This window comes from Muntiacus reevesi, chromosome 1 (genome assembly GCF_963930625.1).
Source record: "Muntiacus reevesi chromosome 1, mMunRee1.1, whole genome shotgun sequence".
Classification (NCBI taxonomy): Eukaryota; Metazoa; Chordata; class Mammalia; order Artiodactyla; family Cervidae; genus Muntiacus; species Muntiacus reevesi.
The window spans coordinates 58,137,031-58,259,993 of record NC_089249.1 but is presented as its reverse complement, the minus strand read 5'-3'; the positions used below and the strand labels follow the sequence as shown (position 1 = coordinate 58,259,993).

At 51.9% G+C, this 122,963-nt stretch overlaps 3 protein-coding genes and 1 pseudogene across 3 annotated transcripts; 1 reads left to right on the top strand and 3 right to left on the bottom strand.

The window, feature by feature from the left end:
• Positions 1-25,192: 25,192 nt before the first annotated feature.
• SAMM50 (SAMM50 sorting and assembly machinery component) lies at positions 25,193-59,226 on the bottom strand. Its single transcript, XM_065945140.1, has 15 exons — positions 59,057-59,226; positions 51,682-51,792; positions 50,334-50,435; positions 49,526-49,613; positions 47,253-47,359; positions 44,291-44,421; positions 43,962-44,049; positions 42,680-42,808; positions 42,118-42,189; positions 41,110-41,196; positions 38,330-38,400; positions 37,008-37,075; positions 32,180-32,326; positions 31,030-31,171; positions 25,193-25,400 (listed from the first exon to the last, which is right to left on the bottom strand). The coding sequence occupies exons 1-15, from the start codon at positions 59,075-59,077 to the stop codon at positions 25,355-25,357; spliced, it is 1,410 nt and encodes a 469-aa protein (XP_065801212.1). The 5' UTR covers positions 59,078-59,226; the 3' UTR covers positions 25,193-25,354.
• On the top strand, positions 52,132-54,092 carry LOC136160505 (DNA endonuclease RBBP8-like; annotated as a pseudogene).
• A 43-nt stretch (positions 59,227-59,269) lies between the features above and the next one.
• LOC136169968 (1-acylglycerol-3-phosphate O-acyltransferase Pnpla3-like) lies at positions 59,270-85,188 on the bottom strand. Its single transcript, XM_065938346.1, has 11 exons — positions 85,002-85,188; positions 81,584-81,816; positions 80,129-80,194; positions 79,027-79,236; positions 77,431-77,491; positions 75,807-76,025; positions 73,788-73,920; positions 71,483-71,587; positions 69,871-69,959; positions 62,778-62,798; positions 59,270-59,433 (listed from the first exon to the last, which is right to left on the bottom strand). The coding sequence occupies exons 1-11, from the start codon at positions 85,186-85,188 to the stop codon at positions 59,270-59,272; spliced, it is 1,488 nt and encodes a 495-aa protein (XP_065794418.1).
• Positions 85,189-98,058: 12,870 nt separating this feature from the next.
• LOC136160500 (1-acylglycerol-3-phosphate O-acyltransferase PNPLA3-like) lies at positions 98,059-113,577 on the bottom strand. The gene is made up of 9 exons (XM_065924248.1): positions 113,391-113,577; positions 109,991-110,223; positions 108,537-108,602; positions 107,435-107,644; positions 105,838-105,898; positions 104,215-104,433; positions 102,200-102,332; positions 99,929-100,033; positions 98,059-98,228 (listed from the first exon to the last, which is right to left on the bottom strand). Exons 1-9 carry the CDS (start codon positions 113,575-113,577, stop codon positions 98,123-98,125), a joined length of 1,320 nt encoding a protein of 439 aa, XP_065780320.1. The 3' UTR covers positions 98,059-98,122.
• Positions 113,578-122,963: the final 9,386 nt, after the last annotated feature.

Below are 122,963 nucleotides of genomic sequence, written 5' to 3'. Positions count from 1 at the left end.
CGAAGAACTGACTCACGGGAAAAGACCCTGATGCTGGGAAAGATTGAAGGCAAGAGGAGAAGGGGACGACAGAGGATGAGATGGTTGGATGGCATCACCGACTCGATGGACATGGGTTTGAGCAAACTTCGGGAGTTGGTGATGGACAGGGAAGCCTGGCATGCTGCAGTCAATGGGGTCACAGAGTCGGACACAACGCGACTTAACTGAACTGAACTGAACTGAGGTTATGTTGAGTACAGGGGACAGGTACAGTGCCTTGCTTTTGCTCCTGGTTCTTCAAAAGTGGCAGTGGGGTCTTTTTGGTCTCTCTGTGTCTTTTGTCCAGAACTTGCCCTAACTGCCCGTGCACGCAGTTATTCTTAATCCTGTATTGTTTCTTGGTATTTTGTTGCTGAAGGAGAAGTGTGTCCAGGTGCAGGCATTGCAGCAAAGCATCCGGGTCCCAGGCCTGTCTCAGGAAGAAGAGAAGGGATATGGATGTCCTCATCTGCTCATTAGAGGCAGGCAGGATGGAGAGAACTCGAAGACCCAGGTACCCGGGAGAGGGGAGGTGAGCCAGGGATGCAGGCTGCCCGGTGTGACTGAGTGAGCGGATGAGGTAAGATCAGTGATCCCGCACTAGGAACCCTGCTGATGGGTTGAAGCCAAACCCCAAGCCAGAGACCAATTCAGAAGCTACTGTAAGGGGTGAGGCCAGAGTTGCCCGTGGTAGTGGCAGAGGAAAGGGACAGATAAGAATAAACTTTCAAGGCTGGAAACCACAGCCCGTGGGGAATCCTTGGATGGTTGGTTTAGGGGCAGGGAAGGGTCAGGGGGCTCTGAGGCTTCTTACCTGCATGGCCTGATTTGGGGTGTCACTAACCACGCTGGGGAAAACACAGAAAGATGGTGAATGTGGTTATTGAAATCCTGATGGCATAATGGCACAGTCAAGGCTAGACTGCTCTGAATGCTGAGGGCGACTGCCGTCTGGGGCAGGGGTTTCTGGCCCCTTTGAGAATCTGGTGCGAGGTGCAGATGTCTGCTCTAAGGAAACACACACACAAGATGCTGCACACTGTCTAGGACGCCCACAGTCAGCCCACCCTCCCACCGCCCTCGGCATGGCCACAGAACCCGGGAGGAGAGCTTGCGAAATGGTCTTGGTTCCTGTCACCACCTACTCGACCTTCCACTTCTTCAGTTCAGTTCAGTTGAGTCACTCAGTCGTGTCCGACTCTGTGACCCCATGGACTGGAGCACGCCAGGCTTCCCTATCTATCACCAACTCCCGGAGTTTACTCAAACTCGTGTCCATCGAGTTGGTGATGCCATCCAACCATCTCATCCTCTGTCGTCCCCTTCTCCTCTAGCTTTCAATCTTTCCCAGCCTCAGGGTCTTTTCCAAGGAGTTGGTTCTTTGCATCAGGTGGCCAAAGTTTTGGAGCTTCAGCTTTAGCATCAGTCCTTCCAATGACTATTCAGGACTGATTTCCTTTAGGATGGACTGGTTGGATCTCCTTGCAGTCCAAGGGACTCTCAAGAGTCTTCTCCAACACCACAGTTCAAAAGCATCAATTCTTCAGTGCTCGGCTTTCTTTATAGTCCAACTGTCACATTCATACATGACTACTGGAAAAACCATAGTCTTGACTAGACGGACCTTTGTTGGCAAAGTATTGTCTCTGATTTTTAATATGCTATCTAGGTTGGTCATATTTTTTCTCCCAAGGAACAAATGTCTTTTAATTGCATGTCTGCAGTCACCATCTGCAGTGATTTTGGAGCCAAAAGAAATACAGTCTATCACTGTTTCCATTGTTTCCCCATCTATTCGCCGTGAAGTGATGCGATTGGATGTCATGATCTTAGTTTTCTGAATGTTGAGCTTTAAGCCAACTTTTTCACTCTCCTCTTTCACTTTCATCAGGAGGCTCTTTAGTTCTTCTTCAGTTTCTGCCATAAGGGTGGTGTCCTCTGCATACCTGAGGTTATTGATATTTCTCCTGGCAATTTTGATTCCAGCCTGTGCTTCATCCAGCCCAGCGTTTCTCATGATGTACTCTGCATATAAGTTAAATAATCAAGGTGACAATATACAGCCTTGATGTACTCCTTTCTCAATTTGGAACCAGTCTATTGTTCCATGTCCAGTTCTAACTGTTGCTTCCTGACCTGCATACAGGTTTCTCAAGAGGCAGGTCAGGTGGTCTGGTATTCCCATCTCTAACAATTTTCCAGTTTGTTGTGATCCACACAGTCAAAGGCTTTGGTGTAGTCAATAAAGCAGAATTAGATGTTTTTCTGGAACTCTCTTGCATTCTGGATCTTGCATGATCCAGCAGATGTTGGCAATTTATCTCTGGTTCCTCTGCCTTTTCTAAATCCAGCTTGAACATCTGGAAGTTCATGGTTCACATACTGTTGAAGCCTGGTTGGAGGATTTTGAGCATTACTTTGCTAGCGTGTGAGATGAGTGCAATTGTGTGGGAGTTTGAGCTTTCTTTGGCATTGCCTTTCTTTGGAATTGGAATGAAAACTGACCTTTTCCAGTCCTGTGGCCACTGCTGAGTTTCCCAAATTTGCTGACATATTGAGTGCAGCACTTTCACAACATCATCTTTTAGGATTTGAAAGAGCTCTACTGGAATTCCGTCACCTCCACTAGCTTTGTTCCACTTCTCAGCATGCCACATGCGTATCGACTGTGCCACGGCTCAGCATACATTTTACATTTGGAAATCATTATGAAAATCAGCTTACATGCAGCCACTCCCATGATAGAAAACCACTTGATCTGCTTTAAAAAAAAAAAAAAGATTTATTTCTTTATTTTGGCTGTGCTGGGTCTTTGCTGCTGTGTGCAGGCTTTCTCTAGTTGTGGCGAGTGGGACCTACTCTCTAGTTGAGATGCTCCGGGCTTCTCACTGTGGTGGCTTCTCTTGTAGCTTCAGTAGTTGCAGCTCAGGGGCTCTAGAGCTCAGGCCCCTGAGTTGTGGCGCGTGGGCTTACTTGCCTCTTGGCATATGGGATCTTCCAGGACCAGTGATTGAACCTTATATTGCAAGGCAGATTCTTAACCACTGGACCACCAGGGAAACCCCTTGATTTGCTTTTGAACTGTGGCTTCCAAGGGTCCCATCTCTTTATCCAAATGGTTCAGTGGTAAAGAATCCTCCTGCCAGTGCAGGAGACATGGGCTCGATCCCTGGGTCAGGAAGATCCCCTGGAGGAAGAAATGGCAACCCAATCCAGTGTTCTTGCCTGGAGAATCCCATGGACAGAGGAGCCTGGTGGGCTACAGTCCATGGGGTCGTAAAGAGTCAGACATGACTGAGCACATGATGGATGGATATAAGAATAAGAAATAAACATTCCAGCGGCACAGGCCAGATCCAGGTCCCGGGGGAGGCCCCACACCATGTGCTCTCAGGCAACCTCCAGGTTCTCCGGCTGTTCTGTCCGTCTTCCTTGCAGATGGACAGGCTCTGGGCGATACAGGGGGATGTCATTTGTCATAACACTTCAGTTGCAGCAAACCAAACAAGCCGCCTTGAAAGTAACCAGACAAGAGAATGGATACACCTATGGATATATTCATATAATGGAATTCTAGCAAGTAATCAGAAAGACCAGCAGTCAATGTATCTCAAAAACATGTTCAGGACCTTCCCTGGTGGTCCAGAGGTTAAGACCCCGAGCTCCCAATGCAGGGGGAGCGTGTTCCACCCGAGGTCGGGGAACTAGTATCCCACAGGCCATGCGATGTAGCCAAGGTAGAAAAAGAATAAAATGCATTCAGCAGCAAAAGCCAGTGCAAAGGCACACACTGGGGGAATCCACTTATTTGAAGTTTAGCAGAAGGTGGCCTCTTTCCTCTGCTGAGAGTGGTCAGAGTTATGAGTGAGGCACACAGGCCATATCTTGGGCTGGCTGGGGCGGGGTGAGGGGCTGGGGGTCACACAGATTGTTTCCTAAGTACAAATCCATCACACACACACTGGAGAATCATGCACTTCACTATGTATCAGTTACACCTCCATTGAGGCTTGGGGGAAAGAAAACAAATGAATGACACACCAAGGCAAGATAATTTGAGTTCTTTTCCTTACCTGCGTTTGGGTTTCATTCCTTCTCAACGTGTCTCCTGTGATAACACGGCAGCTCAGGAAGCCCTTACAGGGAGCTTTAAAAGCTGCACGCCTTCTCACATTTCCCTTCCGGAAAAGAAGAGATATCTTTCAAAACACGAAAAACGGCCTTTAGCTCTTGGGGAGAGAAAAGAGCTCGTTCAAAGGAGGAATGAGACTGTGAAATGCTCCCTCGTGCTGTTCATTTTCAAGCCTAGCAATTTCAGGAGACTTAGAAGTGTGTAGGCAAGCAATGGAAATACTTAATTGATTCAGTGATGGAGAAAATGCCTTATTTCCCCCAGGTTACACTCCAATGCAGTCTTCCTGCCCTTTGGAGCCGCATTTTCGAGCGTGCTGTAATCATAACATCCAAAGTAGTCTTTTGAATGGCGTGATTTAATCAGTTTGCTAATTTAGTGATCTGGCAAGGGAGGAACCTGTGATTTTCGCTTTAAATGCTAGAAGCATGAAAAGATGACCACACTTGCCTGGAATCTTAAAACTGTGGTGGTAACACTTTTTCCCAAACCATGTGTGAGAGAAACACAAATCCCTGACTGCAGTGATGAACAGCTTTTCACTCAAGCGATTTTGGAAACATCAGCAAACTTTGAGACAAGGGAAGTTGGATTTTCATTTATTGGCAACTCCTCTGAGTCTTCTTTTTGCCTAGCAGGCAAATTAAACTATACACACACTTTGTTCCTGTAAATATTTTAGAGATGAGGAATGCATGAGAGATTGGCATCAAATTATTAATTTCTCATCTTGTATGGGGGAGAGATTGGGAAAGTCCCCTAAAAGATTATGGCCCCTTCAAAAAAGACTGACCCCTAGCTTTCAGAGAGCAAGTTCCTTGAAAAATGCCAATACCTCTTATGCAGGTGGGAGAACAAAGACCCAGTCTATTAGACAATCACACTTTAGTCTAAATTTCTTTCACCATTCATTTGTCATAATGTATTATCACGTGCCTAGAAAATAAAAGGCTTTACTTTCCTCCTCCTGTCTCACTGGGCACAGTAAGGGAATAAAAGCTGTGCTTTTTTTTTTTTTTCAGTGGGTTTTGTCATACATTGATATGAATCAGCCATAGAGTTACACGAATTCCCCATCCCGGTACCCCATCCCACCTCCCTCTTAAAAGCTGTGCTTTTTTTGGTTTTGTTTTTTTTTTAACTTATTTGGCTGTATCAGGTCTTAATTGCAGTAGACGTAGCACAAAGGCATTGGAGAAGGAAGTGGCAACCCACTCCAGCGTTCTTGCCTGGAGAATCCCAGGGACCGGGGAGCCTGGTTGGCTGCCGTCTATGGGGTCGCACAGAGTCAGACACGACTGAAGTGACTTAACAGTAGCTAATTGACTTAGCTCAGTAGTTGTGACCTGCAGGGTTAATTGTCCCACAGCATATGGGATCTTAGTTCCCAGACCAGCAATCAAACCCATGTCCCCTGCATTGGAAGGCAGATTCTTAACCACTGGGCCACCAGGTAAGTCCTGAGAGCTGTGCTTTGTATGGAGGGAAAATGAGGAATGGTAGGGGTACTCTAGGGCAGTGAGCTTGCTGCCAGATGGAGCAGGGGAGCTAGCCACCAAGCGCATCATGAGAATATCACTGGGGCTGGGGAAGACAGGGGCCGGGGCAGGGATCTATAAGGAGTCAGACAGGAAATATTTTCCACTTTTTGGGCCAGACAGCCTTTGCAGCTCCTCAGTTTCGCTCTCATAATCTGAAAACAGCCATAGACAATGCATAAGCAAATGCATGGCTCTGTTACAATACAAGTTCACTCTGCACTCAGAACTTTGGAGTTCATATTATTTTCATGTGTCACGAAACATTCTTTTGATGTTTTTATCAACACAGTTAGAACATGAACCCATTCTTAGCTCACAGGTGATACAAAAAACAGGCTGGATTTGGAAGTAGATTGTACCCAAACTGCATTTCATCTAACTGCAATTTTTTTTATTTCTTCTTTTACTTCTTATCTGCATGTTTTTGCCAGAAAGCCCTAATAGTGGTAATAATGATGGCGCCACTAAAAATCAATGCCTAGAGGTGCCAGTGACTCGGAGCCTATTGTTTTTAACTCCAAAGCAGTACACAAAAGCTTCCCGTGCATTGGAAATTTATTGTTAGCACACCTCTTCCAAAGTGGGTCAGTAACAATTGCGCTTCTTATGTCTTACTTATTCTATGAGACTTGTTTATCCTAGAAGACTCCCCACACCGTTATACAGAGGTAGGAGCACATTGCAGTTGTTGCTGTTTGTTGTTTAGTCTCTGAGTCATATCCAGCTCTTTTTCGACCCCACGGACTGTAGCCTACCAGGCTCCTCTATCCATAGGATTTCCCAGGCAAGAATACTGGAAGGGGTTGCCATTTCCTCCTCCAGGGGATCTTCCCCACCCATGGGTCAAACCCCCATCTCCTGCATTAGCAAATGGGTGCTTTACCGCTGGGATGGATTGTCTTTCTGGAAAATAGGAACCACTTCAACATACATCACTGATCACATAAGTTGAAGCAGAGTCCGGGACACCATCTGACGCAGCAGGGCAGGGCTGTCCGACATGTGTGAGGCCATCCACGAGGTGGGGTTAAATAGAAAAGCAAGTTGTGCTTCCACTTTCCACACTTATGTGGATTTCCCACACATTGACGTCACACACCCTGGGTGTCAAGGTAGGTGCTGGGCATGACTCCAGGCCTTGGGACATACTATGCACAAACGCAAAGGCCTGCCTGGTGGAGCTGGCATTCTCATGGCAGAGGAATAAACTTAGTGACTTTGAAAACCTATGTACAAGAGAAAGACAGATATCATGATATTGCTTATATGTGGAATCTAAAAAAAATGATGAAATATACTTATTTATAAAACAGAAATAGACTCACAGACATAAAAACCAAACTTATGGCTATCAAAGGGAAAAGGAGAAATGAGGAGTTTGGGACTGACATATATGCACCATCACATATAAAACGCATAACCAGCAAGGATCTACTGCATGGCCCAGGGGACTATGCTCAGCATCTTGTAGTAGCCTAAAGTGGGGAAGAATCTAAAAAAGAATATACAGAGATGCATAACTGAATCACTTGGCTGTACATCTAAGACTAACACCACATTGTATATCAACTACATTTCAAATAAAAAATTTTAAAGGAAGTTTTCAAAAAAATAACCCAAGTACACATATGTGTTATCAGTTCAGTTCAGTCGCTCAATCATGTCCGACTCTTTGCGACCCCATGAACCGCAGCACCCCAGGCCTCCCTGTCCATCACCAACTCCTGGAGTCCACCCAAACCCATGTCCATTGAGTCGGTGATACCATCCAGCCATCTCATCCTCTGTCATCCCCTTCTTCTCCTGCCGTCAATCTTTCCCAACATCAGGGTCTTTTCCAATGAGTCAGCTCTTCGCATCAGGTGGCCGAAGTATTGGAGTTTCAGCTTCAACATGAGTCCTTCGAATGAACAGCCAGGACTGATCTCCTTTAGGATGGACTGGTTGGATCTCCTTGCAGTCCAAGGGACTCTCAAGAGTCTTCTCCAACACCACAGTTCAAAAGCATCAATTCTTCTGCGCTCAGCTTTCTCTATAGTCCAACTCTCACATCCATACATGACTACTGGAAAAACCATAGCCTTGACTAGACGGACCTTTGTTGGCAAAGTAATGTCTCTGCTTTTTAGTATGCTGTCCAGGGTGGTCATACCTTTTCTTCCAAGGAGCGAGCAATTTCATGGCTGCAGTCACCATCCATACGTACATTTTACACATATGTGAACTTTTACGGAAATCCACCTTTTGATCCTCAAACACTTTGTCAAGGGGAAAAGGTTGATTTTGAACTCTGCCTTTGTATCTGGCAGTACTAACAATAACAAATGGAAATTTATGCAGAGCAAATAGAACTGATTTCAGGACTAATCAGAATACATTTTGATTGAAAAAGTGGATACTCAGGAAGCACGTGATCACCGGGGAAACGCACCATCTCGTGCATTAGGGAGACCAATTTTATTTGTTCAGGGTCACGACTCCTGTATTAAAGTATGTTTTAAAGTATGTTCCGTGATTATCCACCTATCACACCTACAGCAGTTCATCACTAACTGAGATCTGAAGGCTGAGCAGCTGTGAGCAAATGATGCTTTGGAATCGGGAGAGTATTAAACCGTGAAGCTCAGCTCTGTGTGATAAATTATCTTAGACTGTCAAAATTTCAAATTTGCAAGGAAATCAGAAAATGCAAGGCTTGAAAAGGCTATTCGATCGTCAGTGCTATTTAAATATTTATTACTTACACAACAGAAAGAGACTCACAGACTTAGAGGATGAAATTATGGTTACCAGTGCGCAAGGGTGGAGGAGAGGGACAGTTAGGGAGTTTGGGATGGACATGCACACACAGCTCTATGTAAAATGGATCACCAGCAAGGACCTATTGTATAGCACATGGAACTCCGCTCAATGTTACGGGGTAGCCTGGATGGGAGGGCCGTTTGGGGGAGAATGGATACATGTAAATGTATGGCTGAGTCCCTTAAGCTATCACAACATTGTTAATTGGCCATACTCCAATATAAATTTAAAAGTTTTAAAAAATTTATTATGAAAAGCTACTAAAATATGGAACTGATTTTTTTTTCCCAGAAACACTCTGGCAGCAGTAGCCTGGACCCTTGCCGTCCAGGTGGCTGACCATGAAGCTACCTGTAATATAACCTACAAAGCGTTATAAAAGTCAGCCCCACAGACTGCAACTAAAAACACTTTTCTACAATGAAATGCTGCAGTTTTCTTGTTATCTGTAAGAAAAAGGCAAAATGAGTCTTTTCTTTTCCTTCTAGATGCATCATACCTTCCATACAGGAAATATTCAGTAAATATTTCATGAATCAGAAAAGCCTGCCCCTAGAGGTAGAAACAACCTACTCTCCATCACAGATGAATGGATAAACAGAACGTGGTCCAACCCTACGTATCCACGTGCGATGCCTACCCACGCAACAGTGGGGGTCACCCTGGGGACGTGATGCTCAGTGAAATAAGCCAGACACAAAAGAACAAATACCGTACGATCTCCCTCACAAGGGGTACCTAGATGAGTCAAGTTCCCAGAGACAGAAAGTAGAATGGGGGTCGTGGGGGGCTGGTTTAATAGGGACAGAGAAAATGGGGAGTTGGTTTAATAGGGACAGAGTTCCAGCTTTGCAAGATAAAACGAGTGTGGAGGTGAAGGGTGGTGATGGTGCCCAACAGTGAACTTAATGCCACTGAGCTGTGTATTTTAAAAGGTTGAAATGGTGGGTTTATCTTAAGTATATTTTTACCACCATTTTTTAAGCCCGCGTCTAAGGCCCCAAATAAATCAGGCCCCCAAAATAAAGGTAATGTAACAAATGGAAAACTACTGCATGGGGAAGGCTAAGACCTTCCCAGGGAGGAGAAGTAACAGGAAAGAGAGATGAATGAATAAACCAAGCAGTTGAAGATGGAAGAACAGAGAATGGATGGTCCCCTAGAGACAGAAGAGGGTTAACTGGAGGGCCAGCCCTGGAGAAGGAGAGAATGAAGGATTGCTACACCCCCAACCCCGAGGGGACGATGGGGACGCAGAGAATCGCACATAAATCCTGGTGCAGAGCGGGGTGCACGGCCTGGTCAGAAGGCCCCCAGCTGAACTGCAGAGCGAGCGCAGGAGAGAGTAATGAGCTTCTCAGAAGAAGGGGCTGTAGATGGTCCCTGCCCTTCCCTCCCTCCTCCCCACTCCTCCCCACCCTCCTCCCTCAGACTCCAGCTTCCCAGAGCTCCCCGCCGACCCCACGATGGCCCTTCCCCCACAGTCAGGCAGTGTCCCCTCTGCTTCTGGACCCCACACAGAGCCTCGCCCACACTCAGAGCTCAATCAGTGTTCTCTGGATGGTTGGAAGGATGGACGGATGGGAGGATGGATGGATGGATGGATGAAGGGCAAATGATGGATGACAGGAGGCTGGTGGTAATTATGCAAGAGATTACTCCTGCCACTTGGGATAATTGTGATGTTTGCATCCACCCAGAAAACCTTTTATCGATGGACACAAATTATTTACTGCTTCTTCGTACACTCAGCCCCAGTGACAGATGTGGGGATGAGGAAATGAGAGAAGAAGGCGTGACATGGAAACATAAGGAAACATTAGGAAGCAAAGCTTTACTGGCGCTTGCTTTCCGGCTGCCTCTTCAGGAAGGAAAGGAGGGCTGACAGAGCCTGTGCTGGGGGGAAAGTGGCGTCTGGTGTTCAAGGAGGGACTGGAAAGGATCAAACCACGTCAACCCCAAACCTCCCAGGCGCTTCTCAGTTAATTCACACCAGCTGGCTGCCTGGGGCCGTGGGAAACCGGAGGACCTGGAGGAGGAGCGTGGACCGGGCCTGAGACTCCGCATTGCTGGCGCACCCCAAGGGAAGCTCACACCCCTGGCCTTGTGGCTCCTGTGTCGCCCTCTGAGTGGCCAGGCTATACGCTACTCTTGTGTTAAAGGCTCACCGTGGGCTTCTGGGATAAGAAAATCACTCCCCCCTCTAGGAACATCACTTGTTTTCTCAGAAATTTCCAAGTGTATGATGCTAAAATACTCCCCTTTAACGCGTTCACTGTATTAAAATGATGCCCAGCACCGATCCTACAGTACACAGTGGGAACCCCGGTGACAGAGCCTGGGCCTGGGAGGTTTCTGGCATTCTCAACGTATTTCTTAAATTCCCCAACTACTCAAATAATTACTTTTTAAAAATGTATGCCAGTTGGACTTCCCTGGTGGTCTGGTGGTTAAGAAGCCAATGCAGGGGACACGGGTTCAATCCCTGGTCCAGGAAGAGCCTACATGCCGTGGGACAACTAAGCCCCTGAGCCACAACTACTGAACAGTCCATGCTCCGAAGTAAGAGAAGTCACAGCTATGAGAAGCCCATACATCGCAACTCGAGAATGCCCGTGTGCAGCCCAAAAGACCCAGGGCAGCCATAAATAAATAAATACAGATTGGAAAAAAAACCCTCCAAAATAAAAATTTAAATTAAAAAAAAAAATTGCATGCATGCAGCTCTCCTGTCCTCTCCCTTTTCATGAAAGGGAGACCTGATGGGAGCTGGGCCGAGGGATGGGAGGGGCAGACCCCTGCCAGGGAGGAGGCGCCTGGGCCATCTGCTCAAGGGAAGGGCACAGAAAGGCCATTGTGAGTCTGGTCGGTCGTCCCCCCACCAAAGTATGAAGGTCTCCCTTTGAAACCCGGATTCCCCTCTTTAGTAAAGGAACCATTGTCACCAGAAGAGGCTCCAAAGACCAGGCCGGGGTGGGGGGCATCTCTCCTATCCCGACCCCCTTCTTCACCTTCCACCTCCTCTCCCTTGCTGATGCTCCTGCTGAAAGAGTGTTCTGTTCTCTGCCGCCCCCTTCATCTCCAACTGTCCTTCCCACAGTCTAATTACAGGTTGAATTGTTTCCCCAAAGCGTGCTGAAGCCCAATCCTGGGACTGGGATCTTGCCTGGAAGTAGGGTCTTTGCAGATGTGATGGAGTTAAGATGAGTCGTTAGGGCGGGCCTTCGTCCATAGACCAGCGGAGCACACGGGAAGCTGGAGGCAGCCCACAAGCCAAGACACGCCGAGGGTCCCCTGGGACACCAGAAGCTAGAGAAAGGCATGGGAAGGTCCTCCCAGAGGCTTCAGAGAGGCCTTGTGGATTTGGACCTTGATTTCAGACTTGCCTGTCCACAGTCAGCCCCAGGGGAGCAGAGTGATTACCATATGCATATGGAACCAAGGAACCATAAGTATTTGGAGGGTAGTCTGGCTTCCCTGGTGGCTCAGATGGTAAAATAAAAAAAAATCTGCCTGCAATGCAGAAGACCTGGGTTTGATCCCTGGGTTGGGAAGGTCCCCTGGAGGAGGGCATGACAACCCACTCCAGTTTTCTTGCCTGGAGAATCCCCATAGACAGAGGAGCCTGGCGTGCTACAGTCCACAGAGTCACAAAGAGTCAGACACAACTAAGTGATTAAGCACACATACTCGTTTCTCAGGTGCTCAGCGATAAAGAATCTATGTGCCAAGTAGGAGACTCAGGTTCTATTCCTGGGTCGGGAAGATCCCTGGAGAAGGAAATGGCAACCCACTCCAGCATTCTTGCCTGGAAAATCCCACGGACAGAGGAGCCTGGTGGGCTACAGTCCTCGGGGTCACAAAGAGTCGGCTATGACTGAGTGACTGAGCTTTAGTGAAGTCAGCGCCCCCCGTCTGGGATGTGCGGTCGTCGGGCACTCCTCCTTCCCCTGGACCTGTCGGTCTCTCATCTTCAATCTCCTATCAGCCCTCCTCTCTACAAGCCTGAGCTCATACTTTTGCATCACTCACCTGGATCAAGACAAGGGTCTCCCAGCCAGGAAATCCCAAATCTGACCATGGCGCTCCCTGGCTTCATTCTTCAAAGGCTTGCCAAGGCCCCCAGTCCTTCCTTGGCGCTCCATGGTCTTGCCACCTCCCGACTCTTCCTCCTTTCGTCTGACTCACAGCTGTCCTGAACAAGGCCTTCTCCCCTCCCCAGGCTTTACACATGCAGTGCGCTCTCTCCCCACCTCGCTTCTCTGACTTGACTCCCTCCTAGGCCCAGTTGCTCACCTCCTTTTTGGGGTCTCTCCATTCCCTGGAGGCCCTTCTGGTTGAGTCATCACACTGGGTGACATGGGTGTTTGTCACATTTACTTATTCATTCATTTGCCCGTTCATTCATTCAACAAACGTACCAAGTGCCTGCTCGTATCGTATAGAGCTTCCATCCTAGGGGACAAAAGCTCACACACACACACAGAGTTTGAATGGAAGGTTGTCATAAGTGAAAGGCAGGTATGCGGGTTTATGGGAATCCCCTGGTGGCCCAGTGGTTGGACTCTGAGCTCTCCCCGCCTGGGGTGTGGGTTTGATAAGGTCCCACAAACCATGTGACCAAAACAAAAAACCATGTGGGTTTAAACACCACGTTGACAGTAACGATTCCCACACTTCCCTCTTTGGTTCTGTAGCCACTGGTCTCCAGATCCATGAACCTCAGTGTTAGCAAACGACCAGCCCAGCTATCCAGCCTGCGCCTGTTTTGTAAGATCCCAGAGCTAAGGGTGGTTTTTAAATAGTGAAAATGTATCAATAAAAGAATGTTTCCTGGCAACTTTTTGCTCTTTTTCTTAATTTTTTTTCTTTTTTAACAATTAGGTTCTTTGCCACTGTTGCGAATTTTAGTATAACAATAATCATGCTCCTTGGAGAAATGAACACATCTTTCTCTCTCTCTTTTTTTTTTTTGGCTGCACCATGCAGCAAGCGAGATCTTAGTTCCCTAACCAGGGAGTGAACCTTCTCCCCTTGCACTGGAAGTGTGGAGTCAACCACTGGACTTCCAAGGAAGTCCCATGAACACATCTTTTAAATGCTTGATTTTTCTTTAATTCTGCTACCAATTATTTGGAAATATTAACCCAGAATATTTGAGAGAACTGTGCTTTAAATAGAAGTTTACTACTTCCCTGGGAGTTCAGACAGTAAAGAATCCGCTTACAATGCAGGAAAGTTGAGCTGGATCCCTGGGTCAGGAAGTGCCCCGGGAGAAGGGCATGGCAGCCCACTCCAGTCTTCTTGCCTGGAGAAGCCCCAGGACAGAGGAGCCTGGCGGGCTGCAGTCCATGGGGTCACAGAGTCAGACACGACTGAGCGACTAACTCTCACCGTTGACACTCCAGAGCAAGGGGCCTTAGAGACTGTGGGTGCTGTTCGAGGTTTATGTTCACTGCTGGATTTGAAACTTGTATAGACCTTGGACATTCTTTATCCGGAAGCCTTCTGTCTGTGGGTCTAGTGGTGCCTTATTAATTTCAGAGATCTATTATTCATTTCCTCGCGGAGCAGTCAGGAACTTGCAAGAGAATCACTAACTCCGGCTCCCGTCACCACGTCTCCCTGAACCATCCGGACTCCGACAGGCACCGCAGCCTTGCGTGGGAGCTGTCAGATCTGGAGTCAGGCTTGATGAAAGAGCCGCTTTCCTTCCCAGCCTTTACCAATCTTCTGAGCTCTGTGTGCAGTTCAAATCGATTCCACTTGTTTTCCAGGCTGTCTTGGCATTTCCATCTCATTCCTGAAGAAGGCAAGCTATAGGTTTTCATGTATACGTCTTAGGATAAACATCAAGATTGGATCCGACTTAAATCGCTAAATAACACACACTCTCCTGTCTCATCTGAGCTTTTCTTTTAAAACAATATTTTCTTTTTATAGAACCTGCCTGACAAACACCTTCAGCCAAGTGATCAAGGCCGATGTCACCACCGTCAGCCACGGTGACTGCGTGTGCCCTGATGTGATGGGATGAAAATGACAATTTGCTCCTGTGGTCATCTCCCTTAAGACCACAACTCCAGTCTAATCAGGAGGAAAACAGCAGGCACACTCCAGTTGCTTCTGCACAACTGGCCCCGGCCTCCGCCAAGCTGTCAAGGTCATCAAAAAAAAAGGGAAGTCTGAGAGATCGTCACCACCAGAGGAGCTAAGGAGACAGGACAACTGGGGGTCATGTGAGATCTGGACCAGAAAAGTCCATCGGGTAAAAACTAAGAAAATCTGAGACTAGACAAGTTAACAGTAACGTGTTCGTGTGGGTTCATTAGTTTTAACAAACGGACCCAGACTGATGTGATGAATGTAATTAATTGCTCATTAATAATTGCAAAAATTGCTCATTAATAATGAACGTGATTAATGGGCTCATTAAGCTAGGAAAACTGGGTGAGGGCAGTTTGGAAACTCTGCCCTGTTCTCAAAATGTATCTGTAAATATAGAACTGTAAAGCGGAAGACTCAGTTTTAAAAAGATCATCATCGATTTTTAAAGAGCTGGGTTACTATTTTCACTGTCATTGCAAAGGAACGATTTCTGTTTTCCAAGTTTTCAAAGCTCATAAGGAAGTCAGCTGGGGAATCTGTTATGAGCAGGCAGCAGGCTTCTCCGACCTCGGTCCCCACCCAAAACCTTTGCAAATCAATTAGATATTTTTAGAATTCTTTTGGATCCGTGGTTCTTAATTTCCCTTAAATGGACTTCAGGTGTTAACCCTCCTGAGCGTTCTGGCTTCATCAGCAGACAGGAGCAGTTGCAAGCGATCCAAGGGGAAGTTTCGGGGACCCAGGGTGCGCAGATGGGGTCCCCTCTGAAAAGACATCGACAGCCCACCTGCGGCCTGCTCACCTGTCCCGGCACCTGCTGCTGGCAGGGGGCGTTCGGGTCTCGAGAGGCATTTGCCCTTCCTCTGCCTTTGGCTCAGCCACTCCGTGACCCATGTCCACCCTCAGCAATCACCTGGTTCCATTTTTTTTTAAGTTACTCAAGCCCAGAAGAGGTGGGACTTGTTTCCTTATGTTCTCTGACAAGAGAATGACATGCAGAGAAATGAGCTCTTTTCCAGCTCCAGAGTCTCAGACACCAATGACTGGGGAGGATCGTGTGTCAGTGGGAGTGTCCGGAGAAGCAGGACCAACAGAAGATAACATATCAATACCTGTTCTCAGGAGGGACAGACAGGCAGACAGATGTAGTCTTCTCCTACGGAAACAGAGAGAGACAGAGTCAGATCCCAGCATGGGCGTCAGCCAGCCCATTAAGGATCCGAATAAAACAACAGTCGGAGGAAGAAGGAAGTTGCCCTGTGTTTCCTGCCTCTCTGGTGAACTGGGACATCTCCTCTCCTCCTCTCCTGCCCCTCAGCTGGATTTACACCCCCGACTCCGCTGGTTCTCAGGCCCCAGGACTTGGACTGAATTCTGCCACCAGCCTTCCCGACTCTAGCTGGCGGACAGCAGATAGGGACTTCTCAGCCACTGTAATGGAGTGAGCCAATTCCCTGTATTAAATCTCCTTTTATATGTATATATATCCTACTGATTCTGTTTTTCTGGAGAATCCTGTCTTTGTTCAGTCAATAAGTCATGTTCAACTCTTTGCAATCCCAGGGACTGCAGCACGCCAGGTCTCCCTGTCCATCACCAACTTCCAGAGTTTGCTCAAGTTCATGTCCACTGAATCGGTGATGCCATCCAACCATCTCATGCTCTGTCGTCCCCTTCTCCCACCTTCCATCTTTCCCAGCATCAAGGTCTTTTCCAATGAGTCAGCTCTTCACATCAGGTGGCCAAAGTACTGGAGCTTCAGCTTCAGGACCAGTCCTTCCAATGAGTATTCAGGGTTGATTTCCTTTAGGATGGACTGGTTTGATGTCCTGGCAGTCCAAGGGCCTCTCAAGTGCCTTCTTCAGCACCCCAGTTTACCTCCTGGAGACCCCAGTCCTCTCCCCCTGAGGCCTTTGTATAGGCTGTTCCTCTTCCTGCTTGCTGTTCCCTTCACATGCTCCCCTGCCTGCTTACTTCTTCCTCACATCTCAGCTGACGTGTCCAGTCTTCAGAGAAGCCTCGTCAGACCCCGCAGAAAAGGATCAACACACTCCTCCAGCACCTTTCTGGATCTCTGAGACCCACTGGAGAGTCAGCCCGGGCTCCCCCCAGGTGGTGGGGGCAGGGGGGCGGTGGGACCACAAGACTGAGGAGGAGCTTAATCTCAGAGAGGGCGAGGGGCAGGCCCTGCAGACAGGAGGACCAGCGGCTGGCAGCTAAAGGTCACTGGAAATGACTGGGGGGAGTGGGCACCCAGGACGGGGATGAGGGATGAGCAGACACAAGAGGCCCAGGGGCCTTTGGGGATAAATAAGGAGGCCGGTTGGATGGATTATGGGTTGCAGGGTGGGGAGGGGGGAGGCCCCTTGCACTCCTACGCCGAGCCCAGCTCCAAGCACGTGTATTGAGTGAATGAGCAAAGAACAGAGGAAGTGAGGATTCAAGGCCTCTGGCTCCTGGCTCCTGAGCATGAGTTTTCCTGTTCCCCACACCCGGAAGGGCCACAGGAGGCTGTTTTCAGACAGACAGGAGGCGAGGCCGAGCCCAGAGCTGAGGCCGCGGGGATGGGAAGGGTCAAAGTCCAGGTGGCTCGGTCCTGGCCTGGCCACTGCAGCTGGTTCGAGCCAGTGCTCAGCTGAGGGCTGTGCGTGCAAGCCTGAGGACGAACGCGACCTCATCTTTCCTAGAGCAGCAGCTCAGGAGTTTCACCCCGTCGGGTCTCAGCACGTCCCCCCGTTAAGGACAGCATGTCCGCATTTACCCCTAGATGTTCAATGTCAACTCACACCACGGTCTCCTGATTTTGTGTTCTAATACTTCCAGCCGTGGCTCTGCCTGCTTAGTGTTTCAGGGAAATCACATTTAGATGAGCGGTAATTTCTGGGTATGATAATAAGATTGAAGCCGTTGTACTTGGGTCGCTGACTCAGTCTAGGGAGGTCACCTTCTACTTCACATGATGGATGGAGACAGGCTGGCTATTATCTCAGCCAGGCGAAGTCGGAATATTTTAATTGACCAAGCCCATCTATCTAGTGACAGAGTTGAAAATGCTTCCTTTGTTAGAAACGGATTGATGGAAAAGGAGGAAAAACTGGGTAGAGAGGCTGCAATTTTCATAGTTGATCCAGATTCATAGAATGCATGTTCGTCTCAAAAATGATTACTGTTTATTTCCCCAGCAGGATAATGCTGAGTCCTCTTTTGCACTAACAGTCTTTGTTCTTTAAAGTTATCTAATGATTTGGCAAAGGAATCCAGTAATTTACTCATCAGGAAAACATCATGTAGAATCACAACCAGACTTGGGGACATCGAGGTGACCATCAGGCCCTCTGGCAGAGCATCCTCTGTGCTTCAGGGCGGCTGGTTTGACCCCAGGAAAGCAGAGACAGCTTCCCACAGTTCACTTCTCAGACCGACATGTGTGAGTGTAAACGTAAAACATGCCTACGTTTTACTCCAAATTTAAACCAATCTTTTCTCTCCACGGTATGCCCAGGTGATAATTCAGGAAAGACTCAAAATTTCTCCCCTGCTCACAGCACGCTCTGGATGGTATTTGCAATCCAAGCTAAAGCCCACCCACTCCATCCTCATTCCTACTCCCACCCACCCCAATGAGGATCACGGGTCTCAGCCCCTACTGTGCGCCAGGTCCTCCACATATACTTCCTGCAACACAGAGGTTCCATCAGCCCCATTTCACAGAAATGTGAGTGCAGGGAGGGGAACATGGTTCATATCTGGTAATAAAAGGAGGGTTTTGAATTCCCAGCTTGTCCCTCAGCAAAGACAAGAGTCCTTTCTTACTCAGATCCACACGGAGCCCTCACAGTTACTCTAGAAATCACTCTGGTCATTTCACAACTGCTCCAGTGCAAATATCGCATCACTTTCTGGGGAGGCTCTCTGCCGGCTGAGATGACTTTGTTTGTGGGGCCGCAACTCATTGCTGGCAGGATCTTAGTTCCTTAACCAGGGATGGAACCTGTGCTCTCTGCCCTGCAGTGGAAGCCTGAAGTCCTGACCACTGAGCCGCCAGGGACGTCCCTGAAATAACTTGCTTTGGATGATGATAGATGAGGGATTCTCAATGTGTGGTCCATGGGACCCCGGGGGCCCCTGAGACTTTCAGAGGGTTTGCAAGGTCAAAGCAATTTTTATAATAACACTAGTGAGTGAGTGAGAGTCGCTCAGTCGTGTCCGACCGTGTGACCCCATGGACTATACGACACCAGACTATGCAGTCCATGGAATTCTCCAGGCCAGAATACTGGAGTGGGGAGCCTTTCCCTTCTCCAGGGGATCTTCCCGAGCCAAGGATCGAACCCAGGTCTCCCGCACTGCAGGCGGATTCTTTACCAGCTGAGCCACAAGGGAAGCCCACTAAGATGTCGACAAAGATTCACATAGTCAAAGGTATGGTTTTTCCAGTAGTCATGTATAGATATGAGAATTGGACCATAAAGAAGGCTGAGCGCCAAAGAATTGATGCTTTGAAATGTACCATTGGAGAAGACTCTTGAGAGTCCCTTGGATTGCAAGAAGATCAAACCAGTCAATCCTAAAGGAAATCAACCTTGAATATTCACTGGAAGGACTGATGCTGAAGTTGGAGCTCTAATACTTTGGCCACCTGATGTGAACAGCCCACTTCCCTGATGCGGGGAAACATTGAGGGCAAGAGGAGAAGAGGGCAACAGAGGATGAGATGGTTGGATGGCATCACCGACTCCATGGACACGAGTCTGAGCAACCTCTGGGAGACAGTGAAGGAGAGGGAAGCCCGGCGTGCTGCAGTTCATGGGGTCGTAAAGAGTCAGACATGGCTTAGTGACTGAACAACAACAACAAAGATGTTACTTGGTGATTCAGTTCACTGGGATGACATCTGCACTCAGGCAAGCCTAACAGTGGGTACAAGCGCTGGGGCCTGGACCCGGGGGAGGGCTGAGCCCCAGCCCGCACTCGAGGTCACTGTATCCTACATCCTGGGGACTGAAGCAAAAATGCCAGGTTCACTGGAGAACATCCTTGGTGAGGCAGAAACACTGGATTTCATTAAATTCCACCCCTTTAACATTCTGTGTGCTGACACGGGGCACAAAGGCACGTCTGTCTCAGGGAAAAGCTAAGTGGCTGGGCTGGGGGAATCCAGTCACTCTTCCCACGGAGTGTCAATCATTGTTACTTAAGGAATGACTGACGACCTGGGGTTATTCAGCCGGGTTACTTGGCAGATGTTTCCTTGAAAATGAATGAAGTGGGCTTCAAGGGAAGCAATTAACAGAATTTGCTGCCAAGGAGAGCAGGGGAGCTTTCATGTGAAAATTGGAACTTGAGGAAACTTGTATCTACCACCGTGAGCTTGGCAGCTTCGCAATACTTACAAGATTTTTCTGATGAGCTCGGTGGTGACATGAATGAACGTGATCTTTTAATTTTGTATAATCATGCCATGTGTCGGTATTTGGAAGATTTGTACAACTTTGTGGGCCAGTATTTCCCAAACAACCAATGTTTGATGCTACAAAATCATGCCTGGGTAGCAGACCCCGTCACAGTGCCAGATGGACCCATGGATTTGATGTAACAGTGTCAGAAGTCACTGATGTGATTTCAGATTCCAACTGGCAATGAACCTTTGAAAAACCATCACTTGTTGAGCTTTGGTGAATTATCAAAGAACATTCAGTCAAGTCATCTGAAAAGGCTATTAAAATAACCACCTCTAAGGACTTCCCTGGTGGTCCAGAGGTTAGAATCTGCTTTCCAATGCAGGGGACGGGGGTTCGATCCCAGCAGGGGAATGAAGATTCCACATGCTTGAGAAGCAATTAAGTCCGTGCCCCACAATGAAGATTTTAAAAAAATACTCTCCTCTTTTCCAAATACCTATCTATATGACGTTAGAGTTTCTTACATACTCAAACCACTTCAAGTGCAAGAGATTGATGCAGAAGCAGATATAAGAATCCATGTGTTTTTGAAGACACCTAATAAAGAAATTTGCAAAACTGCAAAACAATACCACTCTTTTCACCCTATTTTTTGGAAATAGTCTTTTTTCCCCCATAAAATGTTATGTACGTTAGCAAGCAATGGGTTTGCTATTTTTAAATGAATTATATTTTTCAAAATTTTGTTTTATTTTCCAGTTCAGTAAGTATTCATATCCATCTACATAAACAAAAGCTCTTTGGAGGGTCCTCCATAATTTTTGGCTGGGCTAAGGAGTCCAAGGGCCAAACAATTTGAGAAATGCTGTTGCACACAATCATCTGAAGAGACCAGTAAAAAGATAAAAGAGGCAATATTTACTTATTGTCCCTGAGATAAATTGGTGGTACTGTAAATAAGCTTTAAAAAACGGTCCAAAAGTGGTTGTGTCATGGAGATCATTGACTATGTAAACATTTCATGAAGCAGTACTGGTGGCTTGGGAGAGAATTTCTGGGTAAGCATCATTTGGTTTAGAAAATGCTGATTCTGGCCTGGGGTTCTAGTCCAGTCTGAATCACAAAGTACCCACTGCTTTCTCCTTGAATCTAACGTTCAAACACAGGCAAAGCAGTCGATGGTGTTACACGTCAGCTGTCAGTTACACAAGGACACAAAGAATCAGAAAACCCACAGGCAGCATCCTTGGGACCCGGAATCCAGCACCGCAAGGGACCAGTCCCAAATCCTGTCCTTTGACAGAGAGGGCCGCAGCCAGAGGGAAGCAGGGGGTGGGTCTGGTGAGGAGCCCGAAGGACCAGAGCAGCATCATGACGTGGGACCCGTGGTTATCCACCTTCCGTGCCTCCTCCCCGGACATGCTCAGGGGCTCCCACTTCTGATGGGCCCACAGCAGTAACTATATAGATGCTAAAACAGCCATACAGGGCCCCCAGGCACCCAGGGGTGGAGACGAATCCAGGCACTGAGGGAGAACCACTCCCAGCTCCAGCCCTCTGCTGCCTACAGCAATGAAGCCTTCTTGTCGTCAGACCCACTTCTTTAGAGAAGCTAGAAATGGAAATCTTGGGTACAGCCACCTAATTTATTTTTATTTCTGGCTGCGCCGGGTCTTAGTTGCAGCATGTGGCATGGTCAAGCTTTGTTGTGGCTTGTGGGATCTTTGGCTGTGACATGTGAGCTCTTAATTGCACCACGTGGGATCTAGTTCCCCGACCAGGGATCACACCCCAGCCCCCTGCATTGGGAGCACAGAGTCTTCGCCACTGCACCACCTCAGCAGGTCCCCAGGCATCTGATTTTAAACATTTCATTTTCCTTCAAATGCAGCTCTCTGCTTTTGTTCTAGACTAAGGCATCCACTCCTCTTTGGTGATCTTTAACCTAATGATGAAGCTGAAGCTCCAGCACACTGGCCACCTGATGAGAAGAACTGACTCCTTGGAAAAGACCCTGAGGCTGGGAAAGATTGAAGGCGGGAAGAGGAGGGGACGACAGAGGATGAGATGGATGGATGGGCATCACCGACTCAACGGACATGAGTTTGAGGAAGCTCCGGGAGTTGGTGATGGACAGGGAGGCCTGGCGTGCTGCAGTCCATGGGGTCCCAAAGAGTTTGGACACGACTGAGCAACTGAACCACGCAGCGCATTTGAGCACATCTAATTATCCCAAAGGTGGTAGATTTATCTGGTCTTAAAGAAGCAAATTCACAAACTAAAGAGAATTCTCAGCTGCGGGAGCTGTGCTGGTATGAGGAAGATGTCAAAAGTGCAGGGTCTATGCCGGAATCAACCCAAGGGGAAGTGTGGTCTGATCTTCGTCAGCAGGGCCTGCTTGACTGGGCTTTGCTCCAGTGGCTGAGACCCTTGGTAGCACAGTCTGTTTCCTCCTCGGATAGTAAAAGCCTTGCAGAAAACAGACGGGGGGCGGGGAGGGGAACAGGACATGAGAGGCTGGTGGCTCAGCTCGGGGAGCACGTGGCTGATGAAACTTGTGTAAAAGGTCAGAGTGTGAGGGCAGAGACCGCCACAAGGTCACGGTAACGGGCGACAGGACGCATCATGGACAGGTTTTCTTCTGTCGGCATTGCGACAGCTATCTTTGCTGAAGCCAGCTTGTCACACACGCCAAGGTGACTGGCCCAGCAGTTTCCAGCAAGGGGGAATCCCCTTCAGAATGAAGACACAGAAGGCTTCGTGTCTTGGCCCATACCTTTGCAGAGTAACGTGAAAGCCTGACTGAACAAATATTGAACTCTGGTCTAATCCCAAACGCTCAGGTATTTAGAGAAAAATGAAGTCAAATCAAGATGGAAGGGGAATCCCCTGGTGGTCCAGTGGCTAGAACTCGGAGCTTTGACTGCCAAGCAGGGGGTGCGGGTTCGATCCCTGGTCGGGGAACTAAGATCCCACAAGGCAGGAGGCGCAGCCACAGAGCCTCGCGGAGGCAGGGTGGTGCTCTCCACGCTCCTTTTTATGACACCTTTCGCTCTAAACAGCAGCTATGATGCTCAGCTCACGTGAACCGGCCTGGGCTCTGGTCTTCCACGGACAGGACTTTGCGGAGGGCTCCTGGCTTCCTGCTCCGGTCTGCCCGCTGAACCCCACCAAGAAGGGACTGATCTTACCCCGTGTCTTCACCGTTTCCACTCCGCCCCGTGAAGCAGCAGCCTGAGAAGTGTGTCTGCCGCTAACACCCGGCTCCTGACCCAGCAGACGGCCGACCTGCTGCGCTTTCACTAAGGAGCTGGGCTGGCGACCTGAGGTGACCCCGCCCTGTGTGATTAAAGATGCACTGTCTCAAAAGTGACTTCTTTTTGGATTCTCCACCTGAGTAGAAGAGGAATTCACAAAGGTCACGGAGTCTGAGAGTCTGGGTTCCCTGGATTTTTACTGTTCCTAATTTGTAGCCTGGAACACACAGTGCTGTACTGTGGGTTTATTTTGCCAAATGTATCAATGTGAAACTGGAAACAGTAAAGCAACTTGGGGGGGGGGAAGCATCTTCTCCCAGGTCCCCAACTATTAAGAGAGGTGAAATTTTCTCCTTACATATCCTCTGCAAAATCCCCATAGTTCACGAGGGCAGTGAGGGTGAGATAGGCCTCGGAGGCCTGAGCGCAGGTGGGTCCCTGGACCTGGGTGCCCTTGGCAGGGATATAAACCCGGTAACGGGAGGATGAAGCTGAAGGGCACTGAGCCCCAGCCAGGGGTGCGGGTGGGGAGGGATTCCAATAGGAAAGCTCTCTGGCTAAGGCCCTCTGGGGCATCACCCACAACCCTGGACATTTTTTTTTTTTTTTTTTTAACCCTGGACATTTTTACAGGGCACCATTTTTAGAAGAAATCAGAGGAGGTTTAAATTGTTAAAACTTTCTTCTCATGTGGCCAATTAAGTCTACTCTAAAATATTACTTTGAGAGATAGACGCTAGGTGTGTTAGGCAGGGTAACGGTCCCCCGAAGATGCCCATGTTCTGACTCCCGGAACCTGTGGGGATCTGACTCAGTGTGGCCGGGGGCATTATCAGACTGCGGAAGAACCGAGGCTGCTGACCACCTGCTGGGAACATCAGCCTGGAGTGTCCAGGTGGGCCCAGAGACGAGGCAAAGAGTCAGAGGGAGATGGAAGACTGAGCCGCGGGCTTTGAAGACACAGGAAGGGGCCATCAGCAAGGGATCGTGGGCGCCTCGGGAAGCTGGGAAAGGTCAGGAAACCGGCCCTCCCCTGGACCTCCAGGGCACGCGGCCCTGCGGACGCCCTGGTTTCAGGCCAGCGAGACCCACTTTGGACTCCCGGCGTCCGAACTGCAAGGGGACGGCTCTGTGCCGCGCTGAGCCTCTAGGTCTGTGGAGCTTTGTTAGAGCAGCTCGGGAAGCGGATTCACGCGTCATCATTAACGAGGCGGCCGCGCCTCCCTCCCGAGAACACGCCCTCCCTCCCCGCCTCCCTGTCAGGCTGGTTCGTCCTTGCAGGGCGCTGACGCTGGCTGAGGCGACTCTTCGGCCCTTCTCAGCCGGCATCGGTTAGAGCACGCCCGCCCCCCAGCGGCCGGCTCTGCGGATCGCTTCAAGGAGAATGCCCATCGCCGTCGGGAGAATTTGAGGGAGGAACAGCCCAAATGGACTACTCCAGTCCATCCACCAAAAAATACAATAGTAATGATAATGAGAGTTGTCAGCCACTCAATCATGTCTGACTCTTTGCGACCCCATGGACCGTAGCCGGCCAGGCTCCTCTGATCATGGGATTCTCCAGGCGAGAACACTAGAGGGGGTGCCATTTCCTCCTCCAGGGGACCTTGCCGACCCAGGGGTGGAACCGCATCTCCTGCACTGGAGGCAGATCCTGTACCACGGAGCCAGCAGGGAAGCCCGGTGATGATGATGATAACGCTTTCTAATGCCGCTTTACAGTCTGCTGCTGTCAGCTAACCTGTAGGAACTGAGCACTGAGACCAGAAGAGTCCGGGAGGAAAGGGGAATCGGGAGACGTCTGACAGGCCCGCCCACCCGGGCGGCCCGCGTGAAGGAGCGCACACAAGGCCACCGGACCTGGCCCTCAGGAATGGAGCGGCACGTGGAGCCTCGAAAAGGAACTCCCATCCACGACGCGGCCGAGTATTTATCTCTGAAAATTTATTGACATGGTTTCGACAAGGACTGCAGTCGAAGGATCCATGAAACGTGTTTATCTGGGGAGAGAGAGAGTGTGGCCCCGAGAACCTCACTGCTGCCCGCGTCCTGGAGCCGCTGCTGGGGAGGCCGGAGGACGCTCTGCATCCGCTACAGGAACCTGATCCCAGCTCCGAACTGGACGCCGTCACAGATCCTGGAAAACAAAGTGCTTTCTCTTAAGGCAGGAAGTCAGCGCTCGGGTCTGCCCTGCTCGCCCCGCCACTGTCGGCTCCAGAGACGCGCACGACGTCTCAGACACGAGGCCCAGCGGCCCTGCCTCTCAGGAGGCCCGGGCCCTCCCGCCCGCCTCTCTCCTCCCTCCTGGCTGCTCAGCCTCACCCGCTGGCCCTGCCTGCTCCCGCCTGGGCTCGTTTTAAGGACCAGCCTTTGGAGGATGGACGAGGGAACGAAACGGGAGACACAAATCCCCACGCCCTGCTTCCTCCTCTACTCCTGTTTCCCCAGTCCTGACCCAAATGGAGACAACAGGAGGACCTAGGAGAGAAATAGTCACCAACTCTGGTGGGGGCGGTGGAGGCGGCGGGTTGTGGGGGAAGCTTTGTTTATTTCTAAGGCTATCAGGGCAACACAGGGAGGTCGGGGAGGGAGCCGGGAGGAGGGCAGAACCCAGGAGTCTCCCAGGGGCCTGTGGCAACAGCAGAATCCACAGCCCCGCAGGGTTTGCCCGGACCACCTCTTTGCAGCCCACTCCTCTCTCAGGAAAGGAAGGACGCGGGAGGTCACATGGGTTGCAGCATCTGCCGCCCAGTGAAACTCCTGCAGGCTCCCTTCTGTGCACTGTTCATCACCAGCTGATGGGCCCCCGGCCCGAGTTCAGATGAGCAAGGGGGCCGAGCAGCGAGGAGGTGGCTGTGGTCACGGCAGGGTCCTGGGAGCCGAGCTCCACGCCCAGACGCACGCGTGCCCGAGGGCGCGGCCATGTCCATGACAGCCGGGCCCCCGCCCTGGCCGCATGCAGCACGCAGGCTGAGGATCACCGGCCGAGGTGCGTTCCTGGGACCCCCCCAGTGATGGCGGTGCCCACCAGGCCAAGAACCGCCCCCACCCCAGCATGGAAGGTGGTCTCCCGCACGGCCCACCTGCTGGCCGGGGCTCAGGGGCAGGACCAGGGCTGTATGGTCCTGGGGTCACAACCTCAGGAAGCAGGAGCTTCCAGCGAAAGCATAGTTCGGAATCCCAACCAGCAGCTGATGACAATGTGTTTGTGGAACACGGTGTGTTTTTGCAAGTTCTGACAGTTCCCAGAAAAACTGGACGAGAACAGTTCCCTCACTCAGAGGAAAGCCGATGTTTCACTGTCACAACACCTGTGCCCTCCTCCCTCCCTGCCCTTACAGCTTAAGATGCAGGAAAGCTGAGAGAAAGTGGTTTTCAGCCTGACTGTGAGCAGGGGGACAAAATAACCTGATCAATCAAGAGACTCGAGACAGAGAATCACTGCTGTTGCCACTGACCGCCTGCAGGGTAAAGAGTGCTCACTGACCGACGGCATCAGCAGAGGTCACCTGACCGGAAGGGACAGCCACAGTCCAGCCCCCACGTGACCCTGAGTAAACCTCACCGCTGTCCTTAAACGGCAAAGACCCACAATCAGGACCGTGACTGTGTTTGCACAGCTTAATTCTGCTGAGATCTAAACAATGTGTCTTTTTACCTTTTATATTTTTGGGTCCATAAAAGGGGGCCCAATGCCTACATTCGCTATTTAGGAAAATGTCTGAAAACAGGCTACAGGATAAAAATAAGTCAAGCCCTAGGTTTATACGGCTCAGAAACAAGCAGGCATTCCAATAAAGGTTCGTTTACTTGCACTATATAAACAGATTACACAACTTTACAAGCGCACATTCATGCTCAGAGACCGTATAAACGTGTCTCAGGAAAGATACCTGCTACACACACCCAGAACGGTGTCTCTGATGCCAGGGGCGTGGAGATGGCCTCACCAAACGGCTGTCATCCTGTTCTGTGTCCCCTGTAACTTCTAAGCTTGTAACTCAGGAGGCGCCTCAGAGAAGTCCCCCGTGTCTTCAGTCGCCCCCTCCTGCTGGCACCGTCTCAGGCCCAGCAGGGTCCCCCAGCATCAGGCTCCCATCCTCCTCCTGCAGGCCCCGGGCCTGGATCTGGCATGGGCAAGTCAGCAGGAAGCAGGCTGAGGAGGGCCAGAACTCAGAGACCCTGGAGCGTGCCTGAGGGGAAAAGACCCGAGGAGATGGGAGGGCACGAGAGGGCCCGAACTCAGGCCCTGCCCGGCATCAAGGGCCGCGCCACGCCTCGCTTCTGCCCCTGCAGAAGGGGTGTGAGCTGGCACCCGCAGGCATCTCCTGCATCCAACCCTTGGCTCCAGCTGTCTTTCCAGAAGTCTCTCACGCCCTCGGCAGCCGCCGTGACCCCTCTCCTGTCCCCCTCCGTTACTGACCACACGCTGCCCCCCGCCAGGCAGAGCCACCTTAGTCCCTAGCGGGTCTCCAGGGACCACCATCAGCAGGACACGGAGCGGTCGCATCAGAGCGCAGAGACAATGGCGCCCTACGTCACCTCCGGTACAAAACGCACCAAACGTTTCACAGCCGTTTCCATTTCTGTGAAGGTCTGAGATCCTAATTACAGAGTGACTGCATTAACTCGGGGGCGGGGGCTGGTTTCTCTGGATGATCTGCACACACACAATTCCCCATCCTGCCAGCTGCCTGAGTTTAGAAATGAAGATCAAACAACTTCCAGTTCAGATGACAAGACTTCAGACAGAGCCACACGCTCACTGGAGAGAGCCCCCCTGCACAGGGATGCCACGCACGACAGCAAGCGCTGCAACCACCGTGACCCCAAAACAGACCGGCCGCGGCCCTGGGGGTGAAGCGCGTCCTTCCTTCCTGGTCTCTAAACATCCAGTGCACGGCCTGCTCCCTCCTTCGGGAACGCACATCTGACATTAATATCTGAACTACATTTTTCAGATTTCACCTGAAGAGAGCGAGCAGAGGGGAAAGGGGAACACGCCGGCTCCTTGCAGAGTCTGCAAGGAGAGTGGACTCAGCAGGGCTCCCCCAGAGCCTCGGATTCTGGGAGCACAGCGACACCCAGTGGCCTCCGAGGACACTGCAACCACACTTTTGGTCCGAAGGACTGGAGGCCTCCCCAGAGCCAGCAGGGCGGGCCCAGGTCACACAGCCAGGGGACAGGCAGGGGCTGCCCCAGCAGCCCACCCGCAGCGCAGCCAGTTGAGGGGCCTCGGCCACTCCGCCGCGCTGACAGTCACGGTGAAACAGACCGTAGAGCTACAGCAAAAATCCTACCCGCGTGTCCAGGCTCCCCTGCAACAAGAAACATTTATAACCTATTTACTTGTGTGATCAGGACTAATATTAAACACAGTCAATCTCCAGCAACAATCATCATGGAAACAGCCTGGGCACTCTCTGAGACAGAGAAGCTGGTAGCGAATGAAAGTGTGAACGAGGAGACGTGCGAGAGACAGAGGGTTCTCATCTCTGCATGCTTTCTGCCCCCGATGTGGGGGGCGGCCCAGCCTCACCGCAGGGGTCTCTGAGTAGGTGGGGGGTGCTGGGCTCCTCTGCTGGTGTCGGGGGCGGAGGGAACGGCGTGCACTCTGGCCTCAGTGGGCTGGCGCTCCCTGGCACCCCTGACGGACACACACACCATCGTCCTGCCCATCCAGGCACACGGCTTGAGACGCGCCGGCTTGGATGGTTCTCTGTGACCATCCCAAGGCCGGCGCAAGGTCAGCACCGCACCTCGGCCCTTCCCTGCAAGGATTCAATGAGCACCTGGGTGTTACGCCAGGGAGCCCCGGGTCCACACGCCCGTGGCGGGCAGCTAAGACATCACCTGGCGCACAAGCCCGGCTCTAGGCAAACTGCCCGATCCCTCACGCTGCTCTCTCCCTGAAATCAGGACACGTCACCCATCTCTATATGTGTCTCCATCACAGTGAGGCAGGTGGCAGCCCTGGGCACGCTGCAGACAGGGAGGGAGCGGGGGGACCCGGTGAGCTTCCCACGGGAGCAGCAGGCCAGGCGGGTGCACCAGGGACTGCAGCAACATGAGGACCAACCAGCCCTGCCGACAGCACACCAGACACGGCTCTGCACGTGCACACGCGTTCACTCACCCAGGCCCCAAACCGGCAGGGCGGTCACTACCACTAGATGTGAAAGCAGAGACCCGAGCGGTTACGCCACTCACCCCGGGCCACACAGCGGCTGAGCTGAGCTCCGAGCCTGGGCTGCTGGGCTCCAGAGCGCACCCAGCCTGAGCACCCAGACCCTCCTCGGCTCTACTCAGTGCCGAGAACAGGCAAGGCGTGGAGGGGCGCTGACCGCAGTCAGAGCCTCAGACCCGCAAGGGCGCGCAGAGGAAGGGTCTGACATCACGGGCAACTCCGGCCTGAGTCAGCCTTCCAGCGAGACGAGCAGGGCAGACTGCGCTGGGCCGACGGCCACAGGGGACTCGGGAGATGGACGTGGGCCCGCAGCTACGAGCACAGCCTTGTGCAAAGGTCCCTGACGTGGCTCCTCCCAGAACACCATCACCCAGCGCGCGGCGCAAAAAGACGGAGGGAGCTGAGGCGGCATGGGGCCCCCTCCACCATCGCAGACCATGGCTCGGCGCTGGACGCCTGGGCGATGATGACTCAGCATCACGGCGGAGCGCAGGCAGAGCGCCGAGGAGAAACACACACAGCCGTCGAGACTCCTGAAAAGCGTGCATGTGAAGATACTCAGAGGTTAACAGAAACATGTGGCCTCCCCACCCACACAAGCTGGGGCCCGAACCCGAGGCCCACGTGACGGGATCTTGGGGAGGTGATCCAGTCACCACAGACGAGGAAGCTTAGCTGAGATGGGGTCCGTGGTGGACTCAGCGTCTGTGTGAGAAGAGACACCAGACAGCTCGCTCTGTCCACAGTGAGGATGCAGTGAGAAGGTGCCAGCCGCCAAGCAGGAAGGGCGCCCTGGGCCACGAACCCAACCTGCCAGCATCCTGACCCGACTTCCCAGCCCCCAGATGGTGAGGAATCCATGTCTGCTCCCTAAGCGCCAATCCATGGTATTACAAACTATCATGACAATACCTCTGGGCTTTCTGAACTTTCTAAAACGCACACCAAACACTTAAAGAAACGGAATCAATTTTTTCTTCAGCACAAATCAACGACGGCTGGAGAAAAGGCCAGACAGTCGGTTCCCCTGTTGCCCAGAGAAGACTCGGGAGGATGCGTCTTCTGTGACCGGAGCAGAGCTGCACCCACCCCAGCCTTTCGGGCTCCCGGCCTGCAAGGTCCTCACACCCCTCAGCATGGACCAGCAGCACCGGCCACTGCCTCCAGCCAGGCCGCCTGGGCGGGGAGCTCCCACTATTTGGCAACAAGTGCAAACAGCGTGAGGTGGGGGGACGAGGACACACCACAGCCTATCCTCCAAACCGGATGGAAAGAAAGACTCCGCGGAGAAAAATCCCTATATTTTTACTCCTTTGCCAACTACTCAATTTCTCCTAAAGTCTTGAATCTTAAAGGCTGTTGGTGAAGTGATTGCCGTTGCTGAGTTGCTGAGTCGTGTCTGACTCTTTGCGACCCCATGGACGACAGCACGCCAGGCTTCCCTGTCCTTCACGATCTCCCCAAGTCTGCTCAAACTCCTGTCCATTGAGTCAGTGACGCCAGTGATGAAGCAGGTTCAAAGCAAAGTACGGTGACGGGAGAGTGCCGCGTGCCTGTCGACAGGCCCACCCGCACCTACCTGTCCCCGCGCTGCACGCCCATAGGGACACAGTAGTTGAGCTCGAGCCGCGCGATGTTGCCCAGCCTGAGGACGATGCCCGCCCCGTAGGACCAGCGGATGCACTCGGCCAGCTTCCGGATGTGGGCTTTGGGGCCCTCGCCTGAAAAGAGAGGGGACGGGGCGTGACCAACTGCACGTGGAACCCCAGACGCTGTCTGCGGACAGCCCTGGTTCTCCCTCTCCACGTGGCCTCTGGTCATCACGAGAGCCAGGTCGATCTCTTCGAGGAGAATGAAGGAAAGTGACACTAGGTCCACACTCAAGACAGAGTTGGGGACCGCCCGCCTCCCGCCCCAGGAAGACGCAGGCCCTCGCGACGCTCTGGTCCCCTTGCCCAGGATGGCATTTCCCCCATCCCCTGAGCACCCGGGAAGCCTGACTCCAAGCCTTGGTTCCCAGACACCTCCCACGCCCCTGCTGCTGGCTATGTCTGTGCCCCTCGCCCAGCCCTGAGCTCCGAGAGGAAGAGACCGGCTCTGCAGCCTCAACAACTGGCTCAGAGTCGCTGCTCAGGAAATGTTTGCTAAATAAATACATTTTTTTTTTGGCAAAAGAGCACCAGATGATTTTTCACGCATGTTTCAGTCACTTGACCGATGGCTTTACTCTGGGCATCGTATCAGATGTTGTAGGCACCCGAGGCGAGCATGTGCGTGCACGCTCAGTCGTGTCCAGCTCTCTGTGACCCTATGGACTGTAGCCCACCAGGCTCCTCAGTCTGTGGAACTGTCCCAGCGAGAATACTGGAGTGGGTTACCATCTTCTCCTCCAAGGCAAAGTTCGTACATTTAAAGATGACATCGTCTAAACCAGGGGCTTCCCAGGCGGCTCAGTGGTAGAGAATCTGCCTGCCAGTGCAGGAGGCACGAGGGACGAGGGTTTGATTGATCCCCGGGTCGGCAAGATCCCCTGGAGAAGGAAGTGGCAACCTGCTCCAGTATCCTTGCCTGGAAAATCCCCTGGACAGAGGAGCCTGTCGGGGTACAGTCCAAACAGTCAGAGGCAACTGAGCACCGCGGTCTAAAGGAGACGGACACCTACTCATGTCCTGTGCTTCTAAACGTAAGGTCAGGTGTGCCGACCGGCCGCTAGAGAGTCCGCGTCTTACCGTAGTTGAGGTTGCAGAGGTTCCCCGCGTTGAGGAAGAAGTGTGTCCTGAAGAGCTCGCCAAAGCCGCCCTGGCCGGGCCGGAAGGGTAACGGGGTGTACAGGTGCAGCCCGCCGGCCCAGTAGGCTTCCCCGCCCAGGTAGTCACCTAAGAAAGGAAGGAGCGCAGATCAAAACGAGGTCACAGGTTCAAGACCACCCCGATGGCCCACCATGAACAAGAGCGAGGGGTGTGCTGCGATCAGGACACACTCCGTGCTTGAGGCCACGCCTCCTTTTAAATAATCTTTCCTTTTCTCTCTGTTTGTTTTATAATTTGCTTTAACTGGAAAAAAAAAAGCTAATACATCATTTAGGAAAGAATGAAACCAGTAATTGATCGTATCTGTGAAATGCTTAGAATAAAATAAGCGAACTAATGGAAATCGCTTTCTCTGCAACTGCAGATGACTAGATCATTGTTGCTTGGCAAATGAAATGCATTATTCTGCAGAAATTTCAAGACTGCACTACAGAGAGACAAAATGTAGAAAATGTCTCTGCAGTTTCTGGAAATGGTCAGACTCGCTATTAACCCAAAAGTACAGAGGGCCTGCTCCCCCCATACAAGGACGCTGTCCCAGCTCAACGTCTTCATAGAAGAGGCACGTTCTGAAAGGTTCACGACCACTTGGGGTTTTGTCTACATAATGCACAATAATACAAATTACTTCTACACATGTCCCAACTATTTCAACTACAAATAGCCACAACACTAAAACAACAACAAAACCTGAATTGTTTATACTTTGTTACCAAACACTATTTGTAAAGTGCCTGTCTCCTTAAACACAAAATGACCCGACCATGACAAAGAAAACTACAGGCTGTCTCCAAGAGTAACCTCGAGGGATGAACTGCTCATTCACTTAGAGACTCTAGCGTCTCCTCGCCCCTGTCAACACTGAAGTTCTAGAGGAAACATCGGATGGAGAGCAGGGGGTCAGCTGGGCCTGCTCTTCATTTCCCAGCAAGTGCTCCTCTCTTTCCTTAAATCACCTACTTTATTCTCATCATGGGAGAATAAAAAAGGAAATTCTCCTTTAATTTCTACCATTAAGAGAAAACCAGCTAACATCCTGGTGTCCTTCCTTTCAGCGAATTACAATGAAACATTGAATAAGAAAATAAAATGTAAGTATATATATAAATATCTTTCAGTCCTGATTTCTTTTTTCATTTACTGTACAATGAGCACTTTCCTCTAATATTTCTTATCCTTTGAAACTGTGATTCTGATGCCTGAATAATCACGTATATGGACCATGAAGCAATGACCTGTGGTTCGGTCGCTGAGTCATGTCTGAGTCTTTGACCCCACAGTCTGTGGCCCACCAGGACCCTTTGTCCATGAGACTTCCCAAGCAAGAGCACTGGAGTGGAGTGCCTCTTCCTCCCCAGGGGACCGTCTGGGCCAGAGGCGGAGCCTGACTGGTCTCCCGCAGGCAGGCTCCCGCACTGGAGGCTGCTCTTTACCGACTGAGCCACCAGGGGAGCCCAATGCAACGGCCTCCCCCGACTGCTGCCCGACTGGTGCCGAATTTCTTCAGAGTGGATGTTAACCCGTGAAGGGCTTTCCTGCACACACAGGTTTTTAAACCATCTTTAAGTATAATATACAGACAAAAAACACACACACCCTAAGCGTACAGTGCAGTGAATTTCCAGGCCCAGAACACACACGACACAGTGAGCACCCAGACCACAAGCAGACGCACGCAGCGCCCTGGGGAGGCCCCGCTCGCCCTTCTCACCACCACCCACGCCAAGGGCAACCATCACCTGTCGCCTGACAGTACAGAGCTCTTTGCCCGGCCGCCACACTTCGCAGACAGAATCACAGAGCATGCAGCTGCTGGGGCTGGCTTTTTTTGTGGGGGAGGCTTATGTTTCTTAAGTTTGTTCAGGCCAGCTCATCAGTGGCTCGAACTTGCTCATCCTCGTCGCTATATAATAAGCCACAGTGTGAAGACACACTATTTAGTTGCCTATCCTATGGCTGGCGGGCGTTTCGGTTTCCAGTTTTCAGTTTGGCGCTCTTATCCATCTGTATTAGTCACTCAGTCGTGTCCGCCTCTTTGTGACCCCTACAGACTGTAGCCGTCCTGGATCCTCTGTCCATGGGATCTTCCAGGCAAGAATACTGGAGTGGGTTGCCATTCCATTCTAGTTCTGTATATATATGTTTTAGGCTCTTGATAAATATTGTCAAACTGCTTTCATGAAAAATTATGGCGATTTACACCCAAGCTCACAGAATCTTATCAATGGCCTTTTAATAGGTAATTAAATAAAACATCACTGTGTTCTAATTTTGAGGCAAATGGAAGACTCCAAAACTTTTATCTAGTCACTAAATAATACTCGCTACAGTGAAAAAAGAAACTGTTACTTTTCCAAAAGAAAAGGACAGACTAATAACAGCACCCTAAAAGCAAATGAAAAGAAATAAATTATATTTTGTACAAAAATTTATTCCATAGAAGATCATTATTTTTAGTAATATAAAACAGGAACAAAGATGTTTAAAAAAAGTTACGAAAATCAGGACAGACTATTTTATAATGTAGTAACATGTGTCCTACCTAAATGATGGTTTTCATAACACACGGTGATTCTCTAATAAAATGTCAAGGACTGGAGAGAGTTCCGGAAACAGGAATGCTCACGCTCTGCTAGATAGACTATGATTCAGACAAGCTTCCTTGAGCACAATATAAACCTTTGGGGATACTCAAAATCCACTGATTTAGCAATTCCAACCTAGAACTTTATGTTATATAGTAAAGCTTATAGATAAGCCCAAAGATTGAATTAGGTCATTCACTGACACATAGTTATTTAAAATAAGAAAAAAGAAAACAGTCTAAATGTCTAACACTTGGCGTTTGGTCTAGAAAGGTCGCAGTGTGGCAAGATGGTGAAATACGCAGCCGTTAACAACGATCAGGCTTTTATCTTTCTGAGTCACTGCTGCTGGGAATGCAAAGTGGTATCGCTATTCTGGAGGACAGTCTGGCATCTTCTTAGGAAGCTAAACATAACTTTACCATACAATCCAGCAACTGCACTCCTTGGTTTTTAACCAAAAGAGCTGAAAAATCTCACGTCCAGAAAAAACTGCACACAGATATCTCTACCAGCTTTACTCGTAACTGTGAAAAACTGGATGTCCTGCAAGCAAGATGTCCTTCAACAGGTGAACGGATAAAACACCCTGTGGAACAGCCACGTGGTGGGGGCAGTATTATTTGGTGATAAAAAGGTATGAGCAATTTAAGCTATGAAAAGACACAGAGGACTGAATCACTATATTGGACATCTGAAACTAATATAATATTATAAATCAACTATACTCCAATTAATATATATATATATGTATATGTATACACACACACACAGACATAAACAAAAATTTTATAAATATATTGACCAAAAGAAGAAAAAAAAATACAGAGGAACCTGAAATGCGTATCGCTTCATCAAAATAGTTGGTATGAAAAGCACATATACTGCATCTATATGACACTGTGGAAAAGGCAAAACCCTGAAGGCAGTGAAGGCCAATGGCCCTCAGGAGCTGAGCAGGAGGCAGGGAGGGAGGAATGAACAGCTGGGGACAGGGGACGTCCGGCTGAAACCAGGCTGCGAGATGCCCTAACGGCAGATGCAGCCGTCACCCATCTGTCAGGACCCGGAGATCTCACAGCACAGACAGCGGACGCCCGCGTGAGCCACGGGGCTTAGTCGGAAGGACACGCAGTACCTGGAGAAGGAAACGGCAACCCGCGCCAGCGTTCTTGCCTGGAGAATCCCATGGACAGGGGAGCCTGGTGGGCTACAGGCCATGGGGTCGCACAGAGGGGACCCAACTGAGGCATTTAGCAGCAGCAGCAGCACCTCACTGCCGGCTCACCAGCCCTGACGACCGTCCCACACTAACACGGGACGCTGGCGATGAGGATCCCATGGGCGTGTACGCCGAGCTCTGCACCTGCTGCCTAAGTTTTCTGTTAAACCCAAAACTACTCTCAAAAATAAAGTCCATTACACAGGGTATAGCGTCGGTATTTTATGAATCACTAGGCTGCACAACTGAAATGTATGTAATATTGTACTGACTATATCTCAGTAAACAAATAAGCTTAATGTAAACGTGTGAAAAATTTGGAAAGTGCAGAAACACACTTTCAAAAACTTACTAAAGTATCATTAATCAGTTTCATCACCCAGATAAAACCATAACTAATGTTTAGCTATATTTTCTCTAAGTCTTTTTATAAAAATGCATGTTTATTATTTACTTTTACTATATGCATTTTTAAAATTTTAAATAAAGTACACTACTTTAAAAAATTGTAGTTTGTCAATGAGATAAAATAAGCAGCCATAAAAAAATGATAAAGTACTTATTCCTATGAACATCTTTTCATATACTGTTATTGAGGGGGTGGGAGGAGAAACAGGTGAGAACAGAAGTATGTAAACAAAACAACACGTGTACGTGGACATGTGAGTTTAAACCACATGACGCTCACAGCTTGAGGCGATGGGATCACAGGTCACTCCTGTGTATCTTCCGCTTAGCTATACTTTTTCATTTTCTATCATTTCCTCAACAAATACCCTTCCGAGCCTGCTGGGTGATGGATGTTACGTGTCAGTTCTGCTGGTGAAACATGAGTATCTATTACCTTGGTAATTTAAACAAACAAAAACATGGTTCAAAAATGAGACCTAAATGTCGCTTCGATTGTTCTCAACGTGGTGCGTTTTGGGGAAGGACAGACCTTCGCTCTGTGGCCCGACGCTGTGCATGCTGAAGCCCCGTACGCTCGTGGGTCCGCCGAGGTAGAACCTGGAGGAGGGAAGAGCCGTCAGAGGACGTCGCCAGCACACACTGCGAGTGCGGAGGGTGCACTCTCGCTTCTGGGGGGCCCACGTCGCCACGCGCGGCACCTTTCAGGACTCAGGAGTGCACGAGAGGATGGAGAGCGCCTTTAAAATGCACGCTCTGGGGGCGGGGAGATACTTCTTTATAGTAAAAAGTGTATATTATGTTTGAGTAGGGAAGAAAAAAGCTCATACGGGTTATCGTTTAGTCGCTCAGTCCTGTCTGACACTTTGCAACCCCCATGGACTGTAGCCCACCAGGCTCCTCTGTCCATGGGATTTCCCAGGCAAGAATACTGGAGCGGGTTGCCATTTCCTTCTCAAGTGGCTCATCCCGATCCAGGGATCGAACCTGTATCTCCGGCATTGGCAGGCAGATTCTTTACCACAGAGCCACCAGGGAAGCCCCATATATGTTACAGAAACACAGAGAAACATTCAAGAAAGTAATAAAACAATCCCGTCATTGACAAGCAGGGTTAACGTTTGGTATTACAGTGAATCCATGAACCACCCTCGGGTTTCCTGGTGGCTCTGACAGTAAAGAATCTTCCTGCAATGCAGGAGTCCCAGGTTCAGTCCCTGGGTCGGGAAGATTCCCTGGAGAAGGAAATGGCAACCCACTCCAGTATTCTTGCCTGGGAAATCCCATGGACAGAGGAGGCTGGTAGGCTACAGTCCACGGGGCTGCAGACAGTCAGATACCACTGAGCGGCTTTCACTTTCTTTCACTTGAACAACCCAGAGGTTAATCCAAATATAACCTGCAGTCAGCCCTCTGTGCCCGAGCTTCCTCCACAGCCACAGATTTAACCAACTCCTGGCCGTGCAGGGCTGCAGTATTCACTGCTGAAGAATACCCACCTATAGGTGGACCCCCGTGATCAAACTCACGTTTGTTCAGGGTCAAAGGTACTTCCTGTTAGTCGAGTTTTTGGGTATGTGTATTTGTGTGACAGTGTATACATACAAATTTATGTACACAACTGTATTAAATTGGTGATATACTGTGTTGTGCATACATTTCTGCATCCTTCTTGCTTTTTAAAAATTAGCATAAAGGTATACAGGTTATTTTGAAAGTAGCTTAAACATAAAAACGAAATTAAAATGTGAATTAAGTGCTCTCTTAAATAGCTAAACCTCTTTTGTAAGAACCCAACCAGGAAGATCCAAAGGAAACCACTTGCAAGCAACCCGTTAATTTATTATTACTTACCTATCAGCAATGCTTGATGGTTTATCACCCATGGGAACCAACATTCCACCCCAGAGAGATGCTGAAAAAACCTATTGAAATACAAACAAACAACAGTTTTCTTCCAGCATTTCTGTCCTTCCAACGAGTATCAGCAGACAGAAAACGCACTGAGGTCTGGTCGCGGCCCGCGAGTCCAGCGCAAAGCTCTGGGTTGGGGCATGAAGGCTGCAGAGGGGAACACTCGGCTCAGGCAGGGGAAGAACCACAGCTCAAAGCGTTCTGAGGATATCTGTGGAACACGCAACTTCAAACCTCAAGACATACAAAACATACAAGCAAAACAACAAGCCTAAACCCTCAGCAGGGCCTGGCTCCAACCCCGGGCAGCCCCCTCCCTTCCGAGAATCCAAGCCCAGCGGGCCATGCCACAGCCAGAGTGGGGAGGGGGACCAGGCCCCAGACAAGGGAGTCGGCATCCACCAGGGCATCCATCAGGCCTCTGAGCGGCTGGCATCTCAGGAGAGGGGGGGAGCAGGCACGGTGCTGCTGCAAGTAAGAAACGCAGGGCTTCGCTGGTGGCTCCGTGATAACAAATCCGCCTGCTGATGCCGGAGACACAGGTTTGATCCCTGATCTGGGAAGACCCCAGGTGCTACAGAGCAACTAAGCCCGTGTTCCCCAACTACTGAGTCTACGCTCTAGGGCCCGGGAGCCAGCCTGTGCTCTGCAACCCTGACCGGAGAAAAGCCTGCAGGGCAATGAAGGCCCAGCACAGCCAAAAATAAATAATGAACAAACAAAAAGAATTGCAGACACACACGTCTAACCCAGCCTTCGGGGACAGCGCCTCCATCTGACAGGCCAGGGTCGGGGCGGTGAATGATCCGACGTGGGGATCCAATCTTCACGCCACATCATCCCCACCCAGAAGTGCCCTGGTGATGCCTGAGACCACAGTGGGCCCACTGGGCTGACCCCCGGCCGTCATCACGCGCCCCTGCATCTCCTGAGCGCCCCCCACAGGCTTCTGCCCAACTTGTCCTCTTGGACATGCAAAGTCCACATCCTTCAAAGCTGCCCAGAGAACTCTTTTTCAGAAGCTTCTGTAGGAAGTATCACAGACGAAAACTGGGGCAGAGTGGGCAGAGCGGGCCAAGTGCACATTCTATTCTGAGAAATCTGTCTCTGCTTAACAACGGGACAGACTGCTGCATGGCAGGGTGAGGGGCCGGAGCCCGGCGCACAGTGGGGCGGCCGCCCCTCGGACAAGGCGCTCCCGGCAGACTGTCCTCCCCGCCCCGCCCCCCGGTGGTCACGACCTAACGAGGGGGGACAAGGAGCACTGACTCCCCCCTGGAGACAGGCCCACCGTGCCGCGTGTCCCGCTGAGCTCGTGACCACAGGAGCCCCGGGTGCCCCCAGGCCTCGGCCTCTCCACCTGCTCCCTCCATCATCAGGCACCCCAATTCTTCAAGGCCAGCAGGATGACGAGCCGACCCCCTGATTCCCTCCCAACCTCACTCCCTGCTCACCCCCCTGAAATCCCACGGCCCATTACTAAAAACAAGCTGCTTTATGCGCCTCACGTGGCCATCCCCGGGTGGGGCGGGCAGACACCACCGAGGGTGGAGGGCTTATCAAAGACGCCCCCCAACCAACGACGATGAGGCAGCAGCCCCATGGCCACCTTATACCCCTTCACTCTGCTGTCCTGTTCTTCACGTCTCTTATCACCCCCTGCAGGATTATACATCCATCGTGTTGCTTGTGGGACTCCCCCTTCACTAGCATGTAAGAGCATGAACTGCTCTATTTACTGGGGTGTTCTTGGAGCCCAGACAGTGCCTGGCAGCCAGCCGGCCTGTGTGAGAATAAGGGAGGGAGGGATGGACGGACAGGTGGGAGGATAGACGGGCAGGTAGACGGATGGCTGGATGGAGAGGCAGGGGCTGGACGGAGGGAAAGGAGGCTGAGGAAGAGACAGGAGGGGCGGAAGGAGAAGGCGACCGTGATGGAGTCAAGGAGGGCGGACGGTGTGCCGTGGAGTGGGCTCGGGAGGGGACTGGAGAGAGCTCGCTGAACTGCACGAGAAACCGGCCCCTGGCAGCCTCCAGAGGGGAGGAGAAACAAAGGCAGGGACCGAACCCCAGGGCCCCGCGTCCAGGACCGATCGGAAGCAGCGGTACACGCTCGCGGTCACGTGTGTACCGTTCCATCAGAGCGCGCGCCTCGCCCCCGGGGCCTAAGGCAGCAGTGGGGTGCGGAGAGCTGCCCCAGCCACCCGGGCACCAGGAAGGGTGGGCAACAGGCACAGCGCCTCCTGGCCTGGGCTCCACTGCGGCGGGCAGAACCTGGTCACTCGCTCCTCAGGTCCTGAGGGAATCAGGAGGAACTAAACCAAACTGCCTTAAAAACATTCACCACAGAGACTCCTGCAGACACCCAGTGCCCTAAAGACCTAGCAAAGTAAGCTGAAGACGCAGAATTTCTAGGGACGTAACATCAGGCGGCAAAGACGGCGGCACACTTGTCCTCCATACACGTTTCTTGACGGCCCTGAGATGATGACAAGTGGGGAAGGGGCTCTTCCCGGTGAAATGACTGACAGGTGAGTTTTAAAGGACCTAATCATCGCTTCTCCCCAGAGCATCCTCAATTCTGGCCACATTTAAGGGATGAAGCACTTGAGCTTCAAGCATGACTGTTCTCATTTCCTCTTCCGTGCTTTAGATATTCGGGAACTGGGATCTAATCAGATTCCAAAAACACAGGTGACAAGCTCCTGGCGAGATACTCACTGTGTCAAGGATGAGTTGTTTATTCAACTGAAGCTCAAAGTCTTCTTTTAAGAAGCTCACGTCCCCTCCGGTGTAGCCGGCCAGCTCCTGTCGGGGGGGATCCTCAGGTGGGACGGAGCCCACAGACCGCAGCGTCACTGCAGTCAGTACTATAGGCTGCTGCTCTGTATTTTTAGGAAGGCCGCAGACCGCTTCTGTGTCCCAGAGGCTGCCTCCTGGTCGTTCGGGACGGTACCAGGGGCCTGGCAGAGACAGCGTCACCAGACACGCTGAGGAAGCGCAGAGGAGGTCGCTCCTCACGTGTGCTGGGAAAACACTCGCAACATCGACGCTCAGGACAGAGCTTGCTAAGGGCAGTATGGTGGCTCAGCCATAGAGAACCCACCTGCCGAGGCAGGAGACGCGGGGTCCATCCCTGGGTTGGGAAAATCCCTTGGAGTAGGAAACGGTAACCCACTCCAGTATTCTTGCCTAGAGAATCCCAGGGACAGAGGAGCCTGGTGAGCTGCCGTCTATGGGGTCACACAGAGTCAGACACGACTGAAGTGACTTAGCAGCAGCAGCAGCATATGAAAATTGGATTCCCAGCGGCTCCTCTGACACGGAGTTCAGGCAGACAGAGGGTCGGAGACCAGCTTCCCAGTCGCCTTCACCCCGAGGTCACCGGCTGGGCCCCGCCATTGTCAGGGTTACAACCCTGGGCTCAGGTGTTCATCAAGGACCACCAAGGAAGCCAGTCCCACCAAGTCACGACTCGCCTCCTGGCCTGTGAAGTGACCCATCTGAGGCCGGAACCTCACCCTGACTCTGAGCTCTATGAAGGCAGAGTCTGAGCTGCAGGGAGCAAATCCAGGGCTAGGAACCCTGAGAGGGACAGATGCCCTTGCAAGCCATTCCAGAAAGACCTTTACAGCTAAAAGAAGCTGTAAGTATTAAGAACGTGACTGCCCCCGAGGGACGCCCCAGTCCCCCAGGAGCCTGCAGAGGCCAAGGGGAGGGGGCACTCACCTGGTTCACCTTCAGCAAAGCACCTCTTCTCGGCAAGATGGAGGAGTTCCGCGAGTCGATGACCATCGAGTGCTGGAAGAGGGAAGGACGGGGTGTCTGCGCTTCAGTGTGGAAGGACACCAGGCGCCCCCTGCGCACTGGCTGCTCGCCAGGCACTGTGCCGAGCACTCCCTTAGGGGGCTTCACCTTCATGAAAACCTCACGTCTGTGTGAGGACCCAACAGAGCCAGGGAGACAGGTCACGTCTGCCGGCTGGGCGACTCCGACCCCATCCCCAGCCCTGTCCTCTCTGGGAGCTTGATGCCCTGACGGACGTCGGCTCAGCCAGCTTCCAGCTAAGACACCACAGTGGGCCCTTACTCCCTCCGTTTCCATCACCTCCGATGTTACTTAGGAAAAAAGGACGTGAGGCTGTGTCCAGATATTCACAGGGACTGGTTCTAGCCGCCCCAACAGTGACGCCTCTCATTCCCTCCGATGCAGGTGAACGCCGTTCTCCCAATGCACACGGCCTGGCTGCACCAGGGTAGGTACACGCCGGTGGCAGAAGCAAAGCCCTTACCGACAGAGACGACTTCAGCGAGTGCCCGCTCTCCTTCCGGACGGCGAAGGACGCAACCCTGGAGAGGCAGCCCAGCTCCCGCCAGACGCCCTCCCACTTGACAGTGTGGCTCGTCTTCCAGGTGGGAAACTGCGAGCAAACACGGAGACCGTCAGCCTTCGTGCTGCACGGGCGCGGGGTTGTCCCAGCCCAGGTCGTGGGATGAGGCATCATTAGATCATTAACCGATCAAAAACTAAGACACTCTGTGAAACGGTGGGATGGGAAGAGAGGAAGACAAGGCAAGCTGGGGAAGGAGGGAATGGAGGCAGGCGGGGGCGGGCTGGGCGAGAAAGCCAGGGTCGCCTACAGAGGGGAAAACTGCTTGAGTGGTGGGGCCGTGGTCTGAGCCAGGGGCGGGGGTCACTGGTCTGATGCTGCAGAGAACTTTATAACCACCTGGTTTCCTTTCCACCCGAAAGGCCACGGGACACAGACCCCACCTGGCTGTCTGAAGTCAGGCAGGGTGACCCACATGAGCCACATCACCCCCAGAGAAGAGCAGGGAGACGGGGTCACAAGTGAGTGATGAGTGGAGGTACTGGGTGGGGGGGCCTGCCGCAATAGCTTCCTGGGTCCCTCCCTGGAGACGCTCACCCAGCAGGGCACGCAGGGCCGTGAAAGCGCAAGAGCGGCAGAAGCGGCTGCTCTGAAGACCGCGCGGGGAGCTACTTTCACACGGCATGTGCCCCAAGCCTTTCCTCATTAAACTAAAGCCTCCACCAGGAGGGGAGGAAGGGGGACAAGCTAGAAAGGAAGGTAAAGAGCAGGGCTCATCGTAAAACCAAAAAATGTTCAAATGACAGTAATTCCACGCGATGCATCCGGCCAGAAGTAAAGGTGCCATAAACCCATGATGAAAGCGTCCGGTAACCTGACGTGACCTGCACTGTCAGGAGTGATCAATCTGAGTGTGCACGAGGGACAAACAGACGGTGTCCCAGGAAGTCGGGGCAGGGAAGAGATGTGACCGGGTCAAAGTATCTGCCGCCGTGGAGGTTGGCCACCCTCTCTGGTGCTGGCATCGGGCACTTGGCGAGTGGGGAGGTGCCTGGCTGGGAGGCGGCTGGCAGCAGGACAGGGAGCGGAGGGTGACCCCAGCGACAGGGCCCCCAGGCACCACGCTTCAGCCCAGGTGTGGCTGCGCGCCTGGCCCTGCCCCCTCGGCTGTGTCTGGGGATCAGTCGACAGGCGCCTGGGCCCCACTTAGGCGCACAAAGGGAAGGACAGGAGAGCCACTCACGCTGTACTCCGCTGATACGCCTCGGTCTGTCTCCCGCAGCGAGCTCCAAGGGAACTGTCCCGTGACTTTGTACACATTTACGGAGAAACTAGGAGACAAGGGGACAGAGCTTTAAATGCTGGGACGGCGATTATACCGGGCACACATCTACATCAACAGATTCACAAACATGCTTCGGGGCTCATCTTCATGGGGAAATCTACGCATGTGGTGACGCAACAGAAGTGTCGGCCGATTCTGCAAAGTTTCTTTTCAGAAACTTCCACTATGCCGCCTATCTTAGCCCCTAAACCAGGCCACTGAACACAACGATCTGCTGGGCTTCCTACTTTCTTTCGAAGTTTCCAGGCTGTGGTTTGAAGAAGGACAGGCCATAAGAAGTTTCTTTTGTTCCATAGGAAAACTGGAAAGTCACCTTTTCTGCCCGGCCTAGAAGATTAGGGAGTTTAAGGCCAAGTACCTGGGAGGCAAAGAAAAACAGCAGAGATTTTATAAGTAAGTTCATCCGTGTCATTTCTTTTGAGAGTACACTCACAAGAGGTGTCGCATGATGTTTCCCCTTCTCTGACTCACTGCACTCGGCATGCCAATCTCTAGTTCCATTCATGTTGCTGCAAATGGCATTATTTCACTCTTTCTAATGGCTGAGGAATATTCTATTATATACACGTACATCTCATGGACGTACGGGACGAATTTATGGTTACTAGCAGGGAAGGGAGGGAGGGAAGGGATGGTGAGCGAGTTTGGGATGGACATGTACACACGGCTGTATTTAAAATGGATAACCAACAAGGACCTGCACAGGGAACTCTGCTCAATGTGTTGGGGCAGCCTGGGTGGGAGGAGAGTTTGGGGGAGAATGGATGCATGTATACCAGAATGGAAACATGTATACCTGGAGAATAGATACATGTATACTGGGAGAATGGAAGCATGTATACCCGGAGAATGGAAGCATGTACACCCGGAGAATCGATGCATGTATAGGAAAATGGAAGCGTGTACACCCAGAGAATGGATGCATGTACACCCGGAGAATGGAAGCATGTACACCTGGAGAATGGATGCATGTATACCCAGAGAATGGATGCATGTACACCCGGAGAATGGAAGTATGTACACCTGGAAAATGGATGCATGTATAGGAGAATGGAAGCGTGTACACCCAGAGAATGGATGCATGTACACCCGGAGAATGGAAGCATGTACACCCGGAGAATGGATGCATGTATAGGAGAATGGAAGCATGTACACCCGGAGAATGGATGCATGTACACCCGGAGAATGGATGCATGTACACCCGGAGAATGGAAGCATGTACACCTGGAGAATGGATGCATGTATACCTGGAGAATGGAAGCATGTACACCTGGAGAATGGATGCATGTACACCCGGAGAATGGATACATGTATATTGGGAGAATGGAAGCATGTACACCTGGAGAATGGATGCACGTATAGGAGAATGGATGCATGTACACCCGGAGAATGGATCCATGTACACCCGGAGAATGGAAGCATGTACACCTGGAGAATGGATGCATGTACACCCGGAGAATGGATACATGTATACTGGGAGAATGGAAGCATGTACACCTGGAGAATGGATGCATGTATAGGAGAATGGATGCATGTACAGGAGAATGGATGCATGTACACCCGGAGAATGGATACATGTATACTGGGAGAATGGAAGCATGTACACCTGGAGAATGGATGCATGTATAGGAGAATGGAAGCGTGTACACCCGGAGAATGGAAGCATGTACACCCGGAGAATGGATGCATGTACACCCGGAGAATGGATGCATGTATAGGAGAATGGATGCACGTACACCCGGAGAATGGATGCACATACACCCGGAGAATGGATGCACATACACTTGGAGAATGGAAGCACGTACACCCGGAGAATGTATGCATGTACACCCGGAGAATGGATGCATGTACACCCGGAGAATGGATGCATGTATAAGAGAATGTACGCATGTACACCCGGAAAATGGAAGCATGTACACCCGGAGAATGGATGCATGTACACCCGGAGAATGGATGCATGTATAAGAGAATGTACGCATGTACACCCGGAAAATGGAAGCATGTACACCCGGAGAATGGATGCATGTATACCCGGAGAATGGATGCATGTATAGGAGAATGGATGCATGTACACCCGGAGAATGGATGTATGTATAGGAGAATGGATGCATGTACACCCGGAGAATGGAAGCATGTACACCTGGAGAATGGATGCATGTACACCCAGAGAATGGAAGCATGTACACCCGGAGAATGGATGCATGTACACCTGGAGAATGGATGCATGTATAGGAGAATGGATGCATGTACACCCGGAGAATGGATGCATGTATAGGAGAATGGATGCATGTACACCTGGAGAATGGAAGCATGGACACCCGGAGAATGGATGCATGTACACCCGGAGAATGGAAGCATGTACACCCAGAGAATGGAAACATGTACACCCGGAGAATGGATGCATGTATACCCGGAGAATGGAAGCATGTACACCTATGGCGGAGTCCCTTTGCAGTTCACCTGAAACTATCACAACATTGTTTATCAGCTACACCCCAATGCAAAATAAAAAATTTGAAAAAAAATAGAATCATACAAAAAATAATTACAAGGGTTTAGATGTAAAGAATGGTAACTCTTAGGAAAGACTATATGAGCTGAGGGACTCTCACAGAAACAGAATAAAGATGTATGTACACTAGGGTCTGCCTTTCATCTGCAATTGCTTTTCTTCTTTAAAGCCTGCCTCTGCTGAGGGCACACGCATGATGAAGTTGAGGGATAGGCTGAACCCGCTGACTGTGAAGCTCAGAGAACCTAACTCTGTGGGCTTGGAGTTCAGGAGAAGTTGAACAAGAAACTATTAATATGAACATGGGTTATCACCACCTCACTCTCAAACAATCCATCTTCGTAACAAAGCGTGTTATAATCAACTCTAGGAAGATTAATGAGAACCACAGGACAGCTTACAAATAAAGATTAAAGGTCATGGAAAAGTTCTGGAATCGCCATCAGTTTTCAGAGTATAGTTCACAACTGGGGACTTCCCTGGTGACCGAGACTCCACACTTGCCCTGTAGGGGGCCTGGGTTCCGTCCCTGGTCAGGGAAATAGACCCCACATGCTGCAACTAAAGATCCCTCACGCCACAGCCAAGACCCAGAGCAGGCAAATACACAAATATTAAAAACAAAAAACTTCACGATGGAAAGCTCCACCCCCAGGAAGGGAAAGTCCGTGTCTCACCATGCTGCCTTCGTTGTTCCCGACCATGGTGTTGTAACTGCCTGTTAACCTCCTTAACTCCGTTACTTCAAAGGTAACGTCTAACCCATTGGGAAGTGCATCATCACCTAATAAGTGAGCAAGATGAAACAATTAAGACAGCTTGAGTGTGCAGCTTTATTTTCTATCCCACTGAAATAAGAGACAGAATGCAAACTGAAGCCTCCGCTGATTTTACAACCTCCTTTGGAACACACACGTGCTGGTTTAAAGTCCAAGAACGTGCGTGAAAACCCCATCACATCCCGACCCATGGGTCTGGTTTCTGTGGTGGAAGACAGTGAGGGCAGGCTTCGCTGAAAGAGGCAGCAGCATTACGTAAACACAGTCATTTGCATTATTTGCTGACTGTACTTGTTCCCCCACAAGTGAGCCCCTTGAAAATGCCAGGGTCAGGGGGTGCGGTGGCGGGTGGCTCAGTTCAATGGACGTTAAAACATGGAATTCGAGTGACCGAGGGGCTTGAGTAACCCTGATGGAGAAGTAACAGCTCGACCTGGATGTAGGACGTCGATGGCTCTGTCCTTCCTACGATGGCGGCGTGTGGCCTGAGTTCGGTGCAGCTGCCCCTCACCCACCGAGCGCCCTGGGGGGCAGGGGCCTGAGCGCCAGAAAGGCTGAGGTCAAACCTGGGACCCTGGCTGGACACCCATGGCCTCTGGGAGTCGTCAGACCCAGGGACACCTGGGCAGGGGCTCCCGAACTCTCAGATTCAGCGGGTCCAGGGTGGAGCCATGGCACCACTTTTTTTTAAATTAGCAGGCTTTACTGCTTAGAGGAGCGGTTTTAGGTTTATAGAAAAACTGAGCAGAAAGTACAGAGTTCCCATGAGCCCCCTCTGCACTCCCGTCCCCCACACACTGCACTGGTGGGCTATGTTTGCTCCAACTGATGAACCAACAGAGATGTTCCTGTTAACTCGAGGGCTGGCTGCACTAAGGTTCACTGTTGGCGCTGCACATTCTAGACATCTGACAGATGGGTGACGTCCACATTCTTTCTTAGAAGCTCCTGGGTAGTTCTAGAGGCAGCCAGGGTGGAGAACCACGGACAGAAGGGAACCAGCTGACCGCGTACACATCACATTCACAAAAGACAGCAGAGCACTAAATCTAACGTCACCAGCAGGACTCGCCACCAACAAGCATCAGAGCAATGGCACGGGCCACGGTCACACACCTGTCCCGCTGGGGGGAGGGACCAGGGGGTCTCTGTTACTCACAGGTGAACCTGTATTCCAGGTAATAGAAACGTCTTTCATTTACATAGCATTTTATATTTTTGCAAGTCCTTTCATATCCTGTTTCATTTTCATCTTCTCAAAATTATCTTTCACTCAATCCTGAAGAGTTCACTTGTTCTCTGATCCATTCCAAATATGTATTTTTCAGGGGACTTCGGAATGGAGTGAACCAACGCATACGGAGTCCTTCACGATTCGGTCTTCTGATCCTTCTTCTGCCTCAGCTTGCATCACTCATTCCCCACAACTGCCTTCTAGCTCTGGCGCCGTGGCATCCACCCAATGACCCTTTCTGGCCACTGGGCCTATTCTCTCTCCCTGGAACACTCCTCATCAGTCCTGCTCCCCAAACGCACTCAGGCACACACATCTTTTAGGTCTCAGCATCTGAGTCACCTCTTCCAGGAAGTCTTCTCTGATCCACTTTGCCTCTGCTGACCGAGAGACTGTCTCCTCCTGCAGCGCCCCGCTCGCATACAGCACAACCTACTGCTGAACTGTCCTCACTTCTGTCTGTCCCCAGCCCTGTTCCACTTGACCAGAAATTCCTTCGGAAAGACACCATGTCTCGTCTGCCATGGTCTCTTCCCATGGCAGGGACTCATTAACCAAAGAATAAACACCAAGGTAAGACAGTTTGCCCAATATCATAGCAATCGAGCAAGTGAACAGACACTCAAAAGTGAAATCTGACTCCCACTTGCCTCCTCTTCTTAACACACATTTAGGTGGAATCTGCCAAGAGCTCATTCAGACACCTGCTGGGGTGGGTTATCTTGAAAAAGCCCGGCCCTCTCCTTCTCAGAACCCTGGTCCCATCCAGGGGCTCGGCAAGCAGCATCTTCAAAGTCACCTGAGCTCCCTCGGTCTGACATGAAGACCCAGTGAATTCCTTGAGAACACATGTACTCTCTGCCTGGACACTAAATAGTGATCCTAGGGGGACAGATGAAAAGGTGAATCAGAGAGAAGCTGCAACCAGGATGCGTACCTTGACACGTATCGATCAAAACATCCACTTGTCTAAATATTCCTAGACGCAGCAACTTTTCACGGGCTTCATGAGACTTCCTCATAACCTGTAAGAGAGAAAAACAGAGACGGTATTCCTCCAACATACAGAGACATACATGGTGGCGGTGAGACCAGACTGGCCGCTTAGCATTCGTGTGAAGTTGATGATTCCCTCAGAAGAATATTAATTAAAAAAAAAAAAAAAACAACTATATTTTTAAAAGTGGGAATGGCTGAACACTACTTGAGATCACATAAAACGGGGACTGGAGGCAGCCCAGTCCCCAAGGTCACGAAGAAGCTGCTGGCGACTCTGCCAGGTACCTAGGTGTGGTTCCGCGAGCAGACGGACACGAGGAAGCCACAGAGGAGAGGACGGTGCAACCGGGAAAGACGCAGGTGCCTAAACGAGTAAGGGCCCAGGAGTCGGCGGGGGTGGGTGGCAGTGAACAGCCCACCCCCCAGGGTCATGCAGGGCCCTGAAGGGAAAGTGCGCTGAGCACTGGGGGGGTGCAGGGAGGGTCAAGACCCCCCACCAGCAGCTCTGCGGCAAAGCCAGGATGGCCGTGAGGAACAGGGGGAGGGGCGGCCCCGGGCAAGACGGGGAACACCTCTTCTCTGGGGTCAGGGTGGATGTGAAAGCATGTCAGCTAATGGAGGGGGTTCAGCCCCCTTCCCGGTAGGAAGCGAGCTCACCAGTGGGGGCGGGGTACCCAGTGGTAAGGGCAGAGGGCCATGGGGCCTTTTGAAGGGGATGGGAAGGCCACGCACAGGGGGACACTTGCCTCGATAAGGTTTTTCGCCTTAAAAACATCTTTAATTTCACACATGATGATGTCATCCTTAGTCCTTCCAAGTCCATCAAAATGAACGTGTTGAACCACCACCTGAAGGTGACAAGGGGACACAGACTGTTGAGAACAAGATGGGGCAAAAGGTCAGGCCTCAGGCCAAAGGCGCAAACCTAAAACTAGCTTCGAAGACTTTTTTTTTTTTTTAATGTAATGATCCACGTTTCTTAATTCCATGCCTTTTCAAAAAACTGGTCCCTTGAATTGAGTGGGTCTGTACTTCCTGCGAAGGAGACTTACGAGGTCTCTGCAGCCAGATGACCAAGGGCCAGGTCAGTCCTAAAGCCAGGCAGGGTGCAGAGATCCTCTGGACCTCCTTCCCCACATGCTCCCTGGGGCACCGGCCTCTGGATGATGCCGACTGTGACCTGGTTTAATAGCTGAGTATTCTGCCGGAGATCCTGTGTGGATTTCAATGGAGCACGATAAACACTAGCTCAGAGTCTCTCCCTCGTCTATACTTAGTTCAGTCATTCATTCAATAAAAATGCATTGATTACCTATGAACCAAGTATCACATTGAACACTGAGACTGTATCAGCAAGCAAAGCTTAAAAATGGAGGTTATATTCCAAAGGGGCGAGAAACAGGCAATGTGCATGGTACAGTAGATGGTAGTGAGTAACAGAAAAATCAAGCAGGCGTAACGGGGAGTGTTAGGGCCTGCGTGACTTACAGGTGATCAGAACACTATACTACAATCATAATCAAAGAACCAATGAAAAGGAGGAAGGTGGGAGGGGCGTTCAAGAGGGAAATGACATATGTACACCTGTGGCTGATTCAGGTTGATGTAGGGCAGAAACCAACACAACAGGATAAAGCAATTATCCTCCGATTAAAACTAAGTAAATTTAAAAGAGAAAAAGGGACTAATAAAAATGTGCTTACATTTCCCTATTTAATTTCAAGGCAACAAAGTTTAGAAAAAGTTTCATTCAAGACCCAAAGTCTTTTTTTTTCTGGGAGGAGGGAACAAAGGTTAAACTTTAGCACCACTTGAGTTTCTCTTTGAAATACTTTTGGGTTTTTTTGTAACATAAACACAAAAATGTGTTTGTTTACCCTTCCCGTGCAAAGAATCACCAAGGAAAAACTATTCCTCTAAAACCGGAAGCTATTTCTCTAAGTGTCCAGTCTTTCTAAAATGTAGCTGGCTGCAAACTCTTCTTTGATAAAGGTGTCAACAAGGTTAATCCCTGTCTGCTTCCCTGGTGGCTTGTGGAAGCCAGCGCTTCTAGCAACAATGGTATGGAGCCCTCGCCCTCCACGGGATACGCACATCCTTGTTCTCAAGAATTTCCTGCTTAGCTTCAGGTTCAACTTCAACAAATTCAGCTTCTTCTCCTAATGCTCCGAAATCAGGTCCACTGGCAGGAAGAGGCTCCAAACTCTGAAAGGGAGTGGGGGGGGAAGCGCAGATAAATGAACTCACATTAAAAAGCCAGAATCTTTTCGTTTTTGTCTTTAGAGGATGCTCCAGGAAACCCAGGACCACAGTTCGTTCTAGTGCTGGTGGCAACGGGGTGGGGAGCACAGTGAGTGGAAGCAGCTGTCGACTTACAAGCCTTCGGCTGACAGTGATTCTTCACGGTCCAGAGTATTGTTATTACAGACAACAAAGGTGAAAATTAGTCAACAAAAGTGTCAGGCACAAACTACAATGACTGTTCCATGAACTGAGTTCTGTACACCTAAGACTCACTGAAGACAAAAAAAAAATTGCTTAAATACAAGTTTGTCCCCTTCTCTTTTAGAGACTGGGAAAAAAAAACCCATCTGCAAACAGTACCCCTCAGCAACGCTTGTGCTTCTGGGCTAGAGGAACCTAGGTCAAAATCTGAAGACGGAGCCCTTATCACACATCATCTTCTTGGGACTGAAGTAAACAAGATCCCTAATCAGTCATCTTCTAATAAGCAGATGCTTATAAATAAAAATACAAGTGAACCCCTAAGTGAGCAGGATAGTATTGATCACATTAAAGATACTGATAAAGATAAACATGTGGTACCCCTGAAGTCACTGTGAGGCAGAACCAAAAGGAAGAAAATTGAGGAAGAAAGTGAAGATGAAGTAATCTGTCCCCAAGCCTCCTTTGATAAAGAAAATGCTTTTCCTTTTCCACTGGATAGTCATTCTTCCATGAATGGAGACTATGTGATGGATAAACCTCTGGATCTGTCTGTTCGATTTTCAGCTATCCAACGTTAAGAGAAGAGCCAAGGAAGTGAGAACTCTAAAATCAGATTTAGGCAAGTGACTCTCTATGAGGCTCTGAAGCCCGTTCCAAGGGTCTCTTCCTCAAGCTGCAAGGCCTTGAGCAGGAGCTGTGAGCTAACCAAAGACTCCCCAGAAGAGCCCTGTTTACAGAAGTCCCTTTTCCAGTCCTCGAGTAAATCTCCAGATAATAAAACACTGTTACAAAAAAAGGATGAAAACTCAGTATTTAAAATCCCTCTTCCTCCATGTGAAAGTTTGGAGACAGAGAATCTTTTTAATGACACAAAGGGTGCTGGTTCTCATGAGCCTATAAAGATAAAAACGAGATCCATCGTGGAGCATGTGAAGTTGCATCAGTTCTTCAGTTAAATCCATGTAGAACTGCTAAAACAAAACCTCTACAAAACAACCAAGATGTATCCTTTGAAAATATCCAATGGAGTATAGATCCAGGAGCAGACCTTTCTCAGTATAAAACGGATGTTACTGTAGATGATACAAAGGATGGCAGTCAGTCAAGATTAGCAGGAGAGACAGTGGACATGGACTGTACGTTGGTTAGTGAAACCATGCTGTTAAAACTGAAGAAGCAAGAGCAGAAGGGAGAAGAGAGTCCAAATGGAGAAAGAAAGATGAATGATAGCTTGGAAGACATGTTTGATCGGACGACACATGAAGAATATGAGTCCTGTTTGGCAGAGAGCTTCCCCCAGGTAGCAGATGAAGAAAAGGAATTGTCAACTACTACAAAAAAAACCAAACACTCCTGGTGATAAACAAGATAAAGTCAAACAGAAAGCACTTGTGGAGCCATATTTTAAAGGTGATGATAGAGAGACTGAATTACAAAATTTTCCTCATATTGAGGTTGTTTGGAAGAAAGAAGAGAGAAGAAAATTACTTGGACACACATGTAAGGAATGTGAAATTTATTATGCAGATTTTCCAGCACAAGAAAGAGAAAAGAAGTTGGCTTCCTGCTCAAGACACCGATTTCGCTACATTCCACCCAACACACCAGAGAATTTCTGGGAAGTTGGTTTTCCTTCTACTCAGACTTGTATGGAAAGAGGTTACATTAAAGAAGACCTTGATCCTTGTCCTCGTCCAAAAAGACGGCAGCCTTACAATGCAATGTTTCCTCCAAAAGGCAAAGAGCAGAAGACATAAATGTTGAAGCAAAAACAGAAAAGAGGACAATTTTCTTTTTAGTTATTTATAGTTAAAGTTGGTGTTAAACATTGATTTTTTTTTGATCTTCTGTAAACTGGTTTATAAATCATTTTTCTATTGAAAGTGTTTTTAAATGGCATTTACTCATCACACAGACAACTATTTAAAAATGTGGATAAGTTTATGTTGTATTTTCTTGCTTTTGCACCTTGTAAATAACAAGGTGCTTTTATTTTGCACTCTAAATTAAGAGTTGTTTATTACTTTATTTGGTAATACCTAATTACAATTTTGAAAATACAAAAAAAAAAAAAAATTGCTTTCCTGTTACAGAAAGTATCCTAGTTTTTTTAAACCAAAACTAGATACAATCTAGGATAGTTACATTAACAAACCCAATTACTAAAAGATACTTCTCTGGACTCTGATAGATTTGTTTTGGTTCAGAAAGTCTCACTCACACACTAAGGGGAGTAGCATATGCCAGAAAGTGGTCCTTCAGTCTGAAGTGACATTGCCTCAGAAGCGTTCAAGCATCTTCTGAGTAAGGACTCTACAGTAAAAATTATGGAGACATGATAATACAGTAGTATGCAAAACAATGCGCATATAATACTATGTATTTATTACATAACATAACTGCTTCAGTCCACAGGGTCACATGGCAAAGTGGGAGCCAATACAATTCGGGAGACCCTGGTTCCATCCCTGGGTTGGGAAGATCTGGAGAAGGAAATGGCAACCCACTCCCGTATTCTTGCCTGGAAAATCCCGTGGATGGAGGAGCCTGGTGGGCTACAGTCCATGCGGTTGCGGAGTCGGACACGACTGAGCGACTGAACAATGTGACTGCGTAACCACGGGCATTCCCAGAGGCTCGAGTGGCCCCAGGTGGCTGTAGGGGAGGACTATGGCACCGGTCACCCGCTGCACCCTTCCTCCACCCGCTCTCCATCCAGAAGCACTTCTGAAGTGCGCAGCCGTCTCTGCCGCCTGCGGACCGTGCAGCAGGGGGACTCTGGGCCGTTCTCGCCTTTTCCCTGGAACGTTCAATGGCCTCTTGTCGGCACATCCTCCATCATGGCACTGGTCCTCTGGAAAGGCACTGACCCGACAGTACCATGGCCGCTTTCCCATCCTGGCCTGAACGGCTGGGCCTTAAAAGCGCCCCCAGGGAGAGAGTGCAGCTGGACTCTTCAGCGGGGCGCGGAGGAGCTCCACCATGCAGCCCCCTTCTGCTACTCCAGACTCGACCCCGACCACACGCGACCCTCGCGCTCCTGTCTGGGCGCAGCTGGTCCTCTCCGCCCAGGATAACTAGCCTCCTCCCCAGAGATGAGCCGAAAGAACTACCCTCGCTGTCATCTCCTCTGTGAGCCGTCCCTGGTTCTTCAGCGAGAATCCGTCCCTTCTTCACAGGGATACCCCTCGGCAGAAGTTTATGACCTCAACAGTACTCCTTTTTATTTTTACCTGCCCAGGTATATCAGAAATACCCATTTATGGAATGGGTGAGTGAATGATTTTTTTTCGTTTGTTCTCACGTTTAATAAATATCTGAGTACCTACTGTCTGCTTAAGGCAGCCGTGAATAAGACAGACTCGGTCGTTCCCTCAGGGACTGATGTAGATTATTTACATGAGTACAAACGGAAGATGATGTTGGGCAAAGAAATAGAATTTATTTCACATAATTATCCTTTCATTTTTGTTGTGTAAATATTCAAAACAGGAGTTCATTACTGTATTTCTCAAAAATGTGAACAAATCAAAATAGTAACTTTTTAACTTTTTTTAACATGGACCATTTTTAAAGTCTTTATTGAGTCTGTTACAATATTGCTTCTGTTTTATGTTTGTTGGTTTTTTGGCCACAAGGCATGTGGGATCTTAGCTCTCTGACCAGGGATCAGACAAGCATCCCCTGCATTGGAAGGAGAAGTCTTAACCACTGGACTGCCAGGGAAGTCCCTAAAATAGTAACGTTTTAATGCAACCTTTCATGAACATGCTTCTGTATTTAAGTTTACATAGTGCTAAAAAGTGTATTACAGATGAGCAAATCCTACATGCAGAGTATATACTATGGTTAGGAACACACACACATATTCATTGTTCTTAATCCGATGCCTGACAAACAGACTTTGTCTGGACATTAAGTTCATGTGCTATTATGCTAAAAAATATTCCCTTATGGTTCCTAAAATCTCGAAGCATAGAACATACTTCACCAAAGACTTGCCACTCCCATTTGTAGTCTTAAATCCGAAATTCAGACTTTAAGTTCAACAGATGGTGTCTTTTACAGTCTCACCAACTGCACCAAAGCTGGATGTCCTAAATTAACTGTTTCACTAATAGAGACTCATTCATTCACCAAATATCCACCCACTATGTAACAAGCACTTGCAAGAGTCTCACCTTCACAGAATTTGCATTGCAGTGTCTGGCTAAGTATTCAGTGAAATGAATTAAAATAAATATTTGGATCTAGCCTCTAACCTTTAAGCAGATGTCTACTGTGAGTTGACAAACTTTACTGAACACCATATGCCAAGCACTGGGCAAAGCAGTGCTAACGGAAGAAATAGGACATGAAATAAATTTAATGAGTTATGAACACCATCTTTAAAGTGATATAGACTCGAATGAGACAGAAAATACCAGAAAAAATAATAGGTATCTATGGTAAGTACTGTTTCAGAAAACTTTTTTATTCCAGTTTTTTTTTTTTTTTTTTTAATTTTTTTGTCTTGCCATGAAATGTGTGGGATCCTAGCTCCCCAACCAGGGACTGAACTTTTCCTGCACACCCCCCTACCACCGCCGCCAACCCCCAACAGTGGAAACAGCATCCCAACCACTGGACTGCCAGGGAAATCCTGATTCAGAAAACTTTTGTTTCACATATGCATGAGGGTACTGGCTCAGAGGTTAAAGCATCTGCCCGCAATGCAGGAGACCCGGGTTCGATCCCTGGGTCGGGAAGGTCCCCTGGAGAAGGAAATGGCAACATACTCCAGTATTCTTTCCTGGAGGATCCCATGGACAGAGGAGCCTGGTAGGCTACAGTCCACGGGGTCGCAAAGAGTCGGACATGACTGAGTGACTTCACTTCACTTCACTAGATAGCAAATATGGGAAGTTTTCTTACTGCGAGTTCTGACTAAAAACCCCAACACTGGCCAGTGAAATTAAAGAACTGCAATTATTTTTTGTCAATGTATTCAACAAGGAGTGGCAGTTTCAGTGTCAAAGGAACTTGATAAAAGCCAAGTCTTTTTGTTCCTATACTCCTGAGCACCTAGAACAGTGCCAGGCAGCACATAGCTGACCATCAGTAAACATGAGCTGAATAAATGAACAAATGCTTACTTTGCCAAGATGCTACAAGGGATCCAAGTCAAATAAGATGTGATTCCTATTGTTATCTAGAAACTAAGAATCTAAAAGGTTAAGTGAAAAATGCAGAGCTAAAACAGGACACCAGAATAGAAATGTCAATCAAGGAGGTTAGTAGCACATCCAAAATGAGGAACGGAGGGGAGACAAGGTTTGTGTAGAAAATGATTTGAACTGAGTTCTAAAAACATCATGGACTTCATTTGTGGCTCAGCCAGTAAAGAATCCACGTGCAATGCAGGAGACCAGGGTTCGATCTCTGGGCTGGGAAGATCCCCTGGAGAAGGGAAAGGCTACCCACTCTAGTATTCTGGCCTAGAGAATTCCATGGACTGTATAGTCCATGGGGTCGCAAGGAGTCAGACACGAATGAGGAACCTTCACTTCACTTCTAAAAGACTGGCCCGTTTTGTCAGCTATTGCGAGTGATGAAAGAGGAGAGCTATGCCCAACAGCACGGTCCAAATAGTGTTTTATTTGAAAGAAATATCTAGCAAAGGGAAGTTAAGGTCAATTCCGGACACCATGCTGGGACATCTGTGCTAAATTCTTTCAGGAAAACTCCCGAAAACTTCTGAGCAGCACAACTGAAACAATCTAGGCTGCAGAAAAAGTTGTGCTGTGGGCTGGGACTCAGGAACATGCAGATGATTCAGAACATTGTTTCAGAACATTCTGAGGCTTGAACGGTAAGGCCTTGGACAGATATTCTTTCTCTGGGCCTCAGTTAAGATTGCAATAAAGGAGAGCAGCCGGGCAGTCTGCCTACCACACCATGCCCAATCAACTGCATTTACATGCACCGTGTTTCAATTCTCCCAACAGCCCAGTGAGTGGACACTATTACCACCTCCACTAAGCCTGGTTACCTCTTTGACAAGTAACTAGGAGACATGAGGACTGCTGAGCCTGGGTTGGAAGACTTCAGAAGATGTTTCCTGATCTAGGAAAACCTAGCAAGAACCCAGCAGCAGCTGAGCCAGAGAGACTGGAAAAAGCAAAAAAGCAGAGACGTTACTTTGCCAACAAAGATCCATCTAGTCAAAGCTCTGGTTTTTCCAGTGGTCTTGGATGGATGTGAGAGTTGGACTGTAAAGAAAGCTGAGCACCGAAGAATTGGCACTTTTGAACTGTGGTGCTGGAGAAAACTCTTGAGAGTCCCTTGGACTGCGAGGAGATCCAACCAGTCCACCCTAAAGGACATCAGTCCTGAATATTCATTGGAAGGACTGATGCTGAAGCTGAAACTCCAATACTTTGGCCACCTGATGCAAAGAAACAGACTCATTGGAAAAGATCCTGATGCTGGGAAAGACTGAAGGCAGGAGGAGAAGGGGACGACAGAGGATGAGATGGTTGGATGGCATCACCGACTCGATCGACATGGGTTTGAGCAAACTTCGCGAGTCGGTGATGGACAGGGCGGCCTGGCGTGCTGCAGTCCATGGGGTCGCAAAGAGTCGGGGACACGACTGAGCGACTGAACTGAAGGAACTCAGACGCCGCTGAGGGCAGAGAGAATTTATTCCTCCGCTGCAGGACATCGCGGAAAGCCCGCTGGCCCTGTCCCGGCCCCACTGCTAAGTGACCTTGGTCAAGTCAGGTCTCCTCTGGGTATCAGTTTTCCAGCTCGGAAGCCGCCGTAGCGGGTGGAGACATCTTTACGGCCTCCTCCACCCGGCCCGCGGCGGCGAAGCGCTGGGGCTCCCCCCACCCCCACCCCGGCACCGTTCCCCGCTGGCCTTCGCGCCCCGCCGCCCTCTTCGTAACCGGGCAGCCCCGGGAGCAGCCGCGAGAGCTTGTCCCCGCGGCGCCCGCCTCGAGGTCACGCAGCCCGCGCGGGTCGCTGGGCCTCTTACCCGGGCGTGCACCGTCCCCATGGCTCCCTCTCTGGCCGCCGCCTCCCAGAGCAGCCCCAGCCGGACGAAGGCTCGGCGGGTGAGGACAGAGGGCGGGGCTCCGGTGACCGAGCTCCGGGTTGGGCCAACACCCACAAGCCCCTAGACGCGGCGGATTGGGGGCGGCCATGATGTCCCGCCCTCGACCCGCCCCTTGGCTAACGGTGTTTCCGCTCATTGGTTCATAGGCGTCCGTAACCCGGATGTACACGCGGACTCCCGGAAGCCCTGCGACCTGGAGACGGCCCCAGCGCCGCGCGTTAGGTAGCGCTCTGAGGTGGCGCGTGGATGGCGGGTGTCCGTGAGGGGCTCTGGGGGTAGGCGCCCCGGATTTGCCCCTGGGGGACAGTACACCAGCTGGTGAGCGCGTGGGGCCTCATGTCTTTCCCTTAAACCTCGTGTTTAGTTCAGTTAAGCCGCTCAATCGTGTCAGACTGTTTGCGACCCAATGGCCAGGCCTCTCTTTCCATCGCCATCTACTCGGAGTTTGCTCAAACGCGTGTCCCATGTCCTTGGCTCTGCGGTGCCGCGCTTGTCCCCGCACCTGACGAGACGCCGCGGCTCTCCACGCCTGGCTGCAGCTGTGGCTTCCCCCGCTCCTGCCTGCGGAGCCTCACAAATCCGGATTGGCGCTCTGCAACTCTCCCTCTGGCCACATGGACCCTTCAGGTCACTGAAGATCCCAGGGCTCAGGCTCCTCCTTGACAGAATGAAGGTGACGTCCTACCTGCTTGACAGGGATGGATTACAAGGCTTTCACACGAGCGTATAAAAGCACCAGGCACAGGGCAGGGCGCTGAGTGAGCCACGAGTCAATGGCCACTATTCTTTCAACTGCATTGAATGTCGAGAGTGTTATCCAGGGGCTGACGTGGGGACCATTCACATTGGAAAACAAGACAACTCTGGTGGTTATGAGTCTAAGCTCGCTCTGATCCTGGTAGGATAGGCAGCGAATCTGGGGAGAGGAGGAAATGAGGCCAGGAGTCTGACTTTATTCGGAAAGCTGGCTGACTGAGAAGAGGGCAGACTGATGTCTCAAAGTAACCCATCTTGTAGGGGTCTTGGATGCCAGGTTCTTTTATGGATCCGAGATGATCTGAGGTGAGGAGACCTATTAAAATAAAGGCCATTAATCTTGGAAATATCTTCTAAAATGGTAAGTCTCAGGCGGGGAAATGGGTTAACTCCTTTCTTTCTGCCATCTCCAGGGGGACAGGGTTATGCACAAGGGCACTTTAGCTTAACAGGCAGAGGGGCAGAATTCTCTGTGGCAGGCTATTAGGTATGATTGTAATAACAAAAACAGCAGAAAGCAAGTGGAACAGTTTCAAGGTGGAGTCAGAATTGACTTCTCCCTGCAACAGGGGGCTTCATTTTGGTGGTGGAAACAGCTTCCTGTCTCAAATGACAGCATATAATAAGTAATCGCACACGGTGATAAATGCAGTGAGAGAAAGGAGACAGAACAAGAGAAGGATTTTCAGTATTCTGTGGTCTCACATTTCTACCCCTTCCCAGAGACCCTGACACCCTTTCCCATTTAAGTAGCAGTACCTTAATTCTGTTGCTCTCTTGGGGTAAATATTAAGTCCATATTCCCCTTCTTGCCTGGGAAGAGACAGACGTTAGCCCCTCCCAGGCCCCCCTTCCCGCACTGCGTTCCTTGCCAGTTGACCTAGTCATCTGTTTTCTGAGCTGGCCTGGTGCCTGGAGGCGGGGCCCAGTCCTTCCCTCCATGAGGCCAGAGGCTGCACGGTGCCTGGCGTGGTGCAGGGACTCAGTTAATATTTCCCGAATTACTGCTCTCCCACCCTAGGCTACAGCAGACAGAAAGACACTGCTTATATTAAAAATGCACATTCCTGGGGCCTCAGCCCTGATCTACTGAACCAGCCTCCGCCAAGTAGAACCTGGAGATCTGAATTTTTTAAAGTGGGCTACATAATTCTTTTACCCATTATGTTCAAGAACCCCACAGTAAAGAATCTGCCTGCAGTGCGTGTTCAGTCCCTGGGTGGGGAAGATGCCCTGAAGAAGGAAATGGCAATCCACTGCAGTATTCTTGCCTGGGAAATCCCATGACAGAGGAGCCTGGCGGCCTACTGGCCCTGCTGCTGCTGCTGCTGCTAAGTCACTTTAGTTGTGTCCGAGTCTGTGCGACCCCTTAGATGGCAGCCCACCAGGCACCCCCGTCCCTGGGATTCTCCAGGCAAGACCGTGGGGTTGTAAGAGTCGGACACGACTTAGTGATTAAACAGGAACATTCTAAAAAGCTTTATGTCTGTGTCTGACTTCATCACTTATTCCTAAAGTCTCTGAAGACTTGGGCTACTCACCTGCTTATAAGGAACTTGGCCAGAATTGGGGGGAAGAGGTGCTCAGCAAGGGGGAGGAGGAATCAGAGCAGTGGCGGCAACAGAGCATCTGCGAGAGGTGCGGGACGAGGATGCGGGGCCGGGACACAGGCAGGCAAGACGGCCTCCCGTGTAAAGGGGAAGGGTGTGCAGGGCCAGGTCTGGCGCGGAGACTTCTGGGTCTGGGCATGCATTGAAGAGAGGGCGAGCTATAAGAACTGGGCTATAAGTTAGCTGTTGACCCCTGGCAAGTCACACCCTCTTGAAGGGTTACTTTTCTCCACTCTAAAAGAGAGAGGAGATTGCTAAGGACCAAAAACAGAAGATTTTGTTTTAATTGTTTTCTATTTCACACTGGGAAGTAATGGGTCCTGGGCTTTTGCACTCTTTTAGGCCAATTTGGATCACGCCTTGGCAGATCACAACCAGGTTAGCTCCCCTTTAATGGCTATGAGAGCTGGCTTTATGGACAGACCGGCTGGTTGGGTTTCAGCCATGATTTTGTCACTGCTAAGCTGTGTGGACTTAGGCAGGGCCTGTACCTCTCTGGGTCAGTTCCCCCTTTGCTGAAGTGAGGGTGGTGATGGTAGCCACCTCATAAGGTTAGTTAGTAGGTGTAAAGGTGTGCCTGGCCTAGAGAGAAAGAGCCTGTGCGCCTGCACAGAGCCTGAAACCAGGCCTAGAGGGAGAGAACACATGCGCATGGGTGAACACACACACACACACACACACACACACACACACACACACACACACAGCCTGCAAGCAGGCTAGAGACAGAGAGAGCACATGGGCACATGCACGTGTTCACACACACACAACCTGCAGCCTGAAACCAGGCCTAGAGGGAGAGAACACATGCGCGTGGGTGAACACACACACACACACACACAGAGCCTGCAAGCAGGCTAGAGACAGAGAGAGCACATGGGCACATGCACGTGTTCACACACACACAACCTGCAACCAGGCCTAAGAGAGACCACGTGCACACGCGCACACACACACACACACAGCCTGAAACCATGCCTAGAGAGAGAGAGATGTGCGTGCATGCACGTGTTCACACACACACAGCCTGAAACCAGGCCTAGAGAGAGACCATGTGAGCGCACACACACACACACACACAGTTAACCGTCACAGGAAGGGGAGCTTTTATAAGGATGAAACGGATGCAGAAAAACTAAGCAACTTACACTATATCCAAGATGGACCCAGTATGACATGTCCCCGCCACTGGCTCTTAGCAGCCTCTCAGTGATGCCCGCAAATCCCAGGATATCGGGACGGGGGTGAAGTAGATGACTCAGAAGCCTCCTGACCCGTAAAAGAAGTGGGGGAGCACATAAAACAGGCTGTGCAGGGTTGTTACCGGGCAAGACCTTGAGGGCCCTCGGCTCAGTGCCCACAGGCCCGGCCCCTTAGGCCCCGGACACCTGCCTCTGGCCACCAAAGTGAGGCTTTGAGGGTCTTACTGCTCCCCAGCTCAGACACAGAAGATTGTGATGTGTGAAAACTTGGACACAGTTTTCCAAAGATAATCTAGGAGAAGGAGCAAATTTTAAGCACGAGTCACACAAGCTGGACACTTATTTAAAATTCATCCTCCTGCTGCCTGAACCTCAGTTTTCTCCAGGACAAAATGAAGATAGCAGTTCCTAAAGGATAATGGTGCAGTGAGGATTTAAGGAGAGAGAGCATGGGGCCTGGCTCACTGTGAACGCTGAACAAACTAAGCTTCCTTCCTGCATTTCCTTGTTATTCCCTTAGGAAGCCTCCTCTCAAAGAGAAGCCATGACTTTGACCTGCAGATTGCAATGCAAGTCCTGAGCCAAATAATCTGAGAGCCTATTGTGTACAAGGGCCAGAGTGGCTGAGGACGTGTTGAACATAAAGTCACAGCTCTGCCCTCTCTGACGGACACGATGTACACTTTTTTTTTTTTTTTGGTCACGCCTTCTGACGTGCAGGACCTTAGTTCCTATCCAGGGATCAAGTCCTTCCCCCTGCTCTGCCCCCTGAAGTAGAAGCCCGGGGTCATGACCACTGGACTGCCAGGGCATTCCCCGTGTATTAACATTTCAAAGACTGAGACAGCCTGTACTGCATACACCTGATTGGACTTCTTCAGCCCAGTATTTCCTGGGTTATCTACTCTGCCATAAAGACTGGGGGGGTTTGAGGCTTTCAGTGGCCCTGTTCACCAGAATTTCTGCTCTTCCTCTTCCGAGCAAAAGGTAGACTTGCGTTTCCATGACCCCGTCCATGTGACTTGCTGTGGTCAACGAGTGGTGGGCAGAAGGGAAGGTGACACCCGGATGGACACCTTTACGCGCTGTGTTCCTCCCCCACCGCCCATCCCGACCCTGGGTCCAGAGGCAGGGAAAGGTTCAGGCGGGGCCGCCCGGCTCCAAAGGGCACGCACCCTGAGAAATGAAACTTTTGGGAGCATAACACCATTAATCTTAACTGATAAAAGTCCCTAGTCCCATCTGCAAGGACATCAGCGTTCCGGAAAACTTGGTTTACGAAGGGCTGACCTAAATACACGTTAGTGACCACACTGCTTCCCTTGACAAAGTCAAACCCCGAGTTTCAGAGGCCATGAGGAAGGCACGCTGGGTCTTCACAGATCCCCGCAGAGGTGACCCCTGCTCTTAGTTTGGGGTGCCCTGAGGTGAGGGCCTCGCCTCCATCCCGTCTCCCCAGCTCCTGCCACCGGAGGAGTGAAGGTGAGCAGCTGAGAGGAAGGAACACAGGTGCCAGCAGGAGGCGGAGGACCTGGCGGGATGCCCGGGGCGGGGGCATTGTGGGGAAGGCAGCTTCCTCAGGTCGGGTGGGAGGTGACTTGACCGATTCTGGGCCCAAGAATGGCCTGAGGCAGAGTTCAGGCCACCAGCCGCTGCCCGGAAGTTGTTGCCACAGCCCAGGGCAGGGGCGGGCTGCCAAGAGGGACTGGCTTCCAGGGGCCTGAAATGGAAGTGGAGGTGGCGGGCAGGACAGGGACCAGCTGGGGGAGAAGGCGGGGACTCAAGGTGCTGCCGGGTCCTGGCTCCGATGATAGAGCTGAGCCCTGCCCTGGGGGAGGGTGTGAGGGAGGCAGCCAGGGGCAGGTTGGGGATGTCAGGTGGGCCCTCCCCTGGACCAGAGAGTGGGGAGCCCTCAGAGTGAGCGAGGCCTCCCCAGGGGTGGCTGGATGCTCTCCGCAGGGCGGCACGTCCAGGCCCCGGGGAAGCGCCAGATACCCAGTGTGCAGTAGGGAACTCGGGGTCCCAGAGGGAGGTGGGGTCCAGGAAGGAGGGTCTGGGCCTCATTGTCCAGGACAGAGCACGTGGAGGCCACCTGGCCTGGCCGAGCCCATCTGGGGCAGCGGACCTGGGAACCCGCGTAGGGATGGGGATGGGAGTTAGCAGAGGACTTTAAAGGAGCTTGGCCGTGAGGCAAGAAAGGCAGCACAGCGCGAAGGATGCAGAGACGAGGGGAAGCAGTTGAACAATCACATTTATTATGAATTATTTCCTGATGAACGCAGAAATTCAATATAAAATGTAATTACTGGGAACGGCATCATGGTAACCACATCAGTAACCGGGCAAACAGCCTTTCACTCTCCACTCTACACAGAGACTCCTGAGGCGGGAGCATCCCAGCGTATCAAGGGGTCATCAACATTGACAGGGTGGGAGAAACTTGAGGGTGTTTCACACGCTGATGAGAAACCCGCAGTGCTAGAAAGGTGAGGTCCTGGGGGGCGGAGACGATGTCAGGGGGGGTGAGCTGGGGTCAACCAATGAGGAGGAGACGGGGTCGCATGTAAAGCACCAGTGAGGCAGACCCCTGGATATTCCTAAGAAAAAGTAATACACTTCCTACTCTTGGTGCACATTTGAAAAAAATTAATAATACACGTGCTCATGGTAAGAAGGTGGAATAATCACAAATACAAAGTCAGTCCCATGTCATCCTATCCTAACACATCTCTTTCCTTACAATGACGGCAGAACCAGCGTAGAGAATGCTACCTAAATGGAAGTATCTTGGTTATTATAAAATACTGCTAAGGTGGGGTTGCATGTGTTTAGACCCGTGCCTCGGTTCTGGCAGAGAAGGCCACAGGGACCCGGAGCACGGGGCTCGGGGAAGGTGTGGGAGGGCGCCACCAGGAGCCCGGGTCAGCTCAGCAAGGGGACAGCGCTTGGTCCCGTGCCCAGGTGGCCAGAGAGCCCTCCACGCAGCCCTGCCTCACTCGGGAAGTGCCCCGGAAACGCGAGGGGCCACCAGGAGCCCCCCGGTGCACTCCCGGCACTGCAAGCCGACCCCGTGTTTTCACAGGCAGCCCCTGCCACTCCCCTCACGGTGCAGCTCTGTCTGGCCCTGCTGGTTCTTCGGCTTCAGGACACCTACACGGTGTGGGTGAGAGCTGCGGCTTTTCAGGCCCACAAGTAGGACCTGAGCTTATTGCTCCTTTCCTTTTTGGTATCCTCAAGTGCATAAATAAGGAAAACACACACACAGATTGCACCCTGGGTCATGTTATATGTGCAGCGGGCCCATGTAATCTGTGCCTGCCAACAGATACCACCCTAGAGAGACCTGCCTCCGGGTCATCTCCATTAGCGCTCGGGGCAGGGAGGGGCATGCCAGGGTGACTATTTTATGCACTGGATTTTTATTTTCAAGGCTTCTTCTCTGAATATTTTACTGATTCTCATAACAGATAATTCAACAGATATTAAGATTCCTTTATGTTTAATATCAGTTCAGCTCAGTTCAGTCGCTCAGTCATGTCCGACTCTTTGCAACCCCATGAACCGCAGCACACCAGGCCTCTCTGTCCATCACCAACTCCTGGAGTCCACCCAAACCCATGTCCATCGAGTCAGTGATGCCATCCAGTCATCTCATCCTCTGTCGTCCCCTTCTTCTCCTGCCCTCCATCTTTCCCAGCATCAGGATCTCTTCCAATGAGTCAGCTCTTCACATCAGGTGGCCAAAGTACTGGAGTTTCAGCTTCAATATCATTCCTTCCAATGAACACCCAGGACTGATCTCCTTTAGGATGGACTGGTTGGATCTCCTTGCAGTCCAAGGGACTCTCAAGAGTCTTCTCCAACACCACAGTTCAAAAGCATCAATTCTTCAGTGCTCAGATTTCTTTATAATCCAACTCTCCCATCCTTACATGACCACTGGGAAAACCATAGCCTTGACTAGACAGACCTTTGTTGACAAAGTAATGTCTCTGCTTTTTAATATGCTGTCTAGGTTGGTTATAACTTTCCTTCCAAGGAGTAAGCATCTTTGAATTTCATGGCTGCAGTCACCATCTGCAGTGATTTTGGAGCCCAGAAAAATAAAATCAGCCACTGTTTCCCCATCTATTTCCCATGAAGTGATGGGACTGGATGCCATGATCTTAGTTTTCTGAATGTTGAGCTTTAAGCCAACTTTTTCACTCTCCTCTTTCACTTTGATCAAGAGGCTCTAGTTCTTCTTCACTTTCTGCCGTAAGGGTGGTATCATCTGCATACCCGAGGTTATTTATATTTCGCCCAGCAATCTTGATTCCAGCTTGTTCTTCCTCCAGTTCAGCGTTTCTTATGATGTACTCTGCATATAAGTTAAATAAGTAGGGTGACAATATATAGCCTTGACGTATTCCTTTTCCTATTTGGAACCAGTCTGTTATTCCATGTCCAGTTCTAACTGTTGATTCCTGACCTGCATACAGGTTTCTCAAGAGGCAGGTCAGATGGTCTGGTATCCCCATCATTTTCAGAACTTTCCACAGTTCATTGTGATCCACACAGTGAAAGCCTTTGGCATAGTCAATAAAGCAGAAATAGATGTTTTCCTGGAACTCTCCTGCTTTTTTGATGATCCAGCGGATGTTGGCAATTTGATCTCTGGTTCTTGTGCCTTTTCTAAAACCAGCTTGAACATCTGGAAGTTCATGGTTCATGTATTGCTGAAGCCTAGCTTGGAGAATTTTGAGCATTAATTTACTAGCGTGTGATATGAGTGCAATGGTGTGGTAGATTGAGCATTTTTGGCATTGCCTTTCTTTGGGATTGGAATGAAAACTGACCTTTTTCAGTCCTGCAGCCACTGCTGAGTTTTCCATATTTACTGGCATATTGAGTGCAGCACTTTCACAGTATCATCTTTCAGGATTTGAAATAGCTCAACTGGAATTTCATCACCACCACTAGCTTTGTTCATATCGATGCTTCCTAAGGCCCACTTGACTTCACATTCCAGGATGTCTGGCTCTAGGTGAGTGATCACACCATTGTGATTATCTGGGCCGTTAAGATCTTTTTTGATACAGTTCTTCTGTGTATTATTGCCACCTCTTCTTAATATCTTTTGCTTCTGTTAGGTCGGTACCAATTCTGTCCTTTATTGAGCCCATCTTCCCATAAAATATTCCCTTGGTATCTCTAATTTTCTTGAAGAAATCTCTAGTCTTTCCCATTCTATTGTTTTCCTCTATTTCTTTGCATTGATCACTGAGGAAGGCTTTCTTATCTCTCCTTCCTATTCTTTGGAACTCTGCATTCAAATGGGTATGTCTCTCCTTTTCTCCTTTGCTTTTCACTTTTCTTCTTTCCACAGCTATTTGTAAGGCCTCCTCAGACAGCCATTTTGCTTTTTCGCATTTCTTTTTCTTGGGGATGGTCTTGATTCCTGTCTCCTGTACAATGACACAAACCTCCGTTCATAGTTCATCAGGCACTCTGTCTATCAGATTTAGTCCCTTAAATCTATTTCTCACTTCCACTGTATAGTCATAAGGGATTTGATTTAGGTCATACCTGAATGGTCTAGTCGTTTTCTTCACTTTCTTCAATTTCACTCTGAATTTTGCAATAAGGAGTTCATGTTCTGAGCCACAGTCAGCTCCCAGTCTTGTTTTTCCTAACTGTATACAGCGTCTCCATCTTTGGCTGCAAAGAATATAATCAGTCTGATTTCGGTGTCGACCATCTGGTGATGTTCACGTGTAGAGTATTCTCTTGTGTCGTTGGAAGAGGGTGATTGTTATGACCAGCGCGTTCTCTTGGCAGAACTCTATGAGCCTTTGCCCTGCTTCATTCTGTACTCCAAGGCCAAATTTGCCTGTTACTCCAGGTGTTTCTTGACTTCCTACTTTGGCATTCCAGTCCCCTATAATGAAAAGGACATCTTTTTTGGGTATTAGATCTAGAAGGTCTTGTAGGTCTTTACAGAACAGTTCAACTTTAGCTTCTTCAGCGTTACTGGTCGAGGCATAGGCTTGCATTACCGTGATATTGAATGGTTTGCCTTGGAAACGAACAGAGATCATTCTGTCATTTTTGAGATTGCATCCATGTACTGCATTTTGGACTCTTTTGTTGACCATGATGGCTATTCCATTTCTTCTAAGGGATTCCCGCCCATAGTAGTAGATATATAATGGTCATCTGAGTTAAATTCAGCCATTATAGTCCATCTTAGTTCACTGATTCCTAGAATGTCGATGTTCACTCTGCCATCTCCTGTTTGACCACTTCCAGTTTGCCTTGATTCATGGACCTAACATTCCAGGTTCCTATGCAATATTGCTGTTTCCAGCATCGGACCTTGCTTCTATCACCAGTCCCATCCACAACTGGGTGTTGTTTTTGCTTTGGCTCCATCCCTTCATTCTTTCTGGAGTTATTTCTCCACTGAACTCCAGTAGCATATTGGGCTCCTACCGACCTGGGGATTTCCTCTTTCAGGGTCCTATCTTTTTTTTCTTTTCATGCTGTTCATGGGGTTCTCAAGGCAAGAATACTGAAGTGGTTTGCCATTCCCTTCTCCAGTGGACCACATTCCATCAGACCTCTCCACTCATCTGTCTTGGGTGGCCGCACACGGCATGTCTTAGTTTCATTGAGTTAGACAAGGCTGTGGTCCTGTGATCAGATTGGCTAGTTGTCTGTGATTGTCGTTTCAGTCTGTCTGCCCTCTGATGCCCTCTCTCAGTGCTTGACGAGAGTTATGTTTAATATAACTCCACCAAATATTTGGAATAGTTCAGAAAGATGTACCAGAGCACAAGTGGGTTACCACCTCATAATGTCCCCCCTAACCAGGGATGTCCTTGGGAGGATGGCAGCCCGCCTCGCCCCACACTTACTGCTTCCTGTATGGAGAGATGGGACCACCGTCCTCCCCCACAACCACCGAGAGCGCACAAACGGCAGCCCAGCCCTCCGCCGCAATGTTCCCCAATACTTCGAGACTTATATCCTGGGTATCCTTGAGCTCCGCACCCACTGCACACACCAACAGTCACTTCCTAGCTTTTTGTAAGACAGAAAGATTGCCTTTGGTTTCAGGACACTACAAACTCAGCACGGAGGTCATTCTGCGCACATCACAGATGTCAGCTCTGGCCTCTGTGGGTCCACGGAGGAGCAGGGAGCCTGGCGGTGCCCACGGTGTTCTGGTTTGTGGAGGAAGGCCGTTGGCTGCTTGCTGGGATTTGGGATCTGAAACAAACGAAGAATTCTGACTCAGCCACCGACCTGCCACTCTGGTCTGCAGATGAGTGGGGATACGGGAGGGGGGACGCTGTCACACGACCTGGGGTCTGCAGGGTGGCCCAGCCCGAGTCCATCGCTTCGGGTCCCCCATCCCCGTGCTGGGCTGACATCACACCATCCCAGGCCTCCAAACCTGTGGCCCTCCCAGCCACCCGGACACCCCCCACTGGACATGCACAGGCCAGGAGGAGCCCATCGGTCACCCCCACACCCACCAGCTCACCCACCAGGGTGGCTCTCTGCAGCCACACCGCCAACCCCCCGCCCTCTGCTCCTGCCTGCCAACCAGCCTGGAGCTCAGCAAGGCCTCAAAACTGCTATCTTCCTTCTGGCCTGGAGCCTACGAACAGCACTCAGTCCTCCTGAGTCCTCATGAGTCCTCTCCAGTTTTCCTGGAGAGCAAGCCCTTCCCCTCGCTGGGCCAATACTGCTGCCATTTCTGGGGATCTGGCCTCCGCAAGGCCACTACTGTCTTTTTCCCAGCACAAGCCAGACCCCTCCATTCCTACTTCAAACCTTCCATGTCTGTTAATAGAAACACTGCAGGACTCTCTCCCGAGCACCTGCCACGTTTCAGGACTGAGCCGGGGGCTCCCCAAAGCCTCACTGACACCGAATGAGAAGAGGATCACCCCAGGGAACAGGGGAGAAAGCCAAGGTCCACGACTTTCAGGACAAAATCCAGAGTCAACTGGAACCAGGCCCTTATTGCTCATTAGTTTTCAGAATTCAGGAAGCATTAGTACATGGGCCATGTTAACGATGCAGATGGCCGGGTTCTAACCCAAGAGACCGGGATTCAGGGCGTCTGAGGTCAGACGGGAATCTGCATTAACAGGCAGCAGCCCCCCCGCCCCGCCTCCAATGACAACACACACACACGCACAACCACACACTGAAAGGGGCCCTGCCCCCTCTCCCTGCCCCACCCCCTCCCGGGGCTACAGGTACCCAGAGCCACTCCCTTTAGGCAAACCAATGCTACCTGTCCTTGGGCCCCGCCCCTGCTCCATCAGCCAGCTCTCTCCTCTCTGCCATCAGGACGGGCTCAGTGGGGGACTTCCCTGGCGGTCCAGTAGCTAAGACTCCGTCATCCCAGTGCAGGGGGCCGGAGTTTGATCCATGGCCAGGGAACTAGACCCCACATGCCACAACTCAAGATCCCACGTGCTGAAACTAGGACCTGGCCCAGCTAAATAAATAACTATTAAAAAAAATGACGCTCCGCGGACACACCTCCCCGGGCGTCAGCACACCCTCTGCAGCTGAGTCTTGGTCACTAGCTCCCAGCAGGTGCACTGGGACCGCTGATGGGCTCAGCTGCCTCCCGTAATGCAGGGCCTCTGGACCAGGGGACATGCTCCCCACCACCTCTCCAGGGCCCAATGACATTCCTAGGATGGCGCGTGAGGCCTGAGCAGATGAGAGGGTGCCTGGGGGACCCCCAGACCCACAGCCAAATCACCTACCTGGAAGCAGGGAACAGATGCACCATGGCCTGAGAACACACGTGGGAGGTGGCCCAGCACAGCCACTGGATGTCACTGGGCATGTCTGGAAGCCACGTCACCAGTCTGCAGGAAGGAAACACAGAGACACACACCTCGTATGCCAGTGAAGACAAGCCACAACAAAGACAAGAAGAAACCCCAGCCGAAGGCAGACATCTGACGACAGTATCATCATCCAGGTAAACGGCCAGGGTCACTTCTAACCCCAAGCTGATAAATTCCGCAAGGCAAGCCCACCTAAAAGCCCTAAAGTGAAATGACGCCACTTTGGATTCAGGAGAGCTCAAGGGACTTACATGGAGATGAAAGGCCTGGGTCTTCCAAGACCCCGCTCCTCCGGGGCAGCGTGGACCCTGACACACAGCATCTTCTGGTTGAAACACCACCCCTGCACCCACATGGAAGGTGCTCGGCCACATGCGCGCCCACAGAGGAAGCTGCCAAGGAGGCCTGACCTCTGCCCTCCAGGCCTCCAACACCCCAGACACGAAAAGGACCCCGTGTCTCGGGCTTTAAGAAATGCCAGCAGAGGACTGCCCCGACGGATCACTGGTAGACCCGCCTGCCAATGCAGGAGGCATGAGCTCGAGCCCTGCTCCAGGGGGACACCCCCGCCGCAGAGCAACCAAGCCCGTGCACCACAGCTCCTGAGCCTGTGCTCTCGAGCCCTGGAGACGCAACTACTGAAGGCCACGTGCCCTGGAGCCGGTGCTCGGCAACAAGGGAAGTCACTGCAATGAGAAGTCATGCACTGCAACTAGAGAGCAGCCCTCAGCGCAACTAGAGAAAAGCCCAAGCGGCAATGAAGACTCAGCACGGCCAAAAATACAGAAACGTTTTCTGAAAGTGTTAGCTGCTCAGTCATGTCCGACTCTTTGCAGCCCCATGGACTGGAACCTCTGTCCCGGGGGTTCTCCAAGCAAGAATACTGGAGTGGGTTGCCATTCCTTTCTCCAGGGGACCTTCCCAACCCAGGGATCAAATCTGGGTCACCTGCACTTAAAAAAAAAAGAAGAAAGAAAGACCTACTATATAGCACGTGGAACTCCACTCAATGTTCTGTCCAGCCTGGTTGGGAGGGGGTTTGGGGGAGAATGGATACGGGTATTCCTATGGCTGCGTTCCTTCAGTGTTCACCCGAAACTGTCACAACATTGTTAATTGACTATTGCCCAGTGCAAAATGTTTTTGATGTTAAAAAAAATTTTTTTAAAAGAAATGTCAAGGGACTTCCCTGGTGGTGCCGTGGTAAAGAACCTGCCCTCCACTGCAGGGGACGAGGGTTTGATGGTCAGGGGACTAAAATCACAGATGCCACAGGGCAACTAAGCCCACTTGCCACAAAATGAGACGCCCGCGGGCTTCTTGGTCTGAAAACCAAGCACAACCACAACAAATACACAAAAGAAGTTATCAAACTATTTTTTTTAAAACAAAAGGAAGGAAAAAATATGCCAGAGCAGCCAGCCCTCCTTCCAGGGCAAGGCAGCTGGCCGACTGGTAGGGTGGGGACTGATCTGGGAGGTCCAGCAGACCCAGAGAACTGAGCTGGAGTTTGAAGGACGGCTGGGACTTTTAAGGGCTTCTCTCATAGCTCAGCTGGTAAAGAATCTGTTTGCAATGCAGGAGACTCTGCTTCTATTCCTGGGTCGGGAAGATCTGCTGGAGAAGGGATAGGCTACCCAGTCCAGGATTCCTGGGCTTTCCCTGTGGTTCACCTGGTAAAGAATCTGCCTGCAATGCAGGAAACCCCGGTTTGATCCCTGGGTTGGGAAGATCCCCTGGAGAAGGGAAAGGCTCCCCACTCCAATATTCTTGGCCTGGGGAATTACATGGACTGTATAATCCACGGGGTCGCAAAGAGTCGGGCATGACTGAGCGACCTTCACTTTCACTTTGGGACTTTTAAAAAGACAGACTGAAAGACATGCTGACTATGTCGCTATAAAGTAAATAAACACTAAAGAAAATCTGAAGAAGCGGAGGGAAAACAAATGGCCTGGAACCTAGCAGCCACACAGGGAAGGCCTCAGGACCTTCTGACACACCAGGAATAATCCCCCTCCTTCCCAAAAACATAGACCTGCAAGAAGTGACAAACCTAGGCGGCAGGGTGGCCAGGTGCTCGCCAACCAGGCGCCTTTCCAGGGTATTCCACTCAGCCTGTGAGCTCCACCCGGATGTGTAAGGAGCCAGGCTCTGGGCTGAATCCTCACCCTACCCCCAGCCCTGAGAGGAAGCCACAAAGCCTGGAAGTGTTCACCTCTGGACCACAGCGATGGCAGACTCCACGGGCAGCGTGCAGGGCAGCATCACATAGGACATGATCTTAATTGGTAAGAAGCTAAAAATCTTGTTTATGTACCCATCTCGGTTTCTCATTGCCTTCCTCAGTGCTGAAAAACACAAGTCGGAGGTCTGTTTCCCACCAGCGTAAAAACCAAACCACCTTCCCCAGCTGGTGCCTGCAATGTCTATACATCCTACAATCTTGGCAGCTATGCATCAGAAAGTGAAAAAGTGAAAGTGAACGTTTCTCAGTCGTGTCCCACTCTTTGTGACCCCGTGGACTGTAGCCCGCCAGGCTCCTCTGTTCATGGCATTCTCCAGGCCAGAATACTGGAATGGGCAGCTGTTCCCTTCCCCAGGGGATCTTCCCAACCCAGGCATCGAACCCAGGTCTCCCACATTGCAGGTGGGTCCTTCACCATCTGAGTCACCAGGGAAGGAATCAGAAGCTATCACAAATGAGATCAGATGTGGGATGTGCCTACACAGCCCTTGGATCACCAACAGGACACAGGGTCCCTTTGAAAGAGTTTCTGTTTAACTGACTCCCTGGAGAAGAGAATGGCAGCCCACTCCAGTATTCTCGCCTGGAGAATCTCATGGACAGAGGAGTCTCCTGGGGGACAATCCACAGTGTCCCAAAGAGCTGGACACAACTGAGCAGCTTTCATTACTACTTTACTTTTAAATTTATTTATTGAATTTATTTGGCTGTGCTGAGTCTTAGTTGTGGCATGTGGGATCCAGTTCCTGGGCCAGGGATTGAAACTGGGCCCGCTGCATTGAGTCTTAGTCACTGCATTGAGTCTTCCAGAATGGAAACCCCACTTCACTTTAAATTACTTTTGGAGGCGGACACAAACATCTCAAATCTCCCCAGCCCAGGCTTCATGACCCTTTCTTTGCATTTGCAGTTGGATTCCACTCTTCCACCCGGAACCCCTAGCCTTCTATTTTCCCTTTGTGATGACCTCACGATGCCTCAGATCACAATAACCGGAGCAGCTGTTGGATACTGCAACTCCTAGGGCATTAGTGCCTGGGGCAAGAAACAGCATCCCTTTCATCTTTGCTGCTGTTCAGTGGCTCAGTCGTGTCTGAAGTCTGTAGCATGCCAGACCTCTCTGTCATTCAGTATCTCCTGGAGCTTGCTCAAACCCATGTCCATCGAATCGGTGATGCCATCCAACCATCTCATCCTCTGTTGCCCCCTTCTCCTCCTGCCCCCAATCTTTCCCAGCATCAGGGTCTTTTGCGATGAGTCAGTTTTTTGCATCAGGTGGCCAAAGTATTGGAGTTTCAGCTTCAGCCTCAGTCCTTCCAGTGAATATTCAGGACTGATCTCCTTCAGGATGGACTGGTTGGATCTCCTTGCAGTCCAAGAGACTCTCAAGAGTCTTCTCCAGCATCACAGTTCAAAAGCATCAATGCTTCAGTGCTCGGCTTTCTTTATAGTCCAACTCTCACATTCATACATGACTGCTGGAAAACCCACAGCTTTGACCAGATGGAAGGAAAACCCAGTGCAACCGAAAATAAATTCAAGCAAACAAACAAACAAACAAACAAACCCAGCTGCAATGCTATGTGCCAGCCTGGATGGGAGGAGGGTTTGGGGGAGAGTGGATACCTGTATGGCTGAGTTCCTTCACTGCTCACCTGAAACTATCCCGACACTGTTAATCGGTTCTGCCCCAGTATAAAATGTCTTTGGTGTTAAATAAACAAATAAAATACAAACTCAGCTGGAGCTTGTTTTCCTCTGGCCATGACTGCATGGGAAGGGAGACAGAGCAAGGACTCAGGGGGATGGGCGGTCCATGCGGGGAGGCGGGGGGCCCACCAACCTGGGCTGGTCACTCTGCCCTGTTTCTTCCCAAGCAGGGGCTTGCCTTTCCTCCACAGCTCTCGGGGAAGCCGCCCTTCCCGCTCTGAAAGGGTTCCCGACCACCGCCTCCTCTGTGCGCCCTCTCCCCACCCCCAGAGCCAGTACCCATGGTGAGCTTGGGCGCCAGGGTCTCCAGGACACTCTTGTCCCAGGAGAGCACGCCGAGGCGCAAGTGTTCCAGCAGCTCCTCTCGCTCAGGCCACGCCTCCCAGGTGGCCACGCCCAGAAAAGGCTCCAGGCTCTTCGGCTCCGCCTCTGACTCCGCCTCCGGCTCCGCCTCTGCCGGGGACGCACTCAGGCACAGATGGAGCCTGTCACAGATGCCTGCGAAGGGCACGGAAACAAAACCCATCAGGCGATTTCGGGCAGCAGGGTCCCTACTCGCCGTGCCCACCCCGTTAGAGGGAAGCTGACAGGCCTGTTGTTAGCACACGGCGGGGATCCACCTGGCAATAATCAGGCTGGGATCCACCCTGCTCCACCTCCTTTTCCCTAACAGGGAAAGCGCAGTGTGGGCCTTTGAAGCTGGATGGAGGAGGCGGGCTGCTGGCTCGGTCACTCACCAGCCTGTGGGCTCTAGAGCCACATGTGGATTCACGAGGTTCAGAGGGAAGGATGATAACTGGTTTATAACAACTGAACCACTGGTGAAGCCCAGTGTTCCAGACCCTGCAACATCCACGCAACTGCTCCCAGCTGAGTGCTGAGGAATCAGAAGCCCAGAGAGGTGAAGCGATTTGCCTAAAGTCACAGAGCCGACACTCGTCAGAGCGAGATTCGAACCCAGGTCTGACGTCAACGATGGCACCCTTCCATCACGCGACCTCGGAAAGAAGCCACAGGTCGGGGAGTCTGTGCTGGGTGCCAGGGCTCAGGGGCCGATCCCAGTGGGTGGTTCCTGCTCTCACGCTGGGTGGGGATGGTGGGACGGGTAGACTTGGATGCCCACGCCTCCCCTGGCTCACCTCTCACTTCCAACCTCGGGGTTAAAAGCCCAGGGGCTGTCCCTGCATGCCCCCCGCCTCACTCCCAAGCTACACCTCCCACTTCGACTCCCTTGAATCTCTCCAGCCTCTGACAGACACACAACGCAGCCTCTGGAGACGTATTCTCTCTTAGGAATGTTTCAGAGAATCTGTTTCCAGGGAACACCTGCCTTGCCCCCATGCATCCTCTAGTGAACCCCAAGGAAGCCAGGTTGACCGAGGCATAACTAATAGTTGGTTCCACACTAACATTTGAAGAACCCAAGTTCCCCAGCCCAGACTAGCCAGGAGCTTTCCCCAGAACACAGCTGGGCCGGTGGATGCAGCCCACACCTGGCTGGAGGCAGCTCTCCTGACGGCTTCACCTGGGACCCAGAAACCGTTTCTCTCCCTTCCTCATCAAACTGAAGGTTCACAATTGTTCAAGCAGGAATGAAAAAGAAAGGAGCTGCCTTCGGTTGGCAGACAGGGACACTTCAGAGGGAGAGGAACCCTGGGGCTATGACCTCTGCAGGGTCAGCAGGGCTGATCCCAGCTCTGCTCCCCGGAATGCGGGCCATGGCTGCCTCCATCTCCCCATCTGTAAAATGGGGGCAACGATTTCCTATCTCTCAGGGCCGAGCCAGATGGCAGGTGAATGTGCTGAGCGTTGGGTGGTGGATCCAACACGGTTCCCCTGGTGACCAAGAATGTGAACAGAAAGCTGGCTCAAAGGGCACGGCTGTCACCTCCACCATACACACCATTCTTCTCCAAGAACCTGAGTGCATCTAAATATCCTTGAAGGCACAGCTCTCCAAGCACCTGTGAACAAACCACATGGAGTTAACCGCAGGCAGAGTCACCATGAGCCACTCCTTTCAGCATCACCTGAAGATGGCAGGCACAGAGCCAGAATCCTCTGAGCTCCGAGCGATGCCATGTGTGGACGGGGCTCTGTGCTCCCTGGAGAAGGCAGCCCCGCTTCCTGGCAGGACTCAGCTCGAACGACAGCCGCTCCGTGCACAGCCCAGGCTGGCGCCCCAGTATGACGGGAGCTGGTTCTTCTGGTCTCCTTTGATCCCTGGACAAGCCTCCATCCTCACAAATAGTGGGGCCTGATCTGCTTGTCATGGGACATTGGGCTGCCTCCTCTGCACTCAAACCACACGGACACCCGATGCTGTGGCCCAGCCTTCTCTCCACCTGTGAGCACACGCCGCCAGGTATGCCATATGGCATGGCCTCTTTCTCCCCAGAGAGCTGTCACTGTGCAGATTCTACCAACTTTCTTACTGCCTTAGGGTGGTGAGGTCCACCACACTATAGTGACAACCAAGAAAAGATTAAACGGGGAATTTCCCGTGTGGTCCAGCAGTTAAGACTCCACGCTTTCACTGCCAAGAACCCAATTTCAATCCCTTAAGATCCTACAGGTCTCAAGGCAGAGCTGGGGGTGGGGAGATTAAGCCACCACACGCAGTGTAATTCCTGACCATGGCTGCCAGTAGTCACTGGGGGACTCACCTGGTCGTCCAGTGGCTCAGGCTCTGCTCTCCCAAGGCAGGGGGTTTCAATCTCTGGTCGGGGAACTAGATCTTGTGCCACAACTAAGACCCAGTGTAGCCAAATTAATTAATTAATTTAAAAAGAGAATCGTTGAGATAATTAAAAAAACGTCAGCCTCCTGCCGAGGCTGTGGTGTGCTGTGACGTCGGGACCGGCTCTTTGCCAACCCCACGGACGGTAGCCCGCCAGCCTCCTCCGTCCATGGGATTTCCCAGGCGAGAATACTGGAGTGGCTTGCCATTTCCTCCTCCAGGGGATCTTCCCAACCCAGGGACCCAACCTGAGTCTCTTGCATCTCGTGCACTGGCAGATGGATTCAGGCTGTGGATACTTAAGCCATAGCCCCTGGAAGTGGGATCTCAGTGGCGACCCCCAGCCCTCCCTTTCAGAATCCCCGGGGGATTATGGTGACCAGCAGGAGGCAGCACTGGGCTGAGTCCCTTTTCCAGGACAGGGTTTGTTCCCACTGGTTAGTTAGTCGTGGGGAACTAGTTAGTTAGTTAGTTAGTTGTGTGGAGGACAGCTGCTGCTCTGCTCATTCGGGTCCCACTCTGTGACTCTTTGGGTCAGGCTCCTCTGTCCCTGGGATGTTTCAGGCAAGAATACTGGAGTGGCTTCCCATTTCCTTCCCCCGACTCAGGGACTGAACCCACATCTCCCGCGTCTCCTCCATCGCAGGCAGATTCTTTACCCAGTGAGCCATCAGGAAAGCCTGAAGAGCTGCTGGGTCCCCTGGCAAAGAGGGATGCAAAGGGGAGAGCAGCACCCCCAGAACTCAGAGCCCCCCTCACCTTGACATCCGGGGGGAAGAGCGACTGGAACATCAGGTAGAGGTTCTCTGTGCAGAAGTGCATGTTGAGCTTCGTGAAGCCTTCGTGAAGTAAGAACGTGGACTTGACTCTGGGGCAGATGTCGCTCTCCCCATAGAAGGGGGACACAGTGATGGTTGTTTTGGAATCAATGAAGGGTAAGTTATCACTTATTCCTCCATCCACATATCGCTTTTAAGGGAGAAGGAAAAATAAAAAAAGCACACACTGTCAGGAGCTCTGGGCTGGAGTTTTCTGTGTGTTTCAGATTAGGGACAGAGACTTCTCAGAGCCGCAGGCAGACCTAGTGAGAGAACAGGGAGCTTGGAGCAACTCGCAGCAAACCCCGAGTGAGCCTTTCTGTGCCAGGCCAGGCTGCAGGCTGGCACTCAGGACTGCCACATGCTGTTGTGTGGTGAGCACTGCAGCAGAGCAGTGCCAGGTCCAGGGGCACGCCAGGCTGGTGTCTGGCCCACGCCGCTGGGCCCAGCCCTGAGCGCCCCCCGGCGAGTCCATGTAACTTGCACCCACTAGGGGCGCTGTGTGCACTCAGGGCAGAGTGTGATGTAGATCAGGCTGAAAGGGAGACAGATGTCATGGGTTCAATTCCAGAGGCCCCCAGCTGCTGGAGCAATCTCGGACAAGACACTTAACCTGTGGTCCTGACTTTCTGCCCACACCTGGGCAATGAGGACCAGCCAAGGAGATTGAAATGATGTGGTGAACCTGTGACTTGAGCTCTTACAAAATGGCATCTTATCCCACAGGTAAGGTGCACTTGGGGTAAGTACTGTGAGAATCCATTTTCCTATATTCCATGGGAAGCGTTCAGTCACTCTGTTCTGTCCAACTCTTTACGACCCCATGGACTGTAAGGCAAAAGGCTTTCTTCATTTAGGGACAGGTCTCAGGGGCCCAGGGTGCCTGAACCCACTGCCTTGTCTTCCTTGTTTTTTCAAAGATGCTTATGGGATCTTATTTCCTGGACCAGGGATGGACCCAGGCCCCTGGCAGTGAAAGTGCAGACTCCTAACCACTGGACCACCAGGGAATTCCCAGGAACACAGTTTTAAAGTGGACTTACCACGCCTCTGAAGGAAGGGGGGATCAAGCCAAAGACGACAGGGATGTAGCAGGAACAATACAAGGCCTGAGAAGACAGAAGAGGGTGAAACCACAGCACAGCCCAGAGCAGGCAGCCGTTTACTCCCTGGGCCTTACAAGCCTTCTACAAGCAAGGAGAGCAATAAGCCTGACAGCGCTGTTGGCAGAGTCGCTGCTTTACTAAATGGTTGAATGAAAATGAGCCCGCCCACACACTTACTATTTCAGCATGCCTGCCTGCCCAGTCCCATCTGACTCTCTGTGACCCTGATGGACTCTAGCCTGCCAGGGTCCTCCGTCTATGGGGTTTTCCAGGCAAGAATGCCAGACCAGAGTGCCGTTTCCTCCTCCAGGGGATCTTCCTGACCCAGGGATCGAACCTGCATCTCCTGCATCTATTTGCAACACAGGCAGGTTTTCTACCACTGCACCACCTGGGAAGCCCAAGGACCAAATGTTAACTTCAGACTTAAACTTCCTGTCTCTGCTGCCCACGAGAGTCCCACTGGGCCATCACAGACAGGACCAACTAGTTGCTGACTAGCTGATTGCCTGGAAAAGAGATTAGATCAGGGCTTTGCAATTACTGACATTCATCAGAATCGCCTGGAAAGCTTGGCCAACCACAGACTCGGGGCCCTACCCCTAAGATTCTGATGAAGCAAGTTGGAGGCGGGGCCTGAGAGCCTGCAGTTCTAAATCGCCCCCCAAGGAGATACTGCTGCTGCTGGTCGCCCAGGGACCATGCTCTGCGTCTCACCGCGCCAGCGAGCATTAAGCATGATGTAACACTGGTGCAATGAGAGAAAAGAGCTCCTGTGGGAATGCACAGGTGCTGGGTGCCTAGAAAATGCTCCTGGAAACAAGGTTAAGTGGAAGATGACACTGGCTGCTGAGAAGCAGCTGGTTATATACGCCAGGCAGCTTGCTCGTACGGACCCGTGTTAAGTGAAATGACGCCCAAGGCATTCTCACAAAAGACATGAGCCAAACCAAATGGTATTTTGATATCATCGATGATCTTCTCTGTGCTAGAACCAGAGGACAGAATTAACCAAGACACGCTCCCACCCTTGGGGGGCTTCAGTGGACAGGTCCTCATTAAGGAACAGGCATCGTTGGGAGCAGGGCCACACACATAAGGCCCCGGAGCAGGAGCTTCTGATCCAAGTCGGCAAGGAGGGGGAGACACTGTCCGAAGCTGACACCATCTGGGACACCCCAGGGTTGCACGTGCTCTGGACCGGACCGCTGGAGGCACACAGTTGACATCACTCTGGTACAGTGAAGCCAACCAGCATCACGGGCAACCAGGTTCTCTTGCATCTTAAGTAAAAACTGGGGCCGACTGGCCTACAACAGCCCCTCCCTGTGTTGCTTCCAAAAGGAAATGGCCCTTCTGACTAGACAGTACCCAGATAAACAAACCGCTTACGTCCACGACTTCATCTTTGCAATGAAAATCCGACACCAGCACGTTTTCTCCGTCGGACACTCTGGTAAGTGAGATGGCAATCTTGCCAGAGAGAAGCTGGTGGACGTTGTCAGGGAGGTGTCTGTGGAGACCGTCTCGGATGTACTCGCTCAAGCTGAAGGCTGGGTGGAGGATCCCCAAGTTCCGGCTCCTGGCGCTCCGGACGAGGTCCATGAGGATCTGCAATCTCTGCTCTGGGTGCGGGGTGAAGTGGGGAGAAGGGAGTCATGGGGGTGGAGAGAGAAATATGCAAAGCAACGTACCACCCTGGAGGCGGGAATTGCTTTGTGGTGGGACCAGGAACCTGCTGGCAGGGAAGTTGCCGACCCTCCCCTTTGTCTGAGCCCGGGCTGCCTGATCCGGCCGGTGGTTCCTGAGCCTGAGATGTGGTTAGTCCACACTGATGGGAAAAAGACACACCGGATCGCAAGGGCTTAGAACGACAATAACAACAGAAACGTTGACTCTCTCACAGATGATGTCTTGTATTGATTAGATGTGAAAATGGTAATATTTTGGCTATACCGGGATCAATAAAACACATTTCACTGATGTCTTTTACTTCTTCCATGTGATTCAATGGACATGAATTTGAGAAAATTCGGGGAGATACTGAAGGGCGGGGAAGCCTGGTGTGCTGCAGTCCATGGGGTCACAAAGAGTCAGACACAATTTAGCGACTGAACCACAACAACTAGGAAATATAAGATTTACAGAGCCATTCTTGACCCACCCAGGCCAGAGAAACGGGCTTCCAGGGGCCCAGGGAGCCCTCTCTTCGTCTTCATCCCTGCATCAAGGCCAGATGCCGGGAACCCACAGCATCAGAGCTTGAGCATGGATGGACCTAACCCTGCAGGGAGCACATGGCAAGTGCAGGCTGGGACCTGAGTTTGAATCCTGTCTCTACTGCTTACCAGCTGAGCAACTTAAACACGTTACATCACTGCTTCTGAGCCTCACACAGTATGTTTTTAACATGGGACAACACTCACCTACATTTTGGAGACAGAAAAGGTTAGGTACACTAAAATCTGTACACGGTCAACCCAGAGGAAGCACCTCATATTTTCTTATTTATTTAAGAATAACATAAAAACATATTTTCTTATTTATTTGTTTGCACCAGGTCTTAGTTGCGGCACACGGGATCTTTGACCTTCATTGTGGCAGCCTAGCACTTCCATTGCAGCATGCAAATTCCCGGTTGCAGCATGAGAACACTTCCTTGTGACATGTGGGATCTAGTTCCCCAACCAGGGATGGAACCCGGGTCCCCTGCATTGGGAGCATGGAGTCGTAGCTACTGGACCACCAAGGAAGTCCCTAGACTTAACTTTTAACCTCTGGAAAGGGAAAGAGTCACTCAGCCCTGTGGACCATAGCCCGCCAGGCTCCTCTGTCCATGGGGATTCTCCAGGCAAGAATACTGGAGTGGGTTGTCATGCCCTCCTCCAGGGGATCTTCCCCACCCAGGGATCGAACCTGGGTGTCCTGCAGTGCAGGCAGATTCTTTACCGCATGAGCCACCAAGGACACTTTCAACCTCTAATGCTACAACTGTCAAGCCATCTAGCGGACACGGGGCCCATTCCCGCTCCATCTGACCTCACTCACTGGCCTGGTCCCCTCTGGAGGTCTGCACTACCCTGGCAGGCAGGGCTACCCCTGTCCCAGCCTGAGCCCCGGCCGTCCACAGATGTGGGGGTGCAGAGGGCCCGGACACGCCAGCAGGCCCTGACCCACCTCTGACCCCACTGGGCTCTCCCTGCATATGTGACCCCTTTGAGCCCAGACAGAAGGCCCATGATTGCACAGAGCTGCTTGGTTCTGGCTCTCCTTCCAGGTCAGCCCTGGTTCAGAGCTGCGCTCAGGAAATCTGCCCAAGCCACAGGCCCTGGGAGTGCTCCCCGGAGCTCCCCAACGTCAAACGGGCAGTTAAAGCAGGAAACCGGGGCTCTTAGACTCTGGGGAGCAGTTCTTGCCAAAACCTCCAGACCCTTTCGGGGGACTTGGTGGTCCCGAGCCTCCCCCTGCAAGCCCAGCCCCCCGCTGCACCTGTCCTCTACGGGTGAGCCCCCTCTAGGCTGGAGTCGGCTGACTTCCTGGGCTGGGGTCTGTGCATTTGAACCAATGAAACATTTGACCGTCTGGATGTCTCCAGGTCACAAGCCGAGACACAAGGGTTGGCTTTTATCACAGCTCAGGTCCAGCTGTGCAGACTGCCCGTGTGTCCAGTCTAGTCGCCCCCGAGGTCACATTTCCTGCTCTTTGCCCCTCTCCCTCTCCATGGAGACGGCTGCCAGCATGGCCTCTCCCAATCCCCACCTCGCGATCAGTCCAGGGTCTGCTCACTGATCCTGGCCAATGGCAGGGCTGTGAGTATTGGCAAGTGATTCCTGGCCTCCAGGGACGGTCACTGCCTGCTGGCGGTGCCAACACAGCCGTCCCCGCGTAGAGCACAAAGTGAACGGTTGAGGAAGCCCAGAAAAGCAGGGGCCAGGGGGCCAGTGGAAAGAAGCTCTATCGCCTTGTGTGGGCGCCAACAGCCGCACTCGCTCCAGGCTCTGCTCCCTGGCCAAAACCGCAGGCCAAGGACGCCAGACCCTAGTCATTCAGGCCCGCTGGCCACCAGCCTCGGCCCTCCCCTCCCTCCGGTTTCCACGTGGACGGAGACCTTCACTAGGACAAGACTGAAACACCCAGGACCTGTTTCCAGGGCGCAGTGCAGGGAGGTGGTGGGAAGATGGGAGGTGGTGGGAAGATGGGATGCGAACGCCCAGTCCCCCAAAGGGTCTCAAGCACCAGGAAAGGAGGAGAGGAGACAGCTTTCTTAATTCCTCTCCTCTCCCCAAAACATCCCTCCTCAACACCGTTTCACCCCAAACCAGCTAGCTGCCTTCTACCTGAGAGGCACCCAGGCGCCCCCCTCCCGCCCCAGGGCTGGGCGGAGTTCAAAGGCCCCGGGGGGCGGCGGGGAGGGGGGTGTCTAAGCCCCTGGAGTCCCCAGAGAGAAGAAGGTACCCACCCCTGCCTGGGACACAGCCCCAAACCTCCCACCTGGCCGCACTTAGGGCAAATGGGAATTCCGCTCCCCGGATCCGTCATGCCCCCTCCTCCCCGTCGCTTAGACCACCTGGCTCTAGTCTCGGAGTGGGGTGGGGGGCTTCCTCCAAGACTGGGCGCCAGAAGGTAGGTGAGGCGAGGATGCGCTCCAGGTTTCCACGCCCCGCTTCCAGGGCTCCCCGGCAGCGGGCGAAAAAGATGCAGTGGAGGACGCAACTGTTTCGCGGGAGAGCCCGGGTTTAGCCGCGCAGGGCCCGCTTCCAGCCCCGGCTCCCAGCGCACGCCCCATCACGGCGCGGAGCCCGGGACCTACCGAGCGGGATCCCGGCGAGGTAGAAGGCGCAGTGCAGCGCGCCCGCCGAGGCGCCGAAGAACTTGCGCGCGTGGCGAAGGAGGTGCGGGGCGCGCTCGCTCAGGCAGCTGGTCACCCCGACGTAGTAGAAGCCCAGGAAGCCGCAGCCGGCGAAGGACAGGCTCCAGCCGCGCTCAGGGTCGTACATAGCGGCGGCAGCTTGGGGCGGCGGGGCCGGGGTCGGATCGCGCCTCGGCTCCGTCTGGCGCCCACCCTGGCTCTCCGCCGGGTCTGGGCGCCGCAGCCCGGGTTATCCCCGGCGCGACGTCACCGGCCCCGGCCCCGCCCCGCTCGGACCACACGAGTGAGCCTCCGGCGGCCCAATGCGGGCAGCGCGGCCACCCCGCCCTCCCCGGAGGCGGAAGACTGGAAGGGGTCTGGATCTGGGAGAGGATGGAGAGCTAAAGACCTGGGCCAGGTGAGGGTGGAGAGGGAGGTTCCTGCAGCTCCGTAGGCAGTGGCGAAGGAGAGCCCCCTTGCCGGTTTCTTTTCATCCCTTAAACCAGTTAGAACTTTACAGCTGCCTACTTAACGTTCTTAGTTTAAATTTTTAAATTTTTTTTTTTTTTTTTTTTTTTTTTTAAATTTCGGTAGCCCTGTGTCTTCTTTTCTGCGCCAGGGGACCTCCTCTTCACTGCAGTGCATGGGTTCTTCTTCAAGTGCCTTCTCTTCTCCCCGAGCGCAGGCCCCAGGCACACGGGCTTCAGCAGTTGCAACACTTAGGCTCAGGAGCCGCAGCGCGTGGACTTTTAGGACGGTGAGCTTCAGTAGTTGGGGTCCTGGGGCTTAGTTTCTCCGAAGCAGGTGGAATCTTCCTGAACCAGGGATAGAACTCCTGTGGCCTGTGCTAGCGGGCAGATTCTTATCCACTGAGCCACCGAGGGCGTCCGCCACTTAGGTTCTTAATATCCTTCTGACAGTGTATTCATTTACCTTTCCACAGGAGGAAGCAAGCTTGCAGAGTTTTTACAGGAGGAAGCAAGCTTGCAGTAGGCACCAGCATCTAAATAGAATTTCACGTCTTTGACTTCCTGCAAGTTTTTGCATGATGTCTTCGGTCCATGGCAAATGGTGGAGATTTTTCATTGAATGATAATCACACCAAGGTCCCTTTCAAAACTTCACTTCTAAGTCAAAATTGTACATAACAGGTGCTTGGGGGGTGGCGTGGGCGGTGCAGGGTTTGGGGTTTGGAGGCTCGGGCCCTTAGGAAGTGCCTGGGATCCCCATGGACTCTGGGACGGCACTGCACAGAGAATTTCCCCAGCAGCCCGCAAAGGCAGCTTAGGCTCTTGCCCAGAGTTGCACAGCCAGCAACCAGGCTACTGGGCCATCCCACCCCCTGTTTTGTGGACAGAAACGCCTCTGCCCCCTCCACCAAGCCCACGTGGGCTGCAGAGTGTGGGCCTTGGGATCGGACCTCCCCTTCTCTGTAATCCGCATCTGTAAAACCACTGGTGGAGACGCTGCCAGGATTCCGAATGTCACCTGTGGCCTGACCACATTGGTTATGCATGACCCCCACCCACAGAGTTTCCCAAGTCTGAGACATCCCGTGTTCCAGCTGAGCCTGTGCCTGGAGGTATGGGGGAGGACTGTGCCAGGATCTGGGCAGAGGCTGAGGCTGGGCTACTTCAGGGACTGCAGACCCCCAGGGTGAGGCATTCTGTCTCGCCTCTATGGACCAGACCCGGGGATGTGGGAGCTGCAGCCCCGAGTGACCACTTGGACCCACAGCGACCTCACACAGACGCTTCACTGATGGAGGTCCAACGCGAGGAAAGGGGTGGTCCCTCTGTCTGTCCCGGACCATGTTGGCTTGGCTAGGGTGAGGGTGGGGCAGAACTCGCAGGCCTGGCCTGACTGACTGCCCTCCACACCCGCCCTACACTCAAGGTTGGGGCAGAAATGAAATTTCTGGCTGGGAAACTGAGGCTTTTGGCAGGGTCCGCTGGGTCCACAATCTCTCGACAATTCCTGCCCCTTACCGGGCACTGCTGCCCCCGCCAGCCCTGCTGTGTTGCATAGCTGCTCTTAGGACTAAAATTCCAGGCTGTGAATGCAGGTTCCAGATGAGCCGCCCCGCCAAGAGCCACTGGCCTTTGCGTTCTCTTCCAATCCATGGATGCACATTCATGGCAGCTGCCAGGGAGATCTGTGCTCCCTAGTGTGACCCGGATGAAGGTGGGAAAGGAGCAGGGCTGAGAGTGACCGCTTCATCACGTGGACAGCAAGCGGACACCCTTGTGTCCAAACGAAGAGAAGAAATGTCTGAGCAGGGGCCCCGGTCCCAGCTCTCTCAGCTCTTTGCCCAGTGCTCCCGCAGGGCAGGCTGTGAGCTGTGATATGGGATCAGTGCTGTTGGGTTAGTCACTTCAGCCGTGTCCGACTCTTTGCGGCCCCATGGACTCTAGACCGCTCGGCTCCGCCGTCCGTGGAAATTTCCAGGCAAGAATACTGAAGTGGGTTGACATTTCCTTCTCCAGGGGAGCTTCCCAAGCCAGGGATTGAACCCAGATCTCCTGCACTGCAGGCAGACTCTACCGTTTGAGTCACCAGGAATGACTGAGCCCAAAAGCAGGCTTCGCCACTCCTTAGCAGAGTTAGGTTTTTGCAGGCATCTTTTACCTCTTAGCTTAGTTTCCTTAACCATGTGAGGGTAGGCAGTTTTGGTTTTGGGGGGTTTTTTGGCCACACTGCAAGGTTTGCAGAATATTAGTTCCTCAACCAGGGATTGAACCCGTGCACCCTGCAGTGGAGGCGTGGAGTGTTAACCTGTGTTAACACTCCGTGGGAAGTCCTGAGGTTAGGCTGTTTCTATGGGCTTCCCTGGTGGCTCAGACCATAAGGAACCTGCCTGCCAAGGCAGGAAACCTGCATTTGATCCCTGGATCAGGAAGATCCCCTGGAGAAGGGAATGGCTACCCACTCCAATGTTCTTGCCTGGAGAATGCCATGGTCAGAGGAGCCTGGTGGGTTGCATTCCATGGGGTTGCAAAGAGTCAGACACAACTGAGTGAATAACACTTTCATGCTGTTTTTCCCCACCAAGCTTCTGACATCAAGCATGTTGACAACTTTTCCAGCACCACTTCAGCAACTGTCAGAAGCACCAGCTGGGTGTCCAACATTCCGTTCAGTTCTGACCCTGCTTACCCAGAGTTAACACGGTTCCCATGGGCGAAGGGCTCAGTCCACAAGCCTGGCCCCACAACAGATGCGAGTGGCACAGCGGGTCCCCGGGGTCCCACCACGCCCCCTGAGGAGTTGCTAGCAGAGCTCACAGAACAAGAATGTGACTGCCAGCCAAAGCATTTAGGAATGACCAGGTCAGAGCTCTGTCTGGTAGTCTGGGCCCAATTAAGGTCCATGGTGCCCAGTGGTGTTACCCAGAAATAGCAAGTGTCCATTCCCTGCTGAACTTCATGTTCTAAACGTCATGGTATCATGATAAAATGTGGGCTGTTTTGGCAGTAGCTGTACCCAAAGGCTGAGGAACACTTTGTGGTATTAAGAAACTCCTGTTGCTATGAAGCTGCTTAGTTCACTGGCCTGACTGTAAGGCATGAAACCTATTACTCTTTACTTTGGCAGCTAGGTGAGAGTGGGATGGTAGAGTTGCAAATAGATTTATCTTGATAAAAGTATTGAATAAGGTTTCCACTTTCACCCGTATTAAATAATTTAGATTTAAAAACTTTAGATCTTTATCTCATATTTATATAAAGTGTCCAACTCAGCTCAGCTTGCCGGGGACTTCCCTGTTTGGGCACTTTGAAGTCCTGCATCCTGGGAAAACTTTCGGTCCCAGACAAACTGGGATAGTGGGTGAAACCCATGCCACGTGCAAAAGTCAGAGGTAGGTCTGCTTGACCTATAAATCTTCAGTAGGAACAGTCCTAGGATTGTTCATCTTATTGGGCAGGAAACAACCAAGCCACTGGTTGGGAGACAAGTGAGAATGTCACAGAGTGACCAGCTCAGAAAGGAAAGAAACACTCAGCCATCCTCATTGTTTATGGTTCTGTATTCACGAACTCACCTAGAACTCACTAGAGCATATTTATAAATCCAAGATTAATGCTCATAGCTCTTTTTTAGGCCTTTAATGGATATCTGCAGAGCGGCCAAAACGTTCACGTCGCCCCATACCTGCCGTTCCCAGCTGTGGTTAGCCAGCTGTGCCTTCTTGTTTCAGTCTCTGCTATAAACAAGGGTCCTTTCTGTCATCGGTTTACTTATTTGTTTCACATTTTGGTGCCTTTTGGTGGCGATTTTGCAACTTAAAATGGTGCCCAAGTGAAGAGCTGAGGGCCATCTGGTGCAGCCAAGCTCTAGAAGGCTGTGACGGCCTTATGGAGACAATGGATGTGTCAGTTGAGCTTAGGAACGGCACCAGTGACAGTTCCAAATTAATGAATCATATGTGCATCAAACAAGGTGTCTTTAAACAGAAGCACCCATCACACACGGTTGCGTTTTTTTTTCTAAATATTTATTTATTCATTTTGTAGCACCTGGTCTTCGATGCAGCATCAAAGGGATCTTTAGCTGCAGTGTGTGGACGATTAGTTGAAGCATGTGGCATCTAGTTCCCCAACCAGGGATCAGACCCAGGTCTCCTGCATTGGGAGCCTGTGATTAAAGAGCAGCATTCTAAAAAGCTTTATGTCTGTGTCTGACTTCATCACTTATTTCTAAAGTCTCTGAAGACTTGGGCTACTCACCTGCTTATAAGGAACTTGGCTAGAATTGGGGGGAAGAGGTGCTCAGCAAGGGGGAGGAGGAATCAGAGCAGTGGCGGCAACAGAGCATCTGCGAGAGGTGCGGGACGAGGATGCGGGGCCGGGACACAGGCAGGCAAGACGGCCTCCCGTGTAAAGGGGAAGGGTGTTCAGGGCCAGGTCTGGCGCGGGGACTTCCGGGTCTGGGCATGCATTGAAGAGAGGGCGAGCTATAAGAACTGAGCTATAAGTTAGCTGTTGACCCCTGGCAAGTCACACCCTCTTGAAGGGTTACTTTTCTCCACTCTAAAAGAGAGAGGAGATTGCTAAGGACCAAAAACAGAAGATTTTGTTTTAATTGCTTTATATTTCACATTGGGAAGTAGTGGGTCCTGGGCTTTTGCACTCTTTTAGGCCATCTCCTTGGCAGAAGATCACAACAAGATTAGCTCCCCTTTAATGGTTACGAGAGCTGGCTTTATGGGCAGACCCGCTGGTTGGGTTTCAGCCATGATTCTGTCACTGCTAAGCTGTGTGGACTTAGGCAGGGCCTGTACCTCTCTGGGTCAGTTCCCCCTTTGCTGAAGTGAGGGTGGTGATGGTAGCCACCTGATAAGGTTGGTTAATAGATGTAAAGGTGTGCCTGGCCTAGAGAGAAAGAGCCTATGCGCCTGCACAAAGCCTGAAACCAGGCCTAGAGGGAGAGGGAACGTGCACGCGCCTGCACACACACAGACACACACACACACAGCCTGCAGCCAGGCTAGAGAGAGAGCATGTGCACATGAACACACACACAGCCTGCAACACACAGGCCTAGAGAGAGCACATCCCTGCAACCATGCCTAGAGAGAGAGAGAGCATGTGTGCACATGCACACGCACACACACACACACACAGCCTGCAACTAGGCCTAGAGAGAGAGAGAACATGTGAGTGTGTGCACACACACACAACCCGCAACCATGCCTAGAGAGAGAGAGAGCATGTGCGTGCATGCACGTGTTCACACACACACAACCTGCAGCCAGGCTAGAGAGAGAGCATGTGAACCCACACACGCACACACACAGTTAACCGTCACAGTAAGGGGAGCTTTTATAAGGATGAAACAGATGCAGAAAAACTAAGCAACTTACACTATATCCAAGATGGACCCAGTATGACATGTCCCCGCCACTGGCTCTTAGCCGCCTCTCAATGATGCCCACAAATCCCAGGATATCGGGACGGGGGTGAAGTAGATGACTCAGAAGCCTCCTGACCCGGAAAAGAAGTGGGGGAGCACATAAAACAGGCTGTGCAGGGTTGTTACCGGGCAAGACCTTGAAGGCCCTCGGCTCAGTGCCCACAGGCCCGGCCCCTGGGGCCCCGGACACCTGCCTCTGGCCACCAAAGTGATGAGGCTTTGAGGGTCTTACTGCTCCCCAGCTCAGACACAGAAGATTGTGATGTGTGAAAACTTGGACACAGTTTTCAAAAGATAATCTAGGAGAAGGAGCAAATTTTAAGCACGAGTCACACAAGCCAGACACTTATTTAAAATGCATCCTCCTGCTGCCTGAACCTCAGTTTTCTCCAGGACAAAATGAAGATAGCAGTTCCTAAAGGATAATGGTGCAGTGAGGATTTAAGGAGAGAGAGCATGGGGCCTGGCTCACTGTGAACGCTGAACAAACTAAGCTTCCTTCCTGCATTTCCTTGTTATTCCCTTAGGAAGCCTCCTCTCAAAGAGAAGCCATGACTTTGACCTGCAGATTGCAATGCAAGTCCTGAGCCAAATAATCTGAGAGCCTATTGTGTATAAGGGCCAGTGTGGCTGAGGACGTGTTGAACATAAAGTCACAGCTCTGCCCTCTCTGACGGACACGATGTACACTTTTTTTTTGGTCACGCCATGTGGCGTGAGGGCCTTAGTTCCTATCCAGGGATCAAGTCCTTCCCCCTGCTCTGCCCCCTGAAGTAGAAGCCCGGGGTCATGACCACTGGACTGCCAGGGCATTCCCCGTGTATTAACATTTCAAAGACTGAGACAGCCTGTACTGCATACACCTGATTGGACTTCTTCAGCCCAGTATTTCCTGGGTTATCTACTCTGCCATAAAGACTGGGGGGTTTTGAGGCTTTCAGTGGCCCTGTTCACCAGAATTTCTGCTCTTCCTCTTCCGAGCAAAAGGTAGACTTGCGTTTCCATGACCCCGTCCATGTGACTTGCTGTGGTCAACGAATGGTGGGCAGAAGGGAAGGTGACACCCGGATGAACACCTTTACTCGCTGTGTTCCTCCCCCACCGCCCATCCCGACCCTGGGTCCAGAGGCAGGGAAAGGTTCAGGCGGGGCCGCCCGGCTCCAAAGGGCACGCACCCTGAGAAGTGAAACTTTTGGGAGCATAACCCCATTAATCTTAACTGATAAAAGTCCCTAGTCCCATCTGCAAGGACATCAGCGTTCCAGAAAACTTGGTTTACGAAGGGCTGACCTAAATACAAGTTAGTGACCACACTGCTTCCCTTGACAAAGTCAAACCCGAGTTTCAGAGGCCATGAGGAAGGCACGCTGGGTCTTCACAGATCCCCGCAGAGCTGACCCCTGCTCTTAGTTTGGGGTGCCCTGAGGTGAGGGCCTCGCCTCCATCCCGTCTCCCCAGCTCCTGCCACCGGAGGAGTGAAGGTGAGCAGCTGAGAGGAAGGAACACAGTTGCCAGCAGGAGGCGGAGGACCGGGGGGATGCCCGGGGCGGGGGCGTTGCGGGGAGGCAGCTTCCTCAGGTCGGGTGGGAGGTGACTTGACCGATTCTGGGCCCAAGAATGGCCTGAGGCAGAGTTCAGGCCACCAGCCGCTGCCCGGAAGTTGTTGCCACAGCCCAGGGCAGGGGCGGGCTGCCAAGAGGGACTGGCTTCCAGGGGCCTGAAATGGAGGTGGAGGTGGCGGGCAGCACAGGGACCAGCTGGGGGAGAAGGCGGCGGGGACTCAAGGCGCCGCCGGGTCCTGGCTCCGATGATAGAGCTGAGCCCTGCCCTGGGGGAGGGTGTGAGGGAGGCAGCCAGGGGCAGGTCGGGGATGTCAGGTGGGCCCTCCCCTGGACCAGAGAGTGGGGAGCCCTCAGAGTGAGCGAGGCCTCCCCAGGGGTGGCTGGATGCTCTCCGCAGGGCGGCACGTCCAGGCCACGGGGAAGCGCCGGATACCCAGGGTGCAGTAGGGAACTCGGGGGCCCAGAGGGAGGTGGGGTCCAGGAAGGAGGGTCTGGGCCTCAGTGTCCAGGACAGAGCACGTGAAGGCCACCTGACCTGGCCGAGCCCATCTGGGGCAGCGGGCCCGGGAACCCGCGTAGGGCTGGGGGTGGGGGTTGGCAGAGGACTTTAAAGGAGCTTGGCCGTGAGGCAAGAAAGGCAGCACAGCGCGAAGGATGCAGAGACAAGGGGAAGCAGTTGAACAATCACATTTATTATGAATTATTTCCTGATGAACGCAGAAATTCAATATAAAATGTAATTACGGGGAACGGCATCATGGTAACCACATCAGTAACCGGGCAAACAGCCTTTCACTCTCCACTCTACACAGAGACTCCTGAGGCAGGAGCATCCCAGCGTATCAAGGGGTCATCAACATTGACAGGGTGGGAGAAACTTGAGGGTGTTTCACACGCTGATGAGAAACCCGCAGTGCTAGAAAGGTGAGGTCCTGGGGGGTGGAGACGATGTCAGGGGGGGTGAGCTGGGGTCAACCAATGAGGAGGAGACGGGGTCGCATGTAAAGCACCAGTGAGGCGGAACCCTGGATATTCCTAAGAAAAAGTAATACACTTCCTACTCTTGGTGCACATTTGAAAAAAATTAATAAAACACGTGCTCATGGTAAGAAGGTGGAATAATCACAAATACAAAGTCAGTCCCATGTCATCCTATCCTAACACATCTCTTTCCTTACAATGACGGCAGAACCAGCGTAGAGAATGCTACCTAAATGGAAGTATCTTGGTTATTATAAAATACTGCTAAGGTGGGGTTGCATGTGTTTAGACCCGTGCCTCGGTTCTGGCAGAGAAGGCCACGGGGACCCGGAGCACGGGGCTCGGGGAAGGTGTGGGAGGGCGCCACCAGGAGCCCGGGTCAGCTCAGCAAGGGGACAGCGCTTGGTCCCGGGCCCAGGTGGTCAGAGAGCCCTCCACGCAGCCCTGCCTCACTCGGGAAGTGAAGGCCACCAGCAGAGGAGGCCCCGGAAACGCGAGGGGCCGCCAGGAGCCCCCCGGGGCACTTCCGGCACTGCAAGCCGACCCCGTGTTTTCACAGGCAGCCCCTGCCGCTCCCCTCACGGTGCAGCTCTGTCTGGCCCTGCTGGTTCTTCGGCTCCAGGACACCTACACGGTGTGGGTGAGAGCTGCGGCTTTTCAGGCCCACAAGTAGGACCTGAGCTTATTGCTCCTTTCCTTTTTGGTATCCTCAAGTGCATAAATAAGGAAAACACACACACAGATTGCACCCTGGGTCATGTTATATGTGCAGCGGGCCCATGTAATCTGTGCCTGCCAACAGATACCACCCTAGAGAGACCTGCCTCCGGGTCATCTCCATTAGCGCTCGGGGCGGGGGGGGGCATGCCAGGGTGACTATTTTATGCACTGGATTTTTATTTTCAAGGCTTCTTCTCTGAATATTTTACTGATTCTCATAACAGATAATTCAACAGATATTAAGATTCCTTTATGTTTAATATCAGTTCAGCTCAGTTCAGTCGCTCAGTCATGTCCGACTCTTTGCAACCCCATGAACCGCAGCACACCAGGCCTCTCTGTCCATCACCAACTCCCGGAGTCCACCCAAACCCATGTCCATCGAGTCAGTGATGCCATCCAGTCATCTCATCCTCTGTCGTCCCCTTCTTCTCCTGCCCTCCATCTTTCCCAGCATCAGGATCTCTTCCAATGAGTCAGCTCTTCACATCAGATGGCCAAAGTACTGGAGTTTCAGCTTCAGCATCATTCCTTCCAATGAACACCCAGGACTGATCTCCTTTAGGATGGACTGGTTGGATCTCCTTGCAGTCCAAGGGACTCTCAAGAGTCTTCTCCAACACCACAGTTCAAAAGCATCAATTCTTCAGTGCTCAGATTTCTTTATAATCCAACTCTCCCATCCTTACATGACCACTGGGAAAACCATAGCCTTGACTAGACAGACCTTTGTTGACAAAGTAATGTCTCTGCTTTTTAATATGCTGTCTAGGTTGGTTATAACTTTCCTTCCAAGGAGTAAGCATCTTTGAATTTCATGGCTGCAGTCACCATCTGCAGTGATTTTGGAGCCCAGAAAAATAAAGTCAGCCACTGTTTCCCCATCTATTTCCCATGAAGTGATGGGACTGGATGCCATGATCTTAGTTTTCTGAATGTTGAGCTTTAAGCCAACTTTTTCACTCTCCTCTTTCACTTTGATCAAGAGGCTCTAGTTCTTCTTCACTTTCTGCCGTAAGGGTGGTATCATCTGCATACCCGAGGTTATTGATATTTCGCCCAGCAATCTTGATTCCAGCTTGTTCTTCCTCCAGTTCAGCGTTTCTTATGATGTACTCTGCATATAAGTTAAATAAGTAGGGTGACAATATACAGCCTTGACGTATTCCTTTTCCTATTTGGAACCAGTCTATTATTCCATGTCCAGTTCTAACTGTTGCTTCCTGACCTGCATACAGGTTTCTCAAGAGGCAGGTCAGATGGTCTGGTATCCCCATCATTTTCAGAACTTTCCACAGTTCATTGTGATCCACACAGTGAAAGCCTTTGGCATAGTCAATAAAGCAGAAATAGATGTTTTCCTGGAACTCTCTTGCTTTTTTGATGATCCAGCGGATGTTGGCAATTTGATCTCTGGTTCTTGTGCCTTTTCTAAAACCAGCTTGAACATCTGGAAGTTCATGGTTCATGTATTGCTGAAGCCTAGCTTGGAGAATTTTGAGCATTAATTTACTAGCGTGTGATATGAGTGCAATGGTGTGGTAGATTGAGCATTTTTGGCATTGCCTTTCTTTGGGATTGGAATGAAAACTGACCTTTTTCAGTCCTGCAGCCACTGCTGAGTTTTCCATATTTGCTGGCATATTGAGTGCAGCACTTTCACAGTATCATCTTTCAGGATTTGAAATAGCTCAACTGGAATTCCATCACCACCACTAGCTTTGTTCATATCGATGCTTCCTAAGGCCCACTTGACTTCACATTCCAGGATGTCTGGCTCTAGGTGAGTGATCACACCATTGTGATTATCTGGGCCGTTAAGATCTTTTTTGATACAGTTCTTCTGTGTATTATTGCCACCTCTTCTTAATATCTTTTGCTTCTGTTAGGTCGGTACCAATTCTGTCCTTTATTGAGCCCATCTTCCCATAAAATATTCCCTTGGTATCTCTAATTTTCTTGAAGAAATCTCTAGTCTTTCCCATTCTATTGTTTTCCTCTATTTCTTTGCATTGATCACTGAGGTAGGCTTTCTTATCTCTCCTTGCTATTCTTTGGAACTCTGCGTTCAAATGGGTATGTCTCTCCTTTTCTCCTTTGCTTTTCACTTTTCTTCTTTCCACAGCTATTTGTAAGGCCTCCTCAGACAGCCATTTTGCTTTTTCGCATTTCTTTTTCTTGGGGATGGTCTTGATTCCTGTCTCCTGTACAATGACACAAACCTCCGTTCATAGTTCATCAGGCACTCTGTCTATCAGATTTAGTCCCTTAAATCTATTTCTCACTTCCACTGTATAGTCATAAGGGATTTGATTTAGGTCATACCTGAATGGTCTAGTCGTTTTCTTCACTTTCTTCAATTTCACTCTGAATTTTGCAATAAGGAGTTCATGTTCTGAGCCATAGTCAGCTCCCAGTCTTGTTTTTCCTGACTGTATACAGCGTCTCCATCTTTGGCTGCAAAGAATATAATCAGTCTGATTTCGGTGTCTACCATCTGGTGATGTTCACGTGTAGAGTATTCTCTTGTGTCGTTGGAAGAGGGTGATTGTTATGACCAGCGCGTTCTCTTGGCAGAACTCTATGAGCCTTTGCCCTGCTTCATTCTGTACTCCAAGGCCAAATTTGCCTGTTATTCCAGGTGTTTCTTGACTTCCTACTTTGGCATTCCAGTCCCCTATAATGAAAAGGACATCTTTTTTGGGTATTAGATCTAGAAGGTCTTGTAGGTCTTTACAGAACAGTTCAACTTTAGCTTCTTCAGCGTTACTGGTCGGGTCATAGGCTTGGATTACCGTGATATTGAATGGTTTGCCTTGGAAACGAACAGAGATCATTCTGTCATTTTTGAGATTGCATCCATGTACTGAATTTTGGACTCTTTTTGTTGACCATGATGGCTATTCCATTTCTTCTAAGGGATTCCCGCCCATAGTAGTAGATATATAATGGTCATCTGAGTTAAATTCAGCCATTTGAGTCCATCTTAGTTCACTGATTCCTAGAATGTCAATGTTCACTCTGCCATCTCCTGTTTGACCACTTCCAGTTTGCCTTGATTCATGGACCTAACATTCCAGGTTCCTATGCAATATTGCTGTTTCCAGCATCGGACCTTGCTTCTATCACCAGTCTCATCCACAACTGGGTGTTGTTTTTGCTTTGGCTCCATCCCTTCATTCTTTCTGGAGTTATTTCTCCATTGAACTCCAGTAGCATATTGGGCTCCTACCGACCTGGGGATTTCCTCTTTCAGGGTCCTATCTTTTTTTTCTTTTCATGCTGTTCATGGGGTTCTCAAGGCAAGAATACTGAAGTGGTTTGCCATTCCCTTCTCCAGTGGACCACATTCCGTCAGACCTCTCCACTCATCTGTCTTGGGTGGCCGCACACGGCATGTCTTAGTTTCATTGAGTTAGACAAGGCTGTGGTCCTGTGATCAGATTGGCTAGTTGTCTGTGATTGTCATTTCAGTCTGTCTGCCCTCTGATGCCCTCTCTCAGTGCTTGACGAGAGTTATGTTTAATATAACTCCACCAAATATTTAGAATAGTTCAGAAAGATGTACCAGAGCACAAGTAAGTTACCACCTCATAATGTCCCCCCTAACCAGGGATGTCCTTGGGAGGATGGCAGCCCGCCTCGCCCCACACTTACTGCTTCCTGTATGGAGAGATGGGACCACCGTCCTCCCCCACAACCCCCGAGAGCGCACAAAGGGCAGCCCAGCCCTCCGCCGCAATGTTCCCCGATACTTCGAGACTTATATCCTGGCTATCCTTGAGCTCCGCACCCACTGCACACACCAAGAGTCACTTCCTAGCTTTTTGTAAGACAGAAAGATTGCCTTTGGTTTCAGGACACTACAAACTCAGCACGGAGGTCATTCTGCGCACATCACAGATGTCAGCTCTGGCCTCTGTGGGTCCACGGAGGAGCAGGGAGCCTGGCGGCTCCCACGGTGTTCTGGTTTGTGGAGGAAGGCCGTTGGCCGCTTGCTGGGATTTGGGATCTGAAACAAACAAAGAATTCTGACTCAGCCACCGACCTGCCGCTCTTGTCTGCGGATGAGTGGGGATACGGGAGGGGGGACGCTGTCACACGGTCTGGGGTCTGCAGGGTGGCCCAGCCCGAGTCCACCGCTTCGGGTCCCCCATCCCCGTGCTGGGCTGACATCACACCATCCCAGGCCTCCAAAGCTGTGGCCCTCCCAGCCACCTGGACACCCCCCACTGGACATGCACAGGCCAGGAGGAGCCCATCGGTCACCCCCACACCCACCAGCTCACCCACCAGGGTGGCTCTCTGCAGCCACACCGCCATCCCCCCGCCCTCTGCTCCTGCCTGCCGACCAGCCTGGAGCTCAGCAAGGCCTCAAAACTGCTATCTTCCTTCTGGCCTGGAGCCTACGAACAGCACTCAGTCCTCCTGAGTCCTCATGAGTCCTCTCCAGTTTTCCTGGAGAGCAAGCCCTTCCCCTCGCTGGGCCAACACTGCTGCCATTTCTGGGGATCTGGCCTCCGCAAGGCCACTACTGTCTTTTTCCCAGCACAAGTCAGACCCCTCCATTCCTACTTCAAACCTTCCATGTCTGTTAATAGAAACACTGCAGGACTCTCTCCCGAGCACCTGCCACGTTTCAGGACTGAGCCGGGGGCTCCCCAAAGCCTCACTGACACCGAATGAGAAGAGGATCACCCCAGGGAACAGGGGAGAAAGCCAAGGTCCACGACTTTCAGGACAAAATCCAGAGTCAACTGGAACCAGGCCCTTCTTGCTCATTAGTTTTCAGAATGCAGGAAGCATTAGTACCTGGGCCATGTTAACGATGCAGATGGCCGGATTCTAACCTAAGAGACCTGGATTCAGGGCGTCTGAGGTCAGACGGGAATCTGCATTAACAGGCAGCAGCCCCCCCGCCCCGCCTCCAATGACAACAAACACACATGTGCACACGCGCGCACACACACACACACACACACACACACACGGAAAAGGGCCCTGCCCCCTCTCCCTGCCCCACCCCCTCCCGGGGCTACAGGTGAATCTGCATTAACAGGCAGCAGCCCCCCCGCCCCGCCTCCAATGACAACAAACACACACGTGCACACGCACACACACACACACACACACACACACGGAAAAGGGCCCTGCCCCCTCTCCCTGCCCCACCCCCTCCCGGGGCTACAGGTACCCAGAGCCACTCCCTTTAGGCAAACCAATGCTACCTGTCCTTGGGCCCCGCCCCTGCTCCATCAGCCAGCTCTCTCCTCTGTGCCATCAGGACGGGCTCAGTGGGGGACTTCCCTGGCGGTCCAGTAGCTAAGACTCCGTGATCCCAGTGCAGGGGGCCGGAGTTTGATCTGTGGCCAGGGAACTAGACCCCACATGCCACAACTCAAGATCCCACGTGCTGAAACTAGGACCTGGCCCAGCTAAATAAATAACTATTAAAAAAAATGACGCTCCGCGGACACACCTCCCCGGGCGTCAGCACACCCTCTGCAGCTGAGTCTTGGTCACTAGCTCCCAGCAGGTGCACTGGGACCGCTGATGGGCTCAGCTGCCTCCCGTAATGCAGGGCCTCTGGACCAGGGGACATGCTCCCCACCACCTCTCCAGGGCCCAATGACATTCCTAGGATGGTGCGTGAGGCCTGAGCAGATGAGAGGGTGCCTGGGGGACCCCCAGACCCACAGCCAAATCACCTACCTGGAAGCAGGGAACAGATGCACCATGGCCTGAGAACACACGTGGGAGGTGGCCCAGCACAGCCACTGGATGTCACTGGGCATGTCTGGAAGCCACGTCACCAGTCTGCAGGAAGGAAACACAGAGACACACACCTCGTATGCCGTTGAAGACAAGCCACAACAAAGACAAGAAGAAACCCCAGCCGAAGGCAGACATCTGACGACAGTATCATCATCGAGGTAAACGGCCAGGGTCACTTCTAACCCCAAGCTGATAAATTCTGCAAGGCAAGCCCACCTAAAAGCCCTAAAGCGAAATGACGCCACTTTGGATTCAGGAGAGCTCAAGGGACTTACATGGAGATGAAAGGCCTGGGTCTTCCAAGACCCCGCTCCTCCGGGGCAGCGTGGACCCTGACACACAGCATCTTCTGGTTGAAACACCACCCCTGCACCCACATGGAAGGTGCTCGGCCACATGCACGCCCACAGAGGAAGCTGCCAAGGAGGCCTGACTTCTGCCCTCCAACACCCCAGACACGAAAAGGACCCTATGTCTCGGGCTTTAAGAAATGCCAGCAGAGGACTCCCCCGGCGGATCACTGGTAGACCCGCCTGCTCCCGGGGGACCCCCCCGCCGCGGAGCAACCAAGCCCATGCACCACAGCTCCTGAGCCTGTGCTCTCGAGCCCGGGAGACGCAACTACTGAAGGCCACGTGCCCTGGAGCCGGTGCTCGGCAACAAGGGAAGTCACTGCAATGAGAAGCCATGCACTGCAACTAGAGAGAGCCCTCACTCAGCGCAACTAGAGAAAAGCCCAAGCGGCAATGAAGACTCAGCACGGCCAAAAATACAGAAACGTTTTCTGAAAGTGTTAGCTGCTCAGTCATGTCCGACTCTTTGCAGCCCCATGGACTGGAACCTCTGTCCCGGGGGTTCTCCAAGCAAGAATCCTGGAGTGGGTTGCCATTCCCTTCTCCAGGGGACCTTCCCAACCCAGGGATCAAATCTGGGTCACCTGCACTTAAAAAAAAAGAAGAAAGAAAGACCTACTATATAGCACGTGGAACTCCACTCAATGTTCTGTCCAGCCGGGTTGGGAGGGGGGTTTGGGGGAGAATGGATACGGGTATTCCTATGGCTGCGTTCCTTCAGTGTTCACCCGAAACTGTCACAACATTGTTAATTGACTATTGCCCAGTGCAAAATGTTTTTGATGTTAAAAAAAATTTTTTTTAAAGAAATGTCAAGGGACTTCCCTGGTGGTGCCGTGGTAAAGAACCTGCCCTCCACTGCAGGGGACGAGGGTTTGATGGTCAGGGGACTAAAATCACAGATGCCACAGGGCAACTAAGCCCACTTGCCACAAAATGAGACGCCCGCGGGCTTCTTGGTCTGAAAACCAAGCACAACCACAACAAATACACAAAAGAAGTTATCAAACTATTTTTTTTAAAACAAAAGGAAGGAAAAAATATGCCAGAGCAGCCAGCCCTCCTTCCAGGGCAAGGCAGCTGGCCGACTGGTGGGGTGGGGACTGATCTGGGAGGTCCAGCAGAGCCAGAGAACTGAGCTGGAGTTTGAAGGACGGCTGGGACTTTTAAGGGCTTCTCTCATAGCTCAGCTGGTAAAGACTCTCTTTGCAATGCAGGAGACTCTGCTTCTATTCCTGGGTCGGGAAGATCTGCTGGAGAAGGGATAGGCTACCCAGTTCAGGATTCCTGGGCTTTCCCTGTGGTTCAGCTGGTAAAGAATCTGCCTGCAATGCAGGAAACCCCGGTTTGATCCCTGGGTTGGGAAGATCCCCTGGAGAAGGGAAAGGCTCCCCACTCCAATATTCTTGGCCTGGGGAATTACATGGACTGTATAATCCACGGGGTCGCAAAGAGTCGGGCATGACTGAGCGACCTTCACTTTCACTTTGGGACTTTTAAAAAGACAGACTGAAAGACATGCTGACTATGTCGCTATAAAGTAAATAAACACTAAAGAAAATCTGAAGAAGCGGAGGGAAAACAAATGGCCTGGAACCTAGCAGCCACACAGGGAAGGCCTCAGGACCTTCTGACACACCAGGAATAATCCCCCTCCTTCCCAAAAACATAGACCTGCAAGAAGTGACAAACCTAGGCGGCAGGGTGGCCAGGTGCTCACCAACCAGGCGCCTTTCCAGGGTATTCCACGCAGCCTGTGAGCTCCACCCGGATGTGTAAGGAGCCAGGCTCTGGGCTGAATCCTCACCCTACCTCCCAGCCCCGAGAGGAAGCCACAAAGCCTGGAAGTGTTCACCTCTGGACCACAGCGATGGCAGACTCCACGGGCAGCGTGCAGGGCAGCATCACATAGGACATGATCTTAATTGGTAAGAAGCTGAAAATCTTGTTTATGTACCCATCTCGGTTTCTCATTGCCTTCCTCAGTGCTGAAAAACACAAGTCGGAGGTCTGTTTCCCACCAGCGTAAAAACCAAACCACCTTCCCCAGCTGGTGCCTGCAATGTCTATACATCCTACAATCTTGGCAGCTATGCATCAGAAAGTGAAAAAGTGAAAGTGAACGTTTCTCAGTCGAGTCCCACTCTTTGTGACCCCGTGGACTGTAGCCCGCCAGGCTCCTCTGTTCATGGCATTCTCCAGGCCAGAGTACTGGAATGGGCAGCTGTTCCCTTCCCCAGGGGATCTTCCCAACCCAGGCATCGAACCCAGGTCTCCCACATTGCAGGTGGGTCCTTCACCATCTGAGTCACCAGGGAAGGAATCAGAAGCTATCACAAATGAGATCAGATGTGGGATGGGCCTACACAGCCCTTGGATCACCAACAGGAAACAGGGTCCCTTTGAAAGAGTTTCTTTTTAACTGACTCCCTGGAGATGGGAATGGCAGCCCACTCCAGTATTCTCGCCTGGAGAATCTCATGGACAGAGGAGTCTCCTGGGGGACAATCCACAGTGTCCCAAAGAGCTGGACACAACTGAGCAGCTTTCATTACTACTTTACTTTTAAATTTATTTATTGGATTTATTTGGCTGTGCTGAGTCTTAGTTGTGGCTTGTGGGATCCAGTTCCTGGGCCAGGGATCGAAACTGGGCCCGCTGCATTGAGTCTTAGTCACTGCATTGAGTCTTCCAGAATGGAAACCCCACTTCACTTTAAATTACTTTTGGAGGCGGACACAAACATCTCAAATCTCCCCAGCCCAGGCTTCATGACCCTTTCTTTGCATTTGCAGTTGGATTCCACTCTTCCACCCGGAACCCCTAGCCTTCTATTTTCCCTTTGTGATGACCTCACGATGCCTCAGATCACAATAACCGGAGCAGCTGTTGGATAGTGCAACTCCTAGGGCATTAGTGCCTGGGGCAAGAAATAGCATCCCTTTCATCTTTGCTGCTGTTCAGTGGCTCAGTCGTGTCTGAAGTCTGTAGCATGCCAGACCTCTCTGTCATTCAGTATCTCCTGGAGCTTGCTCAAACCCATGTCCATCGAATCGGTGATGCCATCCAACCATCTCATCCTCTGTTGCCCCCTTCTCCTCCTGCCCCCAATCTTTCCCAGCATCAGGGTCTTTTGCGATGAGTCAGTTTTTTGCATCAGGTGGCCAAAGTATTGGAGTTTCAGCTTCAGCATCAGTCCTTCCAGTGAATATTCAGGACTGATCTCCTTCAGGATGGACTGGTTGGATCTCCTTGCAGTCCAAGAGACTCTCAAGAGTCTTCTCCAGCATCACAGTTCAAAAGCATCAATGCTTCAGTGCTCGGCTTTCTTTATAGTCCAACTCTCACATCTATACATGACTGCTGGAAAACCCACAGCTTTGACCAGATGGAAGGAAAACCCAGTGCAACCGAAAATAAATTCAAGCAAACAAACAAACAAACAAACCCAGCTGCAATGCTATGTGCCAGCCTGGATGGGAGGAGGGTTTGGGGGAGAGTGGATACCTGTATGGCTGAGTTCCTTCACTGCTCACCTGAAACTATCCCGACACTGTTAATCGGTTCTGCCCCAGTATAAAATGTCTTTGGTGTTAAATAAACAAATAAAATACAAACTCAGCTGGAGCTTGTTTTCCTCTGGCCATGACTGCATGGGAAGGGAGACAGAGCAAGGACTCAGGGGGATGGGCGGTCCATGCGGGGAGGCGGGGGGCCCACCAACCTGGGCTGGTCACTCTGCCCTGTTTCTTCCCAAGCAGGGGCTTGCCTTTCCTCCACAGCTCTCGGGGAAGCCGCCCTACCCGCTCTGAAAGGGTCCCCGACCACCGCCTCCTCTGTGCGCCCTCTCCCCACCCCCAGAGCCAGTACCCATGGTGAGCTTGGGCGCCAGGGTCTCCAGGACACTCTTGTCCCAGGAGAGCACGCCGAGGCGCAAGTGTTCCAGCAGCTCCTCTCGCTCAGGCCACGCCTCCCAGGTGGCCACGCCCAGAAAAGGCTCCAGGCTCTTCGGCTCCGCCTCTGACTCCGCCTCCGGCTCCGCCTCTGCCGGGGACGCACTCAGGCACAGATGGAGCCTGTCACAGATGCCTGCGAAGGGCACGGAAACAAAACCCATCAGGCGATTTCGGGCAGCGGGGTCCCTACTCGCCGTGCCCACCCCGTTAGAGGGAAGCTGACAGGCCTGTTGTTAGCACACGGCGGGGATCCACCTGGCAATAATCAGGCTGGGATCCACCCTGCTCCACCGCCCTTTTCCTAACAGGGAAGCGCAGTGTGGGCCTTTGAAGCTGGATGGAGGAGGCGGGCTGCTGGCTCGGTCACTCACCAGCCTGTGGGCTCTAGAGCCACATGTGGATTCACGAGGTTCAGAGGGAAGGATGATAACTGATTTATGAGAACTGAACCACTGGTGAAGCCCAGTGTTCCAGACCCTGCAGCATCCACGCAACTGCTCCCAGCTGAGTGCTGAGGAATCAGAAGCCCAGAGAGGTGAAGCGATTTGACTAAAGTCACACAGCCGACACTCGTCAGAGCGAGATTCGAACCCAGGTCTGACGTCAACGATGGCACCCTTCCATCACACGACCTCGGAAAGAAGCCACAGGTCGGGGAGTCTGTGCTGGGTGCCAGGGCTAAGGGGCCGATCCCAGTGGGTGGTTCCTGCTCTCACGCTGGGTGGGGACGGTGGGACGGGTAGACTTGGATGCCCACGCCTCCCCTGGCTCACCTCTCACTTCCAACCTCGGGGTTAAAAGCCCAGGGGCTGTCCCTGCATGCCCCCCGCCTCACTCCCAAGCTACACCTCCCACTTCGACTCCCTTGGATCTTTCCAGCCTCTGACAGACACACAACGCAGCCTCTGGAGACGTATTCTCTCTTAGGAATGTTTCAGAGAATCTGTTTCCAGGGAACACCTGCCCTGCCCCCACGCATCCTCTAGTGAACCCCAAGGAAGCCAGGTTGACCGAGGCATAACTAATAGTTGGTTCCACACTAACATCTGAAGAACCCAAGTTCCCCAGTCCAGACTAGCCAGGAGCTTTCCCCAGAACACAGCTGGGCCGGTGGATGCAGCCCACACCTGGCTGGAGGCAGCTCTCCTGACAGCTTCACCTGGGACCCAGAAACCATTTCTCTCCCTTCCTCATCAAACTGAAGGTTCACAATTGTTCAAGCAGGAATGAAAAAGAAAGGAGCTGCCTTCGGTTGGCAGACAGGGACACTTCAGAGGGAGAGGAACCCTGGGGCTATGACCTCTGCAGGGTCAGCAGGGCTGATCCCAGCTCTGCTCCCCGGAATGCGGGCCATGGCTGCCTCCATCTCCCCATCTGTAAAATGGGGGCAACGACTTCCTATCTCTCAGGGCCGAGCCAGATGGCAGGTGAATGTGCTGAGCGTTGGGTGGTGGATCCAACACGGTTCCCCTGGTGACCAAGAATGTGAACAGAAAGCTGGCTCAAAGGGCACGGCTGTCACCTCCACCATACACACCATTCTTCTCCAAGAACCTGAGTGCGTCTAAATATCCTTGAAGGCACAGCTCTCCAAGCACCTGTGAACAAACCACATGGAGTTAACCGCAGGCAGAGTCACCATGAGCCACTCCTTTCAGCATCACCTGAAGATGGCAGGCACAGAGCCAGAATCCTCTGAGCTCCGAGCGATGCCATGTGTGGACGGGGCTCTGTGCTCCCGGGAGAAGGCAGCCCCACTTCCTGGCAGGACTCAGCTCGAACGACAGCCGCTCCGTGTGCAGCCCAGGCTGGCGCCCCAGTATGACGGGAGCTGGTTCTTCTGGTCTCCTTTGATCCCTGGACAAGCCTCCATCCTCACAAATAGTGGGGCCTGATCTGCTTGTCATGGGATATTGGGCTGCCTCCTCTGCACTCAAACCACACGGACACCCGATGCTGTGGCCCAGCTTTCTCTCCACCCGTGAGCACACGCCGCCAGGTATGCCGTATGGCATGGCCTCTTTCTCCCCAGAGAGCTGTCACTGTGCAGATTCTACCAGCTTTCTTACTGCCTTAGGGTGGTGAGGTCCACCACACTATAGTGACAACCAAGAAAAGATTAAACGGGGAATTTCCCGTGTGGTCCAGCAGTTAAGACTCCATGCTTTCACTGCCAAGAACCCAATTTCAATCCCTTAAGATCCTACAGGTCTCAAGGCAGAGCTGGGGGTGGGGAGATTAAGCCACCACACGCAGTGTAATTCCTGACCATGGCTGCCAGTAGTCACTGGGGGACTCACCTGGTCGTCCAGTGGCTCAGGCTCTGCTCTCCCAAGGCAGGGGGTTTCAATCTCTGGTCGGAGAACTAGATCTTGTGCCACAACTAAGACCCAGTGTAGCCAAATTAATTAATTAATTAAAAAAGAGAATCGTTGGGATAATTAAAAAAAACGTCAGCCTCCTGCCGAGGCTGTGGTGTGCTGTGACGTCGGGTCTGGCTCTTTGCCAACCCCACGGACTGTAGCCCGCCTGCCTCCTCCGTCCATGGGATTTCCCAGGCGAGAACACTGGAGTGGCTTGCCATTTCCTCCTCCAGGGGATCTTCCCAACCCAGGGACCCAACCTGAGTCTCTTGCATCTCGTGCACTGGCAGATGGATTCAAGCTGTGGATACTTAAGCCATAGCCCCTGCAAGTGGGATCTCAGTGGCGACCCCCAGCCCTCCCTTTCAGAATCCCCGGGGGATTCTGGTGACCAGCAGGAGGCAGCACTGGGCTGAGTCCCTTTTCCAGGACAGGGTTTGTTCCCACTGGTTAGTTAGTCGTGGGGAACTAGTTAGTTAGTTAGTTAGTTGTGTGGAGGACAGCTGCTGCTCTGCTCATTCGGGTCCCACTCTGTGACTCTTTGGGTCAGGCTCCTCTGTCCCTGGGATGTTTCAGGCAAGAATACTGGAGTGGCTTCCCATTTCCTTCCCCCGACTCAGGGACTGAACCCACATCTCCCGCGTCTCCTGCATCGCAGGCAGATTCTTTACCCAGTGAGCCATCAGGAAAGCCTGAAGAGCTGCTGGGTCCCCTGGCAAAGAGGGATGCAAAGGGGAGAGCAGCAGCCCCAGAACTCAGAGCCCCCCTCACCTTGACATCCGGGGGGAAGAGCGACTGGAACATCAGGTAGAGGTTCTCTGTGCAGAAGTGCAAGTTGAGCTTCGTGAAGCCTTCGTGAAGTAAGAACATGGACTTGACTCTGGGGCAGATGTCGCTCTCCCCATAGAAGGGGGACACAGTGATGGTTGTTTTGGAATCAATGAAGGGTAAGTTATCACTTATTCCTCCATCCACATATCGCTTTTAAGGGAGAAGGAAAAATAAAAAAAGGACACACTGTCAGGAGCTCTGGGTTGGAGTTTTCTGTGTGTTTCAGATTAGGGACAGAGACTTCTCAGAGCCGCAGGCAGACCTAGTGAGAGAACAGGGAGCTTGGAGCAACTCGCAGCAAACCCCGAGTGAGCCTTTCTGTGCCAGGCCAGGCTGCAGGCTGGCACTCAGGACTGCCACATGCTGTTGTGTGGTGAGCACTGCAGCAGAACAGTGCCAGGTCCAGGGGCACGCCAGGCTGGTGTCTGGCCCACGCCGCTGGGCCCAGCCCTGAGCGCCCCCCGGCGAGTCCATGTAACTTGCACCCACTAGGGGCGCTGTGTGCACTCAGGGCAGAGTGTGATGTAGATCAGGCTGAAAGGGAGACAGATGTCATGGGTTCAATTCCAGAGGCCCCCAGCTGCTGGAGCAATCTCGGACAAGACACTTAACCTGTGGTCCTGACTTTCTGCCCACACCTGGGCAATGAGGACCAGCCAAGGAGATTGAAATGATGTGGTGAACCTGTGACTTGAGCTCTTAAAAAATGGCATCTTATCCCACAGGTAAGGTGCACTTGGGGTAAGTACTGTGAGAATCCATTTTCCTATATTCCATGGGAAGCGTTCAGTCACTCTGTTCTGTCCAACTCTTTACGACCCCATGGACTGTAAGGCAAAAGGCTTTCTTCATTCAGGGACAGGTCTCAGGGGCCCAGGGTGCCTGAACCCACTGCCTTGTCTTCCTTGTTTTTTCAAAGATGCTTATGGGATCGTATTTCCTGAACCAGGGATGGACCCAGGCCCCTGGCAGTGAAAGTGCAGACTCCTAACCACTGGACCACCAGGGAATTCCCAGGAACACAGTTTAAAAGTGGACTTACCACGCCTCTGAAGGAAGGGGGGATCAAGCCAAAGACGACAGGGATGTAGCAGGAACAATACAAGGCCTGAGAAGACAGAAGAGAGTGAAACCACAGCACAGCCCAGAGCAGGCAGCCGTTGACTCCCTGGGCCTTACAAGCCTTCTACAAGCAAGGAGAGCAATAAGCCTGACAGCGCTGTTGGCAGAGTCGCTGCTTTACTAAATGGTTGAATGAAAATGAGCCCGCCCACACACTTACTATTTCAGCATGCCTGCCTGCCCAGTCCCATCTGACTCTCTGTGACCCTGATGGACTCTAGCCTGCCAGGGTTCTCCGTCTATGGGGTTTTCCAGGCAAGAATGCCGGACCAGGGTGCCGTTTCCTCCTCCAGGGGATCTTCCTGACCCAGGGATCGAACCTGCATCTCCTGCATCTATTTGCAACACAGGCAGGTTTTCTACCACTGCACCACCCGGGAAGCCCAAGGACCAAATGTTAACTTCAGACTTAAACTTCCTGTCTCTGCTGTCCACAGGGTCCCACTGGGCCATCACAGACAGGACCAACTAGTTGTTGACTAGCTGATTGCCTGGAAAAGAGATTAGATCAGGGCTTTGCAACTACTGACATTCATCAGAATCGCCTGGAAAGCTTGGCCAACCACAGACTCGGGGCCCTACCCCTAAGATTCTGATGAAGCAAGTTGGAGGCGGGGCCTGAGAGCCTGCAGTTCTAAATCGCCCCCCAAGGAGATACTGCTGCTGCTGGTCACCCAGGGACCACGCTCTGCGTCTCACCGCGCCAGCGAGCATTAAGCATGATGTAACACTGGTGCAATGAGAGAAAAGAGCTCCTGTGGGAATGCACAGGTGCTGGGTGCCTAGAAAATGCTCCTGGAAACAAGGTTAAGTGGAAGATGACACTGGCTGCTGAGAAGCAGCTGGTTATATACGCCAGGCAGCTTGCTCGTATGGACCCGTGTTAAGTGAAACGACGCCCAAGGCATTCTCACAAAAGACATGAGCCAAACCAAATGGTATTTTGATATCATCGATGATCTTCTCTGTGCTAGAACCAGAGGACAGAATTAACCAAGACACGCTCCCACCCTTGAGGGGCTTCAGTGGACAGGTCCTCATTAAGGAACAGGCATCGTTGGGAGCAGGGCCACACACATAAGGCCCCGGAGCAGGAGCTTCTGATCCAAGTCGGCAAGGAGGGGGAGACACTGTCCGAAGCTGACACCATCTGGGACACCCCAGGGTTGCACGTGCTCTGGACCGGACCGCTGGAGGCACACAGTTGACATCACTCTGGTACAGTGAAGCCAACCAGCATCACGGGCAACCAGGTTCTCTTGCATCTTAAGTAAAAACTGGGGCCGACTGGCCTACAACAGCCCCTCCCTGTGTTGCTTCCAAAAGGAAATGGCCCTTCTGACTAGACAGTACCCAGATAAACAAACCGCTTACGTCCACGACTTCATCTTTGCAATGAAAATCCGACACCAGCACGTTTTCTCCGTCGGACACTCTGGTAAGTGAGATGGCAATCTTGCCAGAGAGAAGCTGGTGGACGTTGTCAGGGAGGTGTCTGTGGAGACCGTCTCGGATGTACTCGCTCAAGCTGAAGGCTGGGTGGAGGATCCCCAAGTTCCGGCTCCTGGCGCTCCGGACGAGGTCCATGAGGATCTGCAATCTCTGCTCTGGGTGCGGGGTGAGGTGGGGAGAAGGGAGTCATGGGGGTGGAGAGAGAAATATGCAAAGCAACGTACCACCCTGGAGGCGGGAATTGCTTTGTGGTGGGACCAGGAACCTGCTGGCAGGGAAGTTGCCGACCCTCCCCTTTGTCTGAGCCCGGGCTGCCTGATCCGGCCGGTGGTTCCTGAGCCTGAGATGTGGTTAGTCCACACTGATGGGAAAAAGACACACCGGATCGCAAGGGCTTAGAAGGACAATAACAACAGAAACGTTGACTCTCTCACAGATGATGTCTTGTATTGATTAGATGTGAAAATGGTAATATTTTGGCTATACCGGGATCAATAAAACACATTTCACTGATGTCTTTTACTTCTTCCACGTGATTCAATGGACATGAATTTGAGAAAATTCGGGGAGATACTGAAGGGCGGGGAAGCCTGGTGTGCTGCAGTCCATGGGGTCAGAAACAGTCAGACACAATTTAGCGACTGAACCACAACAACTAGGAAATATAAGATTTACAGAGCCATTCTTGACCCACCCAGGCCAGAGAAACGGGCTTCCAGGGGCCCAGGGAGCCCTCTCTTCGTCTTCATCCCTGCATCAAGGCCAGATGCCGGGAACCCACAGCATCAGAGCTTGAGCATGGATGGACCTAACCCTGCAGGGAGCACATGGCAAGTGCAGGCTGGGACCTGAGTTTGAATCCTGTCTCTACTGCTTACCAGCTGAGCAACTTAAACACGTTACATCACTGCTTCTGAGCCTCACACAGTATGTTTTTAACATGGGACAACACTCACCTACATTTTGGAGACAGAAAAGGTTAGGTACACTAAAATCTGTACACGGTCAACCCAGAGGAAGCACCTCATATTTTCTTATTTATTTAAGAATAACATAAAAACATATTTTCTTATTTATTTGTTTGCACCAGGTCTTAGTTGCGGCACACGGGATCTTTGACCTTCATTGTGGCAGCCTAGCACTTCCATTGCAGCATGCAAATTCCCGGTTGCAGCATGAGAACACTTCCTTGTGACATGTGGGATCTAGTTCCCCAACCAGGGATGGAACCCGGGTCCCCTGCATTGGGAGCATGGAGTCTTAGCTACTGGACCACCAAGGAAGTCCCTAGACTTAACTTTTAACCTCTGGAAAGGGAAAGAGTCACTCAGCCCTGTGGACCATAGCCCGCCAGGCTCCTCTGTCCATGGGGATTCTCCAGGCAAGAATACTGGAGTGGGTTGTCATGCCCTCCTCGAGGGGATCTTCCCCACCCAGGGATCGAACCTGGGTGTCCTGCAGCACAGCCAGATTCTTTACCGCATGAGCCACCAAGGACACTTTCAACCTCTAATGCTACAACTGTCAAGCCATCTAGCGGACACGGGGCCCATTCCCGATCCATCTGACCTCACTCACTGGCCTGGTCCCCTCTGGAGGTCTGCACTACCCTGGCAGGCAGGCCTACCCCTGTCCCAGCCTGAGCCCCGGCCGTCCACAGATGTGGGGGTGCAGAGGGCCCGGACACACCAGCAGGCCCTGACCCACCTCTGACCCCACTGGGCTCTCCCTGCACATGTGGCCCCTTTGAACCCAGACAGAAGGCCCATGATTGCACAGAGCTGCTTGGTTCTGGCTCTCCTTCCAGGTCAGCCCTGGTTCAGAGCTGCGCTCAGGAACCCTGCCCAAGCCACAGGCCCTGGGAATGATCCCCGGAGCTCCCCAACGTCAGACGGGCAGTTAAAGGAGGAAACCGGGGCTCTTAGACTCTGGGGAGCAGTTCTTGCCAAAACCTCCAGACCCTTTCGGGGGACTTGGTGGTCCCGAGCCTCCCCCTGCAAGCCCAGCCCCCCGCTGCACCTGTCCTCTACGGGTGAGCCCCCTCTAGGCTGGAGTCAGCTGACTTCCTGGGCTGGGGTCTGTGCATTTGAACCAATGAAACATTTGACCGTCTGGATGTCTCCAGGTCACAAGCCGAGACACAAGGGTTGGCTTTTATCACAGCTCAGGTCCAGCTGTGCAGACTGCCCGTGTGTCCAGTCTAGTCGCCCCCGAGGTCACATTTCCTGCTCTTTGCCCCTCTCCCTCTCCATGGAGACGGCTGCCAGCATGGCCTCTCCCAATCCCCACCTCGCGATCAGCCCAGGGTCTGCTCACTGATCCTGGCCAATGGCAGGGCTGTGAGTAGTGGCAAGTGATTCCTGGCCTCCAGGGACGGTCACTGCCTGCTGGCGGTGCCAACACAGCCGTCCCCGCGTAGAGCACAAAGTGAACGGTTGAGGAAGCCCAGAAAAGCAGGGGCCAGGGGGCCAGTGGAAAGAAGCTCTATCGCCTTGTGTGGGCGCCAACAGCCGCACTCGCTCCAGGCTCTGCTCCCTGGCCAAAACCGCAGGCCAAGGACGCCAGACCCTAGTCATTCAGTCCCGCTGGCCACCAGCCTCGGCCCTCCCCTCCCTCCGGTTTCCACGTGGACGGAGACCTTCACTAGGACAAGACTGAAACACCCAGGACCTGTTTCCAGGGCGCAGTGCAGGGAGGTGGTGGGAAGATGGGATGGGAACGCCCAGTCCCCCAAAGGGTCTCAAGCACCAGGAAAGGAGGAGAGGAGACAGCTTTCCTAATTCCTCTCCTCTCCCCAAAACATCCCTCCTCAACACCGTTTCACCCCAAACCAGCTAGCTGCCTTCTACCTGAGAGGCACCCAGGCGCCCCCCTCCCGCCCCAGGGCTGGGCGGAGTTCAAAGGCCCCGGGGGGCGGCGGGGAGGGGGGTGTCTAAGCCCCTGGAGTCCCCAGAGAGAAGAAGGTACCCACCCCTGCCTGGGACACAGCCCCAAACCTCCCACCTGGCCGCACTTAGGGCAAATGGGAATTCCGCTCCCCGGATCCGTCATGCCCCCTCCTCCCCGTCGCTTAGACCACCTGGCTCTAGTCTCGGAGTGGGGTGGGGGGCTTCCTCCAAGACTGGGCGCCAGAAGGTAGGTGAGGCGAGGATGCGCTCCGGGTTTCCACGCCCCGCTTCCAGGGCTCCCCGGCAGCGGGCGAAAAAGATGCAGTGGAGGACGCAACTGTTTCGGGGGAGAGCCCGGGTTTAGCCGCGCAGGGCCGGCTTCCAGCCCCGGCTCCCAGCGCACGCCCCATCCCGGCGCGCAGCCCGGGACCTACCGAGCGGGATCCCGGCGAGGTAGAAGGCGCAGTGCAGCGCGCCCGCCGAGGCGCCGAAGAACTTGCGCGCGTGGCGAAGGAGGTGCGGGGCGCGCTCGCTCAGGCAGCTGGTCACCCCGACGTAGTAGAAGCCCAGGAAGCCGCAGCCGGCGAAGGACAGGCTCCAGCCGCGCTCAGGGTCGTACATAGCGGCGGCAGCTTGGGGCGGCGGGGCCGGGGTCGGATCGCGCCCCGGCTCCGTCTGGCGCCCACCCTGGCTCTCCGCCGGGTCTGGGCGCCGCAGCCCGGGTTATCCCCGGCGCGACGTCACCGGCCCCGGCCCCGCCCCGCTCGGACCACACGAGTGAGCCTCCGGCGGCCCAATGCGGGCAGCGCGGCCACCCCGCCCTCCCCGGAGGCGGAAGACTGGAAGGGGTCTGGATCTGGGGGAGGATGGAGAGCTAAAGACCTGGGCCAGGTGAGGGTGGAGAGGGAGGTTCCTGCAGCTCCGTAGGCAGTGGAGAAGGAGAGCCCCCTTGCCGGTTTCTTTTCATCCCTTAAACCAGTTAGAACTTTACAGCTGCCTACTTAACGTTCTTAGTTTAAATTTTTAAATTTTTTTTTTTTTTTTTTTTTTTAAATTTTCGGTAGCCCTGTGTCTTCTTTTCTGCGCCAGGGGACCTCCTCTTCACTGCAGTGCATGGGTTCTTCTTGAAGTGCCTTCTCTTCTCGCCGAGCGCAGGCCCCAGGCACACGGGCTTCAGCAGTTGCAACACTTAGGCTCAGGAGCCGCAGCGCGTGGACTTTTAGGACGGTGAGCTTCAGTAGTTGGGGTCCTGGGGCTTAGTTTCTCTGAAGCAGGTGGAATCTTCCTGAACCAGGGATAGAACTCCTGTGGCCTGTGCTAGCGGGCAGATTCTTATCCACTGCGCCACCGAGGGCGTCCGCCACTTAGGTTCTTAATATCCTTCTGACAGTGTATTCATTTACCTTTCCACAGGAGGAAGCAAGCTTGCAGAGTTTTTACAGGAGGAAGCAAGCTTGCAGTAGGCACCAGCATCTAAATAGAATTTCACGTCTTTGACTTCCTGCAAGTTTTTGCATGATGTCTTCGGTCCATGGCAAATGGTGGAGATTTTTCATTGAATGATAATGACACCAAGGTCCCTTTCAAAACTTCACTTCTAAGTCAAAATTGTACATAACAGGTGCTTGGGGGGTGGCGTGGGCGGTGCAGGGTTTGGGGTTTGGAGGCTCGGGCCCTTAGGAAGTGCCTGGGATCCCCATGGACTCTGGGACGGCACTGCACAGAGAATTTCCCCAGCAGCCCGCAAAGGCAGCTTAGGCTCTTGCCCAGAGTTGCACAGCCAGCAACCAGGCTACTGGGCCATCCCACCCCCTGTTTTGTGGACTGAAACGCCTCTGCCCCCTCCACCAAGCCCACGTGGGCTGCAGAGTGTGGGCCTTGGGATCGGACCTTCCCTTCTCTGTAATCCTCATCTGTAAAACCACTGGTGGAGACGCTGCCAGGATTCCGAATGTCACCTGTGGCCTGACCACATTGGTTATGCATGACCCCCACCCACAGAGTTTCCCAAGTCTGAGACATCCCGTGTTCCAGCTGAGCCTGTGCCTGGAGGTATGGGGGAGGACTGTGCCAGGATCTGGGCAGAGGCTGAGGCTGGGCTACTTCAGGGACTGCAGACCCCCAGGGTGAGGCATTCTGTCTCGCCTCTATGGCCCAGACCCGGGGATGTGGGAGCTGCAGCCCCGAGTGACCTCTTGGACCCACAGCGACCTCACATAGACGCTTCACTGATGGAGGTCCAACGCGAGGAAAGGGGTGGTCCCTCTGTCTGTCCCGGACCATGTTGGCTTGGCTATGGTGAGGGTGGGGCAGAACTCGCAGGCCTGGCCCGACTGACTGCCCTCCACACCCGCCCTACACTCAAGGTTGGGGCAGAAATGAAATTTCTGGCTGGGAAACTGAGGCTTTTGGCAGGGTCCGCTGGGTCCACAATCTCTCGACAATTCCTGCCCCTTACCGGGCACTGCTGCCCCCGCCAGCCCTGCTGTGTTGCATAGCTGCTCTTAGGACTAAAATTCGAGGCTGTGAATGCAGGTTCCAGATGAGCCGCCCCGCCAAGAGCCACTGGCCTTTGCGTTCTCTTCCAATCCATGGATGCACATTCATGGCAGCTGCCAGGGAGATCTGTGCTCCCTAGTGTGACCCGGATGAAGGTGGGAAAGGAGCAGGGCTGAGAGTGACCGCTTCATCACGTGGACAGCAAGCGGACACCCTTGTGTCCAAACGAAGAGAAGAAAGGTCTGAGCAGGGGCCCCGGTCCCAGCTCTCTCAGCCCCTTGCCCAGTGCTCCCGCAGGGCAGGCTGTGAGCTGTGATATGGGATCAGTGCTGTTGGGTTAGTCACTTCAGCCGTGTCCGACTCTTTGCGGCCCCATGGACTCTAGACCGCTCGGCTCCGCCGTCCGTGGAAATTTCCAGGCAAGAATACTGAAGTGGGTTGACATTTCCTTCTCCAGGGGAGCTTCCCAAGCCAGGGATTGAACCCAGTTCTCCCGCACTGCAGGCAGACTCTACCGTTTGAGCCACCAGGAATGACTGAGCCCAAAAGCAGGCTTCGCCACTCCTTAGCAGAGTTAGGTTTTTGCAGGCATCTTTTACCTCTTAGCTTAGTTTCCTTAACCATGTGAGGGTAGGCAGTTTTGGTTTTGGGGGGTTTTTTGGCCACACTGCAAGGTTTGCAGAATATTAGTTCCTCAACCTGGGATTGAACCCGTGCACCCTGCAGTGGAGGCATGGAGTGTTAACCTGTGTTAACACTCCGTGGGAAGTCCTGAGGTTAGGCTGTTTCTATGGGCTTCCCTGGTGGCTCAGACCATAAGGAACCTGCCTGCCAAGGCAGGAAACCTGCATTTGATCCCTGGATCAGGAAGATCCCCTGGAGAAGGGAATGGCTACCCACTCCAATGTTCTTGCCTGGAGAATGCCATGGTCAGAGGAGCCTGGTGGGTTACATTCCATGTGGTTGCAAAGAGTCAGACACAACTGAGTGAATAACACTTTCATGCTGTTTTTCCCCACCAAGCTTCTGACATCAAGCATGTTGACAACTTTTCCAGCACCACTTCAGCAACTCTCAGAAGCACCAGCTGGGTGTCCAACATTCCGTTCAGTTCTGACCCTGCTTACCCAGAGTTAACACGGTTCCCATGGGCGAAGGGCTCAGTCCACAAGCCTGGCCCCACAACAGATGCGAGTGGCACAGCGGGTCCCCGGGGTCCCACCACGCCCCCTGAGGAGTTGCTAGCAGAGCTCACAGAAGAAGAATGTGACTGCCAGCCAAAGCATTTAGGAATGACCAGGTCAGAGCTCTGTCTGGTAGTCTGGGCCCAATTAAGGTCCATGGTGCCCAGTGGTGTTACCCAGAAATAGCAAGTGTCCATTCCCTGCTGAACTTCATGTTCTAAACGTCATGGTATCATGATAAAATGTGGGCTGTTTTGGCAGTAGCTGTACCCAAAGGCTGAGGAACACTTTGTGGTATTAAGAAACTCCTGTTGCTATGAAGCTGCTTAGTTCACTGGCCTGACTGTAAGGCATGAAACCTATTACTCTTTACTTTGGCAGCTAGGTGAGAGTGGGATGGTAGAGTTGCAAATAGATTTATCTTGATAAAAGTATTGAATAAGGTTTCCACTTTCACCCGTATTAAATAATTTAGATTTAAAAACTTTAGATCTTTATCTCATATTTATATAAAGTGTCCAACTCAGCTCAGCTTGCTGGGGACTTCCCTGTTTGGGCACTTTGAAGTCCTGCATCCTGGGAAAACTTTCGGTCCCAGACAAACTGGGATAGTGGGTGAAACCCATGCCACGTGCAAAAGTCAGAGGTAGGTCTGCTTGACCTATAAATCTTCAGTAGGAACAGTCCTAGGATTGTTCATCTTATTGGGTAGGAAACAACCAAGCCACTGGTTGGGAGACAAGTGAGAATGTCACAGAGAGACCAGCTCAGAAAGGAAAGAAACACTCAGCCATCCTCATTGTTTATGGTTCTGTATTCACGAACTCACCTAGAACTCACTAGAGCATATTTATAAAACCAAGATTAATGCTCATAGCTCTTTTTTAGGCCTTTAATGGATATCTGCAGAGCGGCCAAAACGTTCACGTCGCCCCATACCTGCCGTTCCCAGCTGTGGTTAGCCAGCTGTGCCTTCTTGTTTCAGTGTCTGCTATAAACAAGTATCCTTTCTGTCATCGGTTTACTTATTTGTTTCACATTTTGGTGCCTTTTGGTGGCGATTTTGCAACTTAAAATGGTGCCCAAGCGAAGAGCTGAGGGCCATCTGGTGCAGCCAAGCTCTAGAAGGCTGTGACGGCCTTATGGAGACAATGGATGTGTCAGTTGAGCTTAGGAACGGCACCAGTGACAGTTCCAAATTAATGAATCATATGTGCATCAAACAAGGTGTCTTTAAACAGAAGCACCCATCACACACGGTTGCGTTTTTTTTTCTAAATATTTATTTATTCATTTTGTAGCACCTGGTCTTCGATGCAACATCAAAGGGATCTTTAGCTGCAGTGTGTGGACGATTAGTTGAAGCATGTGGCATCTAGTTCCCCAACCAGGGATCAGACCCAGGTCTCCTGCATTGGGAGCCTGTGATTAAAGAGCAGCATTCTAAAAAGCTTTATGTCTGTGTCTGACTTCATCACTTATTTCTAAAGTCTCTGAAGACTTGGGCTACTCACCTGCTTATAAGGAACTTGGCTAGAATTGGGGGGAAGAGGTGCTCAGCAAGGGGGAGGAGGAATCAGAGCAGTGGCGGCAACAGAGCATCTGCGAGAGGTGCGGGACGAGGATGCGGGGCCGGGACACAGGCAGGCAAGACGGCCTCCCGTGTAAAGGGGAAGGGTGTTCAGGGCCAGGTCTGGCGCGGGGACTTCCGGGTCTGGGCATGCATTGAAGAGAGGGCGAGCTATAAGAACTGAGCTATAAGTTAGCTGTTGACCCCTGGCAAGTCACACCCTCTTGAAGGGTTACTTTTCTCCACTCTAAAAGAGAGAGGAGATTGCTAAGGACCAAAAACAGAAGATTTTGTTTTAATTGCTTTATATTTCACATTGGGAAGTAGTGGGTCCTGGGCTTTTGCACTCTTTTAGGCCATCTCCTTGGCAGAAGATCACAACAAGATTAGCTCCCCTTTAATGGTTACGAGAGCTGGCTTTATGGGCAGACCTGCTGGTTGGGTTTCAGCCATGATTCTGTCACTGCTAAGCTGTGTGGACTTAGGCAGGGCCTGTACCTCTCTGGGTCAGTTCCCCCTTTGCTGAAGTGAGGGTGGTGATGGTAGCCACCTGATAAGGTTGGTTAATAGATGTAAAGGTGTGCCTGGCCCAGAGAGAAAGAGCCTATGCGCCTGCACAAAGCCTGAAACCAGGCCTAGAGGGAGAGGGAACGTGCACGCGCCTGCACACACACAGACACACACACACACACACACACACACAGCCTGCAGCCAGGCTAGAGAGAGAGCATGTGCACATGAACACACACACAGCCTGCAACACACAGGCCTAGAGAGAGAGCACATCCCTGCAACCATGCCTAGAGAGAGAGAGAGCATGTGTGCACATGCACACGCACACACACACACACAGCCTGCAACTAGGCCTAGAGAGAGAGAGAACATGTGAGTGTGTGCACACACACACAACCGCAACCATGCCTAGAGAGAGAGAGAGCATGTGCGTGCATGCACGTGTTCACACACACACAACCTGCAGCCAGGCTAGAGAGAGAGCATGTGAACCCACACACGCACACACACAGTTAACCGTCACAGTAAGGGGAGCTTTTATAAGGATGAAACAGATGCAGAAAAACTAAGCAACTTACACTATATCCAAGATGGACCCAGTATGACATGTCCCCGCCACTGGCTCTTAGCCGCCTCTCAGTGATGCCCACAAATCCCAGGATATCGGGACGGGGGTGAAGTAGATGACTCAGAAGCCTCCTGACCCGTAAAAGAAGTGGGGGAGCACATAAAACAGGCTGTGCAGGGTTGTTACCGGGCAAGACCTTGAGGGCCCTCGGCTCAGTGCCCACAGGCCCGGCCCCTGGGGCCCCGGACACCTGCCTCTGGCCACCAAAGTGAGGCTTTGAGGGTCTTACTGCTCCCCAGCTCAGACACAGAAGATTGTGATGTGTGAAAACTTGGACACAGTTTTCCAAAGATAATCTAGGAGAAGGAGCAAATTTTAAGCACGAGTCACACAAGCCGGACACTTATTTAAAATGCATCCTCCTGCTGCCTGAACCTCAGTTTTCTCCAGGACAAAATGAAGATAGCAGTTCCTAAAGGATAATGGTGCAGTGAGGATTTAAGGAGAGAGAGCATGGGGCCTGGCTCACTGTGAACGCTGAATAAACTAAGCTTCCTTCCTGCATTTCCTTGTTATTCCCTTAGGAAGCCTCCTCTCAAAGAGAAGCCATGACTTTGACCTGCAGATTGCAATGCAAGTCCTGAGCCAAATAATCTGAGAGCCTATTGTGTATAAGGGCCAGTGTGGCTGAGGACGTGTTGAACATAAAGTCACAGCTCTGCCCTCTCTGACGGACACGATGTACACTTTTTTTTTGGTCACGCCATGTGGCGTGAGGGCCTTAGTTCCTATCCAGGGATCAAGTCCTTCCCCCTGCTCTGCCCCCTGAAGTAGAAGCCCGGGGTCATGACCACTGGACTGCCAGGGCATTCCCCGTGTATTAACATTTCAAAGACTGAGACAGCCTGTACTGCATACACCTGATTGGACTTCTTCAGCCCAGTATTTCCTGGGTTATCTACTCTGCCATAAAGACTGGGGGGTTTTGACGCTTTCAGTGGCCCTGTTCACCAGAATTTCTGCTCTTCCTCTTCCGAGCAAAAGGTAGACTTGCGTTTCCATGACCCCGTCCATGTGACTTGCTGTGGTCAACGAATGGTGGGCAGAAGGGAAGGTGACACCCGGATGAACACCTTTACGCGCTGTGTTCCTCCCCCACCGCCCATCCGGACCCTGGGTCCAGAGGCAGGGAAAGGTTCAGGCGGGGCCGCCCGGCTCCAAAGGGCACGCACCCTGAGAAGTGAAACTTTTGGGAGCATAACCCCATTAATCTTAACTGATAAAAGTCCCTAGTCCCATCTGCAAGGACATCAGCATTCCAGAAAACTTGGTTTACGAAGGGCTGACCTAAATACAAGTTAGTGACCACACTGCTTCCCTTGACAAAGTCAAACCCGAGTTTCAGAGGCCATGAGGAAGGCACGCTGGGTCTTCACAGATCCCCGCAGAGCTGACCCCTGCTCTTAGTTTGGGGTGCCCTGAGGTGAGGGCCTCGCCTCCATCCCGTCTCCCCAGCTCCTGCCACCGGAGGAGTGAAGGTGAGCAGCTGAGAGGAAGGAACACAGTTGCCAGCAGGAGGCGGAGGACCGGGGGGATGCCCGGGGCGGGGTCGTTGTGGGGAGGCAGCTTCCTCAGGTCGGGTGGGAGGTGACTTGACCGATTCTGGGCCCAAGAATGGCCTGAGGCAGAGTTCAGGCCACCAGCCGCTGCCCGGAAGTTGTTGCCACAGCCCAGGGCAGGGGCGGGCTGCCAAGAGGGACTGGCTTCCAGGGGCCTGAAATGGAGGTGGAGGTGGCGGGCAGCACAGGGACCAGCTGGGGGAGAAGGCGGCGGGGACTCAAGGCGCCGCCGGGTCCTGGCTCCGATGATAGAGCTGAGCCCTGCCCTGGGGGAGGGTGTGAGGGAGGCAGCCAGGGGCAGGTCGGGGATGTCAGGTGGGCCCTCCCCTGGACCAGAGAGTGGGGAGCCCTCAGAGTGCGCGAGGCCTCCCCAGGGGCGGCTGGATGCTCTCCGCAGGGCGGCACGTCCAGGCCACGGGGAAGCGCCGGATACCCAGGGTGCAGTAGGGAACTCGGGGGCCCAGAGGGAGGTGGGGTCCAGGAAGGAGGGTCTGGGCCTCAGTGTCCAGGACAGAGCACGTGGAGGCCACCTGACCTGGCCGAGCCCATCTGGGGCAGCGGGCCCGGGAACCCGCGTAGGGCTGGGGGTGGGGGTTGGCAGAGGACTTTAAAGGAGCTTGGCCGTGAGGCAAGAAAGGCAGCACAGCGCGAAGGATGCAGAGACGAGGGGAAGCAGTTGAACAATCACATTTATTATGAATTATTTCCTGATGAACGCAGAAATTCAATATAAAATGTAATTACGGGGAACGGCATCATGGTAACCACATCAGTAACCGGGCAAACAGCCTTTCACTCTCCACTCTACACAGAGACTCCTGAGGCGGGAGCATTCCAGCGTATCAAGGGGTCATCAACATTGACAGGGTGGGAGAAACTTGAGGGTGTTTCACACGCTGATGAGAAACCCACAGTGCTAGAAAGGTGAGGTCCTGGCGGGTGTAGACGATGTCAGGGGGGGTGAGCTGAGGTCAACCAATGAGGAGGAGACGGGGTCGCATGTAAAGCACCAGTGAGGCGGAACCCTGGATATTCCTAAGAAAAAGTAATACACTTCCTACTCTTGGTGCACATTTGAAAAAAATTAATAAAACACGTGCTCATGGTAAGAAGGTGGAATAATCACAAATACAAAGTCAGTCCCATGTCATCCTATCCTAACACATCTCTTTCCTTACAATGACGGCAGAACCAGCGTAGAGAATGCTACCTAAATGGAAGTATCTTGGTTATTATAAAATACTGCTAAGGTGGGGTTGCATGTGTTTAGACCCATGCCTCGGTTCTGGCAGAGAAGGCCACGGGGACCCGGAGCACGGGGCTTGCGGAAGGTGTGGGAGGGCGCCACCAGGAGCCCGGGTCAGCTCAGCAAGGGGACAGCGCTTGGTCCCGGGCCCAGGTGGTCAGAGAGCCCTCCACGCAGCCCTGCCTCACTCGGGAAGTGAAGGCCACCAGCAGAGGAGGCCCCGGAACATGAGGGGCCGCCAGGAGCCCCCCGGGGCACTTCCCGCACTGCGGGCTGACCCCGTGTTTCCACAGGCAGCCCCTGCCGCTCCCCTCACGGTGCAGCTCTGTCTGGCCCTGCTGGTTCTTCGGCTCCAGGACACCTACACGGTGTGGGTGAGAGCTGCGGCTTTTCAGGCCCACAAGTAGGACCTGAGCTTATTGCTCCTTTCCTTTTTGGTATCCTCTCAAGTGCATAAATAAGGAAAATGCACAGACACATTGCACCCTGGGTCATGTTACACGGGGCAGCGGGCCCATGTAATCTGTGCCTGCCAACAGATACCACCCTAGAGAGACCTGCCTCCGGGTCGTCTCCATTAGCGCTCGGGGCGGGGGGGGCATGCCAGGGTGACTATTTTATGCACTGGATTTTTATTTTCAAGGCTTCTTCTCTGAATATTTTACTGATTCTCATAACAGATAATTCAACAGATATTAAGATTCCTTTATGTTTAATATCAGTTCAGCTCAGTTCAGTCGCTCAGTCATGTCCGACTCTGCGACCCCATGAACCGCAGCACACCAGGCCTCTCTGTCCATCACCAACT

Excerpts from the sequence above, each read along its gene's own strand:
- LOC136160500 (XM_065924248.1), bottom strand. The coding sequence starts at position 113,577 with ATGTACGACCCTGAGCGCGGCTGGAGCCTGTCCTTCGCCGGCTGCGGC. Across the intron at positions 100,034-102,199 it reads GCCATCGCTGTGGTCCAGAG|ACTGGTGACGTGGCTTCCAG; the intron begins GTGAACACTTCC and ends TCCTTCCTGCAG. Across the intron at positions 98,229-99,928 it reads CATCTGTTCCCTGCTTCCAG|ATCCCAAATCCCAGCAAGCG; the intron begins GTAGGTGATTTG and ends TGTTTGTTTCAG.
- LOC136169968 (XM_065938346.1), bottom strand. The coding sequence starts at position 85,188 with ATGTACGACCCTGAGCGCGGCTGGAGCCTGTCCTTCGCCGGCTGCGGC. Across the intron at positions 79,237-80,128 it reads CCCCTTCCTTCAGAGGCGTG|CGATATGTGGATGGAGGAAT; the intron begins GTAAGTCCACTT and ends CTCCCTTAAAAG. Across the intron at positions 77,492-79,026 it reads TCTTCCCCCCGGATGTCAAG|GTGCTTGGAGAGCTGTGCCT; the intron begins GTGAGGGGGGCT and ends GTTTGTTCACAG.
- SAMM50 (XM_065945140.1), bottom strand. The coding sequence starts at position 59,077 with ATGGGGACGGTGCACGCCCGG. Across the intron at positions 47,360-49,525 it reads TTTGATCGATACGTGTCAAG|GTGATGATGCACTTCCCAAT; the intron begins GTACGCATCCTG and ends CTCACTTATTAG. Across the intron at positions 41,197-42,117 it reads CTTTGCTGAAGGTGAACCAG|GAGCTGGCCGGCTACACCGG; the intron begins GTGAGTGCCCCC and ends CCCCCCCGACAG.